The sequence below is a fragment of the Ipomoea nil genome, unplaced genomic scaffold (assembly GCF_001879475.1).
Source record: "Ipomoea nil cultivar Tokyo-kokei standard unplaced genomic scaffold, Asagao_1.1 scaffold1770, whole genome shotgun sequence".
In the NCBI taxonomy this organism is placed as follows: domain Eukaryota; kingdom Viridiplantae; phylum Streptophyta; class Magnoliopsida; order Solanales; family Convolvulaceae; genus Ipomoea; species Ipomoea nil.
This window is the reverse complement of record NW_017618198.1, coordinates 1,280,134-1,408,045: the sequence shown is the minus strand read 5'-3', so window position 1 is coordinate 1,408,045 and position 127,912 is coordinate 1,280,134. Positions and strand designations below refer to the sequence as shown.

Here is a 127,912-nt window from a genome sequence, read left to right as displayed (position 1 = left end):
GCCAGTACAATAATGTTTTATTATACTGTAAATTTAATATATAATTATTGTCAAAGTTAATAACAAAAATGTGGTAGTTATTAATCAAACTAGATAGGGTAACATGCATTTGTGTGAGATCATCTGTAAGACGGGTCGGATCTCTGATTAACGGGTTAAAGATCTGACCCAATAATTAAAGGTTCGACTCATCTCACGGATTCAGGCAAATTATGCTGTGCATCCGTATGCACCATGCATGGTGCATACGGATGCCAAAACGACGTCGTTTTAATAAAACGCATGTCTCCCCTTAAAAAAAAAATCAAGTTCGATTCCCAGCAACAACATATGAACTAAAATTCCATAATCGATGAACTATAATTCCATAATCTAATCTATGAACTAAAAATTCCTGAATGAATGAACTAAAATTCCATAATCTATAAACTAAAATTTCAGAATCGATGAACTACAATTCCATAATCGATGAACTATAATTCCATAATCAATGAACTATAATTCCATAATCTATGAACTAAAATTCCAGAATGAATGAACAATATAATGTTGTTGCTGGGAATCGAACCTAAATTTTTTTTAAAAGGGAGACGCGCGTTTTTTAACAAAACGACGTCGTTTTGGCATCCGTATGCACCATGCATGGTGCATACGGATGCACAGCATAACGATTGACGGATTCAGACCTGTGAGACGGTCTCATACAAGTGTTACCCGATATGAAAATGCTCCATGGTTGAGGGCTCCATAGTTGGGTGGGTCCCGCTTTGGAGACAAAACCCATGTTCTTACACAAGGAGCCATTTCCTTTTCTCTCCCCTCCCTCACTCCTCCACATATGCATTACAATCTAAAAAATCTCTCCCAAAATTATTGTGATTGTTCTTAGGATAAATGTATGTACTTATAGCATTTTTTTCGAAGAATATTGCATTTGTTTATTTATCTACTTATTAAATTTGTTCTTTAATAACCTAAGTTTTCCGCTTCTCCATATTATATCTTGGACCCAATAAAATCACCTCATGATTCATGAAGGAGGTAAATTTCAAATTGCTTAAATGATTCCAAATTTTCCAGCTGCTTGTACACTTCTATGATTTCCACCACCGCTAATTGATTAAAACATAAAACTTCTCAATGACTCATCAAATTTTTAGTGGGATTCGAACCTCTACTTAAGTGCTACCTTGGTGCTTGAAGCAAGATTAGGCTAATCTTGTGTTTTTTTTTTTTTTTTTTTTTTTTTTTTTTTTTTTTTTTGGTGTGGGGTTGGGGAGGTGGGGTGGGGGGATCGTCTAAAAATGTGTAGATAAAATATTTGTTGGTGAGGTCCCAATCGTAGAAGGTAGTGGAAGTGATGAATTATAGATCAGACAAAAACACAAGTTCTAATCCAGGCCCTTTTGCACCCCACCACTGCTTTTTCAACATATAACTACAATCATTTTTTTTCACTCACCTCCAAGATGATATCCCACTTTTCCCTTCTCTCTTTTTTGGTGGGGGTTTTACTATTCCTTTTTAAGATTTTTTTTTTTTAATAAAAAAAAAATACACAGGCCCCTAGGCGTTGATTAATCGCCACCTAAGCGCTAAGAACCAAGAGTGTCTAGCGATTTTTTCAACCATAGACACTAATACTAATAGTATAGAATACAATTAACTGAATTAAGTATTTTATATATATATATATATATATATATATATATATATATATATATATATATATGACAGACACTCACACACGTGTACTGTTTTTATTTTATTTTATAGTCAGTCTAAGCGCTAGGCACTTCTTTACTGTCTGACTAGCAGTCTAGCACCTATTGCAACCATGATTTTACTATGTTTTACAATGTCACACATTATATAATTCAAAATTACATATCTCATTTCACCTAAAATATTAAAATTGAGAAAATGGTATAATCAAAAAAGCAAAAAGTACAAGCACGGATTAGACATTACAATGTGCCAAACCACATTAAAACATATTTAAGAGCAATAAATAAAGCACTTAATTATATAATTGTGGCGTTCAATGAACTTAGCTTGCCAAACTTTTCATTATCCCCTCCCATGCTAAAATGGACAAGAATTTAATGCCAAACAACTGTCACATATAAGCTGTTACGTTTGCAACAACATTATACCAAATTACCTCAAAAAGGCACAGAATATCAAAAGTAACCATAGCACCACTAACAAGCAAATGGAAAAATCATCACTACTGCATATCCAATCTTGGAATTATTGGCATCAAATAATTTCTTTTTACCAATGAAACATAATATATTAAAAAGAATTCACCACATTATAATTATTGTACCGTCAAATCGTAAGGTGAAAACAACTATGTATATCTCGAGTTGAAGGAGTTTGGCTTTTTTCTAGTACAGTCGAATGTGATCAGTTTAAACCTAGCTTGTAAATAAAATGAGAACCCTAACACTTGTAGTGTGGAAGTTTCACACTTTCACCTAACCTGATGGGCTCCTTGTGGACACCAGACATTGATCATTCCACCTAAGAAGTCCTTAAATCATTGTAATTTATCCCTCTACAATCTTGTCGGATCAGGGTCTGAGAACCTAGGAATGACGTACTTCGCCTTTTGACGGTGAATAAAATGAGAACTTATGTATTACAAATCTTAAATTAGTCCAAATTCATTGTATGTATTCAAAACTAAGAGATTTTTCGATCTGTAATGTTGATCTGCACTGTTATCGATTGTAACAAGTATAGTACAACCATGTATATTCTATTTTGTTCCATCCATCGAGTATTATGTACTAAAAATACCTTATAAAATCAGTTATCATATACATGATTGTATCTGATACTGTTGACACTAATACAGATGAATCGGTCCAAAAAATGATGAAAATAATAATAAAGCCAAGGGGAGAGTAATAATATATGAAAACAGACATGCCAGAAAAGGTGATGTGAATCATATTTGTGTAAGAAAGAAGAAATACCCCAAAGCTTTTCAATTCCTCACTCAATTACCTTCCATTGCACGTCTCCTTACTTTTTTTCTACCCATATATATAAGCCAGTCCAAATCCCCTTTACCCATCTCTCTAGACTCTAGTCTCCACCCCTTACCTTTCTTCTCCGTCTTCTCTCATCTTCTTCTTCATCATATCATATCCTCGCTGGAATATGTCTGCAGATCTAGACCTCCGGCGAGACCTGCAAGAAACCCAACTGCCAAGACTCAAGATTAGCCCCCCAGATTTCAATGGCTCTGTTGGAACCCACCAAATTCAGGGCTCTACAAGAAAGGTAGATCAAGAAGAGGAGTGCCGGACGCCGAGATCGCCCCGGAGTACAATACCGGCGGCGCTGGAATGCCCGCCGGCGCCCAGGAAGCCGCGGCGGCGGGCGCCGCCGTGCAAGAGGAAGCTGAGCGAGCTGAAGTTTTTTGAGATGGTGGGCGGAGAGGAGATCGATTCGTTCTTCGGTGCAAACGCCAGGAATATCAGAAGGTGCCTTGTGTAAATGCCCAATGGGAAAAAAAAAAAGAAGAAGAAGAAGAAAATTCCACGTTATTTTATTTATTTTTTTTTTTTGCCAAAGAAGAATTTGATTTTGTGTACGTAGAAATTGCACATTTTAATATGTGAATTATTTGATTTTTGGATATAAACATGTTGGAAATGAATTCAAGAAATTTGGATCTGAATTCTATATCATGATTCATGAATGAATATCCATCCTCTTATTTTCAACATTTCATCATCCCATTGAATTTTTGTTAATTGAATTTTAAACATTAAGAAATGTATTCAATTTTTTCATTTAACTTGATAATTGGTATATATATATATATATATATATATATATATATATATATATATATATATATATATATCAACCTTTATATGTATGAGAAGAATTACAGCACTTCGAGATTCATCATGGTCGAGAATTTTAGTAAAAAAAATATGAAAGGATAATTTTATAAATATTTGTAATATTTATAAAATTGTTCCATGTCTTTTCTTTTTCTCCTTATTTTTTATAACGACAATTGGTGATCTAAAACGGATCTAATAATGTTATCATTCACTTTTTTATTGGGACATGTTCTTACATGAACCTCATATGTGTGGAGATGGGGTGGGGGATATGGAGATAGAAGGGTTATTTTACTTCCATTCATTTCTCCATCTTTCTCAATTTTTTTTATTTATCCAATATTTCAAAATTAATATTTCTAGATTATAAACACAAATTCAAAAGAGAGACCCATATACATTGACCCAAGAAAAATTTGGAGACGGGGCCGGAAAATAAGTCAGAATTTGTGATTGGAAGAAAAGAGGAAAAGACAAGAGAGTCGAAACTAACACTACTAAAAAAATAAAAAATCATGATTTACCATGGAAAAATAGTCTAAAAATAACAAGTATTTTTTTTTTCTTCTAGAAAATGGATAATTCCTCCTGGAGTAAAGTTGACATTGATCATGTAATGTTTGAGTAACTGACACTCTTTGGGATTAGCAAAAAAATAATATAATTATTTCTCTCCTTAATTACTCCAAAGTGGAGATAAGGCAGAGTGGCAGACAGAGAGTGAAATGTTACCTGTTCTTAAGTGTGATAGATGGTGATGGAGAGGGATTTATAGTCCATCAAAAAATAAAATAAAATTATCATAAATAAAAGTTTGCAGTTATCCTTTGATTATTCAAAATTCAAAAAGTTTTAAATAACCAACTTGGTTGGTCAGATCGTAAGTTTAAATCCCCTCTCGAATATAAAATCAATCTGGTCAGCATTTTGTTTCTTAATTTGGTCAAACTGGTGCGAACAGGATTAGTCTGGATATGATACGAGTTTAAAGGTGTCTCTTACTGTTAATGACTGCTCATGACACCTCGGGGTCTGACAAAAAAATAAAAAGGTTTTAAATTAGATGGCAACAACATTTGAGTACAGTGATCTAGACAGTTTGAATGAAATTGTACGTTGATGATTACTTACCTACTCCAGCGATGATCTGAGGAAGCCAATGAAGAGAACAAATGGTGATAATTATCTATTGGAAAGTAAGAAATTAAATTTTTATAAGTGAATTTTAAATTTAAGAATTCTTTATAATTTTTGTCCAAGACAGAATAGATGAGGTAAATGGTAAGATGTGTCTCAACTGATTTACATGTCTCCAAATGTTTAAATACTAGTATGTTCGCAAGGGCACAATAGAATCAAATCCATACTTTGTGTTTTTTGTTTTTGTTTTTTTAATCATAGCGTGGATGTATATATGTAACAGTATTATATTATTATATATTTAATAAAATTATAATATAAAGGAGAAAATATAATTATATTAATTAAGTTAAGAAATACATTTACAATATGTTTGGTTTGTGGAATAGTTTAAAAAAAGAATAATACGGAGTATTATATTATTGAGTAATAGGTCTATTTTCTTTGGTTTTTTTTTTTTTTTTTTTTTTTTTTTGTAATAGAATGTCTAGTAAAGAGCTATTCCCTTAGTAAAGAGAATAACTATTCATAAAGAAAGTTTTGGTATTAACTATTCCAATCAAGAATAACAACTTTTTGTATAACAGCTTATAAATGACACCAATGATAATATAAATTAGATCGGAGTAGAGATTTGTGTTTACACTATGTAGAGAGTTGATTTTATTATTTGGTACAAATAAACACTATGAAGTCGAGTACAAAAGAGACCAAGAGCTCAAGTCTATGGATATTTATAGTAATACAAACTAGTATGAGTGCTAGAGTAAGATGATGAATAATGCGGAATTGGAAAGTTATTTATATTGGACTTCAAGTTGCCTATGATATAATGACACTTTACAAGTTGGCTGATGTAGCATCCTCTTATTGGTGGCAGACTAGTAGTGGTCGGTTGATGCGCTAGTCTACTAAACAACTACAATGGCGTATGATGCCGGTCTTCCAGGTCCAAGCCAACTAATTAAGTTGTTTATAGACCTATACAAGTTGTCTAGAACAATGGTTCTTTTGATGTGCTGAATTTCAGTTGATCCTTCAAAAACTAATCTTGTGTCCAAAAAATGAATGTGTTGCTCTAGTTATTGGGTTAGATAATTACTCTTGTTTCATTTTTAAAAAATAATTAAACATTATGATGAATTTAATTAATTCGGGTGGCTTGAATCAGTAAATTCGATAATTAAAGGATAAATAAGTGAATAAAAGATAATGGTAAACGACAAGAATGATATTGGAAAGACAAAGATATTGTATAATTAGAAGCAATGTAATGCTATTACAATAGATTTCAAGGGTCTTCACAAGACAATTACACTCCTTTATATACTAATAAGCCTCTTAATCGTCCCACAAAAAAAAAGGGGAAATTGCTTATAACAAACTTCACCAAATTCGGGTTACTTGACTGAGGCTGAGCCCAAGGCTCGGTCTTGGTGCCTGTGGCCGAGCACCGGGCTTGTCCTTGGTGCGCATGGCCGAGCACGGGGCTTGGCCTTGGCAGCCCGAGGGCCAAGGCCCAAGTTGAGGCTGAGCGCAGGGCTCGGCCTAAGTGCCCGAGGCCGAGCGCGAGCCTCAGCCTAAGCAGCCTGGGGTTGAGCCATGAGCTTGGTTTTTGCAGGCAAGGCTGAGCCCGGGACTCGACACCGAGGAATTCCAGTCCAACTGGACCTGTCTTGCTCTGCTCCATCGGATCGATTTGTTCTGGGTCCATATCTAATATGTCGATCACATTAAAATATGATTTCTTCCATTTACGAACCAAACAACATGGAATTCATATTGTACTTCACTCTTCATAGAATAACATATATATTGACATTCTTGATTTGAATCGGTCACAACTTAGTTTGATTTATTTTCTTATGGCCCTTTACCAAGTAAAGTCATAAGTTGGGCTCCGTCAAGAGTGTAACTTCAAGTACAATAGAAACTGCGACCGCTCCTTTAAATCAAAGAATAACACACACACAATACCAATATTTGGCAAATAAAACTTTTTCTTCAAATTTGAGAAATTCTACTTCTTTTTGAAAATAAATCCATGAACCAAATAAGAGAAAACAATATTTTTCTCAAATTTTAAAAGTTGACTTCTTTGAAAAATAGTTTCCATCCAACCAAACATGCATAATAGTGTTCTTCTCATTTTATTATTGTTTCAAAATTTATTTGTAAAATATACTTAATTTGATGGACCCGGGGAAAAACAAGAAAAGACTGGAGAATAAACAGCTGAGCTGCGAAAAAGGATAGGCAGATAGAACAATTAATATATACTTGTATATCATTAATTTCTAAAATATCTCATATATTGAAAATGTTGTATCGGTTCGAGTAGTATATATGCACATCTTGAATATGTCGAAACACTTTATGATTTGCTATATATTTATCCGCAATGTCCAAACTCCAAATAAAATTGTAATTTATGAGAAATTTATTTAGATATATAATTGCAATAATGTTATAAAATAATACGAAGTAACATAACAACTATATTTCATTATAAAAATGTCATGTTTCTTGGGTAGGTATAGAATGATTTTCGTACATAGATGATTATTTTTTTACAACACTTTCAATTCAACCTATCTCTCACACGATCTTTGTGAGGGTATTAGAACAACCACAATAGAGCATAATATGGGGTTAATATAAGAAAAAATAACTTGGGTGGGGTTATTTATATATGTGGGGTGGGATTAATTAGCAAATTATTTCTCCTGCAAATTTGGAAAGAATGGCTTGAAATTTTTTTTTAAAAAAAAAAGAAAAAGAAAAAGCAACACATGCTGTGCTCGTTCGTGCATAGCCTGTGGCCACACGAACACGTGCAGTGCACGCGTCAGGCCTGACGCGTCTCACGCTTCATTTTTTAATTTTTTTTTCTTAAAAATTTTAATTTTATTTTTTTTCTTTTTTTTTCTCTCCCCTCCCATCTTCTCTTTCCTAATCACTTTTATTATATCCCGTAATATTCTTAACTGATAATGATGCTTTTAAACAATACATATTCTTGGGATATTACTTTCTTAACATAGCAATCATTATACCATGGATCATGGTCCACCCACTGACATAATGTATGTACATTTTTAATATACCAAAGGTTCATTTTTTTGAAAATACATTATTTAAATACTGAATATTCATTATATTTGGTATTATCTGAAAATTCACTATTTGGCATACTACTAAATAATGAACCTTTGTTACCTTAGCTTAACAGTTAACATAGCACAAACATATTTACATATTATGGCCCAAAGAAGATGGTTTGGGCTGGCCCAATGATTCTCTAAATATAGCCATATAGGGCTTTTGGGCAATCATTATTACATGGACCATGATTCACACAATTGTGTGGATCATAAATAAAAAATACATTTTTAATATACTAAGGATATATTATTATATGTACGTAAGGTACATTTTTTGAATGTACATTTTTAATATACTAAGGGTACATTATTTTATATAATATACCTTTAGTATAAAAATAAAGTACCTACAGTATAAAAATAATGTACTTTTAATATATAAAAAATGTACCTAATATTCATGGTCCTTGTGTGGATCATGGTCCACACAATAATTTATCACTTTTGGGCTGGTTTCATCGCTTTTTTAGCATTGATTTTGATGGCAAATTATAATATGGACTATGGTCTTCATTATAATGTGGATTATTAATAAATGTTCATTTTTAATATATTAAAAATTTATTTTAAAGTAGTTTATAAATAAATGAACTAGAAATGTAATTTGCCCTGTCTTAAATGGGGATCACCAATCCCCGCTATATATATATATATGAATTAAGTTTTCAATTTTTTTTATTTAATTATTAAAAATTACACTAATTTAATATTTTGACTAGAGATAGACCGGGACAGGAAATCCCATTCCCACCTTATTTAATTATTAAAAGTTACACTAATGTTATATTACATCATTTTTGTAACCAAATAAGACCCGTGTTTATTTTAATTCTCTATTTTTTATTTTTCTAATTTACCATTCTCCCTTCTCTATTTTTAAATCGAAAAAAAATGTACAAGTAAATACATATTCTATTTTCTTTTCTTCAATTTTCTATTTTCTTAGAAAAAAATATCTTACATTAGTAAACAGAATTATTTCTTCAATTTTCTATTTTCTTAGGAAAAATAAAAAAATAAAAAAATAAAAAAAAATTCTTGCGTGAATTACAGAACCCATGAACCATGATCATGATGTCAAAGACGCGAAAGAATCGATGTTTTTATTTACTAATGAATTAGTAAGGCAAATGGAGCCATTTGTTCTCTAATTATACAATTGCAGGACATTATGGCATGTAATCAGAAGAACAAAGAGAATTACCCCACAACCATAGTTTCTGAGGTGATAACTGCCGACTCTACATTATAGAGTAAGCTCTGATGACCTCCACGATGGGTGCTCGGCACAATGGACACTTCCCTCCGCTTCCAACTAACTCACTCGCGCATTTTGAACAAGTGCACATGTGCCCGCATCTGCAAACCACGCAAATATTCACATGGAGAACGACGAATGTATGTGTGTGCACGTGCATTCGTGTAGATGTTTGAGCACAAGCATGCATGCACGTACATGTGTGGGCACGTGTGGGCACGTGTGGGCACGTGTGTGCATGCAGATGTTTGCGCATGGGGCATGCATGCGTGTGGATGTGTGGGCAAGCGCGTGGATGCATGTAGATCTGTATAGATACGCGCATGCATGTGTAGATGTTTGAGCACAGGCATGCATGTATGCGTGTACGAGCGTGTGCACGCGCATGTATGCGTGTACGAGTATGCGTAAACGTGTACAAGTTTGCGCATTTGCATGTATGTGTTTAGATGTGTGCATGTGCGCATGCATGTAGATGCAGTATTCCATTGAAGGGAAATATAGGCTTTGAGTAGTTTAGCCATATACCTGTAGAGCAGGGAATCAATCTGGCTATCACAACAGATACAGCAAGTACCCTTTCTCACATGGCCCCATTTCGAACCATCCATTGAGGCCTCTGTAGCCCCTGTTAAGCATTTTGCATCGCCCAAACACAATTAAAAGAAATACTGGTAAACCGAGGGGAGGGCAATTCTGATACTCATTTATAGCAGTAACACATTAAGTTTGGGAAAGCACAAACCTTGTCCACCGGCTGACCGGTTCAAAGCGGCTGAAACCTCCTGTCTGACCGAGCGCTGCAACTCCAGTTGCATATCCATGCACGCTTCCAACATTCTCTGCATGTTGTTCATACCTTGCTGCAGTTTAGCCATGTCTGCCCTCAGGTCGTTTATTGTCTCCCACTCCTGTTCCAGATAATCACGCACACACTCAATTCAAATTTCTAAAATCTAGCCATATAGGTCTCTAGAAGACTAGAAATAGCAAGCAAACAATATACAAAAGATAGTGGGGGCTTACAAGTTCGGAACGATGGACACTGTGACGGGCCCAACCAGAATGGTGCATATCCTGATGCCAAACTGGTTGCGGTGGAGGCACAGGAGGAGGTGGTAGTACAAGGGAAGGCCTACCGGTACCATTGTGCTGATCTTCGTTCTGCTCATTGCTCGGCTGGTTTTGATCCCGCTCTGGTGAGGCAGGGATGGGCAGGTCTCTGTGGAGGTCCCAATCAATAGGCCCACGGCTTTGCCTTTCTACATACGAATGAATTAATTGATCCAAACTCTCACGGAAGCCACTCCGCAGAAGATTGGAAACACTCCTCCTGCAATATGCAGGAAATTTCAACACGTATATATATTAGATAATAGCAAAATTCTCGGAATCACAATGTCGAAAGCCAGACTGATTGTATAGAGATTAGTCTTACCTGCTTAGAAGTTCCCTGAGTTCCATACTGTACACATTCTCGTCCTCAGGGGGATGGAATCGATTAAATCTCCTAAATGGGGCTGAGCGCCGCACTCTAGGAGGATCAGGAAGTCCCTCCTCAGTCCAATACTCTACAGCTTCTTGTGAACCATCCTCACGCCAAGCCTCTTGGGCTTCCGGCAACTGTTGTTCATCCCCAGCTGTCTCAAGGGGCCGAGTAGTTACTGAATTAACATTCAAAATCGTGCTTGTGTTTTCAACAGTCTCGTGAGTCCACCTAGCAGATTCATCAGAAGTCAAATCTTCCCGGTCCCCTCCATCAGATTCAGTGACCTGTTCTACCCATACCCTATCCGGATCACGAGCTGTTTGTTGACTTGGACTTTGATCGATACTAGTTGTACTAACATCAATGCTTTCTCTGCGTTCATGCAACCGATGAGTGTTACTCTCCTGTTCCCTAGGATGCAGATGCTCGAGATTTTCATTTTGAACCCGCAGTGAAGGATTTATACGATTCTGGTGATTTTGAGAATCATTGTTGGTACTATCGGATGGAGGTTCAGAGTTGCTGCTCACTTGACCACGAACAATGTTTTCTAGTCTAGAGCGGAATCCTTCCCTGTTTGAGACCAAAAAAAAAAGGTCATCAACTCATTTAATAGAATAAGTAAAAAGAAATTCCAGATAAAAAGCATAATTATCCAAATCATAGCATATTATCACATAGCCCTTAAAGCATCACGAGGCATTTGAAGCCATTACCCATTTTAACTTTCCATAATGCATGACAAAGCTCAAGCATTCTCATTTTAAAGTTGTAGATGTTGAGAAAGAAGATGTAGAAGAAGTTTTTATTACTTGCTTGTCTCAATGAGGAGACAATAGATAAATATATATACAGACTAAGAGACACAATCCTAATAGACACAACCCTACACAACTTCAACAGCTATATTTCTACAGACACAACTTTTGTGTTTCAACACTCCCCCTCAAGCTGGAGCATGTATATCATATGCACCAAGCTTGTTACAAATGTATTCAATCCTATGACTTCTTAAAGCTTTAGTAAATATATCAGCTAATTGATTATTTGAGCCTATAAAAGATGTAGTAATATCTCCAGAAGTAACTTTGTCTCGAACAAAATGGCAATCAATTTCAATGTGTTTCGTCCTTTCATGAAAAACTGGATTTGATGCAATATGCAAAGCTGCTTGGTTATCACAAATGAGCTTCATGGACTCCTTTGTACAAATCTGCAGTTCGGTAAGGAGGTTTTTCAACCACACAAGTTCACATGTTCCAACGGCCATAGATCGATATTCGGCTTCTGCACTTGATCGAGCAACAACATTTTGCTTTTTACTTTTCCAAGAGATTAAGTTGCCACCAAGAAAGATACAATATCCAGATGTTGATTTTCTATCCCATGCACCTGCCCAATCTGCATCTGTGTACCCAATAATTTCAAGGTTTCCATGGTCTTTGTATAACAAACCAGTGCCTGGAGATTTTTTAATATATCGTAAAATCCGAATGGCAGCTTCCCAATGACTTTCACGTGGAGATGCCAAGAACTGACTAACAACACTTACCGCAAAAGAGATATCAGGTCGAGTTACAGTTAAATAAAGTAATCTTCCAACCAATCGTCTATATTTTCCCGGGTCTTGGATAAGCTCCCCCTGGTCTGGTAGGAGTTTGATATTTGGATCCATAGGAGTGTCAAGAGGTTTGCAATTCATCATACCTGTGTCTTCTAGTATATCCAATGCATACTTTCTTTGTGATATGCAAATTCCTTGCTTGGATTGTGCTACTTCAATTCCCAGCTTTGGAAGTGGCTTTAAATCGAACAAACTCTTCATACTCAGCAGCGGAAATGGTTCGAGAATTTGGTTCCCCAGGTTGAGATTGAGCAACACTTGCTTGCGTACGTATCGGTCTCCCATGAAGTTTCCAACACTGATCTCGTGTGTGCCCAGTTCTATTACAATAATCACACACTCTAGTGTTTTTCTGTCCACCACGATTGTTAGTTCGTCCACGACCACCTTGTGTGACTAGAGCAGATTGTTCGGTAGTGGATGTGTGAGTACTCGGAATGGAGGTGACCTGCAAGAGCCGTTTGAACAACTCGGTGGTCCCCGGGACAATGTTGCTTCCAAGAACTTGATTCCGGATGCTTTCAAATTCTGGACCTAATTTGGTTAAGAGAAGTATGACAAAGAATTTCTCTCGTTGGGTAAGTTGCTCTGCGGGTGTACCACCAATAGGCATGAGTGTACCAAACTCAGCAATCAAACTTTGGGCTTTGCCAAGAAAAGTTTCCATATCAATACCATCTTTCTTCAAGTTAACCAAATTGTCAACAACATTATAGAATTGAGAGACATCATTAGTGTACAGAGATTGAGCTTGACTCCACACCCCGACACATGTCTTAAAGGGACGGAATAAAGGCAACAATTGTGGAGAAAGAGACTGCCAAAGGAGACTACAAAGTTGAGCATCTAACCTTTGCCAAACTGTTTTTTCTTTTTCCGGTATCATATCCACTTCTTTTTACAAGTGGTCAACAACACCTTGGCCCATAAACCATAATTCTACGGCATCCGACCAAGAGTGGTAATTTTGAGAACCACATAATCTTTCAAAAGTGATTACCGGGTTTCCAGACAGATTTGGCACATAAACAGAGCTCGAAGAAGTAGATAAAGTATTGGCAGGAGAAATAGTACCCGAATTAGCAGAATTTCCGTCGGAAGACATCGTGACCAAAAATAAATCTGATTGCACGGAAGGAAAGGAGGAGAGCCGACGATACGATCTGGAAAATCTCGCCGGAAAAGGCCGCCGGAGAAGGCCTCACGCGCCGGCGCGTGGTGTCGGAGCGCCGGCGACGCGTGGAGGCGCGTGGAGGAGATTCCGGCGACCGGAATTGATGGGTAATGGTCGCCGGAGGATGGGTAAGGCGGCTGTAGTACTAATTTGATAAAATATCTCACCATAATTTGAAAAATTAATTTCGAATGAACAGTAAATGTACTGTTCACCGGAAAAAAAATTTCAAATTTTGACTTTTGGCTCTTGATACCATGTTGAGAAAGAAGATGTAGAAGAAGTTTTTATTACTTGCTTGTCTCAATGAGGAGACAATAGATAAATATATATACAGACTAAGAGACACAATCCTAATAGACACAACCCTACACAACTTCAACAGCTATATTTCTACAGACACAACTTTTGTGTTTCAACAGTAGATACTAGATAAGATATTTAACTCGTTAAAAATACTTAACGATATATAAAAAAGATGAAAGGTATAAAACTTAATTGCAGCCCAAAGAACTAAAATCACCTAGCAAGACCATAATTTCATCAGAACTACCCAAAAAAATATACTCCGTATATAGTACAGAAGGGATTCACGCCCAGGCCATACATTTGAAAAAGGGCTTAGCTTACTACTAAAGCTAAACCCTGAATCCTCATTGATCAAGTCACATAGTACTGTTTAGAGTTATAATTGAAAATATTATAAATTAGCATCCCTCAATTGTAAGAGAGGACAACATTAAGATCTTCACACTTTACTCCCTTGTAATCTATCACAAGAAGAATGAGGCTTTTCAGATACATAAGACTAAAAAGTGTAACTTTCCAAAGCAAAAATGATCTAGTACGGAATCAACCACGAATAGCTAGCCCAAATACCTCAGCCCAGAGACAGTGTGTCGTTGCCTTAGCTGAACCAGTTCATTTGCTGCCACTGAAGGCGGTCTCTCCTCCTCAACAGGCATTTCATTTCGCAGGAATCTACCTCTGAGTAGTGACTGGAAAAAAATATACATAAAACATTTTATATATATATATATATATATATATATATATATATATATTAGTTAATACTTGTATGGTAAATAAGATGAAAAGCAAGATTTTCTGACTCTTCAACTTGTGAAAAACGAACTGAATCTAAAATTAAAATATTCTCTAGACGCTGCCAAAGGGTATTGAAATAGCCTTGCCATCCTACATTATGGTCAAGAATTCAATGCTCCTTTCTCGTCATTATATATCAGATAACAGAAAAGATATGTACAGAGTTTAAAATTTTCATTCATATGCTGAATATCAGTTAAACAACTCTAAGTTTAGATTTAGGGAAAAGAAATTGTAACTTTATATGATGGAACACACGAAGTCAAACTTAAAAAGCAATGGGATAAACTTTCAAGAACTGAGAATTTGAAGCATGTGAAGAATAAATTAGGGTTCATAATACAAAAATGCCAACTAACATATGAGATAGAAATAAATAGCTAGATGAGAATAAATGATAACTAACTTGAATGCGATTGCGGTGGGCAAAGTCAGAAACAGCTCGGTGCTCCGAAAGTCCCTGAAGTTCCCTTTGCCTTTCCCCTTCAATCCTCACAAGCAAGTCGAGTAGAGCCTGTCTTCCACGCAACCTCAGCATGTCCCTGCGAACATGCTCTGGCTGACCTTCCTCATGGTCGGCAATTGACCCCTCACGATCAGTGTCAGCACCGAGTCCATTGGTCTGTTCCTCCCTGCGGCCCCCATGAGATGCCCTTTGTTGACTGGTCATTTGCACCCACTCCCTCACAATTCTAACTCTTTCTCGCTCAGTTTCCCCAAGCCATTCCCCTCTTGGGCTACCATTCCTCTGGGCAACATTAGATGAAGTGTCTGCAATACCACTCTCCATCCACCCACGAACAATTTGCCTCACTCTCTCCCGCTCAACCTCACCTAGATCAGGAGATTCCTCCCGGCTAGAACTGTCATGCTCTATATTTTCATTCTGTTGTCCAATTGGATCGTGAGACCAAGTTCCATAGTCATTCTCACACTCAGTAGCATCTGTAAAGCTGCCCTGATTGTCACTTTCTCTGCTTTCAGACATATTCATACTAGAGATGTTTGTATCTGAATCCACACTCCTCTGATGTGTTAGTCTTTCCCTCACCCTCTCTCGGGCACGGTTCAACATATGTTCGTCCTCCAACTCCCTCCACATCCGCATAATAGTCGATGCCCGACTGCTTATTCTCTCAGCATCACCCTGTCGTCTTGAAGTAGGAGACTGTGATTCCCGCAAGAATGAAGAATCAAGCATAGAAACCGTGTGTAAACGGGTGAGTGCCATCAACTCAGACTCACGATTCCTCCTCTCCATTGTGGTAATCATCTCTTGAGCATGCCTAGCAGCCCACCTACTCAATATCCGCGAATGGCACCTCCTGGCTGCAGATGACTCTCCCACCTCACCCCCCGCTGCAGCAGACCTCCTCCTACTCACAAGCTGGTCACTCTCGTCATCCTCATCCTCCGTATCCCTCACAGAGCTGCATGACGTAAACGACATACAATCATCCAAATGTCCACGCATCAATTCCTCAAGCCCCCTCTCGAATTCAACACGAGCATCATCAGCCGTGCTCTCAGGCTTCTGCTGGAGCTGCTGCTGAACATCAGCCATTTCTTCAAGCCACTAACCCAGAACCTAACACCCACAGCACTGCCTAATCAAACAACCCTAAATTGCAGAAGAAGGAAAGCACATTCCCTAACAACTAAAATGGAGATTTTCCACACCTGACTCCATTAATTCCAAACAGAAAAAGCAAAATCAAACCTAACTCTACCTCTAATCCCACTTTAACATCCCCAAATCTCGTATAATTACAACAATAGCAGCGCTTTTTCGATACAATTGTTTCACTCAATAGATACATATCACCTGATCAAATCACATACAGAAAAACCTAAACTTCATCAATACAACCAAAATTCACACAAAAAACGAAGAAAATCAAATCTTTTTTTCGGAATTAACGCATTAAGATCAAGAAACTTTGATGGAAGGTGATTTACAAAGTGATCAAGTCAGAATCAACGGAGAAAAATCGAGTCCAAGATTAGATTATGAAATGAATGATGATTAAGCACGAAAACGTACCTCTAAAGTGTAATCTCTGTCACCAAACTAACTATATATATGTAAATATGGGTTTTGTGTTTGTTTGTATATATATGGAAAGAGAAAAGTGGGCAAACTTGACTGGCAGACGGAAAGAGAAAAGGAGAGATGAAGAGACAGTAGGCGATGCCAATTTATGAGCAAAGGGAGAAGAGTTTTTTGTTTCTAAGATAAACATAATTATCCCCAAAAAAGGACATTTGCCTTTGACCTTATTCAAATAATATAATTCATTATAAATTTTGTTTACATTACTTTACAACACATTATTTTTGTAGTTAATAGTACACGATATTGTCTTCTTTAATCACATAAATTACGGGTTGACCACTCTAAACATTTTCACAAATAGTAAGAATCGGATCTACTTAGAAGGTAAGTTGAAAAAAAGAATAAATCAATTTGAGAGTAGTTTGAGTTGAAAGTATGCTCATCCATACAAGTGTTTGTTTCCTTATAAAGATGTTGAATTGGGTTAAATTTTTATTATAGAAATTTTGTTTGTAGTTTAATCAACTTTTTTTAAATTAATTTGGGAAAAGGGTCAAATAGGCCCTCGAATTTTAGTTTAAAAGTCAATTAGGCCCCTAAACTTTTTTAAGGTGCAATTACACCTATCAACAATTCATTTAGGTGCAATGAAGCCCAAAAACAAGTTAATGACCTGTTATCACATGTCATTAGGGTTCAGGCCACCTTCCGACGAATTTTTTGGCAAAAAAAGTGACCAGCAACCGATCCAGATTTGTCAAAAATTTCGCCGGTCACTTTTTTATCCGAAATTTCGCCGGTCACTTTTTTTTTTTTTTTTTTTTGTCGAAAAATTCGCCAGAAGGTGGCCTGAACCTTAATGACCTGTGATAGCAGGTCATTAATTTGTTTTTGGGCTTCATTGCACTTAAATGAATTGTTGATGAGTATAATTGCACCTTTAAAAAGTGTAAGGACCTAATTGACTTTTAAGTTAAAGTTCGAGGGCCTATTTGACCCTTCCCCTATATTTTTGATATGTTTTCTCAAACAAGATGGATTATGGATATATGACCTAAAAAATAGCAAATAATGTTGTCATTATTATTTGACTAAAAGAATGAAAATCAAATCCAAGATTCAAAGTCATGGTTGATGAATGAGTGTCTTACAATTACTACTCGATTTTATGCATTGAGTAAATCTGGCGTTAGAAAGATGATGCGTGATGGGCTTGACCGAAAGAGTGTTGACAACAATCGAGCTCGTTATCTTTAAGTACGAGAGTTATGTTTCACCCACTCACCTCCATTTTGAAGCATTTTAACTTCTTAGATTACTATGAAAATGGGAATGTCATTTTCTCATACTTTTAACATACTTTTTTAGAATATTCTTATTTTTATTAGGTTGGTGGTCCATTCGAATAAAACTAGAAAATGATTCTTGAATATATATAATCATCATATTCATATCATCATCACTTGTAACTTGATTATTATAAGATGAAATCATGAGTAAATGCGATTACGATGCGATTTTGTGTATATGAATTACATGAATATATGTGTAATTTCATGAATTGTATTAGCGATAATGCTATTTTTCTATCTTGATTTTACCAAAAAATATTAGTCACCATTGGACATGGTAATAAATTATTTTTATTCATTAATTATTGTGAATTGACCGATCCCACCAACCTCAGAAGAAGAATCACTTGTAACTTGATTATTATAAAGATGAGATCATTAGTAAATGGATTACGATGCAATTTTGTGTATAGGAATTACATGAATATGTGTAATTTCATGAATTGTATTAGCGATAATGCTATTTTTCTATCTTGATTTCACCAAAAAATAATAGTCACTATTGGACATGGTAATAAATTCTTTTTATTCATTAATTATTGTGAATTGGCCGATCCCACCAACCTCAGAAGAAGAATCACTTATTAATTAAAAGCGAATTAATCAATTAAAATATCATTTTTTTTTTAAATCAAATGAAATATCAAAAATATAAATTTTTGCAAAATTTGTTGTGTATCTCACAACATTTTTTTTTCTTTGATACATTAAGTTTCTCAACTAAGGGAGAATAAAATAGATCTGCACACAATGGATCAAGCTCCACACTTTCGTCAACTTGAAAAGCTCAATCTCTAATCTGGGGAGGCTAATGCCCCAAACTCTAGTTCGGGAAACCCTATTTCTCACCCTGCCACTGAAATGTTAATTTTGGGTCAAATGATCAATCACTTGAACTCAACTCGGGTTTGAAATGTGTGGTTTGCAAGTTATTATACAAAAATAGAATTTACTCCGTGCACACCATGTTACTGGTTTCTTTTGTCACCCAAAAAAATTGCGTTAAATTTATAATTTTACAAATTGGCCAATATATGCAATGAATATGATATTACCTCTAGCAGACACTAGGAAGGTCAAAGTGCTGCCTAGCTACGATTTTACAAGGTCTTTGATTATTAAATTTTGTTCAATTTAATATCTAAACCTTAATTTTGTTCAATGTAATCTGTGTACTTTAGAATTAAGTACAATTGAGAACAATAATGAACATTGTTAAAATAATTGTTAGTGTTGTTGACGTAGAATTAACATAGTTATATTATCATGTTAGTTGATCAATGGTGTGACATGCCAACTCATATTTTATTTTGAACACTTGACATATTTCATAAATAGAATTACTTTCTAACACTTTATTAAATATATATTCATCTTATAAATTTATTTGCGAATATTAATTAAAGAACATTAAAAAAAGTGTAAAAATTTTATTTATATTAAAAAAAATCATAAAAATAAGAATAAATTGATATGTACAAATATTTTTAATTTATGTTGATAAAAATTAATACTGAAGAGTACACTTTTAATATTTCAATTTATTCTAGTATGTATCCTTTTTTAAAAAAAATTAACATTTTAATTTTTATTAAAATAAAAGAAATTAACATTAGAAATAAAGAAATAATTTTTTGTTAATGTTAAATATTTTTTAATAAATTAAGAAATATGTATTTTAATACAATTTTAAATTGTTAATTGTTAAAAAAAATGCATACTAGAATAAATTAAATGTTAAAAATTTACTCCTCATTATTAATTTTGATCAATATAAATTAAAATTTTGTTTACATATCAATTTATTTTGATTTTTATGAAACTTTTTAAACACAAGTAAATTTTTGTATTAATTCAATCTTTAATGCTCTGTATTTAATTTCTACAACAAAAACATTAAGATGAGTACTTGCCCACAACTTTATGAGAATGAGAAAAAAAAAATTGAAATTGCAAAATGTTGGGCGTCGGCTGAGTTGACCGAGTTCAGCCTACTTGATTCGAGACGTGACGTTGTGACTTACCATGGAGAGATGTGATTAAATGGTTAATGTTCACCTATTTATCACTAATTGATTTTAAGATATGACAACCAGATACCATAGAACTCTGTAGTTAAGCCTATACACACATGGGTGTGTGTGCACTTTGTAATTTTTGCCCATTGCACTTGTAAGTTGTAACATCTAAAAGTTTGTAAGAGAGCCGTTGATTATCGCAAATTGACATCTTGCATTAATCCGTACTTTTTACCTAAGGTCTTCTTCTCACCAGATCTAATATATATGTGTGTGTCGGGAGCCTGTCACAGAACTCTAGATACAAATAAGGCCTGATGTTTCAGTACGTTAGTCCATAATTTGAATTTACAACGCATTCAATAATTAAATGATCAAATTTATGTTTCAGTACGTTAGTCCATAAATTGAATTTACAACGCATTCAATAATTAAATGATCAAATTTGTAACATTTAAAGAGATACTAGATTTATAACTCGAATACAATACTTGAGAGAGCATTATTTATCCTAAATATAAATACAACTTAATAGGAATAAGAGTAGTTAGCGGTGATAGACCTAACTTCCTATTGTTCATGTGTTGGTACCCTTAAAGACAAGTGAATTGGGACAGACAGAATATAATGGTGTAGTCATCCGTTATATAATTTATAATTCCTAACATTTCTTCTTTTAAGATGCGCTATGAATAAAATCCGCCTTGTTATCCTAACTAGCAAGGAATCACAAAAAAATAAATTAATCTAGGTTGTTCATAGTTTACTACCTCAAATCAAGAAAATCAAAACACAGCTCGCATCATTCATAATATTTCTTCTTCTCCCAGAAGGTTGAATCCACAACCCCGACCCGACAGAGTATTTAGGAGGATGGTGGCTCAGTAAACGGGTCAAATGCCGGTACAGACAAGGGATCTGCCAACTTTGAGCATAATTCCCACACTGTCACTGTTAACATTGCTAAGGTTCGAACATTGGTCTCTTCTCTCAAATATTGTCTGCTAAACCATTGAGCTAAGTCCGTGCGGGTCATAATATTTCTTCTTCAACATTATGGAGTGTTGTATTCCGTACCTCGCATCATTCATTACTGCAACGATTTTCGCAAAAACCCATTACCCAGAAGCCAAGAAGAAGATGGTAATCATCTCCAGATAGATCTCACGGGGAAACAGACAAACAGATCACGTTGAAGTTGCATGGCATGCCGCAGCAACCAATTAACAGAAGACGATAGATAAGATGAGGAGAATCCTATGTTTCGATATGATATTCAAAGAAGATGATGAAAATAATATACAGGTTATGGGACCACGCAACATGCATGCATGGATATTCATAAACATATATGGCAGCAAATGTCTAGTTGTATTTCTTTTTTCTTTTTTGTTTGTTTTTATTTTAGTTATTGTACTATGGTATATCAAAAAAAAAGTAGTCAAACTAGCTATTTGATGAGCATTTATGTTTTAGTTGTTCTGTTATTGAGAGAGACAGAGAGTAGGGTCCAATTGTTTCAATCATAAATCAATATCATTGCCTCCTTCCCCCATCTGTTCCTTGGGTGCAAAAGGTAAAATCCCTTGCTCCGAGATCTTCACACTGTACTGAATTGTAATTGAGTTGAATCACAGTAACTCAACGACCCCTTAAGAGCATTTACATTAGTTGGGAAGAATATGGGGATAATGTAAGAGTGATTAGGAGAGAGAATGTGGGGAAGGGAGAAAAAAAAAAACCAAAATTAAAAAAAAAAAACGAAAAAAAAAAAGAACCTGTCAGGCGCGCCTGACGCGCCCACGGGCGGGCTGCTGTGCGCGAAACGCGCACAGCAGCCCCTTTTCTCTTTTCTTTCTCTTTCTTCTTTTTCTGCATTCTCCCCAATTTTGCAGGATGAATATCTCCACAATTATCCCCACCCCCCCCTTGTTATTATCCCCATTGAGAAGAATTAATACTGAAATCTCCCTATAATATGCACAAGTGTGGATGCTCTAAGTGGAAGGACTAATACCTGGTGCTGACAAGAGCCACCCAATAAGAGGGTGAAACTAATTCAGTTAAATCATAGTGACTCAACGACCCCTTAGGTGGAAGGACTAATACCTGGTGCCGACAAGAGCCACCCAATAAGAGGGTGAAACTCTCACACTGTGATTGTCGGGATCCAATCCTGCGTCCTTGAATGTAATCAGTTTCCCGTAAAACAACTTAGCTACCTGTGAGGGCATTATTACAAGTGAACTAACACAAAGTCTACCCTCCTAAAGTCTCTTATTACCTAACACAAAGATAATCCATGGTATACTAGCCACCAGTCTACAAGCAATTCCCAATCTAAAGACAAAGTCCCCCAACCTCATCTCTTATAACTTCACCCACTGCAACTATCCTAGGTTAACAACCTCAAGCACTATGATCAACATTGATTTAAAACGTATTAACAAGAGACTTGATCCAACCAAGGGGCGCCCTTGTGGATCGAATTTTGCCCTACTATATACAACTCGTTAGCAAGAAAATAAAAGAAAAGAACTAGTTTGCATTGGCGAATGGGAGTAGAACGAAGATAGATATATGGTATCATTGTTCTCTACTAGAAACAAGTCTACGTAATGGCATATGTTTATGTCAAATAGAAAATACAGTCTTACAATCTTAAATTTGGCCAGTCCCTAGAGGCTGCCTTGAAGTGTCTCCTGTGGCCCAAGCTTGGTAGTCCTTCACTAGCTGCATCACAATTACAGATACAGTTTTAAGCTCACGTAAACTTTCAGCTTGAACAGAAGAGGGAGAGAAAACAAGGATTTCTTATAAGTAAAACGCAAAAGTCAATTATATAATAGCAATGTAAATTGCAACATAAATCTAAAGAGTGGTTAACAGCCCTTTCATTGTCTCTATCTACAGATATAACCAAATAACCTAACATCAAAGGGTCAAGAAACATACTTTCAATGTTCTTAAACAACTTGGACAGGGCCTTTCCCCCACCAATATAACATAATATACAAGAATTATATAATCAAACATCACATTAATTTACATATACTAAAGTACATATGTATTGTATTGTGTATATATATAGACTTATAGAGTGACGATTTGATTTTTGCAGTTTATCAATTTTTAAAACCATAATGGCTTGATAAATTGCAGTTTATAAAAGACCAACCACATTAGTTAGAACTAAAAAACCCATAGTTAATTATGCAATTATTATACGACTAGGGCGCTTCTGTGGTTTTATGATTTTTTTAAACACCCTAATTGCTGCTCCACAGTCCACAGCAATTCATGTTCTAACAAAACATAAAGGTCAAAAAAGTAAATGACTAAAATGGACATAAAACACTATTTACTGAAAAACCCTTCCACTTATTCCAAGTCTCCTAATATCTCTTTCGGTGTTACTTCCAATACACAAAATTATGAAAAAGATCCTACAATGACATGCTCTGTTATGCCATGTTGCAAAAATAGAAAATTATTCACTTTCTTCATATTTCTTTCTTTACTTTCTTTTCTTTTTACCCCTTCTGTTTTTTTTTGCAAATTCCACCAACCTCCTTTTTCTATTCTTGAACAGAAGTATAATGCCTATGGGCATACTAAAAGTTCCCATAAAATACTAATCTAAAATTTTGATATGATTTATTACCTTTCTGTCCCTCTACTTTTTAGTCATTATTTATACTGCCCCCAATGAACAAAATTTTTAGACTCAGTGTCAGTGCTCTCAAATTCTTGCCAATATAATGATCAGGTTATACACTTGCAACTATCTACACCTCTCTCACGCTGACAAGTAAAGCTTTGATTAATTTAAAATTGATCCAAACCATTTGCTCACGGTTAATTGATATTGACTTCACACTGTTATTAGCAGTGCCGTAAAAATCAGCCTAGGTGGCTGCCGCCTAGGCCAAATGAAAAAGGGGTGAAATCGGTAGTTTAGGTGGTTGGCTGACTAGATTGATTAGCCGGCCAGGTCAACCGAGGGTTTTTTCTTTTTAATTAGGTTTTGTTTTGCTCAAAAAGACATAGTTTTAAGTGAAACAAAACCTAATATAGACACATGTACTACGGTACTAGAATTTATTTTAAATCAAAACAAAAACAAATTCAATGGTTTGAAGTGTTTACTATTTTTCTTGAGCTCATGCTCTGTTGTAAGTGGTAAAAGATTATTTCTAAAATTCAACATTCACCTTCATCTCAATTAAATTCAACCAGGACTTGCCAATTCAACTCAATAAAACAAGGTCTGTAATACAAAAATGTTGAAGAAATTGGTGGTAAAATAACACACCTGAGCCATAAACCGAGGAAGCATGATCCCGAGTATCTGGTTTAGGACCTGAGCTCCAGTTGATTCAATTGCTTGGACTGGAAGTGCTCGAAATGCAAAGGGAACTTCAATGTTAACCTGCATAAGCATACCAATTCACATATTTACTCTGATGTACTTGTTCTTCACATGAACAGTGGTCAGATTGTGGACATTACCTCAATTACTGCATCTGAAGTGAGTTTCTGCACTCCTGAGTCTCTTCGATTGCCATCATAGGATATTCTATTCACCATAGAAGCTGCATGCCCATATCAAATCAATGTCAAAGCACTCCTGAAAAGAATTACTTAATAAATTTCAGAATCAAAAAGTGCATAATCTGATTAGGAACTACTCCATACTTGTTTTTACTAGTTATTCAACGGACACTTCAAAAAAAAAAAAAAAAAAAAAAAAAAAAGAGAGAGAGAGAGACAAAGCCATGAGAAAGCCGCTTGATCTAACATTTAAAATGGCACAATTATTATTAGGGCCTAGGTAATTAGACTTATCACCATAAATTTTGTTAATTTCCAGTCATCTAGTGTTTTATACCCAGCCAAGCACTAGAATTCCATAAACCGCTAAAATTTAAGTTCTTCAAATCACATCTATATTCAAAAAATTCATTTGTCCTAGTGTAACCTGCAATATTAATTAGGAACTGACAAGAAAATCACACACGTGGTGAGATTTTCAGTGATGTTAATGCTGTTTGGAATTTGGAAATATTAATTTGGCATTGGAATTACAAGAGGAAACTTCAGGCACATAGGTAACTCATAGCACAGCCACACAGATTTCATTTTGATACAGATATTAATTATTTCGAGACCCAAAAGCAGACCTTAATGACGGTCCGGTGCATTGTTTAGATTAGATCAATTATTGCTCTTTATTAAAGAAGAAAACTTTTAACATTGAACATATGTAGAGATGGTAAAGGCAGGAAGGACTATACGACGAGCATGCTTGTTAATTGTTAAACAGACCATTTCCTTTCTCCGATCCAATAAACTCCTAGTAAGTTAATGTGAGAGAAATTAAGAATAGAGCAATCGAAATCAATGTGACTTTGTCAATGGTTAACTGGCAATAATGCATTAATGTGCCTATGTATAAACAATGTGTATATATTGCTACACTATAATTGCAGTATAGGAGTCAATTTTGCAGTCAGTGGAGGATAAATAAAACCAGAAATTTTCAACTGTCTATGCAATCGGTACTTTAAACGCAAGCAAATACGAGATCCACATGCAATCCAACACCATAACATTGCCAAAAAAAATAGTGCTTACCGTCAAACTTATCATTTTGAGCGACAACAATAGGTGAGCCCTCGAGCTGAGGAAAAAGCATAACTCTTAGGAATTAGAATGTATGAAACAATAAGAATTGAAGAAACTGGAAACTAATAGGGAGATGATAATCGATAACCATGTAGAGCAATATAATCAGCAATGCAATGCCAATACCTTACAAGACAAGAGGTTAATAGAGCATCCATCAGGCTGCTCCTCAACTCTCACCAGAAGAACAGGACACACTTCAAATGCGAAGAATTTAAACCTATACACATAACATCTGAAGGTATTATCATCCACCCGTTCGATCCTCTCAGCATCCAACACCGAGTACTGGCTCGCCGGCAAGCTCATATACTCCACTAACAAAACAAAACACACTCAAATTAAGTTAAAGCAAACCACTCATTAAGCTACATATATAGACTACTGTAACTGTAATCCACCGGAAACTATGAAGCAAAGTCTTACTCAGAGGTCTCTGAAGCTGCCGCACCGACACGGATTCCTTCCGGCGAGCAATGAATCGAACTTTCGGTGCTGCGTCGGCGGAAATGCGAAGCGATCCTCTCGGAGAATCGTAGGAGGGAGGAGACGTTAAGCTTAACAGAGCAACTGGTGGACAGACTTTAGGGTTTTTGAATCGGAATGAAACGTAACTCAAATTTGTTGTTGAAGATGAAGTAGCGGCTAAGCTCAACGCCATTTCCGATTGCTTCACTCCAATTGTTGGGAAAATGAGATATCAGAAACTGACCTTTTGACGAATTTCAATCCCTCACGGTTAACCTCTAGTGTCGAAGATGAGGTCAAGGATAAGCCAACGAGCGTTGTACGAAACGTCGACGTAGTAACTTCAATATTATTGGCGGTTCGCTGGCTAATGTACGCCGTTATGAAATTCTGACTGTTCTACCCGTGACGCAGAATTACAGATTTACAGCGATATGGCATCAGTACTGTACTGCCTGGTTTATAGCGCTTTTATCACGAGTAATTACAAATTACGCCGACAAATTGAACAAAGACAAGAACGAGTAAAAAATTCGTAAAATTAAGGCGAAAACGACGCAGAAATTGAGAATGCTGATCGATTGATTGATAGTCGATGGTAGATAACAGTACCGTATAATCCGAAATTAAACCCAAATCAAAGCTACTTTACAGCTATTAACCCTAATAGTTCGGATTATATCAAAAGAAAACACAGATTTTAGATTTCATCTAAGAACTTGTAAATTTGGTGACTGCTTTGGTGCCTTCAGAGACGGCGTGCTTTGCCAATTCGCCGGGAAGAACCAATCTCACGGCGGTCTGGATCTCACGGGAAGTGATGGTCGGCTTCTTGTTGTAGCGGGCCAAGCGAGATGCCTCTTGGGCGAGCTTCTCGAAGATATCATTGATGAAGCTGTTCATGATGCCCATGGCCTTGCTGGAGATCCCAATATCAGGATGAACTTGCTTCAGCACCTTGAAGATGTAGATCTTGTAGGTCTCCGACGACTTCTTCACCCTCTTCTTCTTCTTATCTCCGGCCGCCGCAGCTCCACCCTCCTTAGGGAGCTTCTTCCCGGCCTTGGGCTTCTTCTCCGCCGGAGCTTTCTCTGCCGGAACTTTCTCCGCCGCCGGCTTCTTCTCTGCCTTCGGTGCCATCTACGCTAGAGAGAGAACACAAAAATATTTCTGGAAGAGGAAGGATTGCTTTAGGTGAAGGGCTTTTTGCTAATTGAAAGGTACAGGTGATGAGAACTCGTGAATTGGGGTTCGTTTATATAGGATTTGCGAAGGTATTGTGATTGGTTGCTTTGGTGTAACGCGGATCGTTGTTGTTAGCCATTGATGAATTTCATCAATCAACGGTGTAGATTTGGTGGGAACCGAATGAGTTTCCCGAGATTCAAATTTAAATTTTATTTATTTTACTCCGTATATGAAAATTTAAATATTTTACTCCGTACTATATTTGATTGATATTTTTATCAATTTAATTTTTGTTCAAAATGGCAATGAAATTTTTTAATTCTAATTTAAATTTAAAAATATGTACACATAAAAAATAAACATAAAGAACATTTTAATACTTTTTTTCATACAACATTTGCTATCTCTACATATATTTTGCGAGTAATCTATACTCATATCGATTTCATTCATAGAGTTTGACTTTTACTCTAATAGGTGTTTGACCTTTGCAATTACATTATTGTGCTTACCAATTACGTAGTATTTCAATTTGTCAAGTTAAATTTAAAGAATGAAACTCTCATTGCATTGATCTAGTAAATGAGAAATATCAAGACTTGCTTCCAACGACAAGATAGAGATTTGATTTTCGCCACGAACATTTGAAGTTTTTATTTATATTGAGCTCCTTATATGTAGAAGCGTATAGTTTGGTGTTGAGTCAATAGCTATATTGGTCCAATTTACCTTATAATGAGTCCAACCTGTGTCAGACTGATTCTATTTACCTTCTCGTAGGCTTAACTTGGGATGGATTCATAAGCAAATTATATTGTAAGTGGATAATGATCAAGTAAACCCTCTAACTTTACCTAAACTGTTAATTAGGTTCTCAAACTTTTTAAATTTGCAATTATTATACGTATATAAATATGTCAATTTAGTTCATCCATGCCCAATTACCTTGTAGTGACCTGTAATACCAAGTCACTAAAAATTTCGACAGTTGTCCGGCAATAAAAATTGATGATGGAGACGAAGGCGTCGCCTGAGAAGGCGTGGCCATCTCCGGCGAATGGAAATAGCGACCAAACTGGATGCCATCTCTTAGGGACGGAGAAGACGACCAACCAGTTGTCATCCCCAATCAACGGATAAGGCGACTGGTTAATCACCATATCCAATCGATAGAGAAGGCGATTGGTTAATCGACATCTCCAATTGACTAACTCCCTGCTGATCGCCTCAATATGTTTGCCAAAGCGGTGCCACTTATCACCTCCCCAACTAACCAGCCGCAACCCACACCAAGCCAACCGTTCCTGCAATCACATGCCTCCTGACTTTTCCCACGCCTCCCTCACCACCCCACCACACCCCCATGTAGGAGCCATGCATTATCAAACTTGAACCCTCTTCTTCCCACCATCACTTGCGATTCATAGATATCCAATAATAAAGTTAATTGGTTATAAATGAGAGTCTATATATTAAAAACCTACATGCAACTCATGCCAACTCCTATCCGCCACCACCCTATCTAACCTATCTTCCACCCAGTTCATCGTCCATCTACCCATTCTCCCAAGTGAATGGATACCCATAAGCCTCCAATGCCTCACCAAAGCCATGCAGCAACTACGCCAGGTGAGGCCTCCCTTCGCTTGAGAGACCAAGTCATTCAAGTATCCAACTACTACCCAATGCAACTTTGACCTCTCCGTCAACCCCCTCAACAAGTTTTTTTTTTTTTTTTTTAATTTTTATTTTTTTTTTTTAATTATTTTGTTAGTACTATTGACTCGATTAAAATGTAGTATTTGTTATATACTTTTTTTATATGTGGGTTCGATCTTGTGACATTCCCTTAATGAGAGGGATAAATGTGACATTTGAACACAAGGTGCTTGGTCAAATAAAATTATAAGTAATTCCAATCAAGTATCGTTAGTCAAATTAGATACATAAAATGAGATGATATATATATTTTTTACTTAATTTTTCTTTATCACTCTTGGGGAAAAAATAGGTTATCCTATAGTATATACGAGTCGAATCTAACATGATTCAATTAAGAGTCAAAACAAATAAAGTTAAGAGTTAATGACCGATTTGGTCCATTGAATATAACAAAATTACTGATTTAATCATAAACTATTATCCTTATCAAATTAAGTCATCAATTTTGAAAATGTTATCCAAATTTTTTTCATTCCGCCAATTTAAGCCGTAAGATAATACCGCGTGACGAAATTAAATAAAAATTTTAAAGTTGAGTCCTTAATTTGATAACGATCATAGTAGAGTATAATTCAGTAGTTTCTTTATAATCGATTTTGACCAAATCGGTCATTTACTCCAAAGTTAATAAATGACCCATTGACGTTTAGCTAATTAGCTCTTTTCCCTCCACAGAAACCCTAAACCCCTTAAACGCCATTTTTTTGGGTGCTCTCTCCGTGGAAAGCTTCAATGGCTGTAAGTGCTCAATTGCCTCAATCTATTTCTCTTAATTTTGTAAACTTATTTATTCTTTGGCTTTATCAAAATTGTTGTTCTCTCTTGAAACAAAGTGCCAATTCGCTTTTAGTTCAAGACTTTCAGCTAAGTATCGACGTTGGAATTTACGATCTAAAATCAATAGCTGATTCATACCGCAATTTATCTCTTTTTATTTGTTAAAATGTTAATTGTTGTTTTTCACTTTTCACTTCAAATCGATGTGTAAAACCTCTGTCAATGTATTTCGAGTTCAATGAGAGTGTGGAAATGGATGTAGCTTGGATACTCGCCTTATTTATTTGTGCCTTCGTTTGATAGGGAGTAGGGACAAACTTGGATAGAAGTAGTACATCATTTCTAATTTGTAATTGTTTAATGAAAAATCCATATAGTTTGTGGTTTAGTTGAAATGAAGGTAGAAATTTGGCATTTTGGCCCAGCAAACACGGGATTTTGTTGACTAGATGTGTATGTCTAGTTGGTTTTCTGAAATCAATGGACTGGAAAGTCGAAACTAGTGGATTTTTCAAGCTGCAGTTGGTTGGGTAGTAAGCTGTAGTGTATTTGTCTGTGTATGTGGACTGGCAGAGAAAATTTATGCAGTTTTGGACTTTGGAAATCAATGGAATGGAAAGTGGAAACTTGTGGAATTTTTAGAGCTGCAGTTGGTTGGGTAGTAAAGTTGTAGTATATTTGTCTGTGTATATATACAGGCAGTGAAATTGTCTGCAGTATCAGATTTGATGTTTTTCTTAAATGTCTACTAAGTGTTTTGTTATGCCTCTATAGAAGCTGGTTAATCGCTAATGTGGTGTGCTTACATGGTTATTACAGACAGTACCAGTGAATCCCAAGCCTTTCCTGAACAACTTGACTGGAAAGCCTGTCATGGTGAAACTGAAGTGGGGAATGGAGTACAAAGGTATGTTTAAGAAAATTTTTGGTGTTGCTTTTGGGAAGACGTATGCTTCAAAGACTAATACTTTTTTTTCCCTTTCAGGATTTCTGGTTTCTGTGGATTCATATATGAACTTGCAGGTAATAAGATAAACCCAAATTTCTCATTTTTATTTGCATATAAAGTATCTAAAGATAATTGTAACTCTCGTTGTATTTCTCCCAAATCTTAGCACTTTTTGATAACAATTATTATTTTCATTCTTTTCAGCTGGCAAATGCAGAAGAATACATTGATGGACAAAGCACTGGAACACTTGGAGAAATCCTCATCAGGTAATTTTCATAATTGATATATTCGCTGTTGGATCCTTTGAACACGTAATGCCCTTGTCCTAGGATTATTCATGTTAACATTTGCACCATGTCAGTGAATGTCAAAAATTCAAAATGCAGTCTTATTTATGTTTTTCATTTTTCCTGTTGTGTGTGTGTGTGTGAGAGAGAGAGAGAGAGAGAGAGAGAGAGAGAGAGAATTTTCATTATTTTCATAGAGGTCTGCCACTCTTTTAGTTTTAGAAAATCTCTAGTAGCATGTACCTAATGCGTGCGTCTCTTTGCCGCGTAGCAAAAGAGATAAAATCAGTTCCTTTTAATTGCTTAGCAAAAATATACATTTTTCTATACTCTAGACTCTGCTTGAGTAGTTCTCTAGAATTGCTGAATTGTAGTTTTCGGTGCATCTCTAGAAATCAAACATTTATAAATTTTCTCAATCGGTTTGATTTCTATTTAAGGAAACATTACTCCTCTCACCTATCACGTATGCTACTGATCCCTGCAGCCTCAAATTATGACTACCATAGCCATTCTTGTGTGTTTTATAAAATCAAGTGCCATGTATTCCCTCATTGACATCAATTTCTTTCGGCTTCTACAGATGTAACAATGTCCTCTACCTTCGTGGGGTACCCGAGGATGAAGAGGTGGAAGATGCTGCTGAGTAGAACTAGGAAGTCCACTTCGTGCTGTAGTCATCATCTGGAGAGGCAACCCGAGTACAAGCTCATGTCAAACGATGCTTCAGCCTATCCTCAGAATTGCATCATGTATTGGGTTATTAACCACCTTGTGTGTAATTAGTTAATGACACTAATCTTTTTTAAGGCTGCCTTTTGCTGTAAAAGATTGTCGGATTATTTCTTTCAGGGATGGATGGATGATTAAGGTGCCAAAATATCCCAGTTATGCTGCAGAAGTTCATGTGAAGTATTCTGATTTTAATGCCAAATTTCAATTTGCATTTTTCAAGTAGCAATTAGCAATTAGCATTATGGTTTAAAAAAAAATCAAATTCAAATAATAATACAAGTCACAATAAACTTTAAAAATATAGAGATAGAGATAGAGCTATAATAATAAAATATAATTTATAAAATATAAATACACATAATAACTTCACACACAAATGTATAAATATACCTATCCACACAATTAATGCATTTATATTTGCTAATCTTATTTCTATCAAAATGCATAAATTGTGTGGTTAGATTCTGCTTTATATATATATATATATATATATATATATATATATATATATATATATATAAAGATAAAGATTTAAGAAGATAAAAAGATAAAATTGCATTATTTGTATCTTAGAGTTTTCCAAATGTAAGTATGTAACTAGTTTTGTATTCTGTATGCCCTTTAACTTATTGTTCAATTCTTTGGTCATCGTGCCTCAATTAAGCTGCTATGGGGACAGATAGTCAAAGTTGCTATGACCAGTGGACAGCTCTCTGTGTATCTGGTCCACATCCGGCCCCTCGCTACTCTGAACACTGTTAGATGGCCCCAAATAATGAAAGATCTTTTGTTGGCCATGCACTTTCTTTTTCTTCTTTTCAAATGTTTCAATACTTTCATAATCAGAAATTTATCCTTTTCAAATGTTTAAATTCCTGCAATTAATTTTTTGAACAACAGCATGCTGCAACGGTGTTAGACGGGAAATTGTCTGACATTCAGGTACTGGTCTTGCTTATTGTTATAGCCTATCAAATCCTTGACAGAGAAAATTTTAAAATAAAATTTTATTCAAAGTTAAACCCAAATCCAAGCTACTTTACCGCTATTAACCCTAATTCGGATAATATCAAAAGGAAACACACATTTAAATGATTTTATCTAAGAGCTTATAAATTTGGTGCCTTCAGAGACGACATGCTTTGCCAATTCGCCAGTAAGAATAATATCAAAAGGAAACATAGATTTAAATGATTTTATCTAAGAGCTTGTAAATTTGGTGCCTTCCGAGACGGCATGATTTGTCAATTCGCCGCGGGAAGTGATGGTCGGCTTCTTGTTGTAGCAGGTTAAGCAAGATATATGCCTCTTGGGCGAACTTCTCAAAGATGTCGTTGATGAAACTGTTCATGATGCCCATGGCTTCAAAGATATCGTTGATAAAGCTGTTCATGATGCCCATGGCCTTGCTGGAGATACCAATGTAACGTTGGACTTGTTTCTTTGCTGAGCCTTCTATGCCGCCACCTTAGTGATGGTAGGCTTCTTGTTGTAGCGGGTTAAGCAAGATGCTTCTTGGGCGAGCTTCTCAAAGATATCATTGATGAAACTGTTTATAATGCCCATGGCCTTGCTGGAGATATCGATGTAACGCTGAACTTGTTTCTTGGCCGAGCCTTCTATGTCACCACCTTCTTTTTTGCCTTCTAGTGCCATCTGCACTAGAGAGAGAACACAAATATATTTTCTGGAAGAGAGAGGATTGCTTTAGGCGTAGCCGTGTAGGGCTTCTTGCGAATCCAAAGGTAAAGGTGATGAGAACCCGTGAATTGGGGTTGTTTATATAGAATTTCCGACGGTATTGTGATTGGTTGCTTTGGTGTGACGCGGATCGTTGTTTTTAGCCATTGATGAATTTCATCAATCAACGGCGTAGATTGGGTGGGAACGGAATGAATTTCAGCAATCAACGACGTAGATTCGAATTTAAAATTTATGTCTTTTACTAGTTTTACAGAGGCATGGTATGAAGAGTTAATGTCAAATGTTTATAATTAAATAAATATTTAAAAATATATTAATAATATTATATAAAAAAGTTTATACATAAATAATTTAATGTCGAATTTGTTTATTTAAATATATAACTTTTAGTAACCAAGTATTTTTGTTGTAAATAATTCTAATATATTTAATGAAGAGTTAATACCCAAAATCATCCTCGACTATAGTGGTTTTTCTCAATTTCATCCTAAACGACTTTGGTGACCTAATATCGTCCCAGACTTTTGTGTTTCGCTCAATTTAGTCCTCCATTTGTTATTTCGTCAAATTGGTGTTAAATAAAGGGACAATTCAGTAATGTCAATATTGATCTCTCTTTATTTTCAACTTGTGAAGTGCGGAATTCCTCTTTCTTGTACGAATTACACCCAGAATTACTCCTGGACCTGCAAATCAAATTTTATATTCGCAGTTTTAGAGTAATTCGTAAAAAAAAAAGGATTTCGCAGTTCACATGTCTATGAGTAAAGAGATGCCAATATTAAAATTACTGAATTGTCTATTTATTTAACACCAAATGGACAGAATAACAAATGAGAGACTAAATTGTGCAAAAACACAAAAGTCTGGGACTAAATTGAGCGAAACACAAAAGTCTGGGACGATATTAGGTCACCAAAGTCGTTTAGGACGAAATTGAGAAAAACCACTATAGTCGAGGACGATTTTGGGTATTAACTCATTTAATGAATGTACATATATACAAGATCAATGAATAAATAGAAGGTACCATTCCTTAGGTGTTTTGCTCAGTCTTCATTTAGTTACCATTATTGTTAAATAAGTTATTATGAATAAAGAAAATTCTAATTTAAGGAATATAGATGTAATAAATTTTTTCTAAATTTTAATTGTAATGTAACCCAAAGATATCGGACGATTGGTAATATGATATAACCCAAAGATATTGGACGGTGAGTAAATATGATGTAACCCAAATATCAAAATGCTAAAGAAAGTGTTTGGTTATTCAACAGTTTGTTCTAAACCATTGAAAATACAAACATTGCAATTTATAATATTTTCACTTAGCATTGTTGAGAATGATTTCCCTAAAATACCTCTATATTTTAAAACAATAATAATAATAAATTACTGTAGAGTCATTTCGACTCCTTAAATAACAAGAGTCAGTTTCGTTGGCTCACTGTTTGCCCATCAACGGATGGACAAGCTTAATTTTTAAATTGGAGTCTTAAGGCTCCTTTTATAGGAACCTCAAGGCTTTCATGCCACTTTTTCCACCAACCTCAAAGCTCTCATGCCACTTTTTCCACCAATGTAGGAATATAGGCAAAACTAAGGGGAGCCGGATATGTTTTATTTATTTATTTTTTAAACTTTATTTCTTTTATTATTATTATTATTATTATTTTTTAAACAATTATTATTATTATTATTATTATTATTATTATTATTATTATTATTATTATTATTATTATTATTATTATGTATACCCTTAGGTCATTTTACATGTTAATCTAAACAGCTGATTTTTTCAAATATATTTTTACTCACTGTTGATATAATTCGCTGGTCAAATCCACTAATATAATCTGCTAACGCTAACTGCTGATTGTCAAACAAGGACATTGCGAGATAGTTTACACTTAAATTTGTTGCGTGATTTGAATACACTTTTTGTCAACAAATCCCTCAAGTAGTTAATATGATTGGCTTTATTAGTTATATATATTTTTTAATTTTTTCATGGTATTAATAAAATACTTGGTAAATAAATATACAACATTGTTTTGTATTATAACTTTGATATTTAATTAAAAAATAGTGCACAAAAAAATAATAGACAATGTAATGAATATAATCAATTGATGAATTTGAATGTAAAGAATTTTAAATTGGAGAAAAATAAATACAATATAATTAATGAAATTATTTCTCTTAATTAATTTATTGATAATGAATAATTTTTTTTTGAATAAAGACATTGTAGGGACAATGTTGCGAATATAATCAATTTATGAATTTGAATGTAAAGAATTTTTATATTAGAGAAAAATTATGACAATATAACTAGTGAAATTATTTATCTTATTTAATTTATTGATAGTCAATAATTTTTTTTGAATAAAGACATTGTTGACACATAATTATAAATTAAAGAAATGCATACGTATTATTTTTTGTTTTAGCTACTAAATTATTATTTCTATCTACTATACTAATAAGAGCCAAAAGAAATTAGGCCTATAATATACTATATCTATTATATATCTACTATCTACTATCTACTATATTATACTAATAAGAGCCCAAGAGAGTTAGGCCTATAATGGGTAGAAAAAATGGCGGTCAAATTTTTTAATCAAATGAATGGCTCAGATTGATCAGATTTTATTTTTTCCTTTAAATTTTCTAATTTATCCTTAATGAATATGATTATCCGTTAACTTTTCCGTTAAATATTATCTTTTCCGTTAATTTCTGTTAGTTCACCGTTAACTTACTCGTTGATTTCAATAAGATAAGAAAGGTCTTAGGTTCGAACCACATCCCAATCAAAGTTGGCATAATTAGTACTCTATTTTACTCTTATTAAATTAAAAATAATAATTTAGTAGCTATTAGAATTATGTGTCCACAATGTCTTTATTCAAAAAAAATTATTCATTATCAATAAATTAAATAAGAGCAATAATTTCATTAGTTATATTGTCTTTATTTTCCTCCAATATAATAATTCTTTATATTCAAAATTCAAATTCATCAATTGATTATATTCACTACATTGTCCTCTTTATTAAAAAAAAATTATTCATTATCAATAAATTAATTAAGAGAAATAATTTCATTAGTTATATTGTCTTTATTTTTTCTCCAATGTAAAAATTCTTTACATTCAAATTCATCAATTGATTATATTCACTACATTGTATATTATCTTTTCTTTGTGCACTATTTTTTAATTAAATATCAAAGTTATAATACAAAATAATGCTATATATTTATTTACCAAGTATTTTATTAATACCATGAAAAAATTTAAAAAAATTAAATTAATAAAGCCAATTATATTAACTACTTGAGGGCTTTGTTGACAAATAGAGTATTCAAATCACACAACAAATTGAAGTGAGAAACTACCTCGCAATGTCCTTGTTTGACAAACAACAGTTCGCGGTTAGCGTTAGCCGATTATATTAGCGGATTTAACCAGCGAATTATATCAACGGTTGGTAAAAAGATATTTGAAAAAATTAGTTGTTTAAATTAACATTTAAAATGGCCTAAGGGTATAATAATAATAATAATAATAATAATAATAATAATAATAATAATAATAATAATAATAATAATAATAATAATAACAATAATAACAATAATAACAATAAATCAATAATAACAACAACAACAACAACAACAACAACAACAATAATAATAATAATAATAATAATAATAATAATAATAATAATAATAATAATAATAATAATTGTTTTAAAAAAATATATATATTTTTTAAAATATAGATGTGTTTTGGGGAAATTATTCTAAAAAACGTTAAGTGAAAATATTGTAAATTGCCATGTTTGTATTTTCAGTGGTTTGAAACAAATTGTTGCTTCAAACTGTTGAATAACCAAAACACTTTCTTTAGCATTTTGATCTTTGAGTTACATTATATTTACCAATCGTCCAATATCTTTGAGTTACATTATAATTAAAAAATTTAATTTTTTACATACATCTAAATTCCTTAAATTAGGAATTTCATTATCCATAATAATTCATTCAACAATAATGGTTGAACTAAATGAACACTGAACAAAACACCTAAAGGACAGTTTTATTCAACAATAATGGTTGAACTAAATAAACACTGAGCAAAACACCTAAAGGACTGGTACCGTTGATTCATTCATTGATCTTGTATATATGTGCATTCATTAAATATATTAGAACCCTTTGCAACAAAAATACTTGGTTACTATTTAAAAAAAGTTTAGTAACAATTATAATGAATCTCCTATATTACATTGTATTCATATACTATGAATTAAATATTTAAATAAACAAATTAGACATTAAATTACTTATGTTGAACTTCTCATATATAATCTTGCATTTATATACTTTCAAATATTTATTTAATTATAAACATTGGTAGGAAAAATGACCGTCAAATTATTAAATCAAATGAATAGTTCAGATTTTAATATAATTTTGTCTTCATATATTTTAAAATACTTATTTAAGAAAAACATTGGGCATTATCCCAATCGCGCAATGCGCGTAAAAAACTATATACTAATAAGAGCCAAAAGAAGTTAGACCTATAATGGGTAGGCAAAATGTCCATTAAATTATTAAATCAAATGGATGGTTAATATTTTATTTTTTCCTCTTGAGATTTCCAAATTTATCCTTAATTATATGATTTTAATAAAAAAAGGTTTTACGTTCGAACGTCATCACAATCAAAGGTGAACTATTCATCTATATACTTTCTCAAATAATTGGAGCACAAAGAGTGAACACCGCCTCCACTGAGTCTCAATCTCACGACCTCCCATATGGGAGAGTCATTACATGTCATCTGAGCACAAGGTGCTGAGATAGTTATATTGTCTTTATTTTTTTCCAATGTAAAAATTCTTTACATTCAAATTCATCAATATTTTATTATATTCGCTACATTGTCCTTACAATGTCTGTATTAAAAAAAAAAATCATTGTCAATAAATTAATTAAGAGAAATATTTTCATTAGTTATATTGTCTTTATTTTTCTCTAATGTAAAAATTCTTTACATTCAAATTTATCAATTGATTATATTCACTATATTGTCTATTATCGTTTTTTGTACACTATTTTTTAATTAAATATCAAATTTATAATAGAAAATAATGTTATATATTTATTTACCAAGTATTTTATTAATACCATGAAATTTTTTAAAAAAAATATAATTAAGCCAATCATATTAACTACTTGAGGGATTTGTTGACAAAGAGAGTATTCAAATCAGTGAAATCACACAACAAATTGGAGTGAAAAACTATCTGGCAATATCCTTGTTTGGCAATCAACAGTTAGTAGTTAACGTTAGTGGATTGTGTTAACAATTAGCAAATAGCGGATTATATTAGCGGGTTTGACCAACGAATTATATCAGCGGTTGGTAAAAAGACATTTAAAAAAAGAGTTGATGGTTTTAGGGTTTTCGAGCCCAAGGAGGTCCAACACAACCTTTTGTCGGAGGATACACCTTTCAATAATATATATATCTAACTCAGAGATAACGTTAGTGCTCGGAAATCCTTTGTTATTCTCTCTTCTTTCGGGTGTCGAAAAGTCTCCCCCTTTTTACAAGAATGGAGGAGCCTTTATATAGTGGTTCCTCCTCTGCCGACTTGAAGGCCCTTAATGGCCGACTTCAAGGCTAATCAAGGTGTGGAGCCGTTGGATGCCATTACTCGGTCAACCAACGGCTCTCCTGGGCTTGTAACAGCCCGACCGGGTCTTGTCTTCAATGCTTCAACGGTTCTCTTTTAAAGGAACCCCTTTAATGCCCTCAACGGCTCCTCGAGCCGGGTCCTTTCCTGGGCTTGGGCCTCGGCCGACTCCTGGACTCGACCTGACTACTCTCTGGGCTCCTCTGTGATGCTGGCCCACTTCTATTTTCTTTGGGCCCCTGTCTCTTAGGCCGGGGTCCTTACCCCATCAACTAGTCCCTCACTTTTCCATACCCGGTCCTCCAACCCGGGTTTGGAAAAGTAGCAACCGCTTGTCTTCTTTAATTACCGTATCCGTGCCCTGAATAGCCCTTGTAACGTCCGAATCATCAGCTATCCTCTCCGGATCTTACGGAGCCGTTGGGATTCTTTCATCCAGGCTTGGCACCTATAAATGGCCTCCTTCCTTCTCTCTTATCCTCACGAGTTCATCATGGGTCGCTCTCCCTTGAAAGGGAAGCGAATTGACTTCGGGTTTCCTTGGCGTCCGCTGCCTTCTAAGCGGACTCGACCCGAGAGGGAAAGCAAGAAAAAAGCTTCTCGTTCGGCTCCTCGGAGATCCCCTGCTGGTGCCACCTCCTCAGCTTCGCAGCCGCCGACCCCACCTCAGCGAGAAGTCGTGCCGCCTTTGCTTCGTCCGCCGACTCCAGCAACCGCCAGGGTGACTTCTCAGGATGGATCCTTTGTGGAGGTGGCCGTCCCTGAACAATTGACTTTCAAAATGACTTTCTCCATCCCACTGGATGACCTGGACGGGCCGATTACGGGTCTTATGGACGACGAGGATTACGCCCGCTACCTGGAGGCGTATCCGGATGATGAGGAACCCATTCCGCCACCGCTCATGCCAGCTTTCTGGGACTCGTTCTGCCCCTCTCCCCCTGGACCATCGGGGGGAGTCTTTGGGGGCGACTCCTCCTCGCCTGGCGAGTGCCCTTTATGTACCGGGGTCGGTCATAGCTCGGGGGAATCCTTTTAGGAGCATATCCATAATTTGTAATAAGCTCCTTGCTGCTTGTACCCTCCCTTTCCATAATAATAATAAAAGCGCTATTTTCGTTTTGCCTTGCGTTTTGTCGTGTTTTGTTGCGTGCCTATTCGGACGACTGGTCAAGGAGTCGGTCACATCATCAGACTCTTTTCAGTCTGACATCTGCAAGATTCCCCATAGCTCGGGTAAATCCGATGTTGGCGTGCGAATCTTACTCTTCCTGGGCGAATCTGATGGAACTAATCTCTGACAAAGATTCCCATCATCCGTCCAATCCGGCTCAGTTATGCCAGTCTCCTCCGTAATTATTGCCTAGATATTCGCCTTCCCTGGGCTATATAAAGACCCTTCCCAGTAGATGCAAATCGCAACACTCTTCATTTTGCGAAAGCACGGCGCTATGAGTCATAGGGAAGGTGATCGCCGCTGGTCCATTCGCAACAAGGAGCATGCTCGACTGGAGCGATTGAGGCAGAAGAGGCTGGCTAACGGGGGTCGTCTGGTGGGTGACTCGGCTTCAGACCCCATCGTTGTGCTTCCGGACATGCTGGACCTGATGTGCAGAGAGTCTATCGATGTGGAGATGGAGCCTGTGGTGGAGGATCCCGGACCAGAGGTCGAGAATCCTACTCCTGAGGAGGAAGAGGTGTGGGAGGTTCCTCCGCTTTTCGGCGTGGCCATGTCGCCGAGCGCCCTGGAGAGGCCTTTACAAATGATTGACGATGGGAAGCCGGCCGTGTATCTGGACGAGACGCCAGAGCCTGAGCCGAGTCCTCTACCGTTCCGCCCCCAGTACTTCCTAGAGGGCCCTCCGGCTGCCCGCTCGTCGACAGAGAAGGAGGCCAAGCCATGACTCTGTTTTTCTCTTGTAATTTGCACCGGCCGAGTCCCGGGCCTTGTAACCTTCGTGTTGATTTGAATAAACAGTGTGCTTTTCTTATCCGACCTCACAATTTCTTACCATATTTTTGTCGCCCGACCCCGGATCCATGAGACGGACCCCTAGTCTTGCTATGGCAAGATCCTTCTGCCGAGGGAGTCGCCGAATCTGACCGCCGACCCCGCGACCGGTATTCCTTCATGAGCTCGGCCGACATCATCTGATGAGCCGGGCTCTACCGGGTCGCTTCCAGAAGCTTCCAGCTCGTATCTTGTGGGCTCAGAGGCCATGGCCCACTACGGGCTTCCGGCTTAACAGGCCGGGTCACGTGACGTTCGTCCCTAGCCTAGAGTAGACGCGCCGTCTGTGGGCTAACCCTAGGCCTGAACCGTCGTCCCGCCTTTTGAGGCATTAAATGCGGCGTCCCTTCACGTCTCGTCACCTCCAGCCCCTCCAACGAGAAGGTGGCACGTGGCCGCCCTTTGACATTCCTACCCTTCAAATAGCCACTTCGTCTCTCTTTCCACTCTCTTCTCCAATCTTCTCCTTTTCAGTTTCAACTTCGAGCTTCTCCGGCCACTCTGTTTCTCCTCCAATTTCCTTCCTGATCTAGGTAATGTCTTCTTCCTCGCATTCTTCTTCTTCTCGTCGTTACTCGGTCGACAACACCGAGGCGACTTCTCCCTCTTCTTCTTCTCCTTCTTCATCTTCCTCTTCTCCTCCTCGTCGTATGGAACTTCCGGCGGACGTTCCATTGACGTCCTCCCACCGCCGTACGGAACTTCCCTCGGACGTTCCATCGACATCTTCTCTTCCTCCGACCCCCTCTTCTTCGGGGGCGGTCACTCCGCTGAGCCCCGCTCCTCTAACGACGGTGGCGGCTCTGCCGGGTGGTGTTATACGGCCGCGGGGCAAGTTTGATCCAATCGTCCGTCCCTCCGGGCCGCCGTCCGTCGCTACTGCGGCGGATCTGGAGATGGCCCAGTATCTTCTTGGGCCCTCGGCCATAGTTCTTGCCCCGGAGGGCCGACAAATTTACGACCCACCCGAGGGTTGTGTCGGCATCCATCTACACTCGGTTGCCTTTGGCTTCCGAGTTCCTCCATGTCCTTTTCTCTCTCTTTTTTACCGCCATTATAACTTGGTTCCGGGCCAGTTGGTGCCCAATTCTCACCGACTCCTTACTTGTTTCATTAATCTCTGCCACTGGTGGCTGTGCGAGCTGGACCTTGACCTGTTCCGGTATCTTTTTACCGTAAACAAGGTTGGCTCGCACTCGCCGGGCTTCGTTCAAGTCGCCGCTCGCCTGGGGCGACAGATTTTCGAGGGGTTGTCCGATTCCATCAAGGATTGGAAACTCCTTTATTTCTTCGTCCGCCCTGCCCTTTCTTCTTTCACTTTTCCGACCCTGTGGCCGGCCGCTCTGTTCAAGCCTTGTCCTCGACGTGCCGTTCCTTCCGACGATGCGGTCTTGGGCGGCGAGTTCTTGAAGGGCTTCGGGCCGTACTCCGTCAAGTACTGGTCCCGAGTCCGGGCCATGGCTAAGCGTGGCTTGCTACCGGAGGGTGCGGCCACCGTAGGTAGTCTTCGTTACCTCTCATTCCTTTCTTATCTCGTCTTATTCCGACTCGGAATACCTCATGCTTTCTCTTTCTTTTTTGCAGGTCCGTACGACTCCGACTCCTCCAGCTCCGACGAGGCGTTTGAACCGACTCCCGAGATGGCAGACAGAGCCGAAAAGATGAGGCGTCGGCTGATCCAACGCTCCTCCGGTACTGCTGCCGCCTCTTCTTCTCTACCGTCTCCAGCTCCCAGGCCGACTCCTCCTCCTCCTCAGAATGTGGTGGATCTGACTCCGTCACCAGTGGTGTCGCCCACTTGGCAGCCACCTCCTCCTCAGACAGAGAGCTCTGGCTCTAAGCGCCCGGCTGTTCAAACTGACGAGCCGGCTCCAAAAAGGATCCGGCTGTGTCATAAGGTAGAGGAGGATGCCCAGATCTGGATGGGCACCTCCTCTGTCCGTAAGTGGTGTGCTAACGTCCTTCTACCTAAGGACGTGGAGGCGACTCATGCTCTGGGGGACGGGTACATCCTCGAGGCCTCACTGCGCCAATCGTACCGCGTAAGAGTTTCCCACTCGATCTCCCCTTCGTCCTTTTCTTTCATTGCCTGACTCGTGTCTGTTTTCGCAGAACCTCACCTTCCAGATGGAGATGAGAAAGCGGCTGCAGAACTATCTGTCCGACATGCGGTCTATGTCCAACAAGCTACGTCAGACGGAGGAGGCCTTTTTGGAAGAGCAGGCGAAGCACCTCAAGGTGGTGGAGGTGCACAACTCCGAGATGCTGAGGGTTACTCGCCAGTGGGAGGAGGAGCGAGACAAGGTGGCGACGATTGCTGCGACCTCTGTCGAGGAGTACAAGAAGTCGGCCGCCTTCGAGGCGGAGGTGAAGGCGGCGATAGAGGCTCGCCAAAAAGAGATCGCTAAGGAGTGGCTGTCGACGCCGGATGGCGACGAGTTTCTCCTGGACTTGGGCGAGCGCGACTATCGCCTCGGCTTTCGCGAGGCGCAGACAGAGATCCATGCTGCCTTGCTGGTCCGTGACTCCTCTTTCACTCCCGAGAGCTGGGGCCTCAAGCCCGTGATAGATGCTTTTCCGGCGACTGAAGGACAGTCGGCGACTAGAGACCCGGCAGCTCTTCCGACAGCCTCTGATCCAGCGGCTCTTCCTTTAGCCACACCTCCTGAGCCCACCGAGTCCTCTCTTCAGGCCGAGGACCCTTCTTCTGTTCCCCTGACTGGACCAACGGCAGGGGCCCAAGTCGAAGGGATTGATGTCGACACCCCCTCCCCCGTAGTTTAGGGCTGTTCTGCTTGGGGTTAGCCCCCTTTTGTAAAAGGCTGGCCTCCTTTTTGGGCCTTTTTTTTTTTTTTTTAATGAAATTCCCCTTTTCTCTTCCTTTTCGTATTATCTTGAGCTCGACGCTTTGTCCTTTGACCTAGTCTCTTTTAACTGCTCACCGAGTCCTTCTGTCGAGGTGACCTTTCAAGGCTTTTCCTATCTCAGAAGCAGTTTAGGGTCAGTGCCCCGTCGTTTCTCTCAATACTCGCCGAGTCCCTCAGTCGAGGCGACTCCTGTAGGTTTTTCCTTGGAAACGTCTAAGGGTCTGGGCCCTTGTTTCCTATCTTTTCTTGTCGAGTCCCTCGGTCGAGGCGACCCATTAGGCTTTTTCTATCATAGAAACAGTTTAGGGTCAGTGCCCCGTCGTTTCTCTCAATACTCGCCGAGTCCCTCAGTCGAGGCGACTCCTGTAGACTTTTTCTCGGAAACGTCTAAGGGTCTGGGCCCTTGTTTCCTATCTTTTCTTGCCGAGTCCCTCGGTCGAGGCGACCCATTAGGCTTTTTCTATCTTAGAAACAGTTTAGGGTCAGTGCCCCGTCGTTTCTCTCAATACTCGCCGAGTCCCTCAGTCGAGGCGACTCCTGTAGGCTTTTTCTCGGAAACGTCTAAGGGTCTGGGCCCTTGTTTCCTATCTTTTCTTGCCGAGTCCCTCGGTCGAGGCGACCCATTAGGCTTTTTCCATCTCAGAAACAATTTAGGGTCAGTGCCCCGTCGTTTCTCTCAATACTCGCCGAGTCCCTCAGTCGAGGCGACTCCTGTAGGCTTTTTCTCGGAAACGTCTAAGGGTCTGGGCCCTTGTTTCCTATCTTTTCTTGCCGAGTCCCTCGGTCGAGGCGACCCATTAGGCTTTTTCCATCTCAGAAACAGTTTAGGGTCAGTGCCCCCGTCGTTTCTCTCAATACTCGCCGAGTCCCTCAGTCGAGGCGACTCCTGTAGGCTTTTTCTCGGAAACGTCTAAGGGTCTGGGCCCTTGTTTCCTATCTTTTCTTGCCGAGTCCCTCGGTCGAGGCGACCCATTAGGCTTTTTCCATCTCAGAAACAGTTTAGGGTCAGTGCCCCGTCGTTTCTCTCAATACTCGCCGAGTCCCTCAGTCGAGGCGACTCCTGTAGGCTTTTTTTCGGAAACGTCTAAGGGTCTGGGCCCTTGTTTCCTATCTTTTCTTGCCGAGTCCCTCGGTCGATTAACTGTAACCCATGTGCTTTATTTAGATTTTTTTTTTTTGGAATCCTGGGGCATGTACACGGCCTGTCCTTTTTCTACTGATAGAACCTTTTCAAATGGGTGGCATTCCATATGCGATCTATGAGCTTGCCTTCCATGGTCTCTAGCTTATAGGTTCCGGCTTGAACCACCGCTGCAATACGGTATGGCCCCTCCCATTTAACCGCAAACTTGCCCCTTTCGGTGGGCTGACTGGCCTGTCGATCGCGTAACACGAGGTCGCCAACCTGGAAGGTTCGCGGGCGTGTCTTCCGGTCGCGATATCTTTTCACCGCCTGCTGGTACTCTACCATCCGGGCACTTGCGGCTTCCCTCCTTTCTTCGAGGAAGTTTTTCTCGATCCGCAAATTCTCCTCGTTCGCTGCATCCGAGTAGGTGCGAACCCGGTGGGTAGGTTCGACTACTTCGACTGGAACTTTGGCCTCGAAGCTGTATGCGAGCGAGAACGGGCTCTCCCCCGTCGCTCGCCGCTGGGTAGTGCGATAAGCCCATAGGACTCGGTCAAGCTCGTCCGCCCAACTTCCTTGGATGTCTTCGAGCTTCTTCTGGATCCCATCGACCAACGTTCGATTCACATTCTCGACCTGCCCATTGGCTTGTGGGTACGCCACCGAGACCTTGGTGTGCTTGATACCGTGTCGGCGGCAGAAATCAGCGAAGGCCTGGCAGTCAAACTGTCGTCCGTTGTCGCTGACGATGTGCTCGGGCAGGCCGAAGCGACATATCACCCTTTTCCACAGAAAACGTCGACATTGGTACTCAGTGATGGTAGCCAGTGGTTCTGTCTCGACCCATTTGGTGAAATAGTCGATAGCCACGACGCAAAACTTCAGGCCTCCCGGGGCGACGGGCAATGGCCCCAACAAGTCTATTCCCCACTTGGCGAAGGGGATGGCAGTGGTGACCGGTGTATAAAAGGTGGCCGGACGGGTGTCTTTCCTGGCGAATGCTTGACAAACGCCGCACCTGGCCATCCATTCGATGCAGTCTCGCATCATGGTCGGCCAATAATACCCTTGGACGACTAACTTCCGGGCGAGCGTGTGGGCGCCCTGGTGCGCGGCACAAATGCCTCTATGAGCTTCGTCCATTATTTTCTTGGCCTCAGGCCTAAGCAGGCACCTTAGTAAGGGTCCACCGAACGACTGTTTGTATAGCAGTCCGTCGATGATCCGGAAGGAGGGGGCTTTCCGCCGAACTCTCGCGACGACTCCCGGGTCTTCCGGTAACTCGCCTTTTTCTATGAATCGCCGGATGTCCTCTATCCAGAACATTTCGGGATTTTTCCCTCGATCCCATTCCCCGAGATCTACTTGCTGGACTTCCGGTGGTGTCTCTCCAACACTCGGCCGATGTAGCTCCTCCTTCTGGCAAATTTTTATCAGATGGTCCGGTACCCCATCCAAGGCAATTTTGGACAACAAGTCGGCTTCCGTGTTGTCCGTTCGGGGTATGTACTCTATCTCATAAGCCCCGAACCCTTTTAACATCTCGACCGCACGCTCTTTGTATAGCACCAGCCTTGCATTCTTAGTTTCACACGTGCCCGAGATCTGTCCGACTACCAGTCTGGAGTCAGTCTTGATTCGCAGCCGCTCGACTCCCAGGGCCTTGGCGAGTCGGAGGCCGTTTAATACCGCTTCGTACTCGGCCTCATTATTCGATGTCGAGAACCGATATCTCAGAGCGTAATATAGCCGGAATCCTTTCGGAGTGATGAGCATGACACCGCCTCCACAGTGCTGTCGGCTCGACGCTCCGTCCGCGTGCATTTCCCACCACTCGCCTGGGCAGCTCTCCGAGGCGTGTTCTTTTTCCTCTTCACCTGCCGTGCATTCGACCAGGAAGTCGGCTAGGGCCTGACCCTTAATGGAAGGCCGAGGCTGGTACTCAATCCCATACTGAGTCAACTCTACGGCCCACTTTACAAGTCGGCCGGAGGACAAGGGGTTTCTTAGCACGCTTCCGAGCGGCTGATCTGTCAAAACTCGAACGGTATGGGCTTGGAAATAGGGTGCCAGCTTGCGCACGGTAACTACCAATGCATACACAATCTTTTCCACAACAGTGTACCGCGTCTCGGCGGCCTTCAGCGAGCGACTTACGTAATAAACCGGGTGCTGGGCCCGGTCATCCTCTCGGACCAACACCGAACTCACTGCTTTGGCTGAGGCGGCGAGGTACAAGAATAAAGGCTCGCCCGCCTGGGGGGTAGACAGCACTGGGGGCGTTGAGAGGTACTGTTTCAACTCTTCGAACGATTGTTGGCATTCGGCAGTCCAAGCAAATCCTTCCTTCTTTTTCATAGCTTCGAAGAAAGGTATGGTCTTGTCCGCCGCTTTGCTCAAGAAGCGGCTAAGGGCGGCCAATCGGCCAGTCAGCCGTTGTAGGTCCCTGACGGTTGTAGGAGGCTGCATGTCGATGATGGCCTGTACTTTTTCCGGATTAGGCTCGATGCCTCGTTTGGTGACCATGTAGCCCAGGAATTTGCCACCTTGGACGGCGAACGCGCACTTTTTGGGGTTCAGCCGAAGGTTGTATTTCATCATTACCTTGAAGCAGTCGGCCAAGTCCTCCGCGTGCTTATCCTCCTCCCGGCTCTTGACGAGCATATCGTCGACGTATGCAGCCATCGATTTCCCGAGCAAACGTTGGAACAATCGGGCGACCATCCGGGTGTACGTAGCCCCGACATTTTTAAGCCCGAAGGGCATGACTCGGTAACAGTAAACCCCGTCCGGTGTCAGGAAGGCGGTCTTCTCCTCATTCGCCGGGTGCATAAATATTTGATGGTACCCTCTGAAGGCGTCCATGAAACTCAGTAGCGCCGACCCGGCCGTTTCATCGACTAACTGGTCGATCCGAGGTAGGGGAAACGGGTCTTTCGGACAAGCCTTATTAAGGTCGGTGTAGTCCACGCACATTCGCCACGCCGGGGGCTTGGGCACGAGGACCACATTGGCCAACCACTCCGGGTACTTAACCTCGCGGATGTGCTCGGCCGCTAGTAGCGTGTCGACCTCCTTCTTCACGAATTCCCTCCGGTCGTTGGCTAGGTATCGTTTCTTCTGTACGACCGGTCGGTGCTCCGGATCTACGGCGAGTTTGTGGGATATGATTGATCGGTCGACGCCAGGCATGTCCTCTGGGCCCCAGGCGAAAACCGTCCGGTGCTCCCGGAGCACCTTTACAATTTCTTTTTTCAATGTCTCGGAGAGGCCGACTCCAATTCGGACCCGTCGGTCTGGCCGTGTAGAGTCGATCTCGACCTCCTCCAACTCGACGGCAGGCTCTGGGCGAGGTAGTATCGTCTTCTTCGGGGGCCTCTCTGTGATCTCATGAATCCGCATCTCGCGTTTGCCCATCCCTCTGCATGCCTGCAGATAGCAGTCGCGGGCGACCTTCCGGTCACAGCGCACCGTACCTACTCCATTCGGTGTGCGGAATTTCAGGCAGAGATGCTCAATTGAGATCAAGGCTCCTAACTCCTCAAGACCCGGTCGGCCAAGTATCGCGTTATGCGAGCAGGCCAGGTCTACCACGATAAATTTCATGCTGAGTTTCTGTACGTCCGGGTACGTGTCAATCTCCACTGGGAGGGTGATCGACCCTTCCGCCTCCACCGAGTCCCCTGTGAAGCCGGCAAGGGGAGTTTTGACGGGGTTCAGCTGTTCTCGAGTCAGCCCCATTTTGGTGAAGGTTTCTAGATATAGCACGTTGACGCTGCTCCCGGTGTCCACCAGGATTCGCCGAACGACGATGCCGTTGACGTCCATGGCTATAACCAACGCATCTCGATGCGGTATTTCTCCGGCTGGTAAGTCTCTGTCGGTGAACACAATGGGCTCTCGACACACCTTTTTGGGGTTCTCCTCACGCCCGTACACTGTCCCGACGTACAACTGCTGAGCCCAAGCTTTTCTGGTGTTCGCTGAATCACCACCTTCTGGCCCGCCGACTATCATGTTGATGACCGGTTTTTGGCACCACTGCGCCTCCTCCTCTTCGGGAACCGGCTGTTTGCCTCGACTGCCTTCGGCAACGGCGACGGGTTCCTCATCCCCTACTGCTCGGCCTCCGCCTCCACTGGTTAGGAGGCGGGGTTCCTTGCTGGATAATGCTCTCCATGATCTTCTTCAGGTAGAAGCACTCCTCCGTACTGTGGGTATAAGATTTATGATAACGACAATACTTGGCGTTCTTACCTATCTCTTCGTTTGTCGCGCGATCGTCGGTCGGCGGAGGCGGAGGCGGGGAAACCGCTTGTACCTCGTGGACCGGACGCTCGGGAATCGGTCGATAGGCGTGGGCCACTGGTCGGTCGTACGGCCACCTAACTTCGGGTCGCCGAGCCACGTCCGGGTGCCTTTCTTTGGCTTCCGCTCGTGTTCTCTTTCCGCTGGCAGATCCGCCGACCTCGCGCTGTCGCTTGTACTTCATGGCCTGCTCCGTATTGGCCCTCTTGTTGGCCATATGAATGGCTTCTGCATAGGTGGCCGGCCGATTGTCCCTCAGGTCTCAGTACAGCTGGCCGGACCGCAGCGACTCGATGAAGAAGGTGAGCGCCGTCTGGTCCTCGACCTCCTCTATGGACTGGATTTCTTTCTGCCAGCGGGCCAGATAGGTTTTCAAAGATTCGCCTTCGTCTTGACGGATGTCACCTAAGTGAGTTAGGTCCTTTTGTGGCTTAATATTAGCGGCGTAATGGCTCATGAAGCGGTCTGCCAGCTCTTCAAAGTTGTGAATCGACCCTGAGGGCTGCGCCACCAGCCACCTTTGTGCTGACCCCTTCAACGTGGGTAAGAAAGCACGACACATGACCGGGTCTCGTACCCCCAAAACCTGCATCTTGGCCTGATAGCTCAGCAAATGCTCGCGGGGATCGCCGGTTCCATCGAACGTGGCTTGTTCCGGGAACTTGAAGTCACTCGGTATTTTAAAAGCCATAACCTCGTCTGAGAAAGGTAAGGCGGTCAGCAACGTACGTCCTGGGGATTTGGCTTTTCCCTCCATCCGTTCTTTCAGATTTCGCACCTCCTGTACTAGGTTAGCCACTTCGACCCTCTCCCGGGTGCGATTTCCAGTGGATTCCGTGCTTTCGCTGACTTCAGACTCGGTCGGTTGGACGGGGTTGCGGGGAGGTTGCTCCACGCGACGAATCTCAGTCCTGGCCCTTTTGGCTCGGCTCTTCCCTCGCGCAGCTTGTCGGTCGCGGGCGGCTAACGGGGCACGATTGGGCTCCTTCCGACCTAATCGTTCCCTGGCCGACCGACGCCCAACGCTGGGCCCTAGCCGGGAATGAACGGATTGTACCGGTTGGCTTTCAGCCCGTCGGCTCAATTGTCGGTCGTCGGCCCTCTGAGGCGGTCGCAACTCGCGTTGCGACTGGCGAGTGAGGGATTGTTCTCTCACTCCTAGGCTCGCTTCGGCGCAGGAGCGTCGGAGCGTCCGATCGCGCGTAACTGCTCCGGGGTGAGCAGCACCTGGGGTAATTGCGGGTTTATCTGCGGCGTCGGCGGCGGTGTCGCCTCGTTTTCTTGGCTCCGAGCGTTTCTCCTATTCAGCTGGCTTCTCAGGTCGGTCTCCCGTCCGTTGTCGTGACGGCTCGACTGTTCCTCGCTTCCTGCCATGTCTGGAGTTTTCCTAATTCAACTGTTGTTTTCTTCGGACTCGCCTCACTCAAGAGGACACGTGACTCTTCGTTCGATCCCCACAGACGGCGCCAGTGATGGTTTTAGGGTTTTCGAGCCCAAGGAGGTCCAACACAACCTTTTGTCGGAGGATACACCTTTCAATAATATATATATCTAACTCAGAGATAACGTTAGTGCTCGGAAATCCTTTGTTATTCTCTCTTCTTTCGGGTGTCGAAAAGTCTCCCCCTTTTTACAAGAATGGAGGAGCCTTTATATAGTGGTTCCTCCTCTGCCGACTTGAAGGCCCTTAATGGCCGACTTCAAGGCTAATCAAGGTGTGGAGCCGTTGGATGCCATTACTCGGTCAACCAACGGCTCTCCTGGGCTTGTAACAGCCCGACCGGGTCCTATCTTCAATGCTTCAACGGTTCTCTTTTAAAGGAACCCCTTTAATGCCCTCAACGGCTCCTCGAGCCGGGTCCTTTCCTGGGCTTGGGCCTCGGCCGACTCCTGGACTCGACCTGACTACTCTCTGGGCTCCTCTGTGATGCTGGCCCACTTCTATTTTCTTTGGGCCCCTGTCTCTTGGGCCGGGGTCCTTACCCCATCAAGAGTAAATACCCAAAATGGTCCCTCGACTATAGCTAAATTCACAAATTTGTCATCAACTTTCAATTTCAACCAATTAAGTCCTTAACTTTGCAATTTTGACACGATTTGATCCTCCATCTATTTGACCATTTGTTGACCGTGATCGACGATCTCCAGAAGAACCTTCAGCTCTCGTCGGAGCACGTGGAGGCCTCCAGGATGACGTTGCACCGGTTCGGAAACACGCCGTCTTCTTCGCTCTGGTACGAACTCAACTACATTGAATCCAAAGGGAGGATGAAGAAAGGCGACCGGATTTGGTAAATTGCTTTCGGCAGTGGATTCGAATGTAACACTACGGTCTGGAAATGCAATCGGAACCTTAAAAAACCGATGGTGGACCATGAAATTACATATATATCCTCAAAAATCACAATCAACAAACGATCAAATAGACAGATGACCAAATTGTGTTGAAATTGAAAGTTGAGGACCAATTTGTGAATTTAGCTATAGTCGAGGGACCATTTTGGATATTTACTCTTAAAAAAATTAGTTGTTTAGATTAACATATAAAATGGCCTAAAGGGTATGCATAATAATAATAATAATAAGAGTTAATTCCAGCAATGGTCCTCTGACTATGTTGATTTTTTACAATTGATCATTGACTTTTAATTTGGACAATTTAGACACTTGACTTTTAAAATCTTTCCAATGTTAGTCCTTCCGTCAGTTGAAGGTTAAGTGGATGTTAGTTTGAGGGGTAAGGTAGTCATTCCACAGTTTTTTTTAAAGTAACTTTATTCTTCACTTTTTCTTCTTCTTCTTCGACATCATCATCAACGGGATCAGTTCGCTGCCATTCTTTCCCTGCCATTTTTTTATTCAGTTCTTGAATCTTATTCTGGTTGCTCGATATGGGTTTGAAGGGATTTGTTGAGGGAGGGATTGCTTCCATTGTTGGCGGGTGAGAATGCCCTTGTAAAGAGTCATGTGGCCCTCTGCTTTGATCGTCCTCATGGCACAGTCCAGGGCGCCGGTGTACGGCGGCGCCATTCCCAACTCCATCTTCATGTTCATCATCCTCGTCTTCAGCACGTCCACTGGATTCGATGCCACCGGCACGTCTCGGCAGCTCCGATCCCACCGGCGATAAGCCCGGCCCTAAATAGACAGCCAAGTTGATAAACCAAGAGACTAGAAGAATAACAGAGATAACAAATGCCTCTTTAATGCAGTTCAGGTGCCTCCCTACATCCAATGTAACCGACACAACTTCTATCACACTGCATTTTTTATATGAGTTCTGAACTACTATTTTAGTTTCAGTTCTCTATCATTCTGAAATTACGTCCTTCCCACCTTAACTATAAATTTCATACATGTTTATCTATATTTGTGTATATCCTGAAACCAAATTTTTTGAGTTCAGAGTCCATTGCAATTGTATCAGAACTTGGACTGACTTTGCCACTTTATGGGCCATCATTTTATTGCATTCCTTTTTTGTCATACACTTCTAACATTCAATCTAAACTTAAAATCATATATCCCTGCAAACTTACGCAATTAAATAAGGCTAAATGCTAAGAGGATGAATATATTGGAGTGAATAATTCAGCACAAGGTCAGGACACTAAACGCGCAATCTAAAAAAGAATGCATGTTACCTCCGAAGTGATGGAGAATGATAGAAGCTGCCACAGTGACATTTAGAGATGCAGTTCCACACCCGTACGGCCGTACTGCGGAATGTAAACAAAGAAGTCACCCGGTGGGATCGGAGTTGCCGAGACGTGCCGGTGGCATCAAATCCAGTGGACGTGCTGAAAACTAGGATGATGAACATGAAGGTGGAGCTGGGAAAGGCGCCGCCGTACGCCGGCACCCTGGACTGTGCCATGAGGACGATCAAAGCAGAAGGCCACATGGCTCTTTACAAGGGCATTCTCACCCGCCAACAATGGAAACTATCCCTCCCTCAACAAATCCCTTCAAACCCATATCGAGCAGCCAGAATACGATTCAAGAACTGAACAAAAAAATGGCAGCGAACTGATCCCGGTGATGATGATGCCGAAGAAGAAGAAGAAAAAGCAAAGAATAAAGTTACTTAAAAAAAAAAAACAATTGTGAATGACTACCTTACCCCTCAAACTAACATCCACTTAACCTCCAACTGACGGAAGGACCAACATTGGAAAGATTTTAAAAGTCAAGTGTCTAAATTGTCCAAATTAAAAGTCGATGACCAATTGTGGAAAATCAACATAGTCGGAGGACCATTGCTGGAATTAACTCTAATAATAATAATAATAATAATAATAATATAAAAGAAATAAAATTTAAAACATATGGGAGCCGAACGTTCGTTTTTTCTTAGTTTTGTCATTTTTCTTACATCGGTGGAAAAAGTGGCATGGGAGCCTTGAGGCTCCTTTTACATCGGTCAGAAAAGACTCTAATTTAAAATTTAACCTTGCCCATCCGTTGATGGGCAAACAATGAGCATGGTGTTTTGGGGAAATTATTCTTCAAAACGCTAAGTGTGTTTTGAAACAAATTGTTGTTTCAAACTGTTGAATAACCAAACACTTTCTTTAGCATTTTGATCGTTGGGTTACATCATATTTACCAATCTTCTAATATCTTTGGGTTATGTTATCTTTGGATTGAACTAAATGAACACGTGCAAAACACCTAAAGGGCTGATACCGTTGATTCATTTATTGATCTTGTATGTGCATTCATTAAATATATTAGAACCCTTTGCAATAAAAATACATTGTTATTATTTAAAAGAAGTTTAGTGACAATTATATGAATATCCATTAACATTATATATCTTGTAATCATATACTATGAGTTACATATTTAAAAAAATAAATTCGACATTAAATTACTTATGTATGAACTTCTAATATATAATATTGCATTGATATACTTGCAAATATTTATTTAATTATAAACATTGGACATTAACTCATTCGCGCAATGCGCGTGTAAAACTAGTAATATCTACAAATCTAATAAGAGCAAATAATGTTAGACCCTTAACTGGAACAAAAAAAATGTCGGTACTAATTGTTTCTTAAAATGAATGGTTCATATTATTTTGATTTTAGTATCTTTTAATGATTTTCCTTATTTACCCTCTATTATATTATTTTCTTCCCTTAAATAACCCTAAATTCCGTTAGTTTAAACTTTAGTAACGAAATATTCCGTTAACTATTTATTATTCTTAACATACTCTTAATTTATATAAGGTCTTAGGTTCGAATCCCATCTCAAGTATAATTGACATAATTGTTAAACATATATTATGAATATGTTAAAATGTATTAAAAAATATATAATATAAAATTTAACATAAACTTTGGTCAAATAATTAGCTCGACTAAATACATAGCATTCAAAGTTGAGCATCAAATATTATAAATCAGGAACTACTTTAAAATTATTTGATTTTCTTGAATTTTTTTATTAAAAAAAAAACAAATTTATGTTAAATTTTTTTTAAATTAATCTTCTTCTGATTATTTAGAACAAAACTTAATATTTCAATTATGCTTTTGCATTATTGGAATGATTTAGGCCATTATGATATTAATATTTTTTTGTATTTTTTTTATAATGGTACAATTGTACATTACATTACTAATATTATACTATTATTTTTTTATCGAACAAAATTGTTCTTACATCATTGTCAGACCTGCGCGGCCTAACTACAAAGTTGTTGATCATAAATACAATTACACATGGACTCTAAAACGGTAGGATCATTTTTCAAATAATTGACAATGTTAACATCCTACTAGCTCCAATTGAACAAGTTTACACATCAAAATTTTATCAATGCATGAAAACTTCTAAAAAAATTTGTAAGTTAATTTTTACTATATCATTATATTAATATCTATTGTACCCATATATTTTGAATTATTTATTATCATCCTCTATTAACAGCAATTGTAGCAATTGTTATGGACAAACTCACAAAACAATTTGTCTCAATAAGGAATGGAAATTAAAAAAAAAAAAATCATTGATTTCATTATTGTTGAAGAAAAGTATGTACGACACTTTATTACTCTTATTAATTAAATAAATTAGTAGCTACAACAAAAAATAATACATATGCATTTAATTAATTTAGAATTAGATGTCTATAATGCTTTATTTAAAAAAAAAAATCATTATAAAAAAATTTAAAAGAAATATAATTTCATTAGTTATATTATCTTTATTTTCTACAATTCAAAGATTTCTTACCTTCAAATTTATTAATTTATTATATTCACTACATTGTTCATTGTCTTCTTTTTTACATTATCTTGTAATTAAATATCAAAGTTATAATACAAAACATGTTATACACACACATATATATATATATATATATATATATATATATATAATTATTTATTTATTTATTTGTTTATTTATTTATTTACCAAGTATTTTATACAAATATAATAAATATTAATATTTCGTTCAATACTTTCACATGATAACCTGCGACACATATCTCACAACACATGAAATATGTAGGAAAAAAACTACCACTACTAAATATCAATAGGTGTTTGTACGCTAAAGAGTTCATATTACAACTAAAATCTCAGTCATATACACAACAAGGTAAATCTAAAACTTCCTACACCATAATCTCATTGCATGATGAATCCCTCTATGCTGCTACCAGTAACCTAATTGCACATGAAACACTACCAATAAAAAAAACAAAAAACAAAGAAAAAAAGAGGACATGTACTGAAGATGAAAACAATAACAATGCTACCAAAAAAAAAAAAATTAAGAAGAATTAGAGAAATTTAAATCAAAAGTAGTATTTATTTAGACTATCGCTTTAAAACTAAGTATTTAGACTAACGTTATTACAAAGTTGCAAACATTTATTTTAGTGACAATTATAATCAATCTCTCATATATTATCTTGCATTTATATACTTTAAATTACCGATTTAAATAAACAAATTCAACATTTATTTACATATGCATGAACATCTCCTATATAATATTGCATTGATATACTTTGGAATACTTATTTAAAAATAATTATTGGTCATTATCTCATTCGCACAAAGTGCGTATACTAATAAGAGCCCAAGAGAGTTAGGGCTATAATGGGAAGAAAAAATGGCGGTCAAATTTTTTAATCAAATGAATGGCTCAGATTGATCAGATTATAATTTTTCCTTAAGATTTCCTAATTTATCCTTAATGAATATGATTATCCGTTAACTTTTCCGTTAAATATTATCTTTTCCGTTAATTTCTGTTAGTTCACCGTTAACTTACTCATTGATTTCAATAAGAAAGGTCTTAAGTTCGAACCTCATCCCAATCAAAGTTGGCATAATTAGTACTCTATTTTACTCTTATTAAATTTATTAGTACTCTATTTCCCTTATTAAATTAAAAATATAATAATTTAGTAGCTACAACAAAAAATAATATATATGCATTTCTTTAATTTAGAATTATGTGTCTACAATGTCTTTATTCAAAAAAAAATTATTCATTATCAATAAATTAAATAAGAGAAATAATTTCATTAGTTATATTGTCTTTATTTTTCTCCAATATAAAAATTCTTTACATTCAAATTCATCAATTGATTATATTCGCTACATTATCCCTACAATGTCTTTATTAAAAAAAATTATACATTATCAATAAATTAATTAAGAGAAATAATTTTATTAGTTATATTGTCTTTATTTTTCTCCAATGTAAAAATCCTTTACATTCAAATTTATCAATTGGTTATATTCACTACATTGTCTATTATCTTTTTTATGCACTACTTTTTTAATTAAATATCAATGTTATAATACAAAATAATGTTATATATTTATTTACCAAGTATTTTATTAATACCATGAAAAAATTTTAAAAATATAATTAATAAAGTCAATCATATTAACTACTTAAGGGATTTGTTGACAAAGAAAGTATTCAAATCACACAACAAATTGAAGTGAGAACTATCTCGTAATGTCCTTGTTTGACAATCAGCAGTTAGCGATTAGCGTTAACGGATTTGACCAACGAATTATATCAACGGTTGGTAAAAAGATATTTCAAAAAATTAGTTGTTTAGATTAACATGTAAAATGACCTAAGGATATACATATATTTAATAATAATAATAATAATAATAATAATAATAATTGTTTTTAAAAAATAAAAAATATATATAATTAAGCCAATCATATTGACTACTTGGGGCTTTATTGACAAAAAGAGTATCAAATCACAAAACAAATTGAAGTAGAAAACTACATCGCAATGTCCTTGTTTGGCAATCAGCACTTAGCTCTTCAATATTAATATATATTTAATATTTTATGCCCTAATTTTTATTTGCTCTCCCTTATGTCCCGTATTTGGTATCAACCATATCTATACAATTATTTTATTGACAATTATAATCAATCTTGACTATATTATCTTGCATTTGTAAACTTAGAATTACCTATTTAAATACGCAAATTCAACATTCAATTATTTATACATGAACAATTCCAATATAATATACTTTAAAGTACTTATTTTTTTTAAAAAACATTGGGCATTATCCCAATCGCGCAATGCGCGTAAAAAACTAGTAATTTAATAAGAGTAAAATATAGTACTAATTATGCCAACTTTGATTGGGATGAGGTTCGAACCTAAGACCTTTCTTATTGAAATCAATGAGTAAATTAATGGTGAACTAACATAAATTAACGGAAAAGTTAATATTTAACGGGAAAGTTAACGGATAATCATATAATTACGGATAAATTAAAATTAAAATATGATCAAAGTCATTCATTTGATTAAAAAATTTGACCCTCATTTTTGTACCGATTATAGGCCTAACTCTCTTTGGCTCTTATTAGTTTTGAAATATCTTTTTACCAACCGTTGATATAATTCGTTAACGCAAATCGCTAACTGCTGATTGTCAAACAAGGACGTTACGAGATAGTTCTCACTTCAATTTGTTGTGTGATTTGAATACTTTCTTTGTCAACAAATCCCTTAAGCAGTTAATATGATTGACTTTATTAATTATATTTTTTAAATTTTTTTATGGTATTAATAAAATACTTGGTAAATAAATATATAGCATTATTTTGTATTATAACTTTGATATTTAATTAAAAAAAGTAGTGCATAAAAAGATAATAGACAATATAGTGAATATAATCAATTGATAAATTTGAATGTAAAGGATTTTTACATTGGAGAAAAATAAAGACAATATAACTAATAAAATTATTTCTCTTAATTAATTTATTGATAATGAATAATTTTTTTAATAAAGACATTGTAGGGACAATGTAGCGAATATAATCAATTGATGAATTTGAATGTAAAGAATTTTTATATTGGAGAAAAATAAAGACAATATAACTAATGAAATTATTTCTCTTATTTAATTTATTGATAATGAATAATTTTTTTTGAATAAAGACATTGTAGACACATAATTCTAAATTAAAAAAATGCATATATATTATTTTTTGTTGTAGCTACTAAATTATTATTATTTTTAATTTAATAAGAGTGAAATAGAGTACTAAATTTAATAAGAGTAAAATAGAGTACTAATTATGCCAACTTTGATTAGGATGGAGTTCAAACTTAAGACCTTTCTTACTGAAATCAATGAGTAAGTTAACGGTGAACTAACAGAAATTAACGGAAAAGATAATATTTAACGGAAAAGTTAATGGATAATCATATTCATTAAGGATAAATTAGGAAATCTTAAGAAAAAATTAAAATCTGATCAATCTGAGTCATTCATTTGATTAAAAAATTTGACCGCCATTTTTTCTTCCCATTATAGCCCTAACTCTCTTGGGCTCTTATTAGTATAGTAGATAGTATAGTAGATAGTAGATATATATATATATATATATATATATATATATATATATATATATATATATATAATTTTTTTACGCGTATTGGGCGAATGAGATGATGCTCAATTATTATTTTTAAATAAGTAATTGAGACTCGCTTTTGAAAGTGCGAGGAAATATTCCGTAGTAAAAAAATTACAAATTTGATGATATGTAAGTAACTGAGTATGATCCACTTTTGAATATGAAAGAATGTAATCGGGATAATGATACCTGAATACAAAGTGGATCCTAAGGAAAAAAGTCATATAAGTTTTGCACAATAAAAATGGATTAATTTTAATCACTTTAATTGTGATTTACCATTTTATAAGATTTTATTAAAAAAAATTTTCAATTAAGAATCTTAATTACACAATTTGTTAGGCGTAGGGGCAAATTCAACACTGTTTTTCATTTTTTTCTTCTTCCAAAGAAGAACACACTATTCTTGGAATGATTCCAAAATTCATACCAAAGCAGAAGACTTCGACGTTAAAAAAGTAAAAAAACTATAGATAAAAAGACAGCGCACACAAATTTCTGCCATTTCAGTTACCAGTCTACCCAACACCACTCTGCAGGACACGAGATCGGATTATCCGCTCAGTCCGATCTCCTCAAACTTTTCAGATCCGAATTCTCCAAGCTCCCTTCTGTAAGAATTCCGTTTTACTTCCCTAATCCTGAATCTTTTGATTCCAAATTTTCTTAATATCATGTTACAATGCATCATTATGGGCGTGATTTTGATTTTTCATTCCCTTTAGATTTTTTCCCTTTTCATTCCCATTTTTGATATCGGAGCTTGTTATATCTATGAGAAAATGGCAAATTTAATCCAATTTGGGTCGTGCTGGTGATCTGCTGACCTGGGTTGGTATTTACTTAGAAAAAGTTCAGTGAAAGAATTAGAATGCGGAGTTGTACATATATTTATTTCGCTGGATAAATGTAAAGAGTTGAACTTTGGGGCTGGTTATAATAAGCTCAAGCAGTAAGGGATCCAGGTTTAATTGTTGTTGTTCTTACTATTATTATCTATTTAAATTCTGATTTTACTGCATATATTATATAATTCTACTTGCAGTGTTTTTTTTTTAAAAAAAATCATATTGTTCAGTCATAGTATTGATCTTATGCCAGGTTGTTTGTAGTAAGCTTTGCTTTTCCAGAACATCATTGAAAGTGCTGTATTTCCTTGCTATAAATGCTGATATTGTCTCTTAACTGAAACTCAAAAAGATACTTTAAACTTTTAGATAAAAATCATTGAAACTCTATGTGTTTTGCTTGTATCTTATGTAATAGCTTGGGTCTTGTCTTTAGAAAACCGTTTTTTCACTTTTTGTGTCGGTTTCTATTTCAGGTTTTTCAGTTTTATAGCATTGGTAGGACAACTTGGTATTATGTCAGTCTGTTATAGATTTAGTGATTTTTATGTTTCTGAATGCAAATCGTGATTCTAATTTCTTGATCCATAATATGGCTGATTGGGTGGTAGCTACTTTGCATGTCTTTCTTTGGGACCACAGCTACCTAGTTAAAGAATTTCTTACTGGTTTTCATTGGAGTTGCTTTTTTCCATGGCTCCATTCTGTTTCCATACTTGAGCAACCTAACTCTGACCTTTAACTTGATTTCTTAATTGATTATCCTGGAAGTAAATTGCATACACCACTTGTCCCCATAAAGAAATAATCTCACTTTCTCTGTTAGATTTCAGTCTGCTAGTATTTTCCTTCTGATTCATGACTTGGACATAGCATATCAGTATATTTAAGATTGGTTACATTTTCCACTTCTTCGAAATTTCCTGTATTCCAGAACTTTTTATTATTTAAAACTATTTGTATAATTGCATTAGTTGTATCTTAGAGTTTTCCAAATGTAAGTATGTAACTAGTTTTGTATTCTGTATGTCCTTTTAACTTATTGTTCAGCTCTTTGGTCATCGTGCCTCAAGTAAGCTGCTATGGGGACAGATAGTCAAAGTTGGTATTTGGATTTAAGCTATGACCAGTGGACAGCTCTCTCTGTATCTGGTCCACAACCGGCCGCTCGCTACAAGGTTCTTTACTCTGAACACTGTTAGATGGCCCAAAATAATGAAAGATCTTTTGTTGGCCATGCCACTTTCTTTTTCTTCTTCTATGTTTCCCCCCATTAAATCTCTACGCCCAAATTATGTTGGTGCAGTTTCATTACTTTCATAATCAGAAATTTCTCCTTTTCAAATGTTTAAATTCTTATGTTGTATCCCATGGCTTCTGGTGCAATTTATTTTTTGAACAACAGCATGCTGCAACTGTGTTAGACGGGAAATTGTACATTGCTGGTGGAAGTCGTAATGGTCGATATCTGTCTGACATTCAGGTAGTGGTCTTGCTTATTGTTATAGCCTATCAAATCCTTGACAGTTGGTGTTTTTTCTTTCCTTCAAAGATGGGGATATATATATATATATATATATATATATATATATATATATATTTCACTATGACAGCTTCTATTTTTAAAATTGCACATTTTTTCCTGATCTGTGGTCTGATAGTCATACTCACAAACCATTACTAACATCTTCCCTTTATCCGTGTTTGACTCAAGACTCCATTTTAACAAGAAAGTGTAGATCATGTTTCTATTTTTTTCTCTTCACTTATTCACTCCATTCTCAATTCACTGGTAACTACTTCTGGTGCCATTGTGTTTTGTTTATTATGTTAATTATAATTATAATACATAGTATTCATTTTCTTAGTGCTTATTTTTCTTCTAAGAAGGAATACTTAGGATGTAGGAGATAGATAAGTACTTTTCCATGAAGTGAAATTGTCTGATAACTGGTATCATAGTTTTTTTGTTTTGTGTTATTGCTATTATTATTATTAGGATAGGATTAGGATTAGGATATTATAATTGTCATAATTTAAACAAAATTGCTAGCTTACGGCCTCAGACAAGCAGGTGTTTTCTGTAATTATTAAACCTAGAGAGAATTTCAGTGCTATTGCCAAAATCCTGGCAGCGTGGTTCATGTATTTTTATAAAATTCTCATTAATACATATTTTGATGTAGAAACTTTAATTTTTTGTTTTTATAACAAATGTTGTCTCCTCTTCAGGTTTTTGATCTTAAATCTCTGGCATGGTCTACAATAAAATCAAACACAGAAGTTCTTCCAGCTTTATCTGGTCATTCTGTGGTGAGATTTAATGCAGAGTTATAGTTTTTAATCTACTTATGGAAAACGAATTATAATTTTAAATCTGTTTATTGATTTATATGTAAGGTTCAGCTTTATTCAGTTCTCAATTGAACTAGTTGTTCGGTCTGTGTCATGCCGTCAGAAGGTCATTGTACTGTATGGATACTTTATTTCTTTATGATGTTTATTTCATTGACAGATTAACTGGGGTCACAAATTGCTGCTTCTCGCTGGCCACTCAAGAAGCATTTCTGACACTGTAACAGGTTTCCATTTCTTGCTAGTGTTTCAAACCTTGCAGAAAACCCATTTTGTTGTCTTTTTTTAACCGTGCACCACTTTTTTTTTTTGTAGTTTGGATCATTGATCCGGAATCACAGCACTGTAGCATTATGGAGACCTTTGGAACACCTCCAGTAAATAACTGCCTCAACAACTTTTTATTTAGTCTCTAACTGGTTTACTTTTTTTTTTTTTGGTCATAGAACACAACCAATTGTATTTTTCGTGCTACAATTTTGTCAATTGGGTATTATTAAAAAAAAAAAAGAAAAAGAAGAAGACTCAGCTCTATTTCATGCTTCATTTTTAGGTTATATTTTTGTTGGCAATTTGATGTCTGGTTTTTCTAACTTGTTTGTAATGCATTTCCAGGTAGCTCGTGGTGGGCAATCTGTGACACTCTTTGGTTCTAAGCTAATAATGTTTGGCGGAGAAGACAGGAAGAGGCGACTACTGAATGATATTTATGTTCTTGATCTTGAGACACAGACCTGGAGTTCTGTGGAGACCACGTAAGTATCAATTTAGTGTAGCATCCACTTATGGTGTATGCCTCATGAAGAGTTCTTCATCACGTTTTTTTAACTTGATAGGCAGACACCTCCATCTCCTAGATTTGATCACTCAGCTGCACTACATGCAGAGCGTTACCTTCTAATTTTTGGTGGCTGTTCTCATTCAGTTTTTTTCAATGACCTGCACATACTGGACTTGGAAACGGTAATTTATACTTGTTTGACTGTGTTTTAATATTTGAGTTTTTATATAATTGTATCTTTCATTCTTTCGGCATGGTATCGAGATGCAAAATGAAGTGTTGGGTGTGGTTTCTGATTGCTAGTTTCTATGAGTAGTGTTCCTGTACTGGATATTGAGGATGTGATAGGTATGTCATAACAGATTTTATTAGAGAAATTAATTTTTCATAGGAGTTGGGAATCGAAATATTATCTCAAGATATGGAATGATGTTGCTCTTCATAAGTTCTTTAGTTATATAAATGGTCTAAAGATGCAATATGTTAGCTATTTGATCATCCAATGATTTTTTTCCTCGTTATAGATCTTATAGTCATTCATATCATCATTAACTATTTCATGCTGCATTTATAGAGGTATGTTTATTAATAAAAAAGGTTTGATTTATTACCTACTAGATGGAATGGTCCTGCCCACAACTTCAGGGTGATTTGGTTAGTTCACGGGCTGGCCATGCTGGAGTCACCATAGATGAGAACTGGTACATAGTTGGTGGTGGAGATAACAGAAGTGGTAAGTAGTACATATTGTGTGATGTGGTGTGTATTTGGATTTCTGTTTACAAGACATATTGAAGAATTTCTATTTTGTTTTCAGGTGTGCCAGAAACTCTAGTTTTGAATATGTCTAAGCTTGTTGTGTCAGTGTTGACAAGTGTCAAGGGGAGAGATCCACTTGCTAGTGAGGTCACTATCTTTCACTGTTTTCCCCTAATTGTTCCAGATTGGTTGCTCTTACATTAGAAATCCAGTATATGGTGAATGTGGTAGTCTGGTAGACATATGTTAAGTTGAACTGTATCTCCTGTTAACACACATATGCATTATTTCTTATTATTTGTGTGTTTTCTGATTTGAAATTTATAGCAAAGAGAAGTGTTACATTCTTCTTTATCCTTCCTTTTTTTCCCATGAATTTTTGTGAAGTAGTTAGGTAGACTTGAGCTTCATTGAACTATGGTGCCAACAAAAAGAAATAGCAGCAAACTAATAGATAAATTTGAATAGCATAAACAATTTATCCTGTCAATGAATTCAATTTAGAAGTAACAAAAAGTTCTGAATTAGGTTCACGAAGTAAAATAGAGAAAAGGTATGTGACTTGATGCATATTATTGAGCATGGGTATGCTATTTTTTTTTTTCTTCTTTTTTTTTTCTTTTCTCTCCTGCTTCCTAGTTTTCAGTCAGATGATGATAAACATGAGCATACTTTATGTATGACAATTTATTATTAACAATGTCCTATGCCTAATTGGAGATTTGGAACAGGGATTAACTGTATCCTCGGCATTACTAGATGGTGAAAAGTTTTTGGTTGCATTTGGTGGCTACAATGGGAAATACAGTAATGAGGTATATTTCCAAATAGTGATTTACTATGTTATGAGCTCTTATATTCTCTGTTACTAGTAGTCCAGGACTTATTTTTGCATTTAATTCTCTATTAGCTAATGTGCTCAAATCCTTGTTATCGCTTTAATGAGTTCATTGAGGGATACAAGAATGTTATAGGACATAATGATACGCCTTTGTGAAATGGATGTTGGAACATCTTTTGGCTACATTGGTGGATGCTTTGATGCAATAAAGTAACTACACCCATTATATAACTGAATTTTGTATGTTAGGTTTGCTTCAAATGAAAAAAAAAAACTCCGTAGTGAATAAGAAAATTATTTTTCTCAACACTGTAAACTATATGCGATGTTGACCCTTAACAAAATGTGTTTATGGGCGTTTGTAATTCATTCTTGGTTGGTACTGATTAATTAATATAATTATATAAAAAACTGCAGGTTGAACTTAAGAACTGGGTTTATTGTATCTCAATTTCTTTACTTGATACTATACTTCTTGTGTCTATCAAATAAAAGGATTAAATTGGTAACAACTCCTAATTCAATGACAAATGTAATACATTTCCCCTTTATTTATTTTTATGTTTGATATTTATACCTTATTTCAGTAGTATGTACTTATCCTGGAGAGGATGTTTGACCACTTCTCAATAAATATCTCTCTAACATGAAATGAATAGGTTTCACGTACTGTCAGACATTCTGAAATGCATTAGTTTAGTTTTTTTTTTTTTTTTAATAAATTTTAAATATTATTTCTCAGCACCCTCTGGTATGCTTTAGTTTGACTTGAACAAAGTTTATCTTACATTCCTGGTATACAACACCAAACTTAGGTATATGTTATGAGGCTCAAACCAAGGGATTCATTGCATCCTAAGATACTTATGTCACCAGCAGCTGCTGCAGCAGCAGCTTCTGTCACTGCTGCATATGCCTTGACAAAACCTGAAATGTTGGACTTGACTGAAAGAGAAGATTCAAATTTTAAGGAAGTCCAAAATGATACCACCCGGAAGGATCTTTCTGCCGAAATTAATGCAATTAGAGAAGAGAAAAAGGTATTGGAATCATCTCTTGCTGAAGTTACAGCAGAAAACTCTGCTCTCAAGGCAAAGATTGAAGAAGTTAACAACACTCATACTGACTTATCCAAGGTATTCTTGTAGTAATAGTGTTATTACATGTGTGTTTGTAAGGTTGTAATTGTCAATCTTCTTATCATTCTCATTGACTGCTTGCAGGAATTTCATTCAGTTCAGGGTCAGCTTACATCAGAGCGATCAAGATGTGCAAAATTGGAGGTTTATATCCTTCAATTCCTCTGCTTTCTTAATTAGTTTACTGTTTAACTTTTTCATCCATTCGGTACATGCTATGGTTTATTTATTTATTTGTTTGTTTGGGATATGATGTATTTTTAAGGCACAAATAGCAGAACTACGAAAGGTGCTTGACTCAATGCAGTCAGTAGAGGAGGAAGTTCAAGCACTACGAAGGCAGAAATCTGCACTAGAACATGATATGGAGCTTGAAACTGTCCAGGGTCAGAGGTCAGGAGGTGTTTGGAAGTGGATTGCTGGATGAGTTGAGAATAAAATCATGGATAACAACTTTGCTTTGTTGCATAGGTTATTTTAGAGGGTTGAATTCATTGCTCTACCTTCGCAACATAGTGAACCATTCTGGTTGAGTTCAAAGGTTTTGTGAAGCTCTGGTTTTATATTTCATTGTTGACATGAGGAAATGGTTTCTCTATCTTGAAACAGTTGATAATACATACAGCAGTTTAGAATTCTTTAATCTTGCTTTCTCTTTCATTGACTTCTCCATCTCTATGGCTGTGACGTTGTGTAATTCCAACTTCAATATTCTTAAAACCCACACATTTTAAATTGTAATGCAGTCATTCATTTGTATTATGTTTGTGTGGTATTCAGAATATCACCGGTTCCTAATTGAACTACAATAGCATTTCTCTCCGTTAACTCTTTTATTCGTTGGTATATGATATGAAATCTTCATGTTCAGATTATTCCTATGTTCCAGATGTATTATAATCTCCATGGCAGGAAGAACAATGTTGTAATGGTAATTAAGTTCTTCGTTGGATTTGCAGAACTTTGTGTTTGCTTTATGTTGTACATGATAGAAAGATAAAATAAATGATGCCAAGCTCATTACAATAGGTTGCAACGAAATTACTTCTATTTCTAGATTCTTGCTCATGATTTATTATTCTGATAATTGTAAGAGTTGTCGGATCAAGTTACAGTCTGGGTACAAGCAGATCCTGATTCTGCACAATAACTCTATAATTTGGAGGGGACTGGTTGCTTGCTTTGTGACACTAATTGCTTCCTCAAAATTTTGCCTGCAGTTGATCTGGGTATCTGGCTGATAAAATTCACTCTTCTAACTTTCTTGTATGGAGCTACCTGATATTGTGAGTCATTAGGAAACACTGACACAGGTGCTAATGAAAGAGAAGAGATGGGCTCGAACAAACCTGGCTTGCAACAAATTGAATGACCTGCTCCTCCGTGAGTTCACTGCCAGAAGCTCTTACCACATATGCCACAGGTATTTGTCCCGCTTCCTCATCTTCTAGTCTGAGAATTTTTTACCTTGTTAGAAACAAATGAATAAATTACTGATAAAATACCTTATCGTTGATGGTGGGTAGGCGTCCGTGGATTGACAAACTTTTCTCTGATAGAAATAGATGGTTTATCTATGCCTCATCTTGGCAACCAATGATAAACTACCTTATCATTGATGGTGGGTAGGTGTCTGTGGATTGACAAACTTTTCTGTGTGTTTATCTATGTCCCATCTTGAAAACCAATGATAAATTACTTTATCATTGATTGGGGATTTGGGGTAGGTGTCTGTGGATTGACAAACTTTTCTGTGTGATAGACATAGAATGTTTATGTGTGTCCCATCTTGATTCTTGACAACCAACGCTACCCATTGTTGGATGTTATGTTAAACTGGTAGACGCATAAGCATGGACATAGATATAAGATAATGTTTTTCGAATAGTAAAATTAGCCCCGTGGATGAAGCAACTCACGGTACAACTGCTGCATCGAGTATATTGGCATGAGTCAATAGAACTGCTTCCAGCTCTGCTGGAGCCACCTGCATTTTGCATAGATGTAAGTTCTGTAACATCTGGAATTGCAAATGTTAGATTGACTTGAATATGCTTAGACTTACGTACCTGATAACCGTTGTGCTTGATGAGTTCTTTTATACGATCAACTATGTAGAGGTAGCCATCTTCATCGAAATAACCAAGATCTCCAGTTTTCAGCCACCCATCTGAGTCGAGTGTGTTAGCCGTTGCCTCCTGATTGCCTATATACTCATTCATTATATTAGGGCCTCTCAGCCACAATTCCCCTTGTTTCAATGGTGGCAATGCCTCTCCGGTCTCTGTATCCACTACCTTAGCACTAATGCATGGAAACAACACCCCCGATGAGGCTGGACGTGCATTAGCCTCTTGACTAGAAACGAAAGATGTAGCTGCCCCGCTGCTCTCAGTTAAACCGTACCCTGGCCTTAGCTCCACCCACGGAAACTTCTTTCTGAACCCATCAGCCACCTCTTTGCTCAGGGGCGCAGCCCCTGACCCAACCCTTCGTAACGAGGACAGGTCATAACCACCTCTGTTGTTATACTTCACTAGCCCAAGAATCACCGGGGGAACTGCTGGGATGTTGTTTACCTTGTGAGTCTGAATCGCTTCCAGCATGGCCTGGAAGTCGAATTTTTGCATCAAGACCGTAGTGGTACCCAAACAGAACAGCCCTAGCGCAAAAAACGATAGCCCATAGATGTGAAACATGGGTATGAAGCACAAGAAGACGTCGTCTTGAGACGACGTTGAAGCCACATACCACTTTAGCAGAGTCATAACAGCTACCAGATTCGCGTGAGTTAGCACAACACCTTTACTAACCCCTGTAGTACCCGAAGAGTATAGTATTGCAGCCGTGTCTGATTGAGACGGGCGACACTCGGGCAGGTCCCGAGGCTCGCAGTTCTCAATCAACTCTTCTATGGATAGCGCATTAGCATCATCTTTGGGCCGTGTAGTGTAAAGGGTAGGCACCCCAGTAGGTACTAACTTGTCCACTTCTTCTGGTGCAGCAATAGCCAGCTTTGCACCAGAGATACTAACCTGTTTAGCGATTTCCGCCTGGGTATTGAGTGGGTTGGATGTGGAGAGAATGGCACCAACCTTGAGCACCGCAAGGCACATAACCGGGTACAACAGTGAGTTTGGTGACAGCACAAAAACCACATCGCCTTTCCTAACCCCGAGCCCGTGGTGCAGCCCCGTGGCTAGCGAGGCAATGGAGCGGTGAATCTGAGCGTATGTCACGCTCTGGTTGGTTGCAGAATCAACAAGCGCAACCCGGGATTCGGCCCTGGAAATGTCGGGGAACTGAGACAGCACAAAGGTGGCTGTGTCAAGGTCAGGGCTAGTAGGGATTTTGGTGTGTTCATCTAGTTGGAGGAGGGAGTGATAGATTCCGGTTTTTGAGTCGAAGCCGCCACTGCCACCGTCACCGCTCCTACCCACCACCGGTGGCTCATCCACAATGGGGAAGAGCCATCCATCTCCACCAGACATGTCTAGACAGACTGGACGGATACTCCTAAGTTGTGCAGATTTCTTGGGTTTCAACTTTGTTGTGTGAATATAAATAGGCATTTGTTGTTCAAGAATCAAGAGGAACAAAGAATTATAAACGTCATATTCGTCGTTAACTCCTAGGACTATTCTATCAAGTCCGTGGCTTTATACGTATGTCCCATATGCTAGCCGGCAATATAAATAGCTGCTGTTGTTGGTTTTTTTTTTTTTTTTTTTTTTTTTTTTTTTTAATATACTTAATTGTGTGTGTAAATTGTGACCATTCCGTAGGTAAATTATGTGTTTTTGGACTCGGGTCCACAAAATAATTTGTCCATATAAGGTAGATATCAATCATTATTGTGTGCTTGTGTGGACCATATTTTGTATACTGTAAAATAATGTACATTCAGTACAAAAATTATGTGCTTTTAGTATATTAAAAATGTAAATATATTTAGGGGATGTACATTATATTGTAATAATGTACATTTAGTATATTAAAATGTACTTTTTGTTATGATCCATACAATAATTTGCTGATAGATATTCATTTGTTTAGTCATTTCCAAATTCGAATTAAAGGTGGACCCAACTTGGGTCCACAAATTATTTGAATTAAAGGTGAACTTGGGTCCACAAAATAATTTGTGTAGATATTCATTTGTTTAGTTATTTCCAAATTCGAATTGAAGTATTAACCCGATTACATTTAAAACTACCCAAACATGAATGAACTATGAAGATTACACATATTGGTTGTCCAAATCCATTTGACAATGCTAATATAGTATTCTTAAATCGTTCCAAATCCATTTGACAATGCCAATATAGTATTCTTAAATCATCCCAAAACTCATTTCACAAACACACTATCGTGTATTGGGTACATGGATTTCACTACCTAATTATCAACTATTCAAATCCATCATATTAGGATTTGTGGGATAAGATATATATTTGGACCTATGGAAGTGTTACACATTTCACATTTCACACGAGACCAATTGCTTTCTTAGTGACGATAAATCATGTCCCTAACTTTTATTACACAAATTTTTTCTTTAGTTAGGTGGAGTGTTTGGGCATTGTTGCCTTGTTGGTTACAAAATTGTGGAGTTCAAGTGCATTTTGAAGGGAGAGAATAATAAAAAGGTGAAATTTTATTATTAATCTTAATTAATCAAATAGTGGTTTTAAAAAATAACAATAAATTTCAAAAAAACATGTTAATAGAAGAATTGAAAGTAGTCAAGCACCTTGTGCTCAGATGACATGTAGTGGCTCTCCTATATGGGAGATCATGAGATTGAGCCTCAGTGGAGGCAAAATTGCATGTTTAATTACTCAATTATTGGGGGTAAACTCGTTCCTTTAATAATTATTAGGGTGATCTTTTTAAACACTCATGATTTTTTATAATGTAGTATTTGTTTTATACTTAATTTTTTTCAGCCCAATGAATCCTTATGACCATCCATTTGGAATGGTAATAGAGGAGTTATTACACTACATAGTAGTTGACAAGGTAATCCTATTTAGTCTCTAAATTATTCGCATAGTGATCATTTTAGTCTCTCACCTCATGTATCTGTTAAAATTTAATGTTGATGTCAGGAAAATCTATAAATTCATTTACATGAGTTACATAGAAAATAAAGAAGAAAAATAATATATATTACATTCATATGCAATAAATTGTTACAACTTAAACTATAACAAATTGTATTTAAATACCATGATTTAAATTGATGTGGTTGAGAAATCGAATGTTGTGAGAAAAGAAGAGCCAATATGGATGCAGTTTAAGAATTTAAACACGAGAAACCACACAAGAACAAACTGCACAATATTTAGAGTAGAAGTTTTCTTAAGCAGTACAATCATTCTTAACATTTGCTACTCAAAAGGTTTAAGACATTTCTCCATTATTGTTCAATACAAGAAAAAGGATGATTAAAGAATGGTATTTTTGGATGATCAAATTCAGGTTAGGAGTTGTCGGGCTGGTTATAATCGAATTTGTTGAAAAGTTTTGTGTTGAAAATCTTAAATGTAAGATAATTTTGGAAAATAGATAAAGAAATAGAGGAAGATAAATCCATGGGTACTATTTAAATTGATAAGAGTAGAATGCCTTCTGCAATTACCACAATATATTTTTTAATACGGCAGTACACAACTTTTTAGTATTATATGTTGAACTTTTTGTGTAGCGCAAATGCTCACAACATATTCCATATTGAATTATATACTTATTTGACTTGTATTTTGAGAGGAGCAAATAAATTTTTAAATTTTTCCTTATGTCAACATTATATATATGAGGTATGAGACTAAAATAACCACTACACGAACAATTCAAAAAATAAATGAGATCATCCTTATAATCTAAGAATTGAGTTTACCAGTATGACACAATTAAAGGACTAAAAAAAAAGTCATTTTTCCTTGAATCAACTATTACATTATAACTAGATGTCAAAAATGTAATTCTTAAAATTTAGGGAGCTTTATTATCAAAAAAAAAATTAGGGAGCTTTTAGCATTCAAATAGAAGTTGAGGGGTGGATATGTGATTTAAGTTGGGCAATAATTGTATATTTGACTAGTCAGCAAATGTACTCCCATGCAAAATTTAAAAAAAAAAAAAAAAAGAATAAAAGAGTAACCCCCGTACACGTGGACACCATCTTTGACTTCCGTTACTCCTAGACTAGATGATGAAAGGCAGATATTGCAGTGGTGACGTGTGCGATGACGTTAAGCAGAAGCGCTTGATGACCTCATCTACACGTCACCCTTTTACAAACTCAATCAACTGGTCATGTCACGCATAAACCAGTGATTCAGTGAATGGACACTTTTTCTTTTTCAGTGAATGGACACTTTTTCTATTTCCTCAATTTTCTCTTTTCTTTTTCATTAAAAAAAATTTTAATTTCACATTATATATATTTTTGTCAAAATTTCAAATTTTTAACTTATTTATTCAATTTATAATCTCTTTAAAAAATTATTAGTTTTTTTTTTTTTTTTTTTTTACAAACTAGAAAGAATCAACTATTAATTTACCAATTGATATTTATAATAATAATAATAATAATATACTAGTATTTGTATGCATTATACATGAAAAAATATAAAACAATATTGATATTTGATGTTAAAAAAAATTGATTATACACACACCATTTTTATAAATTTAATATTTATTTTTTAGAATAATTATTATTTGAAGGTGCATTATGAGTAAAACCCGCCTTGGGACCTTAATAGACAATGATTAGAAAGAAGTAAACAAACTTAAGTTGCACATAGTTGACCAGCTAAAACCGAGAATGCCAATAAACTCCCTTATTAGAAATTAAACTTAGTATTTGGGATAAGAGACCAATGTTCGAAACTCAACAACAACAATGTGACAATTATGTCCAAAGTGAACAGATCCCTTGCACGCACCAATATTTGGACCTGTTTTCTAAACCACTAAATTACCGTGATTTACCTCCCCCACATGCTTTATCGAGTCGGGATGTGGGTAACTCTTAAGGGTTAAAAATCCAACCTTTTAGAAGAAGAAATCAAACTTGAAATTTATTAACCAAAAACAAACATAAATAAAGAGTACTAAAGCCACATAAAACAATGAGAAACTCCAGTTTGCTTTATTTAACTGTTTCAAAAGATGGGCAATAATGTCTATAGCTACTGGTACACAATAAACAGCTAAGGGAACATCATATTACAGAGTTGTCGACAGATGGCTACCACTTGAAACATCCTTTTACTCCTCAAAACATGCAACTGGAGATGCATGCTTCACAACAATAAAAGGATTGAGCCAAGAAGAACTACAAATCTAGGATACATGGAACTGCTGCTACTACGACGCCTTCAACCGCCTCGGACAACTCTTCTTAGGTCCTCGTTCTCCTTGTTCAGGAGGTCGATGCGCGATTGAAGAATGTTGATCATGGCTTGGGCTCTCATCACTTCAATCTTCAGCGTCTCCCTCTCCATGGAGACGTTTAGGATTTCGTTCTCCAGGTTGCTGATGAACTTTAGGTAGCCGGGGGGAACAGACTTCTCGAGCGTGGAGGAGTCGAAGGTGGGGACGTTTGTAGGGTGGCTTTCCTTGGGTTCAATGGACCCTAACAAGGGGAATTCTAAGAGAGCGGGAGAGTAATTTGTTGTGGTTGTTGTCGTCGTCATCATTGCTGTTGGAGGTTCCTGGATTGTGGTCGAATCTTCTGAACCATTTGCATTGCTCGAGCTCGGATCATCGTGCTTGGATCTTTTCGCTTGGGCCAATGAGAGAGGCTCGGGATCCTCCGATCTCTCTCGCTTGCAAACAAATGGAAGGCCCTGCGGCTCCACTGGACTCTGGGGAGCCTTGCATAGAGCAGCAGCCTGCAATATAGAACCAAAGTTTAGGCACCAAGATTAGCTTTTATTATCACCAACGATGACACGTTATGCAGATGCATAATTAATCAAGTGAATCAAAAGCCGAAAAAGATTTCTTGGTTGCACAAGTGACAAACAGTAAAACGGGACTCAAGATGTACATATAAACAGCATGAATAGTCGGTAGCATAATCTTGAACGGTGTGAGAACCATTAGCAGAATCTATAAATGTAGTATATATACTTTGTCATACTCCGTATTTAAACAGAGAAAATGCAGTATGATTCGCATGAACACCACCATCTCCTCCAAATTAATCGAGGTGTTATGCTTACTTAACAAATAGAGAAAATGTAGAATCTATGAATGTAGTATAATTTGCGGAATAAGTTCGCTAAATATTCTATTGTAGCCATTTACGGAGTAGATCCAAGTGCTGAAAGTGATACCCGCTCTTTCTGAAGCTTATCCAAAGGACTAGCAGGAAGACACGTATAATATTATAGTATGTATCCGACATTCTTACCTCTAGAAGTTATCAAAAGTTACTGCATTGACGCTAATGCCACTTAAATTCACATTGCATTTTTCAGCATCCATGTCTGTATTCCAACTGTTACGGCTTAAAGTATCATATAAATGAGATACATGTGACCATAGGCAATGTTGCAGAAAGCGCTAAGCACTAGCCGGGCACCTAGTAATCCGAGTATATCGTCTCCACTTTTCCCACTCAAGGCTAGGAGTTCTTAGACTGTTATAATCCCCCAAACTAGTCAACTGCATATGTTAGATGGTTAGTTGAGTACATGACTGGAGAAATATAGAAGAGGAGTAGCCGAGTAGGCAAAAAAAAAACCACTCGTCCAAGTTGAGCACCAACTTGGCCGAGTTAGGCACCGACTTGGTTGAGTTAGGTGCCCGATTAGGCCGAGTTAGGCACTCAACTCGGCCGAGTCGGCCGGTTAGTCGGTCAGCCGACTAAAAGCCGCCTAGGGCTGAAATCGCCTCGGCCTAGGGGCGCCTAGCGCCTAGGCGATTTTTACAACACTGACCATAGGACCTCTTGGTAAATTAACCGGACTATGATGAACCTCATCCTTGTCAACAATTTGAACGTGTTTTACGCAGTCCACCTCCAATCTATAGAAGCATCATCAAATTGTACGACTACTAGCCCTTCCCCATTCCACCTTTGGCCACAACGGTTTCGCTAGACACCAACAATTATTGAGCACAATTATCATATGGTGCAAATTTCTTTTACATTATTGCCAATTCCTTCCATTTTTGCATTTAGTGATAACACATCCCAAAACTTGCCAAATTAGCAAAAATTCACAATCAAGGAGAAAGTGCATGCAAAATGAGATTCTTTGGCTTTGCCACGTGTACGGAAAGGGATGAAGAAAATTATGGTAATTCAAACTTGTTGTCAATCATACAATCATTAGGTAAGAACTAAAGACCATAAACGACAAAAGGTTTCTAACGTGTATCGCTAACTCCTTGTTGTCAATCATACAATCACCGAGGCCAATATAGGCAAGAACTAAAGACCATAAACGACAAAAGTTTCTAAAGCGTATCGCTAACTAAGTTCACTTTTAGCTTGTCAAATTGTCAATGATTTTTGGTTGCGGTCACTACAAGCAACGGAAAAGCAGCAACAATATGCACACCAACATACAACTGTTTACAGAACCGAAAAGAGAACATAAACAAGAAAATGGAGGCAAATAACGAACCTGGTCAAGTTCATTGCCCTCAACATGTGCATCATCACCATTGGCTGCGTCATCCTCAGCCTCTCCGCCAGGAATCACGAGAGCTGTATCGTCATCCCATTCTTCCTCAATAAAAGGTGCATATCTGTCACCATTAGGTGGTCCCAAACCACTTTTCTGAAAAATTCTACATAGCACAAATGCGTCCTTTTTCCTCCCAAACCAACAAAGAAATTTTTTTTTTAAGATTAACTCTCTAAATAGGGGTAGTCAAATAAACAATGAAAACGCTGAATTAAACAGGATTCGCACCTGTATCACCCCAGCCTTCACTAATTCTTCATCTGCAAGCCTATATTCATGCATTACCCAATTCGTCCTCTTTCCATCGGGAGCCCGCCCGCTATGGAATACAAGAGTTTTTTTCATTCCAATTGTCTGAGTCTTATGGCGCACAGAGCGATCCTTCCCGGTTGCCTTCCAATACCCTTTGCCAGTCGCCCTATTAAGTCGAGACCCATTTCCATACTTCCTATCTACGGGGCTAAAAAAGTACCACTCTAAATCTCTGTTCTTTAGGGATGAATATTCTGCATACAATTACAAATGCTCATTTAGAAGAAGCTGAAATTTTGAGAAAGATGTCAAATGATTTCACATGTTGCTGCATTTCAAAGAAACGTATAAAGAGCTGAGCACCTAACCAAGAAAACAATTTAAACAAGCAAGTCAGAAAATATTATCATTGAAATTTCAAAATCATGAATTGGACTAATCCTGTAATCTAAAATTATAAATCTCCTGATTACACCTACAAGTTGACTTTTTAAACATGCAAAGTCCAACTCTCACACTCTGATGAATCTGCCAGAAAAAAAAAACACAGAATCTTACAGTTGAATTAAATCCAGTAGAAATGGTGCCTCAGATAATATATGTTGAAACTTTAAAGGCCAATAATCCTAAAGATTTCATTTTACATCATTTGTAAGGATTTAAAAATTCCATCTTCTTTTTTCTTATTAAACTTAATTTTCATAAACAAGTACTTATTTTAAGTCAATTTTCAATCCTTAAGGCTTCATTTGCAGTTCATTTCAACACCAGAACACTAGAACACAAAGGAGGGAATTCACATAATCAAATGTATATTTTATATTTATCACAACCAAATTAGAATTCCAGAAACACACTCTAAGGCTAAATCATACATTAAATGTCAGTCTATCTGATCTTTGAACATAACTAATTTTTTGAAAAAAAAAAAATCACAGACAAAAATCTATACAAAACTGACACAAAACGAAAGAGAAACGCACCAGCAAGCTCCCAGGGTTCAGATTTGTAGACATCAATCTCAGAGACGGCCTGAAAGCGGAAGGGCTTCCCACAGGCCTTTCGCCGGAGGTAGTACCTAACGAGCTCCTCATCCGTCGGGTGGAACCTGAAGCCAGGAGCCAGCGACGTCGGCGGCGCCACGGCCCGTTTGGGAATCGCCGGCGCCACCACTCCTGCTCCGTCTTGCGGCGGTTGTAGCTCCATCGCTTCCCTAATCAGACAAGAACCCAGTCCCACAAGAAAAACCGATAAACACACATAGATAGATAGATAGATAAATAGAGAAAGAGGGTGTGAGAGAGAGGGAGGGAGTTAGGTTGAAGAAGATTAGAAGTGAAGCAAAGCTGGAAGGAAATAGAGTATTGGTGTGTGGTTTGATAATGGCGAAATGTTTAGAGAGAGAAAGAGTGAGGAGGAGGAGTTATAGCCCATGGGTTAAGCAATGTGAGATAGATAGGAATGGATGCTTGCTTGACACGGAAATCGAAAAGCAGAAAAAATGAATTTCACAAGCCATTGCCATTTGCCATTTGCCATTGAAGAGAGAGAGAGAGAAAGCGATCAATGATGATAGATAGAGGCTACTATAAACTTTGTTCAGATTCAAGGGCTTTTTTGGGATATATCAAGGAGTTTTACTACATGTATTGCCTAATTTAAATTTTACTCTTTAATGTGACGAATTTTGATAAGTTATGTGAGTTCCAATACAAGTATTTACATCAAAGTTTTGTGTATAAGAGTACAAGTTGGGAGTACCTGTAGTACTTATCGAACTTTTGGTTGAAAGAAAGAAATTATAGGAGAAAAGAATTGCATTCTATGAAAATATAAGATGGGAATTCAAATTACGTTGTTTGGTAGGGAGGAATATAATTATTAGCAATGAAAAATGTTTCTATCTCCGCTGAATTACGTTATGTTGTAGTTAGAATGCAATTCATGTCAACCAAATACCCTCTTAAGCGTCCAAAACTTCTGTCCAAGAGTCATTAAATCGTACGTCGTCCTAACAGAGTCCCAATCTGTCCCTTCTTTAACCTCACACTCCCGCCAATTTGAAGAGCTCAAGGCTCAAACTTTAACTTGGGAGCCCTAACTTCAATATGGTGTTGATGGGAGTCAAACTCCCATCCTACCACTAGGGTAGTATGGCCAAAATGTGTGTGTCCGTGAGACGGGTAGATCAATATGAAATGTAATACTTATACTAACAAATGTAATACTAAATCAAAAATAAAATGTTTATTATTTATATGGAGAAATGGGTAATACTTTTAAAGGAAAATATAATATTTTTATATTTTGATATAAAAGTATTACATTTTTCATAAGAGTAATACATTTTTCCTTTATAAGTAACAAACACTTACCAACATTCAGTGGCGGAGCCACAATGGGGACAGTGAAGGCAGCTGCCTCCGGCCTCATCCCTCCCTAACCCCTTAATAAATATGTATATGTATAAGTCACTAAGGAGTTCAATAGCTTAATTGGTTGAACCTTGGTTATGGCATGAACCTTGGTTGGTTTTAACTTCTTTTCTTTATTTTAGCTCTTCTCACTCTAATAAATTAAATATTTTTAAGTCTACTTTTTTGTGAATCATTTAGTTAACGTAGTCCATAAGTTTATATTATACTTCATCATAATTTCAAGTTGATTTAATTAAAAGAAAATTAAAATTAAAGTATTTATGAATATAATTTCTTTTCTATTCAAACTATTTTATCTAATTGATTATGTTTTATATTTTGCTATAAATATTTTCATAACATTTCAAAGTGTCTTAAAATTTCATCATACTCAAGTATAGTTTTGGCTCGACCCTTACTATTCTATAATATATCATAACCATTGTATTATAATTTATAATGTATTTGAACTATATTATAGGTATTTGATATTTTGTCATTGACAATTCTAAAGTCATTTTAAGTATGCTCCCTTGCACATAATATTCTGTATCCGCCACTACCAATATTACTTATAAGAGAAAATATAATACTTTTGATTAAAAAAGTACGGAGTAATACTTTTACATCAAAATATAAAAATATTATATTTTTCATCAAAAGTATTACATGTAATAACAAATATTTTATTCCTAATTAGTATTATATTTTTTCAATATAAATATTACATTTTCCTATTGACCCGACTTGTCCCACAGATAATGATTTGTGAGACAATTCGGGTAACATATATCAAAATGCTCCCTTTTTTCACAAATTTACCATATGCTTTCATGCAATTTTATGAATTTCATATTTTCATAAGTTATATCTTTGATTTATGTAGGAGTCTACAACCCCTATCCGAAGGTGTTTTCAAAGGTGTGTTTTGAGTGAAGCTCATCTTATGACTTTAGTTGGCAAGAATCGTAAGGATGTAAAGTAGTCTAAATTATTTATAGCTGACTAGCTTAAACTAAGAATCTTGATAAACAGCTCCAAACCAATTAACCATCATGACTAGGGTTGTCCCTTATAAGTTATATAATCTTATTATCCTTTAATAAATAAAAAGGAGTATAATTTGGCCAAGTTAATTAGGTTGTTGACTTTATAACCACAATGTGGCTAGGGTCACACTGCAAGATTTACACAAATACGTACTATTGGATAGTGATTGCAGTTTTTCTTTCATCACCCAAAAAAATATAGTACAATTTTATTAGGGAAAATGACACTTTTTCCCCCTGAGTTATATACTTATAGCACTTTTCCCCCCTCAATTATTTAGGTAAGCATATTAGCCCCCTCAATTATTCTAAAAGTTGTGGTTTTCTCCCCTGATATATTAAATTGACATTTCTACCCTTAAAGTGAACATTTTATTTATTTTACTTCTCCAACAAATTATTGCGTATACGTAGGGATGACCACGGTTCGGTTCGAACTGAACCGGACACTATAGCAATTGAATTAAAAGTTTCCGGTTATGATTCGGATCTAGAACCTAATATTTGGATTTCAATTTATTAAAATTATGAATAAAAAAATTGAATCCTGAACCGTGAACCGGCGATTCCGGATCCGGTTCGCGACTTTGAACCGTCTTTATTTTAAAATTTTATTTTTTTATTTTAAAATGGTCTAAATTCAACAATAAATGTATTTTATTTTTTCGTTCGGAACATGAACCGTCCGTTCCGGTTCGCGATTTTAATAAACTCTAAATATCGAGTTTCGGTTCTAAATTGTAATTGGAATATTTCGGTTTGGTTGCTATAGTGTTTGTTTGGTTTGAACCAAATTATGGTCATAATTTGTTGGGAAGGAAAATAAATGAAATATTTATTTTAAGGGTAAATATGTCCATTTAACATTTCAGGGGGGAAACAGCCACTTGAATAATTCAGGGGGAAAAATGCTATAAGTATATAACTCAGCGGGAAGAAGTGTCATTTTCCCTATTATATTTGTTTATCTATTTTTAGGAAAATGGCACTTTTTCCCCCTAAGTTATATACTTATAGCACTTTTTCCCCCTCAATTATTTTAAAAGTGGTAGTTTTTCCCCCAAATATATTAAATTGACATTTCTACCCTTAAAGTAAACATTTTATTTATTTTACTTCTCCAATAAATTATTGCGTATATGTAGCGATTACCACGGTTCGATTCGAACTGAACCAGACACTATAGCAATCGAATTAAAAGTTTTCAGTTATGATTCAGATCTAGAACCCAATATTTGGATTTCAATTTATTAAATTTAAGAATAAAAAAAACTGGATCATGAACCGTGAACTGGCGGTTCCGGATCCAGTTCGCGATTTTGAACCGTCTTTATTTTAAAATTTTATTTTTTATTTTAAAATAGTCTAAATTCAACAATAAATGTATTTTATTTTTTCAGTTCGGAACATGAACCGGTCATTCTGGTTCGCGATTTTAATAAACTCTAAATATCGCGTTTTGATTATAAATTGTAATTGGAATATTTTGGTTTGGTTGTTATAGTATCTGTTTGGTTTGAACCAAATTATAGTAATAATTTGTTGGAGAATAAAAATAAATGAAATATTTATTTTAAGGGTAAATATGTCGATTTAACATTTCAGGGGGAAAAAGAGCCACTTAAATAATTGAGGGGGAAAAAGTGCTATAAGTATATAACTTAGGGGGAAAAAGTGCCATTTGCCCATTTTATTACAAAAAATATATATTTATAAAAAAAAATGTTACAATATCATATTTAAAAAAAAAAAAAAATAGCAATGCGTATTTAATCACTTACCTAATTTATGAAAAATTATAAATATATAATCACCGTTTTCCATTTTGATAAGACGATTTTGAATGTATATATGATATTTGAAAGTTTTATTTTCTATAACTATAATTACATACAATTTTCTAATTTGGCCATTAATTAATTATTACATGAATTGAGATAAGTAAATGTATACGAAATGTGTTCAAAATTTTATATTTTATGGAATATTGAGTAACTTTATTCTCAATTTTGTAACGTTTAATTGAAAAGATAAATTTATAGTGTGTTATGATGATAACGTGTCATGTGTTTAGTAAAATTATTTTTATTTTCCACAATAAATAAAATTGAAATTATAACGATATGAAGAAACACACAATATAGTGTAGTAAAAAAATCCATTTTATTAAAAAAAAAAGTGTTTTGAAGATGAATGAGAATATAATGTTATGTGTAAAAATAACGTATTTTTAATTAAATATTTAGTGGAAATATATTTATATTTTTTTTCATAAATTGTATAAATAATTGAATACAAAATATTTACAAACACACAATGTATACTTCCTCCCACTAGGGATCAAACCCATGGCCTTCCATTTGAAAAAGTCATAATATCAAGCAGAGATAAAATGTACCAAAAAAAAAAAAAAAGATAAAGACAAGTGTTGCTAATGAGATTTGAACAATGTGGCATAGACTTTTTAACATCAAGTTTGAAGTTCAACCAACTAAGGACAACTGCGGGGCCCCCACAGTGACTCCGTCCCTGCGTCTCATGGACCTTTATTCGTGAGACGAGTCGGGTCAAGTCGAGTCAATATACAAATGTAATACTAATTAGGAATAAAGTATTAGTTATTACTTTAAAACGTAATACTTTAATCTTTACATTCTGATTTAAAAGTATTACTTTTTTCATCAAAAGTATTATATTTTCCTTTATAAGTAATGAATTATTTATAAGGGAAAATGTAATATTTTTGATGAAAAAAGTAATACTTTTACATCAAAATGTAAAAGTATTACAGTTTCTTTCAAAAGTATTATATTTTTTTCATATAAGTAATAAACATTTTATTCATGATTTAGTATTACATTTACTAGTATAAGTATTACATTTAATCTTGACTCGACCGGTCTCAAGGACAAGAATCCATGAGACGGTATCCCACAAGTTTTTGGCACAAAGATAAGTGTTATTAAGTCAATATTACATTTATATTAACTATTCTCTTACCAACTATTCCAGAATTAGTGTTCTCCAATAACTTTGTGATCTAGTGGTATTAAGTGACTCTCTCAAATGAGAGATCATGATTTTGAATCCTAATGGGATGATATTAACTCTTTATGGTTTAGTAGGTTGAGAAAGATACTACATTGTCATTGTAGTTCAAATGTTGTTAATTGCTTTTCAAAAAAAAATGTTTTTTTTAATAATACTATTTACCAATGTTGTTAATTGCTTTTCAAAAATAATTTTTTTTTTCAATACTATTGACCATGTTATATGTAAAAATAAAATGTTTTTTTTAAAAAAAAAACAAATAAAATGTTGTTAATTGCATTGTTATTCATAAAATTACCTTCATTGCATTTTTGTTGGAAATAATTACCCTTTTACACCTTTATAATTTTATTTACCATTTAATGACTTCAAAAACATTACTGACTAAATAAATAAAAAATTATAATCAAGACTATGTGGTCTAATGGTACCCGGATTGGGCTTTCATTTGGAAGGTTATGAGTTCGAGCCTTAGTGGAGGCGTTATTGGTTCTTTGTGTTTCAGTAGGTTGAGAAAGTATATGAACAGATACTACAATGTAATAGGGATAGCTAGCTAGCAACAGCCAACAAGCAACCCAACACTGAAAAAGCTGCTTACCTGTTTTACACTCTTTCACACACTTTTTTTTTAAACCCTTTTTTTCCCATTCTTTTTACCATAACTGAAAACAGTGAATCGCCCACAAGGCATGAAACTACTTAAGATCAGACGTGTATCCAGTGATATGGTGAAATCGACTTTTTGTATGCAGAAGTGGGTATGACTCGGTGCACTTGGTCTAACATGAAGGAGTCAAAGGCATGCAATCAATTAGTAACGATCAAGAGTAAAGGGAATGTGGAACGGTGCACTTAACGCAAAGTCCAATGCACTTATAGGAGCACCGACCCATAAAGAAGAAACAGTTATGAAGGGCCACGACAGTCATGAAGTGGAGCGCACAACAATTACTAAGAAGACGCAACACTTAATAGTGAGGGAAGTCGTTGTGCCCATTAATATTGTAACTGTTAATTACCACTAGTATAAAAGTCAAAACTATGTTGGGGACACACTTTGATTCTTGTATTCAACCCTCTTGGCAATACACTGACAACTATTCTGCTTAATTATTATTATTATTATTATTATTATTATTATTATTATTTTTTGAAAATCTGCTTAATTATTTATTTATAAAGATATTTTAGTAACATATTTACCATCATTGGTGCTTTTGTTGAGAACCTAAGATCAAATTCTCAAGCAACTAAACAACTTTACATTTTGTATCATATCACACAAAGAAGAAGAAGATAGGATCAAACAGCTCCCATGGATCCCACAACTTGAACCGCAACGGCAACACTAGCATAGTATAGATGTCCGGCCAACGAACACGCGTGACCTCCATGACCATCTCAAACAACAACCGCGGTGAAGTCCAGAGGCACCAGTCCCGCATGTGGACCTCCAGGCAACTACCCAAGCCATTCAACAAGCAACGACGACACTAACTCAATTAGTGGCAGGGATGCATGGTTGAATTGAATGCCCTCACTGCTAGCACAAGAAGTTGAGGTGGACTCACCATAAAGAGAGAAAATCCAACGACGAGGTGTGACCCATACAACCGGCAGTCCTCCTAAAACTAAACCTTGCTCCAAGGGAAGTGAAGCAAGGGGCCGAGGGGAAAGTACGTGTTCAAGGGGACGGCTCGCTTGGGTAGCAACTAGTCACCTCTAGACCCGTTCTAGAGCGATTAGGCGAGAGGATGTATGTGCAGCAACAGATTATTTAATGTGTTTTTTCACTTTTATTACTCTCTAAGATGACTCTGTTGCACTCTAGTGACAGGATAATTGGGCATGGTGTTGGACCCAACCCGATGATGCACTTAGTCTAACATGAAGGAGTCAAAGGCATGCAATCAATTAGTAATGATCAGGAGTAAAGAGGAAGTGGAACGTTGCACTTAAAGCAGAACCTGTAGCGAAATAATCATACAAAAAAAATTATTTCCACGAAACGAAATTAACAAGCACCAAAGGCATGCAATCAATTAGTAATGGTCAGGAGTAAAGAGGAGGTGGAACGGTGCATTTAACGAATTAACAAGCACAAAAAGGCATGCAATCAATTAGGTTAGCTTCAGTCTTGTGATACCCACAATCCAAATGTGCACCCCTTGCGCGCGAAAAAGAGTCTATATGCTATACAATTCAACCTTATTCTAAAAGGCTCTTTTATATATATATATATATATATATATATATATATATATATATATATATATATATATATATTTTGGTGCAAATCCCCTTCTTTTTTCAATGTGGGACATGTGCTTGTTTTAAGCCTTTCTACCTCTATTTTCCAATTTAAATGAGTCTATTCTGAGAATCAATTTCTCATTTACCCATTATCCGTTTTGAGTGTACAATATATCAATCTCTTCGTCTCACTACTTTGACCCGATCGAAATTGGAAGTGAACCCACATATATTTGTACTACAAAATAGCCACTTACAATCAGTGTTGCAAAAATCGGGCCTAGGCGCCGATTAATCGGGCCTAGGCGCTAGGCGGTCAGCCACCTAGGCGCCCGCCTAGGCGCTCTAGGCGCCGATTAATCGGCGCCCTAGGTGGTCCCCAGGCGCCTAGCGATTTTTTCAACCTTGCTTACAATGCTATTTTTCCAACAAAGCTCAACTCACTTATGGGAGCACCGACCCATAAAGAAGAAGCAGTTATGAAGGGCCTTCACAGTTATGAAGGGGAGCGCACAACAATTATTACGGAGGCGCAACACTTAGTGAGGAGAGCCGTTGCACTTATTTGGAGGCCGTTGTGCCCATTAATATTGTAACCGTTACCACTAGTATAAAAGCCAAGTCTTTGTAACAGTAGGGATGACACCTTAATTCTTGTACTCAACACTCTTGACAGTACACTAACAACTATTCTGCTTAATGATTTCTTTTCAAATATATTTTGATAACATATTTACCGTCAATATATAAGCGTAAGTTGAAAAATCTAATGTATCACGGAAAAAAAAAAGAATATATAAAAAAAAAAAATAAGAAGAAAGGGGGAGAAAAGAGGAAAGTTAAGTAGTTGACCCTCGACGTAATCGAACAAGAATTACAACGTTATATAAATGGAATTTGGTGGGGCCCAAATTTCACGTGAGTATATATGTACGCTCAGCCGTAAAAAACAAAACCTATAGTATTTTTTTTATTTTTTATTTTTGAATAACAAAACCTATAGTTAATTAAGGAAGGAAAAGTGTCAAATTGACCCTATAAGTTAAATGAATAGTGTAATTAGATCTCTTAAGTAAAAAACTTCATTCAAGTTTCTTAAATTGTTAAAATTGTTCAATTAAGTCCAAATTGATTTGTTTATCAGGTTAAATCTATAAGGTGTTGACACATGTCCTTTTTATTTTATTTTTTAAAACAATTTTTTATTTATTAAAAATATTATTTATTATTAATTAATTAATTAATTAATTAAAAACAGCCACCAGTTACACGCGCCGAACAGCCGGTGACTGTCTTCTTCCCGGACAATCGTAACTGTCCGGCAAGATGACCATGGCTCATGGCCAACAAAAGAATATGACCATAATCGTCTTCTAGATTTGGAACGTGGACTAGGACAATAGCTATTAAGATATTCTTGTCTTTAACCTTAAGAATTCAAATTTTACTTTATTCCAAAGTATGACTGTTAAGTTTTTCAAGTTTTACCACATGGTAAGAAAGAGTTAATTTTGATTATAGTGGTATTTTAATGAATAATGCTACTTTATTTTCTTTCTTTCTTTTTGTGCCTCTTAGTATTTATATTATTACGTGTTAATACAATTCTTTATATATTAGATTTATAAGTAAATTGATTTTCTAATGTGGAATGGGGTGACAAATTCACAAATAATCAATGAACATAAAAAATTTTATTGACACGTCAAAAAACAAACATTAATAGGTAAGATTAAGAGGGAAAAATAATAACTTTTATAATTTAAAATTTGACTTATTTTGTCATTGACTTTATCTTTATCTATAATATCCATTTTATATTTGTAAAATTCAAGAGATAAAAGTTAAGTAAATAAGTATATATGGTCTTACTATGTTTCTTCGTTACCGATTTTTCCTTGATCGTATGAAACTTGTTTAAATGTACTTAGACTATTTAATAATGATTTGAGTGCTGAATATCGAAATTTAACTATTAAAGTAAAATAGTGATTGAAAAGAAATTAACTTTACTAAATCACTACTGATGATTAGGCCCAAACATATCATTTTAGTAAAAAAAAAAAAAAACATAATTAATTTATAATTATTGTAAACTTTCAAATTCAAAATATTTATAAAAATAATATCATATCTCTTTTTTTTTTTTTTTTTTTTTTTTTTTTTTTTTTTTTTTTAACACTCAAACGATATAAAAGAAACATTCAAATAATAGGTGGAGCAGCGGCAAGTGTGAGTGAGTGTAATTGGGAAATATAATAGAAGTAGAAGAAAAGCAATCGATTGCCCATCCCCTAAGAAATCCTTATTTTGCATTTTATAAATAAAATAAAATAAAAACTTTTATTTTATAATCATACACAAATTAATTAAATAGTATATACGTGTTACGCATGCAAAAACTCGTCCCTCGACGCTCACTTTTCAGTTTTCAGCATCATATTATAATGGAAAATGATATATGCACTTTTCTGAAAATATTTAATACTATATATATTTATATTATACATTATGAAAAATAAAACAACTTGATTTTTTATTCAAGTTCAACTTGACGATATCCGAATTGAATTCAAATATTCATTGAATTAAACTGAAGTAGATTACAAGTAGTTTAACTCACTTACACCTATATTGTCTAAATAATGTCTCCATCGATCTTTTTTATATAATCAAAATAACCCCTCAGTCACTATCCGAGGATGTTTAATTCACTGAGTAAATTAAATCACACTTATACATAATTGAATAGTAGCCCAAAAATTACACGGGAGGGGCAAACTGCATTACAAAGACCCTGTGTGACATGCTCATCAATCAAGAAGTTTTTGACAAAAATCAAACTCGTGATCTTTAGGTACGAGAGTCATGCTACGCCTGTTTGACTATGGCCCTGTTTGGTAAAATAGCTGTTAGCTGATTGTTAATTAGAGGGTATAAATAGTTGATAACATTAGCTGATTGTAGAAAAGTGTTTGGTAAATTAACTGTTAGCTGATAGTTGTTTAGTATAATTTCTTTTCTCAAAAAGCTAATTGAAAAAGTTGCTAGGAGTAGCTTTTTTAATTTTAGCCTTTTGGAGTTGCAAAAAGCTAATTAACCAAACATTTATATTGATGTTTTAACTAAATCAAACAATTAATAGTGGTCAAATAAGCCAAAATTGACATATAGGCCAATTTTTTACCAAACAGGGCCTATCTCTTTCGAGGCAATGTATCAATCATTTATAGTTTAAGTAAAAAAGTTAGATTATCTTTCAGAAATATTTTAAATTCAAACATTGTAACTCAACTTATTCTTCTCCAAATACTGCCTAATGAACTAGCTAGTTATAGTTAGACCCTTCAAAAAAAAGAAGAAGAAAAAAAAAAAAAAAAAAAAAAAACTAGCTAGTTAATTAGTTAAACCTGTGCGGGCGGTAACTCGATTTCTAAATGAATTGATGTGTGATTTTTTTTTTAAATTTTAATAAAAAGGCCAGTTGACATTTACATAAGACAGAAAATTCTAACCTTAAAATTTGACTAATAATTTTCATGAATGTGATCATAAGATATGCAAAATTAGTTTTCTCAACCGTAGAAGAGAAAAACAGTGCAAAATCGAACACTAAATTTGACTTTCGAAAATCAATGTTAATGGCTTGTAGAATTCATGCGCATCACATTTATAATTCCAATTTTTCAAAAATTCACATTATCTTAAAAATATACAATCAATCAATCATGAAAATTTTCGGGGAAGTAACGGTTCCATAATAGCTGCGCTAGACATGGGATATCAACGCTAAGAATAGTTATTGCGTGGATCGTGATCCACATAGCTGTGTGAACCACGGTCTAAAAATAATGTCATTTTGCATAATTCTTTTCACGCGAATCATTGTAATATACATTTTTATAACTCATAATGTACATTATTCTAATTCATAAGGTATATTATTTTACCCCAAAAATTTTATTATTCTAACACAAAGTACATTATTCTAAAACATAATTTACATTATTTTAACACATAAAATACATTATTGTAACTTATAATTTGCATTATTCTAATTCATAAAAAAAAAAAACTATTTTCGAGAATTTCATGTTCCAAAAAAATAAAATAAAAACATACAATATTCTCTTAAATAAGATGAGATTTCGGGCATTACATCTTAAATAAACACTATTATTAAAATCGAATATTAATAATATTAGCAATTTCATTCCCAACTCTGTGGGCTTAGCTTGTTTGGTAAACGACAACTTAATAATGATGATGATGATCATCATAATACTAATATTTTTTTTTTTTTTTGGGTTCAGATGCATTGCATTATGATTTGTGAATAGGGAAATTATAATTATGGATATTATTATTGTTAATTATTTTAGCAGGCTGTGCCATTCTTGAAAAACAAAAACGTAAATTTGGCGTAGAGACAAAACTTGCCGACCAATAATTGCCTTCAGCAATCAGGAGATTCACAAACCTCCATTTGCATAAAATTCAGTGACAATACTGTTTGGGTAATTTAAGAGCATCTTCAATAATAAAAATTTTGTTATGATTTTTGTTAGGATAACAAGGAAAGAGAAAAAAAGAGGAATAGGAATGACAATGGGCTTGTGGTCCACTGGTATCCGATTGGCCCCTTATGTGGGATGTCTTAGGTTCGAGCCTTGGTGTAGGCGTAGATAGTATATGGGTATCCCCCTTCCTTTGTAATAAAAAAAAGGAATGACAATGGGACGGGACAAGGGCGGAGAGTATACTCCTCGTCTCCATCCCCCGTCCCCGCTTTGTTCCCGAATTTCCCATTTTCTGTCAATTCCTAGACAAAATATTAAATTAATTATAATTTTTAATAATAAAAAAAATTAAAATCTAAGTCCTAGTTTCAAATATTAGCATACAAAGTCTACAAATATATATATATATATATATATATATATATATATATATATGGGACGGGGTGGGGTATTCCCAAACATTCCCTGCCCCCATCCCCATCCCCATTCCCCAAAATTTTTTCTCATTTCTGTCTTCTTCGGAACGGGGATCGGGGGTCCCTAACGGGGACGGAATAAATTGCCATCCCTAAAGAGGGAAGAGGATAAAAAGAAAAAAACAAAAAAAATTAACAATGTGATGCATATATATATTATAAGGAGGAACACCTCAAAAAGAATCGATCAACAATACGATACATATATGAGTTTGACTGAAAAGTGTTAATAAGAATCAAAATTGTGACATTTCAAATATAAAAATCATACAAGAGTCACTAAACTTTGAGCCACTCTTCTTCAACATCTTACCTTATAAAAAAATTGTAGAGTATTGTTTGGTAAGTTTAATAGAAATTTGTGGCATAAATGAGTAGTTAAAGTTTGGTTTAATGAGGAATAGTCATACATTTGAGGTGGAGGATAGCAATTGGTGAACATTAAAGGGGTGGTGAAGCAACTTTTTATTGTTTCCACGTCTTGCCTTCTTCCTCAAGCAAACAAAAGATAGTGATGCCAATATTATTTTTTGTTTTTTGTCAATGCTACTTTAATTCTCTGTCTCCTTTCCCACTATAGAAGTGGACTGGCATGCATTATATATTATATATGGGCTTAATTGATTTTATCAAAAATTATATTACGCTTTCAGTCCCTAAATTATAGAGTAATAATATGATTACGTCCCACGACACTATATATATATATATATATATATATATATATATATATATATTTGTATATATCGTCCTTGTATTTATAGCGCATAGGTGTTGTACTTATTAACATTATCAGGTACTAATAGAATTTTATCTCCAATTTTTCTTTCTTAAATAACACTCAAAACTCTGCACTTTAATGACTAGAAACACAGAGCAATAATTTCCATTACAATGATTTTTATTTTAAAAACAATATTAGTTTAATGAATGTTTTTTTAGTTTATAGTCACTAAGTCAACTAAGATTTTTGGAAGCTAAGTGACAACTTCCATTCAAGTTGGTCAGGTTGTTGACTTGATAACTACAATGTTACAAGTTTGACTCTTAGTATGTGCGACATATTGTCTTTCTTGGTTTGATTCGGTGAACTATGAACAATTTAGACTGGTTTACCTAGTACACACTCTTGGATAATGACTCTGAGTTTTCCTTGTCACAAAAAAAAAATAAAAAAATAAAGATTGTTGAAGAATAAATCTTAACATAATCGTTAACAAAATTATAGAAGTGTTTAAAATGTCATTTTACCAATGATTTAAAGGTTAAATGTGATAATACTTATATAATACATGAACCAAATGCATTATTACTTTATAATTCAGAGAAAAAAAAAACTGCAATTCAAATTTGGGTGGGTCCAATAATTAAATCACAATATCACATCCTTTGATCTATACTCCCCCTTAGCTTTGACTCATTGCCATGCCCCTCAAGTCAAGCTAAGTATTTTATAATATAATCCACTACTACATTAATAATATTTGAGAAAAGTGAAACACTGAAACATATAATATATACATGACTACTATACATGATGGGTCCGGAGTGACAAGTATTGTTTATATGGAGTATATATATAAAAATAATTAAATGGGAATTAACCCTTAGATAAGAACGCGAGAATTACATAAATGCACACAATCTCGATCATGTATTGAGTATATATATTCATAAGGTGGCGAATGAAATTTGCAATTACTTATTGAGAGTGTGTATTAGGTAAACATCGCTCTATGTTTCTGACTATGTATGACAAGCTCGACCAAAAAATATTGAGAAAAGTTAAATTCATGACATTTAAATACGATAATTATATTCTAGAAAAACTTTTCGGACAAGAAATATATACTCCGTATTTGATATTTTGGTGGTGTCCATATCTCAAGGGTTTAATATTTTATGTCGTCATTGTCAATTCAATGTTGTGTTCCCACTCAATTGCAAGATATAGAATATCATAATTATCGTTATCAAACTTAAGCTTAGTGTTTTTGTGTTATCACATTGTCTTACATGTTACAATATTAATTGTTCTGTTAAGAGTTAGTCTAGTTCTGTTATATTTATTTTATTGGCTTAGTCATGTGGTTTAAATTTTAACTGTAAAGCTTATTTAATGCTTGTTTACGTTGAATGTAAACCGAAGTTTTATATTCTCACATGTTCATTATATGGTGTTTGACTTACTTAATACACTTAGCTTGTATATTAGATTTAAATTTAATTTATTAATTTTTTTAAATACTAATGATTCTTTATATATAAAATAATATTTATCATATACTTTCTCAAATATTTTCTGTCCAAAAAATCTATGTCCCTATCACCGGGATTCGAACATATGACCACCTATTTGGTGCCAAACCTAATGGGAATTTCAGTATACAGTTGTGTGGTTACATCTACACACTCAACTCTTGAAAGTCATTAATGGTGGTCTTTCTTCAAGAAGAAGGTAAAGGGAGAGGAAAGCGTACTATTTCATAAATTTAAATAAAAACTAATATAGAAATAATAATAAGTTACACTAAAATAATCTGGATAGTTTAAAACTTAAAGATCGTCCCACTTTTTTTGTTGGACGGGCACGTTAAGACCGATTTGATGGCTCTAATACATGTTACTAACTTACTAATTTTAAAAGATTTTTTTTAAAAGCAACAACTTAATGCATTATTAAATATAATGAGGGGGGTCATCTAGCCACTCCCCGCAACCTGACACATAAACGGCTTTCTAAGTAACAGTGTGGGCAGCACGATTCGCGGATCGTTTAGCAAAGCAGAAATCTACACTACTTATAGCGAATGCAACTTCTTTTACATCATCAATAATAAATCCAAAAGCAGAATTAAAAGAAACATAAAGTAAAATAAACAACTTGAGAATCAGTTCAAACATCAACATCCCCTATGCCAGTCCCCTTTAACCAACTAAGGACTTCACGAATGCAAATCGCCTCCGCCACTTCCACAAAATATCTTCCCGACGCACATACCTCTTGCCGTTAAGAACTGCGCAAATTATGCCATGGAATCGTGTTCACCGAGAATGATGAACACAAGGCAAAACGACGTCGTTTTTAGGCAAAAAAAAAAAAAAAAAAATTCGCGGATGTGGAGTTAACGGCGCGCGTTTGATCAAATTATGAATTTTCTGTTATGAGAAATTTTATGAAAATTCATAATCTCATAACAGAAAATTCATAATCGCATAACAGAAAATTCATAATCTCACAACTGAAAATTCATAATCTCATAACATAAAATTCATAATCTCATGGTTCCAAAGTGAATGTGTAGGCATGGTTCCAAAGTGAATGTGCAGGCATGGATTCATAATTTATGAATGTCCGTGATTTCGGACGGGAATATGTAGGCATGGTTCCAAAGTGAATGCGCATGCATGAATTCATAATTTATGAATGTCCAAAATTATGAATGTAATGAAAATTCATAATCTCATAACAGAAAATTCATAATCGCATAACAGAAAATTCATAATCTCATAACTGAAAATTCATAATCTCATAACAGAAAATTCATAATCTTATAACAGAAAATTCATAATCTCATGGTTCCAAAGTGAATGTGTAGGCATGGTTCCAAAGTGAATGTGCAGGCATGGATTCATAATTTATGAATGTCCGTGATTTCGGACGGGAATGTGTAGGCATGGTTCCAAAGTGAATGTGCAGGCATGAATTCATAATTTATGAATGTCCGAAATCTTTGTTCACCTCAAATTAAAGTGAAACCGCAAAATGTGAAAATAAAGAAGAAAAGTCACGCAATTAATTAAAAAAAAAAAAAAAAGAAGAAAAAGAAGAAGATAACAGTGTACTAACACCGTTGGAACCGTGTTCACCATGAATGGTGAACACGGTTCCATGGCATAACGTCTGTAAGAACTGGCCTTGGGACGACATTATCGTACTCATGTTTGTCAAATGGGCCGGGTCAAATGGGTTGGGCTAATCTGACGTTACAGTGTCTATTTACGGTCAAACAAGATCCATTGGGCTAACGTGCTGTTACAGTGAGAATACATGAATGTAGATAAATATAGAGTAAATACCTAAAATGGTCCCTCGACTATAGCTAAATTCATAAATTGGTCTTCAACTTTCAATTTCACCCATTTAAGTCCTTAACTTTGTAATTTTAACACAATTTGGTCCTCTGTCTATTTGATCGTTTGTTGACTGTGATTTTTGAGGATATATATGTAATTTCATGGTCCATCGTCAGTTTTTTAAGGTTCCGGTTGCATTTCCAGACCGCACTGTTACATTTGAATCCACTGTCGAAATCAATCTACCAAACCTGGACACCTTCTTCATCCTCCCTTTGAATTCGTACCAGAGCGAAGAAGACGACGTGTTTCTGAACCGGTGCAACGTCATCCTGGAGGCCTCCACGTGCCCCGACGAGAGCTGAAGGTTCTTCTGGAGATCGTCGATCACGGTCAACAAACGGTCAATTAGATTGAGGACCAAATCGTGTCAAAATTACAAAGTTAAGGACTTAATTGGGTGAAATTGAAAGTTGATGACCAATTTGTGAATTTAGCTATAGTCGAGGAAAACTTAATTGGTTAAATTTTTTTATCAAATGCTAATGTCATAAAAACTTGTGCAAAATGAATCTCAAATATATATACTTTATGATTTTTTATATGTCATTAACTATTACTCCGTACTATATTTTTACTAAGTATTTATTATTATTTTTTAAAAATACTAGCTAGTGAGAATGTGATACTCATTAATCCGAAGAATATTATATTTTCGCTTAAAAATATTGCATGTCTCATGCAATGAAAAAGCTAGAAAAATCACGTAGCATAATAACATCACGATAATCATATTTGGCAGATAGTGAGTATTTAAATTCCTAATAAAAAAAAGATACTTTGATAATAAGGTTATAAATATTTGATTATATTACATTGTAGTATGCGTTTAAACATATTTTCTTAACTTAATGAAGCACAGAGAGTCAATAACACATCCACTCAAATTCAATCTCATGATCCCCACATAGGAGATAATGTCACTACATGCCATCTGGGCACAAGGTACAGTTGAATCATTTAATGTTATAAAAAGTGTGCAATTCACAATCTTTATAGGTAGACTACATGTTTCCGGTTACATTTTCTTATGACATTTTACCTAGAAAATAAAATAATTGTGTTTTTAATTTCTTGATAAATTTAATATATTAATAACATAAAAAATAATTTTTTTAAAAAAAGGTGAGGTTGCTACCCTCCTCCGCTAAGTTACAAGAAACAACCACCTCCTCTTTCATCAAAGGAGGAGGCAAGGCTGGCTCTACTATATCTATGAATGGAGGAGGACCTCTTCCGTATCCCATATTTCTCTTTACAAATAATAATCAAGGGAGGAGGAGGCCTCCTTAGATTTTTATGGAGTAGGTGGAAGCTCCTAGAGCCGTCAAAATTGACTTTGTCAGTCGGGGCGGTCAACCTCGCCCCTGTTTAGGTAAGGTGTGAGTTTCAAAAATAGAGACACGTCAAAGAGTGGATTTTTTTTTGTCCGGCAAAGTAACACTTTATTTGTATAGTGTACAAATGGTAAAACTTAACAAAATAACAAACTAACAACTTTAGAATAAGGGAAAAAAAAAAAGTTTGGTGGCAGGTGCCCGCCTAACCCGTAGGCCAGCAAAACCTAGCCCGCCAAAGAGCGAACTTTTTTTGTCTGCCCATAGCGGACCGACAAACTTTGACGGGCTTTGATCGACCCGTTTTGACAGCGTCAACTGCCTCCTCGTCCATCAAAGTTGACAAAGGAAGAGGCATGGTTGCACCTCCTCCGTCATTGACAATCTGGATGGGAACAGAGGAGGCTACTCTCTCCTTCGTTTGTAGACGCCTTGCACAGAGAAGGAGGCTGCCTCCTCCGTCCTCATTAGATTAAAGAAAAAAAAATTTTAAGTAGTTCTACCTGCTATAAATGTTATTTGCACAAATTTATAGAGATAGATAATTCAATTACACATTTTTTTTTGTTTTGTTTGCTGGTCTAATTGCATGAGTAAAAGTTTAATGACTTATTTAACTTTTTTCTAAATATTATTAAAATTTCAAAATAAAGTCCAAAAAATTAAAAAATTTGTCATCAAATTTGAAATCGCCGCCTGCCAAAAATAGCCGATCCAAGAAAAGGCGGAGGAGGAAAGGGAACAAATGCACCCCGCGGGCCGCGGGGTGGCAGCTTCCGCCTGCGTTTACGATGACGAAGCGGCACGACCGTCCCAACGACAAGACACCCTACGGTTTTTCGAAACTAAAAATTCCCACCAAAATCTTTTAAAAAACTCTTCACTGTTAACCTTGCATAGTTGCACTTGGTCTTCGGATCTTCTCTTGTTTTCTCTCTACTTTCGAGGAAACCGAGGTGCCTGGCGGAGGGAATAAAAGTTATGCGGAATTAAGGAAGAAGGAGGAAGTGATCATGGGGACAAGAAAAGAGAGTGGATTCAGCAGCAGCAGATATGAATATTCATTCAAGATTCTGCTGATTGGAGATTCAGGTGTCGGCAAGAGTAGCCTTCTTCTCAGCTTCATCTCTCATCCCTATTTCTCTCACCATCTCCCTCCCACCATCGGTATGCTCCTCTTCTTCATCACTCTTCATAAGTACAGTGTACAGAGTAATGTAATATACTTCCCACTTCACATATGTTCTTCTGAACATCATGTTCCTCTCGATCAGGTGTGGACTTCAAGATCAGGCTGCTAAATGTTGGTGACAAAAGAGTGAAGTTCACAATTTGGGATACAGGTATCAATCCTCACACATCATATAATGTATAGTTTCGCTATTAAGTTAAACGGAGCATGAAGATTTACTTGTAAATGCAGCTGGGCAGGAGAGATTTGGGACATTAATAAGCTCTTATTACAGAGGGGCTCATGGAATCATACTCGGTATCTTCTGCTACCTGCAACTCAAATCTTCTTTTGTCAAAGTCCCCGAGTTTTCTTCTTTTGAAGCCAAATGGCAATCATCTTTTGGTTGTAGTGTATGATGTGACAAGGCCAGAGACGTTTGCCAACTTAACCAAAATATGGGCGAAGGAGATAGAACGGTACTCCACGAATCAGGATTGTATCAAGATACTGGTTGCAAACAAAGTAGACAGGGTGAGTGAGTACTGCTCAGATTCTGTGGTTTATTCTTGTTGTATGTCTTCTTTTGACTGGTGATCTTATTCTCAGGATGATGAAAGGGTTGTAGCTACATCGGAAGGAATGGCATTTGCGCGGGAGCACAAGTGTATCTTTTATGAATGCAGTGCTAAAACTAGCTTAAATGTGCAGCAGTGTTTTCAAGAGCTTAGTCTCAAGGTAGATTCATGAAGACCCTTTTTCTGGTCCCATGATTTTTGAATAAACATGAAATACCTGCAAGTTGTCCTCCTTAATGAGTCAAATTCTGCGGGTATAACCTGAATCAAATTTATATTAGTCTTAAAGAGTAAAATTCTGCGGGTATGATCTGAATTGAATTCATATTAGTCTTAATAGTGGTGAGATATCATATCTATACACCAACAAAAATGGTGTGTGTAATGTGTAGCACACAACTTTGTTTTCAGAAATGTCTGCAATCTTATATAGCTTACTTACAGATATTGGAGGTACCAAGTCTGTTGGAGAAAGGATCTGCAGTTGTGAAGAACCATATTTCGAAAGAGAAACAAGACTGCCAGGCACAGCAATATAATAAGAGCAGCTGTTGTTCTTGAATCTTGATTGATATTTTTTGAATTAATGCAATTGATTGTGAAGAGGAAAAGGAAACAATTGTATTTAAAATTTTGTGTACATTTCATTATTAAGCTTATGTTGTTTGCTACACTTTCACCCTTGTGTCTTTATCACATCAAGGATTATTTGTATGTAAAATTTTGACTAAAATTTATACAATCATCATAAATCTAACCATATCGGTTTAAACTCTTTAAGTGTTGTGTTGCACAATGATGCACTCAACTCTTTCGAGGTTCAACAAAGACAGCTGTTGTCCTGGCCGGTACTTTGAAGCAACCAGAAGCGTCGTATGTTGAATTCTTGCCAGTAGCATCGTTCGAGTTCATCTGGAGAACACAAGATTGTATGTTTGGGTTTGTAGCACTATTGAAAGTAATGCAGAAAAGAGAGTATTCTGCTAAAATTTCCTTACTATAATGACCCTTTGTATATGCATATAACCTATTCAGTACTATAATACAGCATACCTGTACTGGATGCAGCTGAAGAGATTTTGCACATAGTGCAGGGCTGGTAAATGAGACTTCGGTTGGGCTTGGATTGATTACGACGACTATATATGAATATCTGTTGTGACCAATCACAAAATACCATCCAATAATATTATTCTACCATCCAATATAATTTAGCAAAGTAGGAAAGAAACAGGAGATTACGAACTTTGGATCCAGTTGAGTAAGCCCTGGAAATCCCTCATAGCCATCTTCAAGGCTCATTACTATGACACCTGGAACCAATGATGGACCAACATTGTGAAATCGTACCCTTTCCTGAGAATCAGATGTTAATTTAGGAGTCAGATTTGCTTATCAAAATAATAAAAAGAAATGAAATTGTGTCTCAGAACTAAGATTTCATCTCTAAAATCTTGCTTTAAAAATAAGATTAAACGTTGTAAGAATTAAATCCACACTTCTTACCTGAATAGCATTTGCCGTGCCCAGACGAAAAAGCGGTGAGGAGTACCTGATTTGTAAAAGATTACAAAAGTTTTCAACAGCAGCAATGATGTGACTCTTCTGAGGCTTGAAAGTGGGATCAGCCAATCTAGGTTTTATTCTGAATTAGAAGACAAAAATCTTGTCAAAGTTAGGAACATATATACAAGTACAAGACAGAAATCATCAAGAACTTTATGTGTCGAATTCAACCAAACAAACTAACAGTGGCCAGCTCCTCTCATTTTTCTCTTTTGGGGGTAGACCAACACCCCAGTTGTTAGAATTGTAGCTGAAGTCCAGCCTGAAATTTAATGAGGAGCATTTTCTTGAGTATTAGAAAAGATGAGTAAAAAAACAAGAATTTATTGTAAATACTAATTACCACAACCATGAGAACCACTTGATACAACAAATTAATTATAACCTGTTGAACCAATCACCAGAGTTATATGAATCACGGTCAAGTGATTTTGATCGCAGAATCTCATCACCAGAGTGGAAAAAAGGTATTCCCTGTGAAAGCAACAAGAGAATTAGCACTTAGACACAGAGCCAACTGTAAAAAGATAAGTTACCAGTTCCCACAACATAGAGTTTTCTGGTTTATTGAACTATTCTGGAGATAATTCAGTGCATTTAGAGGGTACATGTATTTAAGTGCTACACTTCTGACCTGGGAAAGGGCTATCACACTGGTTGCCAAATGGTTCATCCTGCATCTCTCCTCTACAGAAATATCCATTGAAGTCTATTCAAGCAATGGCAATAAAATAAGTGTAAGGTTGAGACAAACTCCTAGGATAACCAAGACATGTCTTTTATAGATACCTTCAAACTAACGATGTCAAAAAGAGTTTCATTGTCATGAGCAGACACATAGTTAATCTGCAAGGAACCAAAGTTGCCAAGATGGATAATAAGTTCTGAAGATATAACAGAAGTAATCAGGACTATTAATCATTTGTGGTAAACACAGATTATATAGAGTTGAGAGGAAAGAGATCAATATTCTTTCTGAACCAAAAAAATGCAAGCAAATTACTTACAGTTTCGATAGGGCAAGAAGTATATGCAATAGACTTGCCATCGTGACTTAGAATTTCAGATCCTTTAACCTACGCAAAATGGATAAAACTTAATCAAATAGCACTGTCAGCTCCATTACACGAATACTGTCAACACAATTCACCGCAGAAATCTGTGTCATGAGAATCACCTAACTGATGCTCTCATGTGAGTAAAATGTAAAACAAGCACGATCACCTTTTAGATCTTCACGAAAATGGGACACAATTGAATCCCATATCGAAGTAAGTTAAGCAAACATTTTAACTTGAAGAAAAAAGCCCTTCGTAAGCCAAAAGGATTGGGCAAAGTCCTGTCCTTTAAGGTGAAAAGAAGAAGAAGAAGAAGAGAGAACTTTCCAATAGCTGGTCTTTATTGAAATGAATGTTTGTTTATCAAAACCAATTAATGGCTTGTTACTCTATTGAAATGATTTCTTGTGTAACAAAGTCGAGGAAGAAACTTTTTTGTTAATGGTTTTTAAGTAGAATACTTGCATTCCACAAGGGATTAACGCAAAATCTTTCTGCATCAAAATTTTCTACGAAGTATTAAACAGGGAACAACAGATTGACAAATTCAATTATTCCATGAATGAATACCTCTTCTCCATCATGGTTTACTAGTACAAAATCCTTTAAGTTCCCAGCCATTCCCACCTGAAATAAACTAGCTCTTCAGATGAAGTGTGGAAAACTAGAGAAAACAATTAAAATTTAGAATTCAGAGATTAGTAATTTGGGATCTTATGCACGCCAAGTGCCAACACATCAGTAATGGATTAAGGCTCAAACATCATATAAAGATATCGGAAACATTTGGAATGAGAGTGAGGTTAGAAACCTGAATGTGATCCTTTAGTACAGTAAGGGTATGCTCAGAAGCAGTTTTACCACCATGATCATGATCATTAGGCTGAAAGTGATTGCAAGAAAAATCTGGTTCAAGTCCATAAGTTTTTATAAACATCATCTTTGAAGACTTTAAAACTATATTACCTCCAGAAACAAACCAGTAGCAAAACCTTGTTGCAGAGGGTGACCAAATGGGGATCCACCAAGTAATGCATCCCGAATTCGATCATTGAAGCTGGTAACATTTGATAAGTGTCAAGACCAGATGCTCCATCATATACTTGGAAAAAAGTTCTTTGCAAAAAATTCAATATCTAAAAGTGAACACAACATGTAACGTATGAAGTAAGGAATGCTCCTGAACCCCCGTTCACATCATAAACAATTCATTATTCTTTTTAAACTTAAGGCTTACATGGATTAACATGCATCATAAGTAGGGAAAAATACAGAGTATGACATGGTATAAGTGACATCATAGGAACCACTTAGTCACAAAGACTAAGACAACCAAATGGGAGTAACTAAATTGTGTACAGTGTTCGTCACTGAAAGCTTAGTATGGCGTAACTTTTTTTTTTTTTCTCTCTCTCCCTGGAAAAAAAAGAGAACCAAACAGAACTGACAAGTTTTATATATATATAAAATAAGAAGTAGCACCTTCCAATTCCTGTTCCATAAAGGTTAAACTGTGATGCATTAACCCCACGCCCATTGTTTGCCACTTCACCAAAATCCCACCCTTCCCCATATCTGAAAGATCAATTTCAACCAGTAAGCAAGCTAGATACAAAAAATAAAGAAAAGAGGATATGAGAATTGTCTTCTTGTAGAGAGCCAAATATTGGTAGAGATGTAAGGCATAGGGAAATAATTAAACTAGAAATCATCCTCCTAACCATTAGTAAAAAGTCAAACAGTAGTAAACTATTAAACGCAATCATCTTTACATGAAAATTTTTGAACCATCTACTCCACTCTCCTCCTTAGATAAGCTTTGGAGCAGTGACTTTGCTTTCACCTGCAACCGACACGAATAACTTGTTTCACATCATTAGGGTTACTCTTTGCAAGGTTTTGGTTAAAGGTAATATATTATTACAGTGATTTTACGTGAAGTAGAAAACATACATCCAGTTATAAAATTAAACTTCCTTAAGGCTTGGCAACATAAAAAATAATAATAATAATAAATAAAGGGAAACAGTGAGAATAAGGAAAAATTCTTAAAATATTTGTCACTTTCAGTCGAATTTTCAAAGATTATTTTCTGTCTTGATCAGTGTCCGTGATGGTTTCATGTCCATAATGCCTAGACCAATTTTCACTGTCATACTAGCGCTCCATTAAGGACTTTTGCATAGTACATTTTCAGTTTCTACGACATTGACATAAACAAATGTTGTGCTTATGCAACAAATTTCAATTTCTACTCAAATTCAAAGAAAGAACATTAATCCACTTTAAATTTTTATTTTATAAATTTAAATTGGAACTAGAGTAATATGTTATTATTGAACACTTGAAAATTAAAAGGCAAATCATACCATGGTCTTTTTCATTATATGACCCATAAGGTCAAATCGAAATCCATCAACCTGCCAAAAAGCATGGTTAAGAAAGAATTAATATTTGAAGTTCACCACAAGCTGCAATGACATTCATTGACAAAGAATCCTTATAATAGGTTCCCAAGAGAGAGATGAGATCTTAAGTTTGTAGTGAAATCATGAGATGACACATACAAACTGGTTTGATAGACACTAGTATGAAATGCTAAATTGATGCAATTATTTAGAAAATTCCATATTAGTCCTTCATGGATATATCTATACTGCATAGAGATGTATACCCCTAGGCATTATCGTGATATGCACTGTTCTCTACAGCTTACAACCTTTCACATTTGTAAGCAGACATTATCAGTTTTGTTGTTCCCCTCCTTAAGATTGAAGCATCGTGGAATCTAGAAATCCAAAATAAACTTCATAGTTTCATTTGCCGGACATATCTGTTATTCAACGGGTACTAAGTACTAACTACTAAGAGTGCTCTGTTCTGCTAAATTAAGTTGCATCAATTACAAGCAAATTTGTATTCTTAAGTTGAGTCCTGTACAATCTCATATTCAAAACCAAATAGGGTATGCAGTGAGGCTTGTGCCCCTGTAGGGGGGGAGACAGCATTGGTCAAATGGTACTCTGTTGGTATGTCATATGTGGCATGTGGTTTTTCGCTTCCTCCCTTTTATTATATCTAAAAATCTTCAGTAGAACACAATTATTATCTTAAAAGGTAATATAGAAATCTAGAACAATTTCACATAGGCGTAAACTTAAATCATTCATCAGACTATGTTCATTCTCAGTTTATTTTACAACAGATACAACAGTTTCAAGTTTCATCTATGGTGGGAAAAAAGTATCACCTTATAATGAACAGCCCAGCACATAAGATCATCAACAATTAAGCGTTCAACCATGAAATGCTCACTGGCTGTATTGTTTACGCAGGTGCTGTTCTCAATACAGCCATCAGTATTCCTTCTCAGATAGTAACCTGGAACAATCTGCAGGTGACATTGAGCAATTTAAAGCAAAAGAACTAGACCACATAATTTACTAAAATTCAAAAGCAGAGGATGCACAAAAAGGTGGAACCTACAAACTAAGTCAGCACCTTGTCCAGAACAGAGTTCTGATCATGACAGCCACTTGCATGTAAATGATTGTAAACAACATCAAGTACAACCCGGAGGCCAATGTGGTTAAGTGCCTGCAAATTAAAAAAAAAAAAAAATGCTTAAACAGCAAAAAGGTTTATAAAAATAAAAATTCTGTTGCATATGAGCATATCTTCTTTATCCAGACTTTGGACACTTGGGGCATGCAATTTTTGGTCCTTAAGCAAATAGGAAAAACAAGATTTACCTGCACCATCTTGCGGAACTCGATGATGCGGCTTGGACCATTTGGGTTACTAGCATAGCTTCCCTTTGGTACACCCCATAGAACAGGATTATATCTTTTTTAGACAACGGACATTAAAAAAAAAATTTCCACAACAAAAGTCAGCAAATGAATGATTAAAAGCTATGTACAGAATAATCATAAGCAAGATTGGATATCAATAACTTACCCCCAATTATACCCATCTTCATTTTGGATGGCTGTGATAATAGCTTGTTGCTCATCTGAATCTGGTGGAAAAGATTTCAGCTTCTCCGTATCTGATAAAGGGAGGGTTTCATGCCCAAAGAAATCAAGAAACAGAAAATTTCATGAAACTACCAAAAGCACTGCACCACAATGAGAAAGGGAATTTCAATAACCAAGTTGGACATAACAAAAGATATATTAGAATAGGAAGCTATTTAAGTGCTTTGCTGTGATTGTAGCCAGTGGGATACCAATAATCCTTTGACTATGATGAGAGTCTAGGCCTAGTGTTTCTATGACACTAATGCACCATCTGAGTTCTTTTTAATTTGTAAAACTTGCATGTATGCATGCAGACAAAGAACCTTACTTCAAAGAGACCGACATTCAAGTCCATAAACAAAATAAAAATGGCTCTTTACCTGCGTGCTTCCATTTATGCTTTTCATCATCAACATCAGCAAAATGAAAGGTTGGAAGCAGATGGATATGAGTGAGACCAGCACTGGACAATCTCTTAAGATGAAGGACACCAGCTGAGTCCTTCAATATAGTTGCAAGTTATTAACAATAATGTTTGATGATCAGAAGAATGGAATAATCTAGCACATTTGTAGTACAAAAGTTGGGAAATTGGCCCCCAAAAAATATAATCTACAATACAGTAATAGTTTGCATATTTGGCAAGAGTTTGCATGAAAAAAGAAATACCTGCAAAGTGAAGGCAAGATAACCCCCACGAAAATCAGGATGTACAGTATGATCATTGGCACTGCATATAAAAGAAGAGGAAAGTAATTATATTTTGAGATAAATTTTGTGGCTTAGCAAGATAAGCATAAGCTACTTAAAAAGCTACTCCGTATTTTCTAAGAAGGCTCATATGTATACACGTTGAAGGAGCAAAGGATAAAAATTGTATGGCAAGTAGGATACATCACACTTATGATTAGTTTCTAACACATTATCATTACCTAGTATAGTAGTTTTAAGCAATTATAGAAAAACCTCTCCATAAGAAGAACTCCTTCAGAAAAGGTTCAACTTGTCCTTACACTTTTTAAATGACTTCCAGAAAAGAGTTTCTTAATTAAATGATATTGACCTGAAATCTCTTATGTGCAGCTCATATATACTGATATCAGACATGGAAAGCAGATTTGGTTTCTCATTCCCCAGACTATCCCATCCTTCAGGCTTTAAATTATCACAATCAAGATCAACAAACAACGTTCGCTTGCCATTGGCAGAAAGACTGTGCAGACAAAGACACAGTATAAAAAATTTGATCAATAGTGCTATAATGTATATAGTTAATACAGTCAGCAGACAAAGAGACAGATATACCCTCTTGAGTATGGATCACAGGTTAAGAATTTCTCAATCTGCAAGGTGGTCGGATGATAGACAGACACTTCATATGTATAGTAATAACCCTCCCAATGCCTTGGGACTGTAACAGTCCAAACACCATCTATCTCCTTGAGCTCAACTATTTCAAAGGCTTCACCACCCAATGGGTCCGTATAAATGAAAGCGCGCACAACCTGCTTTGGCTCACACGTATCAGGGGTAAAGCAGGGCCAAAAAGTAATAGACGGTGATAAAAGTACAGTAAAGAAATAGCATATACTGTTGCAGTAGGTGCCCAGAGGTAAAGAGAGATAGTTTCATTTGAAAAAACAGCACCAAGTGGCCCACTGTAAGAGAACAATTCATCAAGGATACCAGGTAGCTGCAACCCAGTAGCACTCTTGCATTTTCCATCAGCTACATCAGTACAATTTGTCACAAATCAAGGAAGTAGACAAAGATGCAAATAAAATAAGTGGAAATAAATGGTTTTTAGTGCTTACTGGTGAAGATAGCAACAGCCAATTGGCGTTTCAGTAGACTTTCACAATCCATACCTTGAGGGACTTTGAATGCTTTATAATTTTGAATATGAGGAAATTTTTTAGTTACCTAGAATCAGGAAAAGACATTAGTGAACAGCATGGGAGAAATCTAAAAGATGAGATAACCAGGCACTAATCACAAAACTCATCCACAATGAATAATAAAGAAATGTTTCCACCATATACGCCTCTACAATGGATGACATCTCACATATTGCGGAAGCCTGTCTTCTCCTCCTTCAAGCTTAATTTTAACATCATATCCTGTTATGTACAGAAACATCAAACTTGAGCTACAACACGTTTCATAAGATAGAGGAGGCAGTATCAACAGACTGTACACCTCGGATTTCATCATCAGTGACTGATAATTTAGCATCTCTGCTAGCATACAAATAGCATGCACCATCCTCAACGTCCACATTCCAAGCAATTATTGATCTGCTGACCCAAAACGCTCTGGAGTACAACAAGATACTCTGCAACTGACAAATTTCATCATTAGAGTGCATTTGCTCGTGAGATACCATAACTTTTAAAATGTTAAAACCTTAAACAATGGGATTACATATTTACATTGTCGTTAATCGCAACGTTCACGATAAATAAAATAGATCAGAAGAATACAATACGAAATTTGATTGCTAAAATAAAAAACAAATAACATGCTGACATATTCCTTTACCTACCTCGGAAGGCAAGGAAGTCGTAGCGACTCCCTCGAGAGGCATCGTCGAGCAGCACAGAGAAAGCAGCCTACGAGGCTTCCTGAATTTGAGAATGGCGTCGGCACCGAGTCGACGCCGAGTCAAGGAAATCGGATGCTGCTTCGATAACCGAGTTGGGACACGGAGGCGGGTGAAATCGGCGCCGGCGGGAGCGGAAATAGCATAACAGAGAGTGGATGGAAAAGAAACTGACATTTGAATAAACAGTTATTAAAACAGTTACTGAGTCCAACTCGCTCCTCCTCAGCTCACTCTTTTCAGAGCCTTTTTACGTGGCGGTGGACGGTGGTTACAGATTTCAGAATTTCCGTTTTCTGGAATTTGAAGGCTGTGGGCTTCTAAAATTCCACTTACCACCCCCGAATTATAGACAAATTTGTATTTTGGCCACGAATGTCGGATAAACTACCTTGCAATTAATTCTGAGCAAGAAGTTATGGTTGATAAGTTACTTATTTTGCTCACATGAGCAACTTAATTGGTTCTTAGGTGATATAGGTGGATAAGTGGATTAACATCAACTGTAATTATATATGTTGTTTAGACTGTACTTCTTTTGTCATATTTTATGTCTAGGGTTCAGTTAACGAGTAGAAGTTTTTTATAATTTAAATTTTCATAATATTAAGTTTATAATTAGTATGTAAACTTTATATATTTAGAAACTATAGTAAAAGTATTATTAACACACAAAAAAAATAATAATAAGGTCAGTAGTACTTTAAAAAAAAAAACAAAAAAAAAAATCAAATTTAAAATTTTTAAGAAAATGCTAATAGAAATAAACAAGGAAGAAAAATAGTTGATTTGATCAATTAATAATAAGTATGACAGATAAGATATAAAGATGGAGTATTAAATATTACTAATAATAAATCATATAGAGTTAATTCCACCAGAGGTCCTTTGTCTTTAGTGACAATTCCAAATTTAGTCTCAACTATCGTTTTTGTCATTTAACATCCCAGACTATTATTTTTTTGGACACTTTTAGTCATTTTTATATTTTTAGTAAGGTCATTTTTGTCTTTTCATATTCTTCTTTTTTTTTTTCGGTCTCAACCGGTTTAATTGGTTTAGGACTTTAGGGAACCTATGATTTTTAGTAACAATATTTTTAAACCGGTTGTTAGTAAAGTCATAAATCAATTAAACCGGTTGAAATCAGAAAAATATGAAGAGACAAAAATGTCCTTACTAAAAATAGGAAAAGTCATGAGAATAACTAAAAGTGTCCAAAAAATAATAGTATGGGATGTTAAATGACAAAAACGATAGTTTGAGACTAAATTTGAAATTACCACCAAAGACAAATGACCTCTAGTAGAATTAACTCAATCATATAACATAATTATATATATAGTATATAATGTTAAAGGTTTTGTGGTCGAGCGGTATAGTTGTGGCTTTTTAAGTGAGAGGTTTCAGGTTCGAACTCTAGAAAAACTACATATTAAGTCTTTTTTAAAACTTTAATAAGTATTTCTAAATAATTTAAGAAATATACCTAGCTAATACAAAAGTAATATATAACTACATAAGTATATCGCCACAGTGCAAACATAATAGTATTAAAACATATATAAAATAAAATAAAACAAGTCACAACCTCAACATGCTTGTTAACTTATAGTTAACAATCAGTAAGAACAATTAAACAATAAGAACACTTATAATAGGATTAACAACAATGTTTATAGTTGAATCAGAATTTAGAATGCGATTTTGGAGGTGGAGGGTTAGGGTTTGATAATTATATATACTTGGAATTATATTGTAAATATAAAAATTATATTAGATATAAAATAGAATATATATACTAACTTAATATTACAAATAAATTATGTATATGTCTGTAAATAGGCTAGGCTTGAAGTCAAGCCTGGTATAAATATGTCTAGCCTGTTTAGTTTAATAGGCTTCAAAATGAACCCAAGCCTGACCTTTTTACTAAACAAATCAGGCCTATGTAGGCCTTAAATAGGCCAGGCCTTAGGCCCCTACGGAGGGGCCTGGCCTATTCCCACCCCTAGATGGTACCAAGTAGCTTGATCTCAAAATTTTTTATATTTTTAATAAAATTATTTCAAATTTAGTTGTTGATAATAATGACACTTGACTAAGGACATTGTGGTCCATAACCGCAAAATGTGAAAATGAAGAAGAAAAGTCACGCAATTAAAAAAAAAAAAAAAAAAAAAAAAAAAAAAAAAAGATAAGATAACGGTGTACTAACACCGTTGGAACCGTGTTCACCATGAATGGCGGCGAACACGGTTCCATGGCATAACGCGTCCGAAATCACGGACATTCATAAATTATGAATCCATGCCTGCACATTCACTTTGGAACCATGCCTACACATTCACTTTGGACCATGAGATTATGAATTTTCAGTTATGAGATTATGAATTTTCTGTTATGAGATTATGAATTTTCTGTTATGCGATTATGAATTTTCTGTTATGCGATTATGAATTTTCTGTTATGAGATTATGAATTTTATGAAAATTCATAATCTCATAACAGAAAATTCGTAATTTGATCAACGCGCGCCACATCTGCGATTTTTTTTTTTTTTTTTTTGGCCTAAAAACGACGTCGATTTGGCCTTGTGTTCACCGTTCACGGTGAACACGTTTCCAGGGCATAATTTGCCGTACAAAGTTGCTCCCTTATGTGGGAGGTGGTGAGTTCAAACTTTGGTGATGACATTTGATGTAGTAGCTTGTATATGTAGGTATACCCTTTCTTTAAAATAATATAATAATGAGACTTTCAGATTTAATTATTAAGCAATAATAATTCAACTCGTATTTTTATATGGACAAATTTCACATATAATCATCTAATATTATTATATTTAATTTTATATAATTAAATTCTTGATTTTTATTTGTGTATCACAATTAAATGAATTAATCATTCCAATTTTAATTATTACACCATTAATAAAGATTAAAAAAAAAACATTTAAATTTTATCGAAAGAATTTACAATAAATTAATAAAGTGAAATTTTCTCTTTAATTATATGATCCAATTCACATCCTTAATGGATCCACGCAAATTATGCTGTGCAACCGAATGCACCTTGCAAGGTGCATACGGTTGCAAAACGGCGCCGTTTTGGTTAAAAAAACGCGCGTCCCACTTAAAGAAGAAATCAGGTTCGATTCCCGGCAATAGCATTTTTATATATCCAGAAATTCATAACTATATAACCACAATTTCATAACTATATAACCACAATTTCATAACTATATATCCACAGTGAATGAATGAAGTAAAAATCCACAATGAATGAATGAATGAAGTAAAAATCCACAATGAATGAACTAAATATCCACAATATATGATTGAACTAAATATCCACAATGAACTAAATATCCATAAATTCATAACTATATAACCACAATTTCATAACTATATATCCACAATTTCATAACTATATATTCACAGTGAATGAATGAAGTAAAAATCCACAATGAATGAATGAATGAAGTAAAAATCCACAATGAATGAACTAAATATCCACAATATATGATTGAACTAAATATCCACAATGAATGAACTAAATATCCATAAATTCATAACTATATAACCACAATTTCATAACTATATATCCACAATTTCATAACTATATATCCACAATAATGCTATTGGTGAGAGTCGAACCTGATTTTTTTTTTTTTTTAAAGTAGGACGCGCGTTTTTAATCAAAACGACGTCATTTTGAACCGTATGCACCATGCTCATGGTACATTCGGTTGCACAGCATAACTATTGATGGATCCAAGTATGGGCCGAATTTATAGGAATAAACTATTCCTAGCCCATACGCACCACGATCTTGGGCTGGGCCACGCACTAGATAAACAACTTACGTGTTAAATTGGAGAAAATTAAAGCGAAAATCTGTTTTGTTATCTCGAGATGTTATTTGCGGGACGTTATGCCATGGAACCGTGTTCACCATTCATGGTGAACACGGTTCCAACGGTGTTAGTACACCATTATTTTTTTTTATTTTTTATTTTAAATTAATTGTGTGACTTTTCTTCTTTATTTTCACATTTTGCGGTTTCACTTTAATTTGAGGTGAACAAAGATTTCGGACATTCATAAATTATGAATTCATGCCTGCACATTCACTTTGGAACCATGCCTACACATTCCCGTCCGAAATCATGGACATTCATAAATTATGAATCCATGCCTGCACATTCACTTTGGAACCATGCCTACACATTCACTTTGGAACCATGAGATTATGAATTTTCTGTTATAAGATTATTAATTTTCTGTTATGAGATTATAAATTTTCAGTTATGAGATTATGAATTTTCTGTTATGCGATTATGAATTTTCTGTTATGAGATTATGAATTTTCATTACATTCATAATTTCGGACATTCATAAATTATGAATTCATGCCTGCACATTCACTTTGGAACCATGCCTACATATTCCCGTCCGAAATCACGGACATTCATAAATTATGAATCCATGCCTGCACATTCACTTTGGAACCATGCCTACACATTCACTTTGGAACCATGAGATTATGAATTTTCTGTTATAAGATTATGAATTTTCTGTTATGAGATTATGAATTTTCAGTTGTGAGATTATGAATTTTCTGTTATGCGATTATGAATTTTCTGTTATGAGATTATGAATTTTCATAAAATTCATAATCTCATAACAGAAAATTCATAATTTGATCAAACGCGCGCCGTTAACTCCACATCCGCGATTTTTATTTTTATTTATTTATTTATTTTTTTTTTGCCTAAAAACGACGTCGTTTTGCCCTGTGTTCACCATTCTCGGTGAACACGATTCCATGGCATAATTTGCGGTTATTTGCATTTTGCTTATTTTTGCACTATATTTTATATAATTTTCTTTTGAAGCAAAATTTTATATAATTTTACATAACTAATTGCGATATATGTAATTATCGTTCATATGAGTTGGCATTTTTAGAATTGACCGATCATTATACGAACTATTTAAATGAAACCACATCAAACGATATAAAACTTGACATGGAATAATTAGTGCATGCAGGTAGCATTATAAAATATAATGTAACTTCTAATTATTTTTTCATTGACTTCTTTGGATCCTTAGATTGGATAAGCTAATTCAAATTATTTGACAATAACACTTCTCCCTGGTTTCCACCTATCAATACAAAAACTTCAAGTTTTTGTTGCCACATTTTCAAACTAGTTCAACTAACCCTAATATGTCATCCCATCCTCCTACCCCAAAAGCCAAAATTATCACTTATATAGTGATTGAGCGGGCTGAGCACGACTTCCATACCTAAAAATCATAATAAGTTCAATTCTTACATTTTTGATTAAATCCGTCACATAAGATCTTCCTAGTGTGATATACTTCTCAGTGATTTGTAAGTTATTACAAACCCCATGCATATTCTTGAATAACAGCGGGAAGTTTCTCTCGTCATAAAAAATAATAATAAATAAATATATAATCATTTCTACTTCCTAACCCCTATAATATTTTATTAACCTAATTACATCCTTGCCAAAAAATATCTTCCAATAATATATTCTCTCTTGTCATTTTATTAATACAAAATTTTCATTTAGTTTCTGCATATAGAGTAAGTAGCTAATTTGATGCTCTTTAATGGCAGACAGGCCGTGCATGGTAGGTACACACTTCATGAAAAGTGGCATCATTTGGAATCTAAGTTCCTATTACTTGCTTCTTCAAGTGATTATGTTTTTTACCATCTGGTTTTTACTACAACTTTTTTTTTTTTAAAAAAAAATTTTAATATTAATTACCGCTAATGTCGTTTACACCGGACACAAGTACATGGGTAGTTTAAAAACATGTATAACTTGTAATACCTAGTACAATCCAAATAATATACGTGATTTATATGGTATAAAGATATTAATATCGATCAATACTCTAAATATTCATTATTATTATTATAAATAAAGAGGAATAGTGACTTTCCTATAAATAAAATATAAATTTTTACTCACAAATGACACTTTTTTTTTTTTTTTTTGGTGACAAGAGAAACTCGTAACCATTACATGAGGGTGTCTATGTCTATTGGGTAAATCTTACTCATACATATAGCCTGCAAACCACACAAAAGATGTAAACTGCACTCCAGAAAGACTATGACCCTGTTTGGTAAAATGGCTGTTAGCTGAAAGTTGTTAGCTGTTAGCTGATTGTGTTAATTAGATGGTATAAATAGTTGATAATATTAGCTGATTGTAGAAAAGTGTTTGGTAAATTAGCTGTTAGTTGATAGCTGTTTGGTATAATTTTTTTCTCAAAAAACTAATTGAAAAAGTTGCTTGGAGTAGCTTTTTGAATTTTAGTCATTTGGAGTTGCAAAAAGTTAATTAACCAAACATTTATATTGATATTTTAACTAAATCAAACAATTAATAGTGGTCAAATATGCCAAAATTGGCCTATAGACCAATTTTTTACCAAACAGGACCTATGTGCGACAGGCTCGACTGAAAAGGTGTTGACAATAATCGGACTCATAACATTCTAGTAATAGAATCATGCTCCACTCACTCGGTCACCACTTTTGGGTGAAATGACACTTTTTGTTTTCATTTATAGTGGTAGACACTATATATATTGCCTTTTTAACGTACATTATAGGATTTTCTTATGATAATAAATTGATAATCTTGACTTCACTTTAGATGAAAGTGACTAAAGAAGGGGGGAATGGCATATTAGCATATGAAGAGCACAAACTTTAGTTACATTAAAATACAAAAATCAGCCTCTCAATCATGACCATAGCAGGTCTACATACAACCATAATATCTCAAGAGATACACCTGCATAATATTTTTATGCAGAAATGAAAGCAAAAGACAACAACCATAATCTAGCTTAATTTTTTACTTGTATACATATTGAAACAAACTCCCCACCATTTCGGAGAAATTACAACTAAGCACCCACTTCGGGGACTAGATTGCTAAACACCATTTTATAAACTAATGATATAAATCTATAACTCTAACTGATGAAAAATATCTCAAATTCAGTCTTCGTTCCCGCACATATATAAAAAATATATGGGGATAAGATCACTACCAAAAACATCAACTCTCCATCATATCCAAACCCCACAACTTGTAACTAAAGTAGGGATTAAGAAAAAAATGAAAATAAAAAAAGATGGCAAATCCACACATTTTAGTGGGATTCTTTGAAAGAGAAACAAATTGAAAGGGCATTCATAATTAGGCCTTCCCTAAGGTTAATTTGTTTCTCCTTAATTGTCTTTCCTACGATTAGTTTAAGGATGCTTAGTTTCTAAGGCAAACCACTAGCTAGTAGTACAATCTTTATATCCTAATAATTATGAAAAAAGAGCTCTGCCGGGGGCCGGTAATCATTATCATGGTTTTTCAATATTAATTATGTAATTAGGCACACTAATGATGATTGATGGACAAGTTTTTGGTACTTGGAATGATTGGAGGAGGAGGAGGGAGATGAAGGGTCGCCGCTGGCTCTCTTCTTGCTGAGGGCGGCGGAGTCGTGGTGGAGCAGCCGCGGCGTGGTGGAGGCGGAGGAGGAGGAGATGGTTACCGGCGGAATGTCGACGGAGTTGAGGTGAGGCGGTGGGTGTTGCCACTGCGGTAGCGGTCCGGCTAGGAGAAGTGTTTGGAGCAACGGCCCTGCCTCCATCACTGCCTGCAAGAACTTCCCCTTCTCCGGCAAGGGCAATTTAGGCCTGATCTTATCCGTCACGTCCGCCGCCGCCGCCGCCGCATGCGGCGGCGGCGGGTTTTCCGGCGGCGGCGACGCCCTGTTTGGGGAAACAACAGGAAGGGCATTCTCCTCGGAATCCTCGGAATTAGACTGCAGAGCATTTTCTTGATCCTCGTTGGTCGTGGTGACTCCACTCTCTACGGCGGCAATATTTTCCGGCCGGCCGCCGAGCTGCCGGTGCAACAATAGCTTCTCCACCCCAAGCCGCCGGCATTTCGCCACCGCCTCATCTCTCTCCTTCACAAACCTCCCCAAAAGATTCTTGAGCTGCAAAATCTCTTCATCCTTCTTGGCAAGCTCATCTTGGGCACAAAGAAGTGTGTTCTCCAACTCCAAAGTTGTGTACAACAATGATTGCTTCAACTCAATTTCCTATCAACAATTCATCAAACACATTACTTCAAAACTCGCAATTCAACACTTTATAACCCGCATTTCTTAAAAAATTAAATGCAATCTGCCAAACAGCTAACAATTCAACACTTTATAACCAGCATTTTTTAGAAAATGAAATACAATTTATCAATAATATCGGTCGTCGAAAAGAGAGTAAGAAGATATATACCACCTCTTCTTGGAAGAAGTAAGGCCAGCTAAGAAGGCTACATTGGTCTTCCATTTTATGTAGTGTTGGGATGAAAGGAGCAAAATGGTGGGAGAACATAAAGAGAAAATATGGCTTTGCTTTAGGTATGAGCTAAGGTTTTTGGTTGGTTACTCTTTCAATGGTTTCAAGGGGCTTTTAATTAAGTAGGCTGCTTTTATTTTTTGCTTTTTTTATTTTGCTTTATTTTTTTTTTCTTAAATAACTTTTGCTTTTCTCATGGGACACAAGGTTGGACAAAACCATAAAAGGCCAAAAAAGAGAGGTTTGGGCAGTTAGTGTTAATAATACAACCGAATTTTTAGTACAAGCTATGAGAAATGCCCGGAGCAAGGAAAAAGATTTAACATTTTTGTAACTAACAATTTATACTCTCTTTTTTTGAACAATTTATACTTTTTGATATTTGTAAAATATATTTGGAAAAGTAGTGTTTTTGTTCCTATATTGTTAAAGGACTTTGCTCGATTAACTGTGGGAAGTCAATAAGTGTGCAGATTGAATGACGGGTAACGATGATTCTCTTTCTCTTGGTCTTCACGTGTGTATTGTTGCTTGAATGGTTTACAATTGCACCTCTTCGTTGACCTTATCGGCTCGAAATGGTCTAAATATTTATAAGATCTTTATTAACTTCTTTTCTTTGTACAAAAATAGTATTTTCGGGCATTTAATTGTTTATGTAAGTAAGTATTATTGACCATTCAATTTTTTATAAGGTAATCGTTTTTATTCTTATCTAACAGAAATCATTAAATTCTATCACATTTTGCGTTGTACGTGTGCAATCTATTAATCAATAAAGGGAAAAAACTCTAATTTACACTTCTAAACGATTGGAAGTCTCCATTAACATGTCGAGAAACAAAAGCCATCAAAACTAACACTTTATAAACAGATGGACCAAAATTACTATATTGTAAAAAAGAAGAAGTTAATAACGTTTACGTCAACAATCAAGAAATTAAAATTGTTATTTTGGCCATATATTTATTAAATTTGTAATATCTGATCCACAACTTTACTATGCTAACTAATGAATGACATATCAATCAATTTGCAAGTAATTAATCAATAATATAAAAGTAACAATACTTGTTACAAATAACGTTAAATAATGCAAAATTTGATACCCATTACATATTCCGATCCATTCAAAAAATGAAAAAAGGAACTGCGGTCTAGATTATTCAGCCATAATAAAAGTATGCAAAGATTAATTAAAGAATAACTCCAACTAACGTAGCTTGCGAATCTTGAATCTCAAATTTATTATTATTATTTTTTGAATACTCCTGACTCTGTTAATATGTTATTTATTTATTTATTCTTTAATTTACGACAAAGTTCGCAGCACTACTTTAAAATGCATTTGATGTAAAACTTGTCTTATGATCCTAACCAACAAAATATTACAAGAAGGTAAATTAGTGGATGAAATTCGCCTTGTAACTCTAACCAGAAAATGACCACAAAAAGACAAACCACTATGTACATGGGAGACAAGCTCAAACCAATAAAGTCAATAAATAAATTATCTGATCAATTTAACTAAGGCTCTCCTTATTTAATTATTTATTTTTGACACTATAGTTTACTAAAGACAGTGTATGTATATATATGTCCAACAACTAGTTTGAGAATGTTGAATTTCTAGCTACAAATGCAAAGTTGGTGAGACTAAAACACATTCCTACTTTCACACTATTTATTAATTAATTAATTCATTCATTTATTTATCTTCTTGGTCTTCTTTTATAATATATAAATTAATTTCTGATGGAGAAATTAATTAATTAATTCATTAATTAAGATTCATTTGATGATGTGAAACAACCCTACACCTGTGCACACAATGTTAACAGCTTAATATATAAAACTGTTTGGTCAGACTGAAAGATAAAGCTAAGTAATAACGAAATGATTTCACACATTATCGATCCCAAGACCTTTTCCCCTCTTGTGGATATGTGCTATATGCCTATACATCCCCTTTTTGACTCTCATTTTATATTTTTTGGGGAAAAGGGTCAATTTATTTGATTTTTTTTTTTTACCTATACTTATGCGGTGAATTAAATGTTAACATTTTTGCTAAGTAAATTGCGATATAGACATTTATCGGAAGAAGTAACCTAATAGTTAATCGGTTAATGGATATATTGAGTTGCTAAGTAAATTGCGATATAGACATTTATCGGAAGAAGTAACCCAATAGTTAATCGGTTAATGGATATATTGAGCTAAATCGTGAGTTTATGTATCTAATTACATTTTTTGAAAGTTCAAAGATTTAATTGATTTTTTGAGAAATATTTAGGGACTTATTTGATAATTTTTTATAATTTTTTAACACACATTTTTCAAGATTTATATAACTAATAAATCCGATCTTATAAACTTATCCCAAAATTTAAAAATGAGATTGATAAGGAATATATCCCTGTCCGGTATTAAGTACAGCTTCATCAGAAGGGGACCCCTTTTAGCCACTTCTACTCCCTCTCTTCCAATTCTACTCTACCAAAGAACTACAATGAATAACAAAAGCTTTTTTTGGAGCTAAATTTCTCAATCTACTCTCTACTTTGTATATATTTTTCATATACACATGAATACATCAAGCAATTTAGACGATTAGAGGTAAATTTTGAATTGCTCAGGTGATTTTGTGTTTCTTACCGCATGCATACTTATGTACACAAGAGATCTTTACAATCATTTATTGGTCAAAGTTTATCAATAACTCATCTGATTTTCAGTGAGATCACAATTGTACCCTATTACTGAAAGCAAGACTAAGGGTGTGTTTGGTCCAAACATTGAAATTGAAATCAAAATAAATAATTAATAAAAATAAATAAATAAATAAATAAATAAATAAATAAATAAATATATATATATATATATATATATATATATATATATATATATAAATCGTGTGCATCCATATAATATTTTTTAATGATTTAGATCAGATTAAGTGTGCGCGAACGCGAATAAAATGTGTGCAAACGCGATTAAGTGTGTTTGCACACATTTAATTCGCGTTCGCACACACTTAATCTAATCTAGACCATTAAAAAATATTAGATGGACGCACATGATTTGTTCTCACGTTCTCACCTAAACAAGTGTTCTCATTGGAATCCTACTATATATATATATATATATATATATATATATATATATATATATATATATTAAAATTCCATATTTAATATATCGATAATGACCTTTTTATTTTATTTTTTATTTTTTTCTTCAAAAGTAGAAGAATAAAAAGGTAATGTGATTTGTATTTACTAAGGATTTGCATCTAATAGTATGATAACAAAAGTAGACAAACAAATGGTGTGTTTGGTTGGCACATAGGAATCAGAATCGGATTGGGAATCAAATACTTGGTAATAATAATGAGTTTTGGTGAAAGTATTTTGCATGTTTGATAGTATGGTGGAATTGTAATGATTACTAATATTGATGTTTGGTTATGTATGACGACTATTACATATTAGTGAGGTTTACCTATTACACACCATCGAATAATGATTGCAAAATTTTCTCGTTATATATATATATATATATATATATATATATATATATATATATATATATAGAATCCGGATCAGGTGAGGACGTGAGGACTAATCTTGTGCGTTTGTTTTTTTATTTGGATGGTCCAGATTTGAGTTCTTGAGATGACATGGATTGATTTTTTTGTTAAAATGGGATAATAGTGTCTTTTTCTATTTTTTAAGTGTGAACGCATGTATAATCCTTGGCCAAATTGATTTCCTATTTTCTTGGATCATCACCGTTGCAATTTGGAGCCGCGATTTCTTCATCATTGATTGAGTGATCGCCCATGCAAACTAATCAGTATTTTTTATTTTTTTCGCTTGTTCTTTTGAGTATAATATTGTCTATATTTGGATTGTCGTGTATATGTATAAATGCCTGGGTAGTACGATTGTGCATTCGTGTGTGCTGATTGTGCAACCTAGTGTTGTAAGTTGTGCACTATAGGCTAGGGAGTTGTGCATTATAGCACATAATTCAATGCATCGTAGAACATTGGATGTTCACTGTATGATTTTTTGGCGGGGTTTGAATGCACAACAATGAAGTTATTGATGCACAACACTCAGTATAGGAATGCACAACACTCAGTATAGGAATGCACAACATTTTGTATAGGAATGCACATCTTTTAATAAGACTGATTTACCCTAAATTTATATATTTTAATATTTTAAAGGGATTTGTTTTCTTAATCCGTGTGATTTGTTTCTTTTAATCTCAATCATACATCATTCTGATTTAATGGTCTAAATTAGTCATCACCTAAGATTAGGTCCTCACCTGATCCGGACCCTATATATATATATATATATATATATATATATATATATATATATAAGAGGATAGTAGTATAGTACTATATAGGTAAAAGCTACTAATGAGTTACTTTACCTTGACCAACTGTCATTTGAAATATTATAACTGTTTGTCAATTTGTTGTGTGCAACAACACAACATAACACACAACACCACTCATATTTTGTTAGAATGGACCATCAGTTTGGCTTCTATAAACTTTTATTATGTACCTTCTGTAAATATTTATGGTGAGAGTCATTTTAACTTAATAGTGATGATGAGTACTTAATTCAAACTAAATAATTAAAAATTGATTATTCTTTGATTTATGTGAAAATTAAACTCGAAGTCATTATTCAAAGCTGTCTAGTTTAAATTGTTCATAGTTGATCAACTTAAACTAAAAAGGGTAATAGACAGCTCTCATAAATTGTAAAACTTAAAATACTTGTGATTAGTGATTACCAAGCTAACTGTTTGATCAACTTGACAAGAGTTGCCTCAAAAAGGGTTATTATTCTTACAATATGGTGTTATTTCTCTATGACATTGAAAAAAATTTAGTATTAGTATATTCACTTTATTACGATTGAATACTTTTTTTTCCTATAATAAAAAAAGTTTGACAATCTAAAAGAAATAATTACAATTTTGTTTTAAAAAAAGTTTCAGTCTCAAGTAGCATAAATAAATTATTATCTGCTCAAATAAAGCTAAGGCAATTTAATTAATTAATTAATTTGAAATTCAATAATATATTAATGTGGAATGAAATTATTAGAGAGCATAAAATGGTGGGGGCCGCATGAAAAGCTTTTGGTGAACAAAGTCGCCTTTGAAGGAAAAAGAATAACGGCTTCTATTTTGAGTTTTTGACCAAATGCTTAAGGGAATTGGGGGGGGGGGGGGGGGGGGGCATGTTCTTTCACGCGTTGGCGTGTGGGTCCAGTCTTTCATAGGACCCACCTACTTAAATCTTATTGGCAATGAGGCTTTTGAGGTAGGGCATCTATAGACTATAACCCATCGTTTGATTCGCAAAAAATATTTGAAGGGAAATGAAATTGAAATTTTATGGAAAAATAATTACTAGGAAGATGAATTCCATTGTTTGGTTGGTAAAAAAAGAATTACTGAGAATACTAATTCTATTGTTTGGTTAGATTTGGAATTGTAAGGAATAACGAGTATAAAGACCTATATGTCCCTACAAATTAATAAAAGTAATATAATTAAAAAAAGTAAACAAGGGTAAAATAGGCATTCCATCTCACTTTTTCTTCCCATCTTTCATGGAAAATAAAATCCTTGGTCCAACCAAGGATTTTGTTTTCCTCAAATTTGAGAAATTCATTTTTCAATGGAAAATAAATTCCATGAACCAAACACAAGAAAACAACATTTTCCTCCACTTTAAGGAAAATGTTTTCATTTGGAAAATATTTTCCATGAACCAAACATCCCCTAATAGTGAATTGAGTTCTACTACATGTACTCCTTATTTATACTATTTCACTTTTATTTTCTGATGTGACAATAACAGGGCATTTGGTTGGAGGGGGGGGGGGGGGGGGGGGGGGAATTGTGGGAAAGAAATTGTAACTTCATGGGATTTGAATTACTGGGAATAAAGTGGTAATTTAAATTTCAGTGTTTGGTTGACAAGAATAGAATTATTGGGAATTTCAATTCCAATGTTTGGTATACATGTGAATTGAAAGGGAATAAATAGTATAAAGTCAAAAATGTCCATTATTGTTGTTAGACATTAATTTTAGGTTAAAAAGTGAAGGGGTAATTTTGACTCATCACTATCTTTTTTCCCAGGAATTAAAATCCCAGGGAGGGCATGGGATTTTAATTCCATGAAAATGGGGGAATTGCAATTCCCTCCAACCAAACTACGAAATTTAATGGCCTTTGGAATTAGGTGGAAATTAAGCGGGAAGGGAATTTAAAATCTCTCCAACCAAACGCCCTGTAAATGATTAGTTATCTTTCTCTTGTAGGTTTAGGGTGTGTTTGGAAACCTGGAAAATGAGTTCTGGAAATCATTTTCCAAGTTTCCATTGTTTGGATGTGCTTGGAAAATCAAGTCAACGGAAATCATTTTCCGTTGACTTTGGAAAATAGACTTGTTTTTTAGGAAAATGACTTCCTTTTTTTTTTTTTTTGGGGGGGGGGGGGGGGGAAGTCATTTTCCAACTTTTACACCAACATCACACCACCACCAACATCATCAACACCATACCACCACCACCACCACTACTGCCGCCGTCACCACCACTATACCACCGCAACCACCGCCACCACACCACCACCATCACACCACCACCACTACCACCATCAACACCATACCACCGCAACCACTACCACCACCAATACCATCAACACCATACCACCACGACCACTATACCACCGCAACCATCGTCGCCGCCACTACCATCACACCACCACCACTACCACCGCCGCCGTCACTACCACCACCATACCACCGCAACCACCGCCACCACCACCACGGCCGCCGCCACCACCACCATACCACCGCAACCACCGTCGCCGCCACCACCACCACATAGCACTGCCGCCGCCACCACCACCATCGCCGCCGCCACCACCACCACCATACCACCGCCACCACACCATCACCACCACCACCACTGCCACCACCGTCATACCACCACCAGTTATTATTATTATTATTATTATTACTATTATTATTATTATTATTATTATTAAACAAATAACACCACTAGCACTACGCCACCACCACCACCACCATAATATTTTTGATATGTTATTAGTTATTTTTATTATATTATTATATATTATTATACATGTTTTAATATTCTAAATAAAATAATTAAAATGTTTAATTATACAATTCTACTCATTTTCCAGAAAATGAACCAAATACACAAAAACAGTTTTCCAAAATGCAACCAAACACTGGAAAGGAAAATGTTTTCCGGAAAACATTTTCCAGAAGTCATTTTCCTGCTTTCCAAACGGATCCTAAATGGAAGATGTCAATATCAAAATTTTGTGAAAGGGAGTAACAGTTGGGAGTAGAATTTAAGAGTACAAGTAGTATTTTTCTAGTGAATTTTAGATGGTTTTTACAGATTTTGATGCATATGTGGAGGAGAGAGAAGATGTGAGGTTTTGGCAGGAAAACTTGATTTTTATCTGCACAGTAAGCCCCACCAAAGATGAAAAGGTTGTTGTGTTTATCTTGTGAACTCGTGAAGCGCACTAAAAACGCTCAGACGGTCGCATAATTTCCTTTGATTTTTTTTTCTTCTTCTTCTTCTCTCCACTCTCTTTCTCATGTTCTCTTTCTTAGTCACACATGTAAAAACAAAAAACTCATCAAAATTTATGCCTATTGAGGATGCTCTAATGTAACCACTTTAATGTTTAGTTATGGACTATTATGACATTATGATATTTAGTCATATTTTTTAAAGGGGAAATCATCATTTTGGTCCCTCAATTATTTTTTAACTGTCAATGTAGTCTATAGTTTTCAATTTTAACTAATTTGATCATCAAATTGTTTAAAATTTTGTCAATTAAACTATTTGAATATCAAATTGACGAAATTTTAAAAATAGGAAAATCACTATTTTGGTACATCTGAAGGGTTTAATTGACAAAATTTTAAGTAATTTGAGGATCAAATTATTTGAAATTGAAAACTAATGACTAAATGCACAATTAAGAAACAATTGAAAGACCAAAATGGTGGTTTTTCTTTTATTAAATTTTATTACATTATATTATTGATTTTCATTTATTTATCACAATTAGTTATTCTTTTAAAATTTTGTCAGTCTACGTTTAATATAAATGATTAACATGTAATTTGATCATTCAATTAAAAGAGTTTACAAGAGAATGAAAGAAATTATATGTCGATACAAGAGACTTGAATGATTAAATTACATATTAGCTCTATTTATTAAATAGTAGAATGATAGAAATTTAAACGGAGGATAAATTATGACAAACAAGTGAAAGTCAAATTAAATATGTAATGAAACAAAATTAAAGAGTATGACTAAATGTGACACTGTCACAATAATCAATGACTAAGAGTGCGTTTGGAAATCCGAAAAATGATTTCTGTAAATCATTTTCCGGATTTTCCGTGTTTGGCTAAAGGGGGGAAATGGAAAATAGGGGTATGGTCAATGAAAAATAGAGGGGATTTTTTCGGAAAATGACTTCCTCTTTTTTTTTTTTTTTTTTTTTTTTTTTTTTTTTTGAGGAAGTCATTTTCCGTTTGCAGCAGTGGAGCAGCCAATCACTCGTCGCCGCCGCCACCACCACCATAATTGTATATTTTAAATATTTAAAATTAAAAATAGTTATGTTCATTTTTCAGAAAATGAACCAAACACACCAAGACAGTTTTATAGAATGCAACCAAACACTGAAAAAGAAAATATTTTTTGAAAAGTAAGTTATTTTTCAGAAGTCATTTTCTTATTTTTCAAACACACTCTAAAAGTGAAATTTACTCTATAAAAATGTTATCGCAGTGAATACTTTGCAAAGTTGTATTTGGTCGTTAAATTGCGACGGAATATTGTCCGTTGCGATTTTCCGTTGCGATTCATGATTTTTCTTGTACAACACGTTTGGTTCACGGAATGAATTTGGAGGGAATATGAATGCTATTCCACATGGAATGGAATATGTAAGGAATAGAATATAAATTGTATTCTGTTGTTTGGTTGGCTGAAGGAATAGGCTTTAGTAATTGTTTTCCAGTGTTTGGTTGGTTAAATGAATAGAAATGGAATAGGTTTTAAAGACATAAATACCCTTATACATAATAATAATAATAATAATAACAACAACAACAACAACAACAACAATAATAATAATAATAATAATAATAATAATAATAACAATAACAATATAACAATAACAATAACAATAAAAATAATAATAATAATTATTATTATTATTATACAAATACATATTTATTTTTATATTTATTTTCTCACTATCCCACATCGGTTGGAGAAGTAAGGAATGGAGCCTTGAGACTCCTATAAAAGGAGCCTCAAGGCTCCATAATTTCAATTGCAATGCTCATCCGCTAGACAAGCTTGCAAAGCCCATCCGCTAGGCATGCAGATGAGCAGACTACTTAATTTTGGAGCTAAAGGCTCCATAATTAAGGAGTCTTATACAGTTAATTTTTTTTATTTACATATATATATATATATATATATATATATATATATATATATAGATTGATGGATAAAAATTATAATTAATTAAATATATACATTTATATAATACACTATATTTATTAAATAAATATAAATATTATATAATGTGCAAAGGGTATTTTTGGTATTTGTGATATAAAAGCTATTCCCAAGGGCATGGGAATAGCTAATACCAAGGTCCTCTCTAGGAATGGCTATTCCCCTTGTGAAGGTAATAGCTCATTCCTAGGTATGCTATTCCCATGGCAAAATGATCCAACCAAACGATGGAATAGGTCTATTCCAAGGAATGTTATTCCATTCTTGACCTATTCCATGAACCAAACATGCCAGTAGTGTATTAAAAGATTCATGAATTAGAGTATAATTTTACAAAACTCGTTAGAATCTCTAACAATAATTTACAAAGTATATATTGCATTATTATGAGTTTGTATAATACGTACCCGACCCTTTTTAAACTTTCTGTTTTCTCACGTACTCTATTACAATGTAGTATCAATTTATAACTACTTTCTTAATTTATTGAAGCACAAAAAGTCAATACCGCATTCACTGAGGTTCAAACCTACAACCTTCTAATCTTGGTGCCATTAGAGTATAAGGTCTTGGCCTCAGCCATGTATTGATTAATTATTACTTTTAGGATTAGGAAGTGACTTACTTTTTTCTTCATTTTTTTTTTTTTAATTTCACACGTGACAAGAGTATATAGTTGCAGAAATGCATTTAGTTTTTTTTTTTTTTTTTTTTTTTTTTTTTTTTTTTTTTAATTGCATTGTGCATTTGTATGATGTGATAAATTGGGCAAATATTTCATGATATGTTTGAGTAAATATTTTTATATATTTATGTGAATATAAGAAATATTGAACCAACTAAATAATTAATTATGTGAATATAATACTCAAGTATTTTAAAAATTGCTAAAAAGAATGTGTGACACATAAAATGTGAATGCAAATGAACTGAAGTTCTATCCTATTAGGCAATGACCACCAACCAGACAGCTTGTACATACCCACCCTACACATATTTGATGTACCTATGCTTTATGATAAAAAAATATTTACAACGTAACATTTTAGTTGTTTCTCTGGATACAATTATTATCTAAGGATGCACGTTGGGTAAATCTAGCTCTTGTGTAATAACTCATAAATCACACAAAAGAGATAAATCATACTAAGATAAATCACACAAACGGGTTTGTTGATAAATGACCAAAAATGGTCATGCCACAATAATACTAGGATCAAAAGATAACGTTTTGAAAAAAAAAAAAAAAAAAAGACTAAGGGTGTGTTTGGTTCGTACATGGGAATTGGAATCGGAATGAAAATCAAATACTTGGTAATGAGAACGAGATTTTGGTGAAAGTATTTTGCATGTTTGGTAATATGATGTAATTGTAATGATTACTAATATTTATGTTTGGTTAATGTATATATGACTCTGTAATGAGAATAAATGTTTTAAAAATACAAAAACAAAAAATCATTTCAATTGATCTTAATATAATGACATCCAATCCACCAAATATGAAAAAAAAAATAAAAAAATTAAAAGCACTAATCCAAACTTAAAATTTAGATTACCAGTAAGATGGGATGATACTCATTTTTAGTTAGGGAATGGGGTTTTTAATTGAAGGAGTAATCAAATCAAATAGTTGTGTTTTAAAAAGTTATCAACCAAACACTAACTATGATTTTGATTCTCATTCATAGTGTGTAAACTCATAAACCAAACACACCTTAAAAGTGGATTAACACTTATAAATCTAGGACCAAAATTGAAATTGAATATTTCTTTAAAATTATTTGCATATTTTTTTTTTAATCATGATTCATGACAATGTCAAAATAATATGAAGCGATAAGAGTCAGATAAGCTCATGAACTATTCATGAAAGTGAAATTATCGCATGAAGATAGTAAACAATTTATATACTTCAACAATTATGTAACAAAGAACACATTTTCAAAAAAAAAATGTAACAAAGAACACCATGTAAGAATAGTTTTATCGATAAATTATAGTTAATTACATTATATTTTCATGGAAAGAAAAACTCCCAAAATGGGTAAATATGAAAAACTCCCAAAATGGGTAAAACATGACCAGATGCATGATCACATGGCAATAATGTAAGTAAAGCCAAAGAGAAAAATGGAAAGTTAAATACGCAAGCTAAGCAAAATATGAAAGATGAGATAAGATTAATTTGGAAACTATTAAATAATTGGTAGATTTCATGAACCAAGTGAAACACACACAATATAATGCATGCATAGCACCTGAACCTGGACTACATCTCACAACGTGCATAAAAGACCATTCTCAATGGTCTAATTTTTGTGTCAAGTTTTTTATTGGCAAGTGAGAGAGGGTTTCAACCACTTTAAATTACGTTTTATGGACCACTTTCAACTGTTGGTAAAAAAACAAGATTATTTTTTAAACTCCGTTTGGAAAAGCAGGAAAATGACTTCTAAAAAATAAATTATTCTTTTGAAAATATTTTCCTTTCTGGTGTTCAGCTACACAACGCAATACTGTCTTTATGTGTTTGGTTCATTTTCTAAAAAATGAGCGGGAAAATGAAAAGAATTGAATACTTAAAAATTTTAATTGTTTGATATTTTTGATAAAATCTTTTTGTGAATAGCATTCATAAGCCGTGTGAATATATATATATATATATATATATATATATATATATATAGGGACGCACTCAGGTGCGAATAAGTGCCCAGGAAGGAAATGCGAACGAATCAGCGCGCGACACGTGTCCAGATCTAATAACTTAAAAAAAACGCGGTGGCATTTTCGTAAATAATTGAACATCGAAGTGCAAGTAAAATATCTTATAAGTTCACCTATTTTCACCTATAAGTACATGTAATTTTGCCTTGTTAGCATTCACTTTCCGCAACTATTCATGCACTTGGGTGTGCTTATAACTATGTGTGTAACTATTTATAACTATAGGTGCAACTACTTATAACTATAGGTGCACCTACTTTCACCTATAAGTGCATGTAATTTTGCCTTGTTAACATTCATTGATCTGAGTTCAGCGGATAGTAATACTCCTGAAAACCACTCGCAAACATTCATACACCTAGATGCAACTACTTATACCTATGTGTGCAACTACTTAGAACTATAGGTGCAACTACTTAGAACTAT

General features: G+C 35.6%; 11 protein-coding genes across 18 annotated transcripts; 3 read left to right on the top strand and 8 right to left on the bottom strand.

The window, feature by feature from the left end:
* Positions 1-9,255: 9,255 nt before the first annotated feature.
* LOC109192539 lies at positions 9,256-17,039 on the bottom strand. The gene is made up of 8 exons (XM_019343220.1): positions 16,873-17,039; positions 15,235-16,653; positions 14,601-14,719; positions 10,873-11,496; positions 10,461-10,767; positions 10,180-10,345; positions 9,963-10,062; positions 9,256-9,535 (listed from the first exon to the last, which is right to left on the bottom strand). Exons 2-8 carry the CDS (start codon positions 16,390-16,392, stop codon positions 9,418-9,420), a joined length of 2,592 nt encoding a protein of 863 aa, XP_019198765.1. The 5' UTR covers positions 16,393-16,653; positions 16,873-17,039; the 3' UTR covers positions 9,256-9,417.
* Positions 17,040-22,776: 5,737 nt separating this feature from the next.
* Positions 22,777-26,775, bottom strand: LOC109192591 (uncharacterized protein SYNPCC7002_A1590). The gene is made up of 6 exons (XM_019343292.1): positions 26,369-26,775; positions 26,069-26,259; positions 25,892-25,937; positions 24,767-24,849; positions 24,570-24,686; positions 22,777-22,987 (listed from the first exon to the last, which is right to left on the bottom strand). The coding sequence occupies exons 1-6, from the start codon at positions 26,601-26,603 to the stop codon at positions 22,916-22,918; spliced, it is 744 nt and encodes a 247-aa protein (XP_019198837.1). The 5' UTR covers positions 26,604-26,775; the 3' UTR covers positions 22,777-22,915.
* Positions 26,776-26,972: 197 nt separating this feature from the next.
* On the bottom strand, positions 26,973-27,656 carry LOC109192592 (histone H2B-like). Its single transcript, XM_019343293.1, has one exon. It carries the CDS (start codon positions 27,548-27,550, stop codon positions 27,122-27,124), a length of 429 nt encoding a protein of 142 aa, XP_019198838.1. The 5' UTR covers positions 27,551-27,656; the 3' UTR covers positions 26,973-27,121.
* Positions 27,657-29,937: 2,281 nt separating this feature from the next.
* LOC109192223 (probable small nuclear ribonucleoprotein F) lies at positions 29,938-32,290 on the top strand. Its single transcript, XM_019342791.1, has 5 exons — positions 29,938-30,058; positions 30,917-31,004; positions 31,083-31,120; positions 31,251-31,315; positions 31,920-32,290. Exons 1-5 carry the CDS (start codon positions 30,053-30,055, stop codon positions 31,984-31,986), a joined length of 264 nt encoding a protein of 87 aa, XP_019198336.1. The 5' UTR covers positions 29,938-30,052; the 3' UTR covers positions 31,987-32,290.
* Positions 32,291-45,580: 13,290 nt separating this feature from the next.
* Positions 45,581-50,492, bottom strand: LOC109192290. Its single transcript, XM_019342865.1, has 4 exons — positions 50,140-50,492; positions 48,815-49,655; positions 46,668-48,397; positions 45,581-46,511 (listed from the first exon to the last, which is right to left on the bottom strand). Exons 1-4 carry the CDS (start codon positions 50,490-50,492, stop codon positions 45,581-45,583), a joined length of 3,855 nt encoding a protein of 1,284 aa, XP_019198410.1.
* Positions 50,493-60,161: 9,669 nt separating this feature from the next.
* On the top strand, positions 60,162-67,253 carry LOC109192560 (acyl-CoA-binding domain-containing protein 4). The gene is made up of 14 exons (XM_019343254.1): positions 60,162-60,364; positions 61,650-61,777; positions 62,005-62,082; positions 62,832-62,912; positions 63,115-63,181; positions 63,270-63,331; positions 63,570-63,709; positions 63,791-63,917; positions 64,354-64,468; positions 64,553-64,641; positions 65,226-65,309; positions 66,151-66,471; positions 66,559-66,618; positions 66,740-67,253. The coding sequence occupies exons 2-14, from the start codon at positions 61,682-61,684 to the stop codon at positions 66,899-66,901; spliced, it is 1,482 nt and encodes a 493-aa protein (XP_019198799.1). The 5' UTR covers positions 60,162-60,364; positions 61,650-61,681; the 3' UTR covers positions 66,902-67,253.
* Positions 67,254-67,400: 147 nt separating this feature from the next.
* On the bottom strand, positions 67,401-70,148 carry LOC109192559 (4-coumarate--CoA ligase-like 5). Of its 2 annotated transcripts, XM_019343253.1 has the most exons (4): positions 68,544-70,144; positions 68,394-68,461; positions 67,824-67,926; positions 67,401-67,752 (listed from the first exon to the last, which is right to left on the bottom strand). In XM_019343253.1, the coding sequence occupies exons 1-4, from the start codon at positions 70,044-70,046 to the stop codon at positions 67,627-67,629; spliced, it is 1,800 nt and encodes a 599-aa protein (XP_019198798.1). In that variant the 5' UTR covers positions 70,047-70,144; the 3' UTR covers positions 67,401-67,626. The 2 variants fall into 2 exon arrangements, 1 of the variants encoding a protein (XP_019198798.1); XR_002056121.1 differs by lacking the exons at positions 67,401-67,752; positions 67,824-67,926 and adding an exon at positions 67,944-68,256 and having other exon boundaries at positions 68,338-68,461; positions 68,544-70,148.
* Positions 70,149-73,589: 3,441 nt separating this feature from the next.
* LOC109192545 (NAC domain-containing protein 78-like) lies at positions 73,590-78,028 on the bottom strand. The gene is made up of 4 exons (XM_019343229.1): positions 77,426-78,028; positions 76,419-76,696; positions 76,128-76,313; positions 73,590-74,381 (listed from the first exon to the last, which is right to left on the bottom strand). Exons 1-4 carry the CDS (start codon positions 77,646-77,648, stop codon positions 73,866-73,868), a joined length of 1,203 nt encoding a protein of 400 aa, XP_019198774.1. The 5' UTR covers positions 77,649-78,028; the 3' UTR covers positions 73,590-73,865.
* Positions 78,029-85,643: 7,615 nt separating this feature from the next.
* On the bottom strand, positions 85,644-107,030 carry LOC109192556 (pullulanase 1, chloroplastic). Of its 6 annotated transcripts, none has more exons than XM_019343244.1 (29): positions 106,626-107,014; positions 106,280-106,415; positions 106,148-106,200; positions 105,895-106,003; positions 105,672-105,808; positions 105,386-105,585; positions 105,144-105,293; positions 104,750-104,810; positions 104,461-104,581; positions 104,019-104,109; positions 103,811-103,904; positions 103,560-103,655; positions 103,309-103,449; positions 102,428-102,478; positions 101,831-101,901; positions 101,541-101,633; positions 101,025-101,115; positions 100,870-100,941; positions 100,629-100,685; positions 100,008-100,076; positions 99,790-99,846; positions 99,635-99,709; positions 99,386-99,474; positions 99,185-99,262; positions 98,941-99,079; positions 98,681-98,790; positions 98,488-98,587; positions 98,208-98,346; positions 85,644-85,654 (listed from the first exon to the last, which is right to left on the bottom strand). In XM_019343244.1, the coding sequence occupies exons 1-28, from the start codon at positions 106,857-106,859 to the stop codon at positions 98,239-98,241; spliced, it is 2,883 nt and encodes a 960-aa protein (XP_019198789.1). In that variant the 5' UTR covers positions 106,860-107,014; the 3' UTR covers positions 85,644-85,654; positions 98,208-98,238. The 6 variants fall into 6 exon arrangements, with proteins under 6 accessions (XP_019198789.1, XP_019198790.1, XP_019198788.1 ...); XM_019343245.1 differs by lacking the exon at positions 85,644-85,654 and adding an exon at positions 95,835-95,850 and having other exon boundaries at positions 98,229-98,346; XM_019343243.1 differs by lacking the exon at positions 85,644-85,654 and having other exon boundaries at positions 98,061-98,346.
* LOC109192558 (ras-related protein RABC2a-like) lies at positions 96,346-98,102 on the top strand. Its single transcript, XM_019343252.1, has 6 exons — positions 96,346-96,852; positions 96,960-97,028; positions 97,109-97,174; positions 97,269-97,390; positions 97,466-97,594; positions 97,879-98,102. Exons 1-6 carry the CDS (start codon positions 96,699-96,701, stop codon positions 97,993-97,995), a joined length of 657 nt encoding a protein of 218 aa, XP_019198797.1. The 5' UTR covers positions 96,346-96,698; the 3' UTR covers positions 97,996-98,102.
* Positions 107,031-113,435: 6,405 nt separating the features above from the next.
* On the bottom strand, positions 113,436-115,216 carry LOC109192557. 2 transcript variants are annotated; one of them, XM_019343251.1, is made up of 3 exons: positions 115,050-115,216; positions 114,285-114,853; positions 113,436-114,245 (listed from the first exon to the last, which is right to left on the bottom strand). In XM_019343251.1, exons 1-3 carry the CDS (start codon positions 115,143-115,145, stop codon positions 114,125-114,127), a joined length of 786 nt encoding a protein of 261 aa, XP_019198796.1. In that variant the 5' UTR covers positions 115,146-115,216; the 3' UTR covers positions 113,436-114,124. The 2 variants fall into 2 exon arrangements, with proteins under 2 accessions (XP_019198796.1, XP_019198795.1); XM_019343250.1 differs by having other exon boundaries at positions 113,436-114,853.
* Positions 115,217-127,912: the final 12,696 nt, after the last annotated feature.

Excerpts from the sequence above, each read along its gene's own strand:
- LOC109192539 (XM_019343220.1), bottom strand. The coding sequence starts at position 16,392 with ATGGCTGATGTTCAGCAGCAGCTCCAGCAGAAGCCTGAGAGCACGGCT. Across the intron at positions 14,720-15,234 it reads CCCACCGCAATCGCATTCAA|TCACTACTCAGAGGTAGATT; the intron begins GTTAGTTATCAT and ends ATTTTTTTCCAG. Across the intron at positions 10,063-10,179 it reads CCGGTCAGCCGGTGGACAAG|GGGCTACAGAGGCCTCAATG; the intron begins GTTTGTGCTTTC and ends AATGCTTAACAG.
- LOC109192591 (XM_019343292.1), bottom strand. The coding sequence starts at position 26,603 with ATGGCGTTGAGCTTAGCCGCTACTTCATCTTCAACAACAAATTTGAGT. Across the intron at positions 25,938-26,068 it reads TTAACCTCTTGTCTTGTAAG|CTCGAGGGCTCACCTATTGT; the intron begins GTATTGGCATTG and ends CTTTTTCCTCAG. Across the intron at positions 24,687-24,766 it reads CTTCAGATGCAGTAATTGAG|GTTAACATTGAAGTTCCCTT; the intron begins GTAATGTCCACA and ends ATGCTTATGCAG.
- LOC109192592 (XM_019343293.1), bottom strand. The coding sequence starts at position 27,550 with ATGGCACCGAAGGCAGAGAAGAAGCCGGCGGCGGAGAAAGTTCCGGCA.
- LOC109192223 (XM_019342791.1), top strand. Across the intron at positions 31,005-31,082 it reads GTGGGGAATGGAGTACAAAG|GATTTCTGGTTTCTGTGGAT; the intron begins GTATGTTTAAGA and ends TTTCCCTTTCAG. Across the intron at positions 31,316-31,919 it reads CTTGGAGAAATCCTCATCAG|ATGTAACAATGTCCTCTACC; the intron begins GTAATTTTCATA and ends CGGCTTCTACAG.
- LOC109192290 (XM_019342865.1), bottom strand. The coding sequence starts at position 50,492 with ATGGCTTTTAAAATACCGAGTGACTTCAAGTTCCCGGAACAAGCCACG. Across the intron at positions 49,656-50,139 it reads CGCTGGCAGAAAGAAATCCA|CAAGGAACCCCGCCTCCTAA; the intron begins GTCCATAGAGGA and ends AGCATTATCCAG. Across the intron at positions 46,512-46,667 it reads TTCGGTGGACCCTTACTAAG|GTGCGGCGTTTGTCAAGCAT; the intron begins GTGCCTGCTTAG and ends ATGGATGGCCAG.
- LOC109192560 (XM_019343254.1), top strand. The coding sequence starts at position 61,682 with ATGGGGACAGATAGTCAAAGTTGGTATTTGGATTTAAGCTATGACCAG. Across the intron at positions 64,469-64,552 it reads TGGTGGAGATAACAGAAGTG|GTGTGCCAGAAACTCTAGTT; the intron begins GTAAGTAGTACA and ends TTTTGTTTTCAG. Across the intron at positions 66,619-66,739 it reads CAAGATGTGCAAAATTGGAG|GCACAAATAGCAGAACTACG; the intron begins GTTTATATCCTT and ends TGTATTTTTAAG.
- LOC109192559 (XM_019343253.1), bottom strand. The coding sequence starts at position 70,046 with ATGCCTATTTATATTCACACAACAAAGTTGAAACCCAAGAAATCTGCA. Across the intron at positions 68,462-68,543 it reads TCAAGCACAACGGTTATCAG|GTGGCTCCAGCAGAGCTGGA; the intron begins GTACGTAAGTCT and ends TGCAAAATGCAG. Across the intron at positions 67,927-68,393 it reads CTCGATGCAGCAGTTGTACC|ACTAGAAGATGAGGAAGCGG; the intron begins GTGAGTTGCTTC and ends AAAAATTCTCAG.
- LOC109192545 (XM_019343229.1), bottom strand. The coding sequence starts at position 77,648 with ATGGAGCTACAACCGCCGCAAGACGGAGCAGGAGTGGTGGCGCCGGCG. Across the intron at positions 76,697-77,425 it reads TGAACCCTGGGAGCTTGCTG|AATATTCATCCCTAAAGAAC; the intron begins GTGCGTTTCTCT and ends AATTGTATGCAG. Across the intron at positions 74,382-76,127 it reads AGGGCAATGAACTTGACCAG|GCTGCTGCTCTATGCAAGGC; the intron begins GTTCGTTATTTG and ends TCTATATTGCAG.
- LOC109192558 (XM_019343252.1), top strand. The coding sequence starts at position 96,699 with ATGGGGACAAGAAAAGAGAGTGGATTCAGCAGCAGCAGATATGAATAT. Across the intron at positions 96,853-96,959 it reads CCATCTCCCTCCCACCATCG|GTGTGGACTTCAAGATCAGG; the intron begins GTATGCTCCTCT and ends CCTCTCGATCAG. Across the intron at positions 97,391-97,465 it reads TTGCAAACAAAGTAGACAGG|GATGATGAAAGGGTTGTAGC; the intron begins GTGAGTGAGTAC and ends TCTTATTCTCAG.
- LOC109192556 (XM_019343244.1), bottom strand. The coding sequence starts at position 106,859 with ATGTCAGTTTCTTTTCCATCCACTCTCTGTTATGCTATTTCCGCTCCC. Across the intron at positions 104,811-105,143 it reads CTGCACATAAGAGATTTCAG|TGCCAATGATCATACTGTAC; the intron begins GTCAATATCATT and ends TTTTATATGCAG. Across the intron at positions 104,110-104,460 it reads GCATAAATGGAAGCACGCAG|ATACGGAGAAGCTGAAATCT; the intron begins GTAAAGAGCCAT and ends TCCCTTTATCAG.
- LOC109192557 (XM_019343250.1), bottom strand. The coding sequence starts at position 115,145 with ATGTTCTCCCACCATTTTGCTCCTTTCATCCCAACACTACATAAAATG. Across the intron at positions 114,854-115,049 it reads CTTACTTCTTCCAAGAAGAG|GAAATTGAGTTGAAGCAATC; the intron begins GTGGTATATATC and ends AATTGTTGATAG.